This window comes from Hippoglossus stenolepis, chromosome 9 (assembly GCF_022539355.2).
Source record: "Hippoglossus stenolepis isolate QCI-W04-F060 chromosome 9, HSTE1.2, whole genome shotgun sequence".
Taxonomy (NCBI): Eukaryota; Metazoa; Chordata; class Actinopteri; order Pleuronectiformes; family Pleuronectidae; genus Hippoglossus; species Hippoglossus stenolepis.
The window spans coordinates 26,858,700-26,963,568 of record NC_061491.1 but is presented as its reverse complement, the minus strand read 5'-3'; the positions used below and the strand labels follow the sequence as shown (position 1 = coordinate 26,963,568).

Genomic DNA, 104,869 nt, shown 5'->3' with positions numbered 1-104,869 from the left:
AGAAAGTTAATAAAATAATGTTTAAAATGACAAAGTGACTGTTTCTGTTTGTTCTCTGCATTTGAAGTTACCCTCAAAGAATCACTTAAGAAGTTCTCTCAAACTTCTTCAGCGGAAAGTCGCGTCATCACAAAACCTAAGTGAAGTCGAGTTGAGACGATCGTCAAGAATTAAACTGTTAGAGGCTGAAAATCATATCAAGAAGTAAACAGCTTTCAAAATAAAAACTATAATTACTTGTATTTATAGTTGATTCAAGACAATTTATTTTCTTCTTAACGTGTTTATAAAATAAGCAGTTACCTGAACAAAATACAGGAGCTTTACCAATCTGGCTTTTAACCAACCACGGTAAAGAAACTGCAACAATGGCACTTTCCATTTGAGTATTATTGGATGTAAGCGTGACATTTTAACTTGAGGTGGGTTGGCTCATCCAATTGTTTCTTTTATCATCCTATAGGAAGTGATTATAGTTTTCATCTGGGGAATTTTACCTCCAAAAACCTTTTACCACATGTGGAGTTCCCCATGGGTCAATTTTAGAACCATTATGTTCGGCCAGGTTATTAAAAAACTAAAATGCACCATAACTATGCTGATGACACGCTGAGTCACGTTTTCAGCAAAGTGAAAAACATCTTTCATCCTGGAAACATTTTTATTCCAGGAGGACGATTAAAAACCTCAAGTTTAAGCTTTAAAAAATGTGCATCAATACAGTTAATGAATATTTTTTTGAATCATAATGTAAAACCCCTATGAAATTGTTTTGTACTAACCATTGTGATGTACATTTTTACACACACACACACACACACGCCGCAGACCTGTGAAGTCATGAAGTTGTGGACTCACCAGTTGTGAAGCTTCACAGATCAATTAAATTACAACGTCCAGGAAGTGTCTGCACAGAAATAATAAAACAGAAGATTAAAACTCTGGATCTAATGCGGAGCAATGACCCAGAAACTAAATGAAAATAAGCTTCAGTATAACTTGAAGAATATAAAAAAAAAGAACTTCTATAACAGCAGAAGTTAAGTTTCTCTTGAACTCTTTCTTTGTGGTTATGGATTGAGTTTTGTATAAAGTACAAAACCTTCTCAGTTAATATTTGAAGCAAAGAGGAGACAGAGGTCACGTGGAGAAACGTAATAAAAATACATATGTGGCTCCACCTAGTGGCCAAAGGGAGTTAAGACAACTGTAGAAGGCAGTAATGAATACTGTGGGTTAGGAATAGATGAATGAATGTACAAACATAAATTCACACATGTAAACTATGAAGGGTTAACTATGGCACAAGTAAAACAAATAAATAAAAGATGAATGTATGAAACAATTCTTACAGTTTGTGATTATAAAAAGGCATTTTCTGTATTTCTACAATTATTTATGTTTTTATAGATTTACATATTGCTCAATTTATTTATGTCTTTAATTATTTATCAAAGTCTATATTCATACATTAATTTATTCATTTATACATGTATCTGTCTATTTATGTATTTCCACATTTATTTATGCATTCATTTATTAAATTCTATATTCATTCATTGAGCCATTTATTTATGTATTTTACATTTGTTTATTTATTTATTGAAGAAATCCTACGTTCATTCATTTATTTATTTCTACATTTATTTCTTTATCTATTTCTTTGTTCCTACATTTATTTATAAATGTATTATGCATGTTTTTTCTGTATATCTGTGTCCATGTGTTAATTCAGGTCTACTCCCTCTGTCTTAAGTTGGCAGGTGAACAAGAATTCTGACTTTAGTTTGGTCCATGTCCCATCCACTAACAAGGAGGTTATGACAAACTGCAGCCAGCCACCAGGGGGCGATCAAGATGATTTGGCTTCACTTTTGGAGAGCTGTCATGTCGTCCATCTTTATTTACTGTCTGTGGTTTAAACCCACTGTTCAACCGAAAACATTACATTCTTCCAATCTGAACACGTTTCCTGCCACAGTTCCCTCGAGCAAGTGACCGAGGCTGTAGCTCCGCCCCCTGGTGAAGGTACGAGGTCGTCAGATCCGTCGCTGGCGCCTCTGATTCAGGTTCGAGCGCCAGTGGGTTTGTGCTGCAGTGGAATCAGCCCTGGACACCTGCCATCTTTGTTCGGAGTCGATGGAATCTGCTGCAGGCCTCAGACACACGCTGGGAAAACCAATTAATCGTTTTGTGGATGTGAAGGACGGACGCGTCTGATCCAGAATTCAACTCGTCGAAGTTGAAAAGCGAAGGCCCCACATGAACGTGTGAAATGTTTATCAACTGTTTTCCACCATTTTCCAGCTGTGAATGAAGCGTGTGGAGTCGAATGTGAAAGTCGGGACTTCTGGACTCTTGGATCACAGCACAGGAGCAGGATGTTGTTTTCTGTTGTTTTATACGTGTGAAGAATCGATCAGTTACTACACACACACACACACACACACACACACACACACACACACACACACACACACACACACCACCATCATAGTGGTGAGTAGATAATGAGTGAATTTTAGTTTTTGGGTGAACTATCTCTTTAAAAAGACTTTTGAGATGACATCACCTTTAAATAATGACACAAACACACACACAAACACACACACACACACACACACAAACACACACACAAACACACACACACACACACACACACACACACAGACAGACAGACACACGTGGCTCAGACCTGACCTGTCAATCATACCCGGGTCGCCGCGCGAGCGAGGGCGCGCGCACAGCCACAGGAGGAGGAGGAGGAGGAGAGGCGGCGCGAGCGCGGCGGAGTCAGAGGAGGAGAGGATGAGGAGGAGGAAGGAGGAAGGAGGAAGGAGCGTCTCTCTGCTGATGCTCTGATCTTCAAACTGATTCTTTCGGCTTCTTCTTCTTCTTCTTCGCTTTGAAGCTCCGGTGAAAAACTGCGACATCAGGTAAGAACCGAAATAAACCCGGATTCATTTCATCTCGGAAACACGAAGCAGGTGCGACGTCCTCCGAGGAGACGGTTCATGTTGTGACACTGGAGTTTTTAAATGTAGAAAAATACATGTTAGACATATTACTAGTCATACAATTATGTTTATGAATAAATCTGCGAATAGAAATGGGATTTTTTGAAAACAATATTTCAATCCAGGTTGTTTAAAGTCACAGAGTTAAATTAAAAACAAGAGGAGCAGCTCGGAGATGTTTCTGTTTGATGACGGTATAGTTTGGATTTTCAGAATAAAGTGCTGCAGCAGTGACCTGACATCCACTGACTGTGTCCCAGCAGGAATGTGATGGATGAAGTGGACTGTGTGTGTTTGTGAGGGGGGGCGACTGTCCCACACAACAAACACCGGATTGTTCTCTGACATTTTGTCCCCACGCACTCACTCCTACCACCAGAGAGTCGAGCTTTGGACGATCACGTCAGAACGCAGAAGTTTTTATTATCATTTTTATCATCTTCTGATATTGATCGACTGTAATTATTGTGATTTCCCCCCCGTGCGGCGTTTCCTCTGCCGTCGCCCGAGCAGACAGGGAGTGACTGTTGGTGTAACGTAATACTTCCTGCCTCCTGAATAATAAATGGAGGACACACACTCTCTAACCATTATATACTGATCTGCTCTCTCTTTCTGTCTCCGGCTCTCTCTCCTCCCGGCGTCAGCTCTTTTGTTTGAAACCTCACCCCCCCGGCTTCCTCAAACAAACCTCTCTCCCCCCGCTGATGACTCCATCCTCTCAGCAAACACTGACACTCACATCTCTCGTCTCCTCAGGTGATACCATGGGGAACGGCTCGATGAAATCCAAGCGTTACAAACAGGCAGACGCCTCCAACGGCCGAGCCCACAAGGATCACGGCGGCGGGTACACGATGTCGTCCCTGGATTCCCTGAGGGCCCGGGTGGAGGAGCTGGAGCGAGAGGGCAAGAGGAAGGATGAGGAGCTCTGTGCCAGAGAGCAGCAGATCAGGGGTCTACAGGAGCAGCTCGCCAGGCAGACCCGAGCTCTGGCCGAGCTGAGCGAGGAGCTGCAGACCAAGTGCGTCCAGCTCAACAAGCTCCAGGACGTGATGAAGGGTCCGAGCGGCCCCTCTGGAAGCCTGGCGTCGCGGCCTCCCTCCATCAAGACGTGCGCCAAGAACAGCCCCAACCTCGGCGTTCGCATCAAGGAGACCCTCAATAGGAGGAAAGGGGCCAAAGCCGGGGTGTCCGCCGAACCCACGTCCAGGACCTACGACTCCAGCTGCCTGCCCAAGTTCTCCTTCGAGAACGCCCGGGTACCCAAGGATGCAAGGTGAGACTTTTCTCTCTTTTAGGAAAGTTTTTAAGATAAGCAGAGGAAGGAAGGAGGCCAGACGGGAGGATGGTAAAGGTTCATGATTCCCTCAGGCTCATCGCAACCTCGTGGATGAGGTTTGAAAATGCAAGCGGCAGCAGGTGGGACAGAAGCAAATAGTTCATTAAACCAGGTGGAAGGTTCCTCAGTGAGTGAAATGACCCTGAAGTATCAGCCACGATAAGAGCTGTTTGAATTCTCTAAACATTAAGTGCTTCAATGTCTCCTACCTTGTCTCCTTTAGCAGAGGAAACACTGGACCATCCTTTAGGAAACACACACAGTTACATGCAGGTGCAACATTTTAAGCAACTCACTATCGCAGTTTCACCACAGCAGCCCCCTGGAAATGTACTAAGCTCACGAATAGCTGAGCTTCAAATCTATAAATATAGATGACTTTCAAATCAGAATTCATAGTCACAGGGAGGGAGTTAGCATGAGGCTATTATTGAATGCAAAGTTAGTAAAAGCCCCTGATCGCAGGATGAGGCATCAAACAGCGGAGATTTAGATGTAGCTAGAAGTACCGGCCGCTGGTTGTGTGGCTCCGCCAACCGGTACAGTTTCAGTCTACATACATTTCTTTAATTCAGTCTCATTTTACAGTTTTTATCTCCTGATTACCAGTGATGTTAATGAAATATTCCTTTATCAGTTCCACATCTTGGAAATCGGCAAATTATGTTTTTTGGACCATCAACCTCTAGGTTAGGGGCTGAGCACACTTCAGCTGCACCACTCTACTGAAAATCACACCAGATGGGACTTGAACCCACGATCCCTGGCTTAGGTGTCCAGTGCACATCTATTAGGACACTGGGGCTTTGTTTTATGGTTTTGAGTTCATCTGTGAGTTCACCTGAAACGTTTGTTCCAAATCCCTGAATGAGTTCTTGAGATATCGTGTTCACAAGGTTACAACAGAGAAGAATATATAATATATAGAGAATAATAAGAGCTAAATGATAAATGAGCACAGAGACACAACACTCTGCCCACGTCCCCTCTTCTGATTCGTCTGTTCTACATTCAGACACATTTGTTGATAAATGAGCAAACACAATGAGCACTGAGCCAATTCATCATCGTACCACAACCTTTTAAAGACAGACTCATGTTTTACATTCGTCCGGCTGATCTGAGAGCGTAGAAAGTTTCATTATGATCAAATCCAGCTCGAGGATCTTTATTGTGTGACACCCCCCCACCCCCTCTGTCACGTGACATAAGTTACTGAGCACACGCGAGGCTCGGACAGACAGAGGGTTATTTAATGAGAGTCTCGTTATATATTCCAGCCAAACTTTTGTCTCAGTGATTGTTCTTCACGACATGAACACGACGCTGCAGTGAATAATGCGAGCATGCACAACCCCCCGCCCTCTCTCAATTTAATCCTCATGTTTTAAACATATGTCGCTAATAAGCACAGAATGGATGACAAAACCAAAACGAATGTAGATGAAGCCGCCGACCGGCCCTTTGATCGTCTGTGGTGCAACACGTTGCAGACGCCGGCCGAGTTAATGACACGGCGAGTTGGGAGGAGAGAGCGCGAGATGAATAATAAAGAAGCGAACGTCGTCTGCTCTGGGTTTTTTACGAAGCCCAGTGTGACAGTTTATCACACACGATACGGTGGATAAACACAACGCCCACCGCCTGCACCGCTCCCAGCAGCCACCGCGACTCATGATCTACAGTTAGCGTTCAACCGGGGGCCTGAACCTTCTCTGTTTTACTGCTCCCCGAAGAAAGCGATGTCTTCTTCGTACGGCCCCTCGCTGCAGCTGTTAAAATGCACAACGGTGAACTCTGACAGCTCCTGATGATTTTATGTTTTGGCTGTTTTGGGCTGATTCATTGCTGGAAGGAGACCTGAGGGTGCAATGGCTTCACATGGGAGACCAAATATTTAACCCAGGGTGAAACGCTGGTGAGCAGCGTGGACGTGGGTGTCCTCGGGAACGCCCAAGGACATCTATCAGTAATCACAGTCCTCTGAAATTGAATCAAGCTGCACTAAATCACACACACTCGTAGATATCAGTGCCTTTTCCATAAAGATGCATTAATTATTCACTATCTCCAGTTTTCAGGATGAGATTGACGAAAGGAAAGGAAGAAATAATCTTTATTTACTTTATAGTTGAATTTAAGCATTGAAATAGTATGTTTTTATGATTTAGATCCATCTTGTTTACTTGGTTTCATTCACTCAGCCTTGTTTTGTTTCTTCAGGCGCCTCCTACCCAGGATGACACAGCACAAAGAGTAAAGCCAGAGGAAGATAATTCACATTCACCACGTATTCGTTTTAGAAAACAAATCATTTCCCTGTTGCAGAACAATTAGGACCCAAGGTTGAGTCATGGAGCCAAATACACAGCATTTTGAGGAAGGTACAGAATATCTCTGATGTTGCTGGAGACAGACGGAGACGACACAGCGATGGTTCAGTGAGACGAGCCAAGGTTTAAGTCGTTTGTCCACATTTAATCTAATGGTTCGCAGCCATCTGGACAGCTCAGATTACGTGATGGCAACACAACTGTTATACTTGTATACTTGGTATTGACAATAAATATTTCTGCTTAACACATAAAACTTCATTCCTTCACGCAAAGATGACAAGAATCTACAGCTATCAGATAAATGGAGTCTAACTGTTTCTGATCTGTGTGGACAGTGTGAAGAAGCTGCTGACCGACGCCCTGAACAAGAACCAGTACCTGAAGAGGCTGGAGCTGCAGCAGCTCAAAGACATGGTGGAGTGCATGTACGAGCGCACCTACCAGCAGGGGGAGTACGTCATCACGCAGGGAGAACACGGGAACCATCTGTTTGTGCTGGCAGGTTGGTTCACGCCTGTTTCTATTCAATTACCACGGGATCCCACTGATTCTGAAGAAACACACACACACACACACACACACACACACACACACACACACACACACAAATTGTGGTCAAACATCATATGACACCTAATGTCCAATTAGAGAGAATTAGAGAAGCCAGCGGACAGAGCAGGTGATTTAAATCCTGCTGGACGAATCAGTGGGCGGAGTCTTATGTTGAGTGACAGCAGGTATCAACCCAACGTGACGTCACCTTTTGGTTTGTGAGCTGCTGTCTGCCATCTTGGTTTTTTCAAACCAGAAGTATCCATATTTGAAAGAGTGGTGGGTGGAGCCTAACTGAGAGCCCACCTACCACCTGCCACCTGCACCCATTGGACGGTACTAGATGTCAATCACACAGTGTCCACGCCCCCAATACATACTGTGCTTTATGGTCTATTTGACTCTAAATGGATCATAATTTAAAAATGAACATCATGATGTATGAAGACGACTTGAAACCAGAGATTGAGACATGAACTGGAAATGTTGAGGAAAATGTTTACTGACTTTAACAATCAACAGAGAAGAAGAATTATTTTCTCATAGACTTCTATAGTCGCCCTCTGCTGGTCACTTCCGGCACTTCTGCATTGGCTTCATTTTGTGAACCTGGACACTGTACAGTATGAGTGAGAACCTGCAGAGCGACATGATGCACGCTGTGATTCCCTTCAAGCTTCAAGCAGTTTCACATTAAATCAGGACTTTGACATCATGTCTGGTTCCTGGTGTTTACTGACAACAGAAGCAGAGCGAGCAGGAAACGCTGCTGTGGTGTGAAGGTGTGTGCAAATGTAAAGTGGAAACAGATCTGTTCCTTGTTCAGGCACCTGTGTGAGATTTAGACGATTTGTGATTTCGAGTGGATTCTCAGAAACCAGGCCTTTGGCTGATATCGACAAAAACTGCTGATCAACCTGACGACTGTATTTTCAGTCTGCGCGTTCTTTCCAAACCGTGCAGCGTCCGTCTGGCTCCGCTGGGAGTGACCGGCGTTTGCTGACTGCGAGGTTAGAGAGTTAAAAATCTGAAACTGGCAGAAAACTCATCGGAACTCGCCACATCGGCCTGTGGTGTTTCAAACTGACTATTTCTGGATTCTCAGTCTTTGCCCTATTGTGCAGCCGGTCTGACCACGGGCCAATCACATCAGAGTAGAACCAGCGTTTGATTGGTTCTACTTCTCCACACACGTTATTGGATGCAAACCTTTGAAAGGTTAACTAGCTTCATGTTATTCTTTGTAGAAATGTAGATTTGAATGATTTTGGCCGGTTGAGCGTCTTGTTGGCGAAACAGTGTGAATTCCTCTGGTTTACCAGGACGGACGCGGTCGGAGAGCGAAGTTAATTTTGGACCCTGATGTGATTATACACTCAGACACAGTGTTGTGAAGTAAATGGAACTGAAGGAACCATAGCTCTCTTATTTAATTCTTTACTGTTTTATTAATGTATTTGCTTGTTTATCTAGGTGAATGAATTAATAGAATTTTCTTGAACTGCGAACAAACTAATCTGAAAGTATACGAAAGTACGTACATGATCTCTAGGTGCTGGACAGAAGTGACGAAAACCAGAAGAGACAAGAAATGTAAAGAAGCTCAAACAAGCGTTTTACCTCTGAGGATTATTCACACATGAAATAATGATGCAGACGCTCGTTTAATCAAGTCTTTAATTTATTTTACTTCAGGATCACTGACGGACCAGGACCCTAAAAATACATGTTGTGTTTATGTTGTAGGAGGATGCAGATGGAAGGAAGGAGGAGGATATTTTTTATTTAAAAGATTTGAGTGTTTTCCAGTTTTTTAAAAGCCACCACACATATATTGTAGCAGAGGAATTATTATTATTATTTACTGAAATAAAACCTGCAGCTCTGTTTCTGCTGAGTCTCCGTATCGAGCAGCAGCTCAGGAGGAATTTGGAGATGTTGAATAAATAACCGGTGACTCGTCCGGTCCTAAATGAACCTAATGAAGTTTAAACATCACTAGATTCTGTCTGCGACACACATCTGTTTGTCTCTTGTGTATTTTTTGTCTGTGTCCTAAATGTAGGTTAAAAAAAACAACAGCTATTGATTGTCCTTGGTTTGTTGTTTGCAGACGGGAAGCTGGACGTGTTCCAGCACAGCAAGCTGCTCACATCGATCACCGTGTGGACCACTTTCGGGGAATTAGCCATCCTGTACAACTGCACCCGGACGGCGTCAGTGCGAGGTAACGACGTTAACACCGTGAAGACGTAAACTTCTCTTGAGCTGTTTTCAGCAAATGTCCAAATCAGACGAATTAAAGCTGCAGTCGATCTCAAAAGTAGAGGAGAGAGAGAGAGACAGAAACAACACTTAGATATTAAACAGGTAGAACTATTCCTTGTTTTACTCGTGAGAAAAGATGATTTGAAGTGTCATAATTATTGATGTTGTATTGATGTGAAGTTACCTTTATTGAACTTCAGTTTAAAAGTCTATTAAAGCAGCACTATGTGTATTTTACTGAGCAGCAGCGTCCTGATGCTGACAGAGACTTAGAGATGTGAGAGATGTGGACGAGCTGTAAAACAAAAGCACTGAGCCACAGCAGAAAATGTGATTTCCTGCCTCCTGCTGCACACGTGAAAGGCAAACTCCGGAAAATGGCCAATTTCTCAGACATTCAAAAGTGAGAGCAGGTGTTGATAGGTGAGGAGTGAGAACGAAAGAGGCTCCGTTCTCCTTTTTCCAAGTCAGTGAGCTGTAAAATTCCCATCTACATGTACAAAGTGTTGCTTTAGCAGAAGGTGCCCGGAGAGTTCTGACTGCAGCTGATGGTAAAAAGACACTGAAGTGGTATTTTTCCTCTAAACCTTCGACGTTGGAGTGACTCCTCAAGGATTCACCCGATTGTCGGAGCAGGGGAATCCAATCAGTCACCAGACCGGAGTCAACAAGCATCTGCATGTGGTGTGTTTACAAAGGCTTTACGTCCACAGCTCTGCATCCTGATTGGTTTTCACCTCCTCGGCGTTTGGAGAGCGCACAGCCAACGCGATGTGAGCGCTCTTTGTCCGGGTTTGTATATTTAACCAAGTTACCGACTGGTGGCCCTTGGGGTGGGGTCACCGTGTCCTGACCTCGATATTCAGGGTGAACTGGAAACTCGGTGACAGTTTGTCTCTCCGGAGTTTTACATGATAACAGATGAAGTGGACACAGGGCGGCTCTGTCCCTGCTACCGGTTCCTGTCAGGCTCTCACCGCCACTTCCTGCTGCTGCTGCCGACAGAGGCCCGTCCCCGCGGTTCTGTAGATGTGACTCATCAGGAGACACAGGACGGATTACAGTGTTGCTTTTCTCACCTATTTCGTCCATTCGATAAAACAAAACAACACAGTCCTCCTCTGTGGTGATGGAGGGGTTTAATAAAACGAGAACGTGTGAGGAAAAAGATGAGGAGGGAGGAAAGAGAATGTGACTCATGGGTTTGAAGGGTCAGAATCTGATGTGACGTTGATTTTACAGCCGTGAACAAAGTGCGGACGTGGGCTTTGGACCGGGAGGTGTTTCAGAACATCATGAGGAGGACGGCGGAGACGCGACAGGAGCAGCACCGCAACTTCCTGCGAAGGTCAGAGCCCAAGTTGTCGCCACTTAGCTGAAGCATCACCTTACTGATATGACTCTTGTTGATTGATGATGTACAACAACTTCTCCTGATATAAGGAAGTAACACACAAGAGAATGACACGTGTACTTCTGTTGTTTGATGTACGATGACTTTTATAGACACTCGACAGCCAATTAGGAACAAATGTCTTTCAGAGGAAATGGTAGAAATATGTCTCATAGACATTTAGTCAGAATAAAACACGACCAACCCGCTAATGGCCAAATAGAAATAGGAACCTAGCGGCAAGTCCTAAAGCAAGAGCAGATGTCGACCAATCACAACAGAGTGGTTCAGCTGGCCAATCAGAGCAGACTCGGCTTGTGTTGCAGGCAGAGGCTGAAAAGAGGAGCTGCGTTTTTATATGAGTAATATAATAAAAAAATGTAAAGTCAGGATTATAACATTGTAATTAAATTAGTTTGGTCGTGTATATTTTCTAAAACTTACCGGACTTCTCGGACACAGGCTGCAGTTCTCTGTAAAACGTCCCTGGCATCATGTTTGTGGTCATTTGATCAGAATCCAAAATGAACGTTCATCTTCTGTGTCTTTCCCGTCAGTGTTTCACTCTTGGCCAATCTGCCGGAGGACAAGCTCAGCAAAATGGTGGACTGCCTGGAGGTGGTAAGTCATTCTGTCAGACTCGTCTCTTAATTCTCCTGCAGGGACAATTTGACTTCTCATTGTATTGCACAACGCTCTGGCAGCTGCCGCGCGCTGCAGATAGCTGCTGTCAAAATATCATTACCATTTGGCCATATACCATTACTGCATGTCAGCATATTCTGTCCACCTCCAGTCGGCAAGACCTCACAAATTACCTTGTTGATGAACAGAGCCGGTGTTATTCCTGTCATCGCCGGGCGCTGTATATTGTTACCATAATTATTTGACCAAGGCCCCAGAAAGTGTTTATTCAAATGGGGAGGGGGATTTCTAAAAGATGTGCGAGTGACAGGCTTTTGGTGTGAGAACATACAAGTGTGTGAAGGGGAATGTGTGCGCGGGTGCATGTGTTGAAACCTGCAGGAGAAGGACTCGCTTCATTTCTCCTGCGTGAGCGTGAGAGGGAAAACTGAGCGGAGGCAGAAAAACAGCTTTTCTCAGCGTCTTTTTCACAATGAAAACTTCAAGGTCGTTCCCTGCGATCGCTGCTCGTCCTGCTCATTTCCTCCTCTAGGGGAGAATTTCCTTATTCAGTCATTTCCAATGGAGCTGGGTGGGTTGGTTGGGGGGCTCGTAACCTAATAGTGGTGCAGATGTTCGTTGAGAACCGGCCAGATAATATTGAAGCTTCTTGTCAAACAGTGGGGAATGGAAAGTGTGTGTTTGTGTCAGTGTGTGTGTGGCGTTGGGGGGTGAATGCACCTTCTCCGTCAGGTCCGATCCGCAGATTGGAATTCGAACTGGAAAGATTCAATAGCCAATAACAACGAGCTCTGTTGGAAGCAAAAAAAAACGTCAGATAAAAATAACGTCTAATCTTTTCATTCGCTCGTGATCCTGGCGTGAAGCGTTTTGAAATGTCGAGCTGGGGGAATCTGGAGTTAATGATATTTTCATTGTGTTATCCCCTAGAAAAGAAACACGTATACTTAGACGTGCACAATGTGGCGCTCTGCAGCAAGTGCACAAGTCACTGACACTGGAAAGATGTGCGGTGGAGGTGAAGGGTCTCGTGTGAGGAATAGAAAACATGCTGCAAATACTCACAACACAATGAAATACTCACAAAATGCTGCCGTTCAGGGTATTTGATTGGGTTGTGAGTATTTCGGTGTGTACAGAGTATTTGGATGTATTGTGAGTTTTTGGTTGTGAGTGTTTGGATTTGTTGTGTTGTGAGTATAAGACGCTGCACAATAGAACAGACACACACAGGCTGTGAGAGCAGGCTGTGACACTGACAGACGACAAACCTGAATAATGACATTAAATGTCTTTTCAGACAATGAGTGGTTTGTGTTGTGCGACCGTTTGATGTTATTCATGAAGCCAAATGGAGCCGGTTGATTCTTAGAAAAGACAAAATGGTTCGACGCAATTAATGTGGCCCGATTTGTGTTTGTTCTCTGCTGGTAAAGAGTCGTATAATCCAAGAATCTAAACGTTCACGAGCAGTCGTCCTCTGTCTTCGTGCTGCCGCCTGAGAGAAACTTATTTTTAAGTCTGTCAGACAAGATCTTTTTCAAATGTGCCTCCACACGGAAGAGATGGGGGGGAGAAAAATCCACATTTTTCCTCGTTCCAAGCAAAAAATCTCCAGTGAACTTCCTCCGAGGAGTCCGAGTGAATCAAGTCAAAGAAGCAGCTTCCAGAGTCGGTTTGGATTCTGTCCGTCGTGACCGGACGTCAACACAGAGACGGAGCTTCATTGTAAAAGGCTGTAATTTTTAGAAGGCTCCCGCTGCCGCTCGACTGCTGAAGCCTCACACGAACCTCAGATTAACGTTGGAATGTAGTTTTTACACGGACGACTGTGGATTTCGTCTTGAACCAACACCGGAGGCACTTTAGAGAGGGATCTCTTAATGAGCAGGAGAACAGGAGGAAGGATAACAGCCGTGGACACGAGGGCACCTGACTCGCTGCTGGAGAAACAAACTGCAGACTCACACTTTTACCTTCTCTGACACTGGACACTTAAAATGAGACACTGACAAACAAGACAGATCCTGTGTCAGTTTGCCAAATAAGATCCAACGTGTTTTCAACGTGTCACCACTTTGTTTTAGACTAAAAGGTTCAAGTTGGGGAAGATTACTGTAATATTAGAAAACCCTGAGAACTATGTCTGGTCTCCACACTTAATACCAGCCTCTGTCCTGCGCTCTGATTGGCTGATTTGGCCTCAGATTTGGGGCTTTCCTCTGCGAGTTTCCAAAATCCTGTAGTGTGAATTAGGTATTAGCAGCATCTCTAAATATTATGACTTTTAAAAAGTGTAAAAACTTACAGAATGTACACATATAGAAACAAAGACATCTATTTGATTCTTTGCTCTTTCTTGGATCCATAAATATAAATTCTTCCGTAAAGTGAGAAAGTCTCAAATCACCAACTCTTACTTATACATTTTACACCTTTTTTAAAAAATCACTCACGCGTGCTCATGTCAGAAGTGGTTTTCCAACAGCTCCTTGAAGGCAGCACGATGCTTTCAAGGAGCAGCTGAAGACCGAGTTGGTCTTAAAAAACAGGTCCGGTCCGTCCTCTTGATTTAATGAAGCCGACAGAGAGAGAGAGAGAGACGTGCTGTTTGAATACGTGACGGGTCGATTGACCGCCGCCGAAAATAGGAACGACAACGCAGCTAAAGCCAACACACAGACGCATGCACACACACACACACACACACAAAGGCTGACACAAACCAATTCAGAGCAGGTTGATGGTTCAGATAAGAAGAAGGGGATGTGTGTGGTATTTTTAGAGGAGATTCGCTCTCAAAGCTTTTTTAGTGAAAAGCGTCATCTGTCTTTCCTGAAAAGAGAAACGTTTGACCCCCCAGTTCCGGAGATCGCAGCTCGGCAGCCGGCTTCAACAAACCCCAGACACGACTCAAACGCCGTCGCTCCCCTGCACAGCCTCTGCATCACCCGGACAGTCTTTATAAACAGAACCGTGGCGTGTTGCCTCCGCTGTCGTGGACGGGTGTTAAACTGGCCTCTCCTGAAGCGTAAACGGGACGTAAACAAGCTTGGGCGCTCAAGGAAAATGCCACTTGTGTCAAGAGTTTTGACAGTAAACACCGGGGAATGTTTACGCGTGGTTGCTCTGATTTGTTTGTTCGCCTTCCACCACAGTCCTCTGCAGCCCAACGGATCACAGCCGTGAGCGGTTGTCTCAGCTGCGGGAAACCCCGTTCCAGGGAATGCCTCGGCCCGGTCACCTTCATTCTCTGCACTCCTTCCCCCCCCCCGAACGCTTTAGCTCGACTCGCTGACTCAGCAGTCTGGCTGGCTGGCGTGTCGGGGTTTGGGTAAATGGACAGAGTGCAGGGTCGGTGTCTTTGAGCGAGAGCTGCGAACAGACGGAGGGAACAAACTGTACCTCCGTGTCTAATTCAGGAATATAGCAAAGTGTCGCTCAGTTTTATGAAGCTCGTAAACTTTGAGCTAAACACCGAAACGATCTCTCTCTCTCTCTCTCAGTGGAGTGAGATCTTTCTCCTGCACCAGCTGGACAGGGAGCGACTCGGCCTCCACACCGATTGTTTCTGATTCATGATCCATGCTCAAAACTAGGTGCTGTACATTTCACCTGCAGTCACAGTGACGCCTCGGGATGTGTAACCGATTCTTCCAGGTGAAACTGAAAGCAACGCCTCAACTCAGGGACCGAATCCCTCGGAGGCCACACCTTCGTAGACCGAGTCCGTAAAGGCCAAACCGAAATGAGACAGTCTAGACTACAGAGGATTCATCACTAGCTTCTTACAGCAGCTGCACTTACTGCAGCACCTGCATAGCTAGCTTGTTAGCTTCGTCACCGGTGTGCAATGAATCCTGGGATAGGCCTCAGAGGGAACATCCTGCTGGATCCTTCATTGCTCAGGATTTGTGTTTGTCTGTTGAAATTTGAAGGAGCCTGTGCGACAGTCTAGTAAAAGTGAATTAGAGGACGCTGCTGTAAGCGGTTTTGATACGAGCAGGAAGATAAACTCCTCTAATGTAGTTTCAGCTCCACTTTGCTCGTCACATCAGGATGTCGTGACTCTGGATGTGTCATTTGTCACCATGGTAACAGACATTTCATCGACATTAATTTCAAATAATGGACAGAATAACCGGATGTGTGTGATGAAAGTCAATAAAACTGACTTGACTCATAATAAATTGATGAGTTGATTAATCGATTAGTTGAACAATATTCATTATAATGAATTATTTTTCGATTTGCAGCCACTTCTGCAAAGTTTGTGATGCTGTTTTCTAGATTAAATGAAATGCATTGATAGAAAATGATAGAAAACGATGAAATGAGAAAGAAATTAATAATCTCAGTCCATTTTAATACGTATAATAATATTATAGTGCTGATCTGTATTTTTAATGTGTCATTAAACCCCACGAGCCCCAAAGTCCTCGTGACGAACGTCATCGACGGCTGAACCGCAGCTCCGATCCCGCGGGGCGGCGGCTACCAGGAATCAACCCAAGCCGCTCGATGGTTGAATCAATGTGACGCTTCAGTTCTGACCGCCATCTCTCCCCCCCCCCCTTCTCCCTCTGCACATTAGGAGTACTATGACAAGGGGGAGTACGTCATCCGGGAGGGCGAGGAGGGCAGCACCTTCTACATCATCGCACAGGGAAAGGTAATTTGGTAAAAAACACACACAAGCACCACAAAGTCCTCTGTGAACTTTAATTCTTCTCATGTTAGGAGCTCTCAAAAAGGGACGTGACCTTCAGCATCTGTTCAATAGAAGCATTTTTAAATCAGTTATTATGAATTATAAACGAGTATTGAACGATTAAATGAATAGAAGCAGCTGTAGGACTCAACAACTCAACAACAACAACACAACCAATCCTCCAGTGCCTCGGTCAGACAGCACTGCAACATGTCTTTAATGCACTGATGTGGACGCTGCTTCAGGCTGAAGTCTTTTCCCATCAGTCGAGTGTTGAACGGCTGCAGAGAAAGTAAATCTACATTATGATGAATTAACTTCGGATCATTTGTATCCGACACTAATTTCAGACCCCATGTGTGAGAATCTTGTCAAAAGCAAGTAAAAGTTTTCCTTCCGGTAACCAACCAGGTTTAAACAGTGGGTCAGGTCAAACTCCATGTGAGCGTGTGAGGTGTGGTACTCAAACCCCCCTCCCGCCTGCCTGATAAGTCAGCAACCTGACACCGCGGAGCTGAGGGACATGGAGAGAGGCCCGAGCCGTCCACCCGGGGACTTTCAAAAACGCCATTACGAGCCAACGTGAGACAGCAGCTCCTCAGCGCTGAGCCAACCACACCAGAGAGAGACATGTTGTTTGGGAGGAAGGGGGCTAATACAGGAAATGGCTCCGCAACCCCCCCCCCCGTGTACCTCCTGACCGGAGAGGGAATAAACTCTGAGAGCGCCTGCCACCAGAAAAAACAAGGGAAGTGAAGGTCACCGAGGTCAAACGGGACACTTAGTTAAAACACACCATCGCGGCTGTGATGTCATGGAGGCCTTTCCTCGGCAGGAGGACGCCACGCTGGTCTGACCTCGACTGGGGTGAGACCACTGGTTTTTTAAAGCCTCACAAATTACAGACGGGTTTCACAACATCAAGGTCGCGGCAGTGTTTGTGTTGAAAACTCCCATGTTCGAGATGCCACTTGATCACAACCCATCATGTTCCAATTACTATAATTCAATGTGTTGATTGTTTTTGAATCCCTTTCGCTCTCTTTCCGACGCACTGTGAAAACACGGGGGAGAAAATTGAGAGCACCTGTAAAAGCTCTGGGCCGTGAACTGGAAACAGCCGCGTGAAGCGAGTGTGTTGTTGTGCAGGTGAAGGTGACCCAGACCACCGAGGCCCACAAGGTGCCGCAGACCATCAACACGCTGCACAAGGGGGATTACTTCGGAGAGAAAGCACTCATCAGGTAAGATAACAGATCCTGACCCGGGAAAGAAATGTTTTAACAGCCATCGCACGTTAAGTTAATATCATTCACGTGCATTTCAAAAGAAACTAATCCTCGAACCATTATCTAAACAGTCGGGGAGTCGGAAATGTGTTTATTTTTGTGCACGTGTGTGTGTCACGTCTGTGTTTCAGTGATGACGTCCGGTCAGCGAATATCGTGGCTGAAGAGAACGGGGTGGAATGTCTCGTCATCGACAGAGAGTGAGAGCAGCTTTGTTCCCAGTGTGTTTACCTGCAACACAACATGTTGAAATCTGATAGATCCAGATGTTTTTTAGGGGAGGACACGTATAAACATCAGTTTACTAATTACGTTAGTTATTCTGGATCCGCCAATTGAATGATTCCTTTCTTGTCCCGTGTCTCATTCTTCCTCCGAGTTTTACAAACATCTGTTTTGTGTTATCGTGCTAACAGACAAGCTAACAGACAAGCTAACAGACAAGCTAACAGACAAGCTAACAGACAAATTGCAATGAAAACCCAAGAATGGCACAAACCTCCCCCAAGGCCCAACAGTCCCTTATATATTCAATCAAACTGCACAAAACGTGCACAAAATCATAAATATCAGTTTTCTAAATATGTGTGATTTTTCAAATGTTGAACAACACCTTAAATCACAAATTTAAAGAAAGAGAAAAAAGATCCGACCCCTGATCTGGATCTTTAACGGGTTCTTCCCACAGCCTTCCTCTAACTTTCATGGGAATCAGTCCAGTAGTTGCTTTGTGTATAATTCTGCTAAATAACAAAGATTAGTAGAAACAGTAACCACGTCTGTATAATGTGATCGTCCACAGGAAACAAGGCCAGTGGGTTTATGTCAGGGGGGGGGGGACAGCTCAGTCCCATCCACGTTGAGCTTGTGAAATCCATCCGTTCCAGTGGTTCTGCTGTTGACACGTTGTTTTTGTTTTTACAGGACATTTGATCAGACGGTGGGCACCTTCAATGAGCTGCAGAAGTACCTCCAAGGCTACGTGGCAACGCTGGATCGCGACGACAAGAAGAGACATGCCAGGTAGACGCGGTGCCAGGAACATGAAGAGAAAGCTGTGTTAACTGTCTGAGCCGCTCGCATAAAGCTGCTACTGTGAGACGTGCTGGCAGAATAAAGTGCACAGAAAACTTCTCCTTCAGTGAAGCACTTCGAGCATTTCTTTCTACGGAGTAATCGGGTCATTAAGGTTTTTTAAGAAGTGGGACAAAGGGACGTCATCGTAGAACTGACGGATTAACGGGTCAGAGGAGGAGAGTGTGAAAAGTGAAAACAGAAACAAAACCCACCTGGCGTCGTCATATTTGGAATTCCATGGATTAATCCTCTCTCCGTGTCTGTCTCCGTCCAGGAAGTCGCTGTCACGCCACCAGAGTCAGCCGCTGCCTCCTGATGTCCTCCAGCTGAGGGACATGGTGTCGGTGTTCCCTCCGTCCAGGCCCTTCGACCACCTGGACGCCATCGCCACACTCGGCGTCGGTGGCTTTGGACGAGTAGAACTGGTGAGTATGCATCATAGATTATATAACCCTCACCCATCCAACTAACTCACCAATAAACCAGTTAACTAACTAACCAACTCCTGTTGTTTCCATCTGCAGGTGAAGGTGAAGGGCAAAGACATCACCTTCGCCCTGAAGGTCATCAAGAAGAAGCACGTGGTGGACAACAGACAGGAAGAGCACATCCACTCCGAGAGGAAGATCCTCGCCGAGGCGCGCTCACCCTTCGTCGTCAAGTCAGTTTCCCTTCCTGGTCCCACACGACGAAGCTCTGCTCCATTAGTCGGAGCTTATTAGATTTTGATGAGATCACGGTCGAGGCCTCGAGCAGATCTCGTCTCCTCAGGACGGCTGCAAATATTGAGACGTCCGCTAAGAAGATGTGGTTATTTGTTTTGAAGTATTGCAGCAGAGGCTTTTCTTTGCTGATCCGGTTTCACCAGATGCAGCAGAACAGCCTCAGATATTAAAGTCGTTCTTCACTCTCTGACCTCCTCTTCACACCCGCCATGTATTTACTGTACATTTATCATATGGGACATTGTCGGGGGGGATACTGAATATGCTCCTGAATATTTATCCTATTGCTCTACATGGTAATGATGATATAGGAAACGGATTATTGATATTTAAATCAAACAGAGAGAGAGAACAGAGAAAACATCCTGGATATTTTTACGATCAGGAAAATAATTAGATTTTAAAATAGAAAGTACAAGTTTGGGTTTTGATTAAAGCCTGAATATTAAAAATCTTACAAATAAGAGCCTGAAAGTTATGGATCTTTTGGAGGCTGATGCAGATACTGATATTAGAGAGTGAAACATTTTCTGACACCAATATATCAGCGTATATAAGTTTAAAACATTTTTGCTAATGATCCCTAAAATATCGTTATCAAACAAATGTTTACGTTAAATAAATATTTTCTGTGAAAAGCTCAGATCTGCTGTTGTTTATGTTTATCGACCAAACTTTAAATCAGTCGAGCTCTGGTACAAATATAAAACCACAAATGCTGATCATGAACCATAGAGCAGCGTTGATGTTGTTCTATTGAATGAATCCAAACTTTTCCCGTTGACTTCACTCGCCTGTGCTTCTCTTCTCAGACTGTATCGTACGTTCAAGGATAATAAGTACGTGTACATGCTGCTGGAGGCGTGTCTGGGTGGAGAGATCTGGAGTCTGCTCAGAGACAGGTGGGAGGAAGTGATCATCTTATTGTTCCGTTATCTAATCAGAGAACTGAGTAGCAAGGACTCTCAGGTCCCGTTGCCATAAATCCAGAGCTCAGGGTTCAGGTGGATTCGTACGATGACTTCTCTTCTTTCACCAAGCAGCTGCATCTGACACTTTAACGTCTCGCCTGCAGGGGGAGCTTCGACGAGCCCATCGCCAAATTCTGTGTCGGTTGCGTCACAGAGGCCTTCGACTACCTCCACCGCAAAGGAGTCCTCTACCGAGACCTGAAGCCGGAGAATCTCATGCTGGACACGGAGGGATACATCAAACTGGTGAGTTTTTCCTGGATCCTCGGGTCTGATCACCTAGTTCTGGTTTCAAGCTAACTCTGAGGCCCTAAAGGTTCCACATTGGACCTCTTTAGAATGTGCTGATCAACTCTGTGTTTCCAGGTTGACTTTGGATTTGCCAAGAAGATCCGATGTGGCCAGAAGACCTGGACGTTCTGTGGGACCCCGGAGTACGTGGCCCCGGAGATCATCCTCAACAAAGGCCACAACTTCAGCGTGGACTTCTGGTCTCTGGGCATCCTGGTGTTCGAGCTCCTTACCGGCAGGTGAGCGTCCGGGCTTCACGTCTGCAGCCAGACTCCACGTTGTTCACTTTGCTGAGATGAATGAAAACACGTTTGTTATTCACCCTTCCACAGTCCTCCGTTCTCAGGGAGCGACCAGATGATGACGTACACGTTCATCCTGAAGGGCATCGAGAAAATGGACTTCCCCAAGAAGGTCAGCAAGAGACCTGAGGACCTCATACGCAAGTTGTGCAGGTACGACACCACACAGGAAGTCAAACAATCCCAGTAACAAGTCAATCCTGAAATCAACCACGTGTACGACACACGGTTGATTGATGAATCTTAGAACCGACAAACTTTGTGTTTTCCAGTCAACATTTTCCAGATGTGCAACTAAATCAACACGAGGCAAAGTCATCAAATGTCTTGAAGCACTTTTTAAAAACTCAAGGAACTCCAAGTGTCTCTGGGCCAAACCGGTAATTTCCTCATTTCCCACTCTGGTGAACTTTACAGGCGAAATCCCGCCGAGCGACTGGGCAACCTGAAGAATGGAATAACAGACATCAAGAAGCACAGGTAAGAAGTGACTCGTGTTGTCCCTCGTCTCCGTGGAGAGATTAGCTTCACTCATTAGCTCTAAGTGAACGTTACGAACGTGGGCCACTGGTTTATGACTTCGGCAATTAGATAATCACTGTGCACGCGGAACATGAGCAGTGGGCCGCGGAACATGTTTAAAAGACTTATTACATCAGAGCTTCAGTCTTAATGTTGGAGCAACTTAAAAACAGGACTTTGTGAAATATAATTAATTTAGTTTGTTGAAATCAAAGTTAATATTATATCGATGCAGTTGATAACCTTAATTTGCGTGTTTTTTTGTGTATTGTGATTATTTTCTTTGATGAAGACTCAGAGAGTGATACAGGAATAAAGAATAAAGAATATGTTTTTTTTTAAATGTGCTGACGAGCCATTGAACTTTGGCTTTTACTTCTTATAGTCGACTTCTGTTCAGTCAAAAACAGCCTCAGGAAAAGATGTTGCAGCTCCAGGAAAATGTTCCTTGTAACAGAATACGTCCCAGTATAGAATCTCAGGGGCTTGTTGGTCTGGGTAAGAGCAGAGAAAGAGATTAAGATTCACTCGTGGCTCTGTAATGTGTCTGAAGGTGGTTTAATGGTTTCAACTGGGAAGGACTGAAGGCGAGGACCCTGTCGTCTCCACTGAAAAGAGAGGTGAGTGGAGAGAATCGTCCAAAGACACAAGAACTGACCTTGAAGTCATTCCAGATTGAAGCGGTTTTCCACCCTAATTCCCTCCTTGTCTCCTCGTCCTCAAAAGGTCAGTGGGCCGACGGATCACAGCTACTTCGACACTTACCCTGCGGATGAGGACAGTCCTCCCGAGGAGCTGTCTGGCTGGGACATGGACTTCTAGAACCCGTCTTTGTCCTTCAGGTCTCACACTCGTCACAGTGTTTAACGGGAGAAGTGGAGTTAGGAATGACCCTCACGTCCACTTTGAACTGGATGAACACTCGTCTAACAGCCGTGTGTGTGTGTGTGTGTGTGTGTGTGTGTGTGTGTGTGTGTGTGTGTGTGTGTGTGTGTGTGTGTGTGTGTGTGTGGAAGCTGCTGAGGAATCAAATCCCTTCAATCATTAATGCCTGTGGATGGTTTGAAACGAGACTCTGCATCGTAACCGCTTCCTAAATTATATCAATGTAGAATTTGTCAAAAAAGAACTTTACATTTAAATGACAAAGGTTGGACTTAATATTTTTCAGTGTGTAGATCAGGTTATTGATGCGGTAGCGCTTCACAAAAGAATAGAACGAAAAAGAAAAATGCTTCACCTCAGGGCACATGCATCAATATTTGCTACACTTGAATTTTTATTTATTTATTTAGACTTTAAATCACAGGTTATTGACAAAATAATGACATTATTATAACTTGAAAATCATGAGAGGGACGCAGGCCAGATGAAGGATAATAATTTAATAATATTAATTTGTGGGCATATGTGTGGCTATAAATATAAAAGCTGTAGAAAGAACATATGTAATCATGCCTGCAAGCGGCAGCACGTGGGTTCGAACCCCTCTGGGCTCGGCAGCTCCATGGACATGAATTCAATCTGTGACCAACAATGAGCAGATTTCAGGCTTAAAATGAACAAAGTCCCTTCAGCTCGTTAAACTCTGTTTTAAAGTCTGTGTTTGATGAATCACACACTTATTTCCTCATGGAGCCTTTCATTCACGGTTCCATCATGTGTCTCCCGTTCATCAGATGTGAAGGAGACTTGCTGTGTGTGTTCAGGAGACGTCACAAGAGGTCGCCCGGGAGTTAAATCAGTGTTGCTCAAAGGCATCTTGAGTTATGAGAGGTTGCACAAAACAACATGTTGCAGAAATATGGGACTTTAGATTTTGGTTCATACTTGTCTTCCAGAGCAGGTCCGGATAATCACTTAGGTTAGATGTATGTGGTATTTGTGGCGCCCTCTATGGGTTGGGTTGAATATCCTTTGTTAGGCCTCAGGCTAACCACCAAGATTTATGATGATATCAATTTCGTAAAGAATTTAAACCAATAATCGCTGAGTCCCGTCCTTTGCAAAGATACTTTTGTTGATGTAATGTTGTTTTTCAACGATCTTGCACATACAAATCCCCAAATGTTCTATAAATGTTATTGTTAACAAGCAGAAACGTTGATCTTATTACACTGTGAGTTTCACCTTCATCAGTAGCGCAGGTTCGGATTCTTCCACCAACCAACTCGCCAAGTTTAACGTTAACGTTTGTGAACGACACATGAACAAACTCCATCGAGTACGAGACTATCGAACCGTCTCGTCGCAGAAACAGTAGTTTCCAAGTCGGAGGCGTCACAAGTCGCAGCTTCAGCTTTGTGAATCCACCTCCGGGCCAGAAGGTGTAAGTGTGCGTGAGCTTCATCTCGTCTCTGCCGCGGAGGGAGCGAGTCTCGAAGCAGATCAGTGTCTCATTTCACACTATTATGTTTTTACATTCCTTAATCAATCTGCACCCATTTAATAATCTCCCAGAGAAACCTCGAACTGTTTATTGTTCTCTGGGCCCTCACGACGGCTCCAGATGTGGCTGCCGGGGGAAACTTGGGATGCAGCTGCAGAGTCTTTTATTTCTCACAGCTGAGGAGCTGGGGGGGGGGGAGCTGGTGATTAGATGTCTGCAGGTTGTTTATGGCTGCAGAGGATTGGAGGTGTGTGGGCAGCAGATAAAATACGGGTGGAGAACAAAGGGCGGCTTCGAACCACAACATACTGCAACACAAGCAGGATTTTAATTTGTGCTCAGAAGCTTGGTCGGTGTTTTCCTCACAGCTCCTCCACACACACACACACACACACACACACACACACACACACACACACACACACAAGAGCTCAAACACCTTCTCCTCTTCAGTTAGAGTGTTAGCATCGTCAGTTCTCATGTGTTTAAAGCGAAGCAGGAAACCTTCAGCGTTTTCTACGAGGAGATTCTCAGGAGCCTGTGTGGACATTAATGTATTTTTTAATTTTCAAACACTGAAGGAAATGTCCCATGTGTCTATATGTAAATAAACTGTAAAGCACAATCTTCAAAAATACACAATTTATACAATCCAGGCTGCGTGTTCCTTAATGTAAACCTTCAAAACTGGGTGAGGGAATTTTGTAAATATCACACATAGCTTATATATATTCTGTGTGAGTGTGTGTGTGTGTGTGTGTGTGTGTGTGTGTGTGTGTGTGTGTGTGTGTGTGTGTGTGTGTGTGTGTGTGTGTGTGTGTGTGTGTGTGTACAGTGTGAAATCTGTGGACGCGCTGTGGCCTTATAAAAACAGCTGTGTTTCTGTTTTTTCATAAAAAAAACACAATCTGATTTCTGCATCCAGGTTGGTTTCTGCTGACTTAAATAAAACGTCCATCATCGACGTCATTTCACTTTCTTTAGTCAAAACGTTGGCGTCATATTCACACACACACATGCTTAACGTGTGTGAATCTGTGACTTTAAATAAAGTTTTACAAACACAGACATGTGACCAAGCTGTTTAAAGCCCCATCGTGTGTTTAGAATCATGTTTGCTGAATATTTTTATCCCTTGAAGATGTTCAGATGTTTCCAGGTCTGTTAGCTTTTAAAAGAGTAACATTGGTCAAATGCATTAGTTTCTATAAGTTACCACACAAATGCTGCGTTTGTCGAGTTACATGATGTAAATGTTGACTTTTTTGAGCGTAAGTGAAAGTTACAGACCAACAGTTATGTAAATAGACGAATGAGTCCAAGTTTTGCTATTAAATTTCAGAAATATTGATTTTGTAACATATGGAGAATGAAACCAAGGGAGAGATAAATAAACTTTGAATATTTTGCTTTGTTTCTGTGTTTTTTGTTTTGTGCCGTGTTCCTGCCAAACTTTCCCGTTTGAGGCGTTTTGCACACGAGACACGTTTTGTCCCGTTCTGATATCAAGTTTATTTATTCAATATGTTTGACGTTGCTCAGTTATTTTTTGTCTTTGAAAGGATGTTATGTCGAAATAGAAGAAACTATGCTCTTGTGTCCAGATGTAGCAGCAGCTCTTAAAACTGTCGTACATCCTGAACACGTCCTGGATCAGCTGCAGTGTCGTTTCAGCTCCTGTAGCCACGCTGGGATTTTTATTAATCTTTATAATTTATTTGCTAAATCATCACACATTCAATGACATTAGAATTATTTGCTATTCCCGTGAAACACACAAAATACAGTGTTTACTATTGCATACTTTTATTCATTTCTTTGAATGCTTTGTAAGGAGGGTCGGAGCTCGGGGGCTTTAAACAGTTCACCACACCTTCACATCAGCAGCGACTAACGTCCATCACAGATATAAAGAGCATCAACATGTCAGGGCTCCAGTCTCCGTTTCCCAGACCACACCTCCACATGATATGCAACATACAGAAAATAAATAGATGCATGTTAAAGGTCATTTCCATATACAAATATATTTTATGAAGCTTATTGTACAAGCATTTTTTTTAAACCTACAGTAAAACATTTACAAGTTAGGGTTGAACAGGGGAATAGAAAAACCTCTCGCGAACTGCTGGTGTACTTGAAGTGTGTACGTGCGCGTGTTTGAAACCTGCACTACGAACTTTAGACCTGGGTTCAGGCCCCCGACACAACTGGTCATGACTGTCGCGACCACAGGGGGGCGCCACTTTCAACAGCCATGCATTGCTAAAAACCTGCGTTGGCACAAAGGTGTAGGAAGCACAAAAAAAGTGTCAGTACAAAATATATATAAAGTTAAACAATCTGCCCTCAGCTATCGACACAAAATAAATGTCTCTGAAAATACCAAAATAGTGAATTATTTGAAATACATTTTAGAATAAATTCCACCGACGACCATCGAGAATAAGATCTAAGCCGTAGACGACGTGTTCTGTACCGTGAAAAAAACAACCTCAGCTGCCTCCTGTGACTTCTGCAAACTGAGCTCAGTTCCCCCTCTCTGCTGGGACGGTGGATCCCAGCAGAGATCCACTGGTTCTCAAGGCACTTCCACCTCAGAGGTACAATAGAGCGTCATCAGCGTAGAGAGCTATATACAAAGACAATGTACAAGTGTATAGAAAACATGATGCTGCTATATTTTTTTACTTTTAATTAGCTCTGAATAAATATTTGGTTCCTTGAACTCTGACGCCTGTTGTTCCAAGTTGATGCAACCCCCTGTAAAATGTATGTAAAATCCACATAATACAATAACAGTAAAGGCTCATGTGACCCAACTCTCACTGATCATTCATTATATCACATGTCATGTTTGTTGCATTTGGTTTTTTACTTATGAGACATTTTGGGAGAATGTGGTGGAGCTTTTTTAACCTTTTAAAAACAATCCAGGCACTTTTAAATGTAAATAGTTTAAAACCAAACTGATTCCAGACCAGCGCTGAATATTGCCGTGATGCTGAGGTTTCTAGAGACCAGATTAGACATGAACACGTTTCCAGAGGCATTCTGGGAGTTTACGATAGCTTTTTCTTAATAAACGCCATTCGATGCTGTAAAGACGACACATAGTTTTAAACATTATCTTAACGATGCCCCAAAAAAAGAAGAATAAAAGAAGTCGGGCTCGTTGGTTGAATCCTCGACGTTTGCTAAGTCTCGTGACTTATTTGATTTTCTTTCCGAACGAATCACCCCCGACACGTTTGACTCCACACACGTGTCATCGAGTCGGTTCTACACTTATTCAATCTACCAGTTCCTCCTTCTGATATGTTTCATCCCTTTATCTTTCAAAACTAACTCTAGTAAAGCTTGAACATTTTCTCGGGCAAAGCAATGGAATTATGGGTCTCCTCAAAAAGAAAAAGTGTTAATGAAGAACCACAGATGAAATGTAGCTTCGTCCTTCCAGTAGAAGAAACTCTGAAGATGAGGGAGCCGTGATCTGAACGCGTGTGAGGCTTCCTACCGGCCGCGTCACAACTCTGGCTTTGGAATCTAATATATCTCTCTATAGCAGCCAAGCCAATAATTACACGATAACGTCTCATATAGTGAATAACACAGTGATAGTACAGACATAAATACAGACACATAGTAACGAAAACCATGCAAGTGCGAGCAGAGGGGACCTTGTGGTAATGAGCAAAGTCGAGCTGTGAAGAAGAGGAAGACGAGGGTGACCCTCCCCTCCGCCCTCCACGAGTATCAGGTCCTTCCTCCTCTGTCCGTGGGTCTGTGCCTCGTTCTGTGTTTTCATGTCTTGAGAGTGAGTCTGTGGTTCAAGCGGCTCTCGATAGAGACGACAGGATGAACAGTGGCGAGGTGGGAGCGTGGAGACTTGACTTTTTTCCCGTTTCCAGTTTGTCTTCCTCGAGGATGAAGTCGCGCGGTCCGTCCCTTCCCCGTGAACGCAGCCGTCTCCTCTTCGCCTGGGACAACAGGCAGTGCTCTCCTCCAGTGCAAAAGGGAAGTCGTGTTCAGTGGGCGCCGGTGAGGGAGTGGGACTGAAGAGACGGGAGGAGAGAGTTTCGCTTGGCTGCATGTGTTGATGTTTGTTTCTTTTTCTGTGTGACATAAGTTTGACGTGAACAAGCTTCGAAGGAACGAGACATTGAAAAAAACAAATAAACTATCTACAGGCGCAGGAGTCCACAGTCATGTTGGGGTAGACCTTCAGCACCACGTTCTTGTCCTCGTCGAAGAACAGGATGCTGAGGGAGGACATCTTCTCCGGGACGCAGCACGGCTCAGGGATGCCCGGGACGACGCCCACCGCCCGCACTATGCTCTGGATGGTGGCGTGGTTCGACGGCTTCAGAGCCTGAAGACACAACAGGGATCAAACATCAATAATCAGGGATACCAGGGCTGATTGACCACATCTGGATCAGCAGCTACTTTGATCACAGAGGTTATGTTTCTATCTGTATTTGTTTGTTGGCAGGATGATGTAAAAACTACCAGATGGGATGTGGGTCAGGAAAGAAACCAGCACATTGTGCTGCAGGTCAAGTTCAGGGGGCGGATCTAGTTATTTATTTTCACTTTCTTTAATATTGCAAGATTTTTATGGACGTTTAGAAAAGTTGCAAAAAGTTGCAAAGTTACAGAAAGAGAAAAACAATCCTGGTTCCGTCCCCTTAATCGAATCAGCTCCGAAAGTGACTGAGTTCTTCCTTCGCTCATTTCCGACCCTTCCACCAATTTCCAACAAAATCTGCTCTGTATTTTTTGCATAATCCTGATAAATAGAAACAGAAAAAACAGGCAGCAATGAAAATATAATGTTAGCGGTAATAAGCAGCTACAATAATGTTGGTTTGTAAAATCCCCCTGATGGAGCCAATCACTTGTTTCCCTGTGATACTGATCAGTAGTTCACTCTAATTCCTGATCATTTTGCACAAGTGTGTAATTATTGTTCATTAAAGTGAAGGTTTAAAACGTCTTATTTCCAGAGTTCTGTCCATCGCTCCTCCCGCTATCACTCGAGTTCATCGGCCCGATCCCAGAGAGCAGCGTTATTTGGAAGAGAGAAAGAAACCGAGCAGTGTAATTATCATCTGTCATAGTTTATAGTTCCTGGTTCTGGTTTGAAGGACTTTGTTGTTGTGCACGCACACATTTAGTTCTCTTGTAAAACGAGGGAGATGCTTCTGGTCGGAGTGTCTGACCTTGTGTGACTTTGCTGCAGCGATGGGTAATTACTGCTGCGAGTACGTTTTTATTACAACCGATAAAAACGATGGTTGAATTTTCCATCTGCGTTTTTACAACATCTCACAGCTCTCACACTTCATTTGTGTATCAGATCCGGTGACGCACACACGTTTAGACTGGATATCGTCCGGTGAGTCCCACGTGCGGCTGCAGGCAGATCTGCCGCTCGCGGTTCCCACGCGTGTTCGTCACCTCGTCAGCGGCGTCGTGACGAGACTCCTCCCACGCGACACAATAACCTGTCGGCAGAGCGGCTTCTAACAGCAGCTGTTCGGCAGCATCTGAGGCTCGGAGCTGACAAAGGAGCAGGAACATCACAGGATCTCGGACTGACTGAGCGGCAAACCCTTCAGGAGGAGGGTGGGGTGGGGGGATTCGCCTCGGGCCCCGGGCTCCACTTCTGGGACTAATTACATCCAGCTACAAAGGGCCGGTGACTCCGAGGTAATGAATTAAGTGGATGGAAACCCAAGCATTCCGGCCATGTTTAAAATACCTGTGATGTTATCTTGTCAGCGGGGGGGCCGCGAGCCGCCAGAGGAGCTGAGGTTCCACGTCGGCCCGGTTCCTTCGTTTCTCTCACTTCTTCACACGAGTTCTGTGAAACGTGTCGGAGTGTGCGTTGCGTTGTCCGATCGGAGGAGAACGTTTTAATAAAAGCATGAACTGCTCGAGGTTTCTCCTTCAAGGTCGCTGCTGGTTTCCCCCTCGAGTGCGGTGATAAACTTTTATAGATTCTTGATGTTGAGGTCGGCCACCTGCTCCTCAGGAAGTTGTATATCTGAACACGACTGTTTTTCAGGTTTTTGGTACAAACCCACTCAGATTACATCACCTGGGGTTTCGACCAGTTTAAGTGCATGTTTAGCGCGGTATGTCTTGGACTAATATTATTTTTTTATTAAATTTAACTCGGGTGCATATCTCCGAAGATCTTAATTCCTCAGATGCGCTGCAGAAGAAGAAAGCACGAAGAAGAACGTGCAGTTCCACCACTGGGTCCAGTTTACCTTGGCAGCGGAGGCTGGGAGCAGATGGCAAACATTTCTGTCAGTTTCTTTGACATTATCATTTATAATCTGAAGCAGGCGTCCCCGACTTCTGATGTAAACGTTTTCCAAATCAACATAATACAGAACAGTAAGAGCAACAGTAAACAAGGGACCGATAGATGCACCGAGGGCTCAGCGTGGACGGTTCTGTTTTACATCATGAGCAGCCGACCGCACGAAACGAGAAACGACAAAATACAATCAGGAGTTTTAGTCGAAATGCTCTTGATCTACAATTTATAATCTTTTGGCTTTGAAGAGACGAAACCAAAGATCAACCAAAAAGTGATTTAGAGGCCAGACGAAGTAAAATGATCCAGAAATTACCAGAAAAACCTAAACTGGACTAACATCAGATGAAATAATCATAATGTTGTGTATCTAAGATTTGTCTCTAAACCTCTAGTGGCATCGATCGTCTCTGCAGTTGTGATTCTCACCTTGGGCATGGGGAACTGGCAGGACCCTGAGCAGTAGTAGGCGTCAAACGACTTTGGCGATATTATCCATTCGCTCCACCCGATGTCAGCGAAGTCCACCTTCAGGTACCTGCGTGCGCAGTTCCTGGGCTCGATCCACTGCTTCTTCCGCGCCTTCTTGATGGTCTGCTCGTCGAACTGCAGCAGGGGCATCTTGTGCCGCTGATTCTTGCGCGTCTTTTTGCGTGGCCGGCGGGCCTGCTTGTTCTCGAAAGGTTCGTACGGACTAGTCTCGTCCCAGCCGGTCGTCTCGTACGGATACTCGGGACCGGGGAGCTCGTTGTTTTGCAGCGGCAGCAGAACGTTCACCGAGCGCTTGTGTCGGAGCTGTTCGGCTTGCTCGGTGTGGTTTCGCTCACGTAGGCCCAGCTTATGGGGCCCCTGTGAGACGGGGCCCTCCCCCCCCACTGAGTGGTGTCTCTGCAGGGTGGCGACCACACTCTCGGGTTCTGAAATGGCCGAGTCGTTGGCGTAGACCAGGATGTAGGGCGAGCGGTCTGACAGCAGCTTCTTCCACGGCTGGGGCCCCTGTGAGGCCACGTCGATGCCGATGAGCAGCTCGTCGTGATGCTTGGCCTGGTTCACCACACGAGTGATGTCCTTCCACTGCCAGGATATGAAGTCCCTGTAGAGGGTGGACACGTTGATTCGAAACTGTCCGAGCGTCCTCATGTTGTTGTCCACGGAGGCGAAGCTCCAGACGACCATGTGGACGTGGCTGTGTCTGCGGGGCCCGTGGCGGCCGCAGCTCTTGGTCCTGGAGCAGCCGTGGGTGCCGTTCTGAAGGTCTCCGATGTAATAGTGAAGAGTGGCCGACAGAACGTCTTCGGACTTGGTGAGGGAGGTGAGGTTGAAAATCTGCAGCTGCTTCTTGTTTATGGTCCCTGTGCGTTTAGTGAAGACAAGAAACAAACCATTACTTCTCCTGTATTCATCATAATGTGTACATTTGAAAACTAAAAGTATCAGTTCACACAAAATATGTAGCATATATCTAAAAAACGTTTTTATTAACTCCAGTTATGAGATATGTGAGTCTGAGATTTTTGCCATGGAAGAGGAAAGTGTTTTTTGTTTTATTTGTGAAATTAAGAAATCAAAAATTTGGTTTAAAGGCAATCCACACATTTATCAGCTTAATCTTTTATAACATATATATTTAGACTTCAAAAGACTTCAAAAACAGTAAAAATGTGGAACATCCGAAGTAACTGGGACGATATTTAAATATAGAAAGAAAAATTGTTGAAGAAATTAGAAATTCATATTCATTGTAATATAAAGAAATCTCAAAACCTGACCAAATAAAACCAAAGCTATTATGGAGCTTATTTCCCGAGGGATAAAAGTAAAACACATCCATGAATGTTTGTAATTTGGCTGAACTGACTCTTTAAGTGCTGTGCTATACATCCACCAGTCGATAGGAGGCAGTATAATCCACTAATCTTTGACCCCACGAGTGGAATCCGGTCGTTTTGAACAGAGTCCGCGTCCAAGTGATAATGACACAGCGCAGCTTCTCGGTAATTCACAGTTTTTCTATGAGTTCCTGCAGAAACCTCGTGTGAACGCGCGTCGGACGCAGCAGCTCGGCGCAGTGAGACCGAGCAGCGGCCAGATGTGGCTCCAGGGACGAATCCGTCTAGACGACGTGACAGTGAAATCTCAAAGGCGTGAAAACAATTGTGTCCGCAAACGATGTTGTGTTACACGCAGAGATGTGATGAGGAATCTGTGTTTGTGTCGCAGGGAGGAGGCTGAACAGGTTGATCACATTTCCACGACTGGATCAACAGGTGGATTTCAGTTTCAGCTGCGCGTAATGGCACGTACATGGCACCACTTTCTGTTTTTCTTACATTTTAAACCTAAATCAGGATTTTAAACATGTTCTTAATCAAATGCATCGATCTTTTTAAAACTTTGGCTGAATTACGCACACGCTCCACGAAGAAACTAAACTCGGTGCACTTGAAATATGCGTAAAATCCACTCTGACCAAGGCAGAAAGAGACGTCAGCAGATCCACTTATAACTTCCAATACTAATTCATTACGAAATTAATGCATTCTAGATTTCCAGACTGGCAGAATTCCATTGTTGTAATCATGCGTAAAAGTTTGGATACGTACCCCAGTGCGCTTTGAAGCTGCGGACAGTGTTTCCGTCCTTGAAGGGAAATCCAGCCCGGTTGTACTTCGCGTAAAGCATCTGCATGTGTTCCGTCATTGTATCCTGTAAAAGCAGCTCCTGCTCCTCCTGTGCCTGATGCTTGTTATCCTCCGAATGCGTAAAATCCACCTTTCGCCTCTCTGGGACAGTGTCAGTCTTCAGCATCGCGCAGTATCCAACGCACAGATAACTCCATCCGTAAAGCAGCACGACCACAAACCGAGAGTACAGAGCCATGCTCGAGCCAAAGCGAAGACAACGACGGGGGGGAAACGACAGTTGTGGAAGAGCGAGAGCGTTTCCAGAAGTGGTGCCTATCTCCAAAAAGACCATCACCTGAGGAGCGGTCCTCCGTGAGAGCGTGGTACCATCACCTCTGACACCGGGCCCAGCGAGGAGGGGATGGAGCCGCGCGGGGGAGAGAGTGGCAGCGCTATCCAAGCTGCAGTAGATAAAGTTGCAGATGTGAACGCGCAGTGGAAGATAAAAAGTCCCGCAGAGCAGATGTGGGAGAAGTGAGCTGCAGGAACAGCGACGCTCTTGGTTTTGTAGACGAGCTCTGCTCTGAGTTCGGGACCAGCAGTCAACCGTGCCCCCGTCTCAGCTTTCATTGAAGGTAAAGCATGTTGTGCTTGGTATTATAGGGCTTGTGGGACCAGCTGGGTATTCCTCTCCCCCCCCCTCCTCCACCCCTCTCTGTCACACGCACACACACGCACGCACGCAGGGAGAGGGAGGGAGAGAGGGAGAGAGAGAGAGAGAGAGGAGAGTTTCCTGTTCGAGATACTTTTACGCACATTCAGCCTGAGGACAAATCATCTTATCACGACCTGGACGAGGCTGTTTTCCACTTAACTCTCGACCTGATTCTAACTTTTCATTAAAGGGACATTCCGCCGTTTCACTGAGGTGACTCCAGCCGCTGAGCTCCAGCCCCCCCCCGCGCGTAATGTCCGCTCCGCAGCGCTGTGCGTCTGGGCCGCGCGGCTGAATGAGGCGGCTTATTGTCGGCATTAAAGGCTCTCTCCTCTATTTAGTTCTGTTCAATGGAGTTAAGCACACGCATCCTGTACCATCGCGGTCCGATCCGGATGCTGTACTGTCTCCCCGCCGCCACCAGCAGCCCCCCCACCCCGAAAACAGCCCATACAGGCGGGGTTTAAACACCCCACCCGGCCGACGTCCCCCCCCGCCACCGGGCTTCTCTTTCAGGGGCGCTCGGGAGGAAATGATTAGGACGTTTCCTCGCCCTTGGACATCTGATGGCAATAATATTAGCAATCCATGTCCGTCGAAGCAGTCAACACGTGAACGGATTTAACCCCTTCAACTGGGGGTGGGGGGCAGGAGAACCATCAGAAGTGACGTCAGCTGGAAGCATAACAATCTGCTGAATAATCAATCAATCAATCAGTCAGTCAGTCAGTCAGTGAACTCTTCTTTCCACCTGTTGCCCATAAACCAGAAATATGAGATAAACTTGAGTTGTTCATGTTTTTCATGAATTAAAGAAAGTTCATCTTTTCAAATGTCTGTATGAGTTTGAACACGAGGCCTCGACATTTTGAAGATGTGAGAGAGCGTCACTCATTAAACACTACGATGAGACGGTCATATCAATAATCAGATTGCACATATCACCTACAGATTGTGAATATGCCGAATCTGTGAGCTAGATTTTGGGGCTGGAAGATTCTTATTAATACGGAGTAACGGTGAATTTGAAATGATTCTTACATATTAATTTACATCAGGTTTTACATCTCACACTCCGGCAAATAAACCAACAAACTGAGGTGATACTGTGTTTTAAAATTTGCTACAAAAACAAAATTACACCTTTTTCCACATCACGTTTGGTTTGATGCAGAACGAGACTTTTGTGTTAAAACCTGAATAAATACAGATTCTACTGTCGAGGGCCCAGTTGAGTCTGGATCCACCGCTCGACCTCACGTTGTGTGTATTAGCAGCGAGTCCGGCCTCAAACTAATAAAAGCCACGCTCCGGTTTGAACACTGACAGCTTGAGAGTGCAGTAAAAGAAATGAAGAGGGATGAAGACCATTCAAATGAGCTTTTATTGTGAAATCACGACAGTTTACAGACGCGTGATCTGTCCCCGGTGAGGTTTGCTCTTCCAGAGGTGAGGCACATAAACAAAGTGGCCTGTGAAGTTCATTTCGAACGGTCGGTGGTGTTTGGAAAGAGCAGAGATCGCTGTCACCAGGACACACGGGAAAGAGCTGAGGCCTCTCAACTTGAAACAGGCGTGGACGAGGTGGAGATGATCAATTGCCACCCGGCCAGTTTGGGTCCTTATTTCGGACACACACACAAAAAAAAAACAAAGCAGGGCAGATAGTGAGATAATCGGGCGGCCGGGTCGTTGGTCCTCGCCTTGAGGAAATGAGATTCCCAACATAATCCTTCCCCTCAGATTTGAATGTGCCTCTAATCCTGGTTGGTCCAGTTGGTTTCGTTGGAACAATGGTGAAGACGAACCAGTTTGTTTTTGATTCCATTTGATCACAAAGGCCGCAACATACATTTAAAACATATACATTTCAAGACGTACAAACATCGAGTCAATTTTGAAAGTCCTCAACTTTTCACCCCGACAGTCATGTTTATTTTGTTTACTTCAAAAAGGTTCTTCATCTTCTTCACCCTCATCATCATCATCATCATCATCCCCCCAAATACAGAGCTCATATCTTCTTTACAAAACAAAAAACAAAAAGCAGAAACCCACTAACTAAGAAAAGCCCAAACCAGACCCCCGGTCCCTCAAAGTCTCTCAGACCCAGAACCCGGATCCCCCACATATTGTTCCAATGAGGTTTCGGGTCCATGCAGTGAAAGCACACAAACAGATGCAGCCCGTGGACCGAGGCTCTGGTGTCTGTGTGGCTCAGAGACAAATCCACTCGTTTGTTTAAACCCTGTAACTCTCAGGATTAAAGTTCAGCAGAAAGAGGCACGAGGAGGAAGAGGGCAAATTCATATTGGCTGCCTCGACTTCAGTTTGAAGGAATAGCTCCTGTTGGAGGATTGAGTTTCCGGTGACATTTGGAGCACAAGCTTCTTCCTGAGACTTGTTCTCAGACTAAAGTTTAAAGGGAGAAGCTCATCAGTTTGCTCTTTTATTCAGGGTTTGGTGAAAAATAAATATCAACACCACTCTTTGTGCCTTTTGTTAATATTAAGATTCAAATAGGAGGCAGTTAGTTCAGTGGAAGAAGCGTTAAACAGCCAAGTAGATGAATTAAATGAAAAAGTGTTAATTTGTGAATCTCAGGTAGATCTGGTTACTTCTGGAAAGGTGAGATGATTCAGCTTGTTTTCAAGATGCAGATTTTTCACACTGCACATGTCAGGGAAAAGATGCATAACCACGCGTGTCAGGGTAACACGTAAATCGGGATATGACCCAAAAACCAGACTCCATCACGTTCAGGTCGGATCTTGGTTAGTTTCCTCTTGGGCAGGAACATGTGAATTCTCAGAAAGCAAACGAGCATATCTCCCTAAATAAAACTTTAATTTTAAAGATAGAAAGAGATTTTGTTTGATGCATCGAGAAATCCAACACTTTTCATTTAACCGTGTATCACTGATTAAAAAGCTGATGTGTGTCGCAGCCTGAGTGGAACCTGAGAGCAGGAGTAAAAGAATATTTCCACTTCTTCCCCATGAAGTGTAAACTGTATTTGAACTTTACATAAATGTCCCCACACATCAGGGACACGTGCAGGATGTCTCTTTGTGACTTAATGGAAAAGTTTATTTTTAAATTCTTTTATAAACAGATAACAAGAGTCCTGTAATTTGTTTGACGGATCATTTTATTCGTGGTGGAACAGATGTTTCAGAAGAATCAAATCAAATACAGAAATAAAAGTGAATCAGCGGCTCAAACTCTTCCTCAATCATTTCCGAAGAAGCCGTGGTCTTCCTCTGAAAACTGTCACAGTGAATGACTGATATGCAAATGACGGAGCGCTTTGATGTCCTGTAACGTGTGCCCTGCATCTGGGAACATGCGGAATGCTTTAAGCCCATTACCCATTCTTCCAGTCCAATTGGAGCTACCGCAGCCTGGGGGAGGACATAAAAGCAACCCCCCATCATCTTTCAAAGCTCTTACGCCTCTAATTTGTTTAGACAAACAGCCCAAAACATGCCAGGCCCAACCGTGGAAGGAGCCCGGGGTCCCTGAGCAGGTTCCTGGCCCCCGACTCAGACTCCGGCTCAGGGACGGCCGAACAAACTGAGCCGAACCTGGTCCGCACTAATATCGTCTGAGTGAAATACAAACAAAATTGATTTGATTGGTTTATTTTGGAGCCGAATTAGATCACACTGAGGTAAAATCTCCAGTTATTTGCCAGGGAAACATTGAAGTTGTCACACGAGTCCGCCCACTTCTTCCTCTGGGAATCCTCCGTTTCAAGTCACTTTTTTACTGCAGCACCTCCACCCAGATGGCACGCATGATATGAGAGGAACAGTTTGTAAATGATGGTGCAACTACAGCAACTCAGTCAAATTAGAGGCTTCCAGCGCTCTCCGATACGAGCCATATGTACGGACGTGTCGGCAGCGGCCTCTGAAGCTCAGACCGTTCTGATGTTGTGGTCGTAGATGACGACATGGCCGTGGAGGTCCGACTGGAGGAATGTCCTGCTGGAGTCCTCACCAGGTCCAGACTGGAAACCAGCACAGAGGCAGAGGCAGTTAGTGTCAGTTGTAAATCAGTTGTTTGGACGTGTTTATCCACCAGTGTGGCTGCATGCGTGCATTTTAATCACAGCTCTAACTTCAGGACTGATCCTGTCACAACTGAGCAGGACAGTAAAGTCCTTTCTCTTATTTAGCTTATGAAACCTTCGCATTTCCTGTAAAATCAGCTTCATTTTCAGTCGGAACACACATGTGAGGTTTGTTAAAGCAGCATTAAGTAGATTTAGACGATGACAGGGCAGGGGGGCGCTAAATGGATTTCACTCTAACCTACAGTTCGTTACGAAGGGTTTTTCATACGCTGCGACACTTGAACAAACGTCATCGGGATAAGAACTATTTAAAGTGACAGAAAACGTATTTAACGTGCACTTTGACCTTTCTGCGAACATGGAGGAGGCCTATACAGAAGCCAGCCACCAGGGGGCGATCAGGGCACTGGCTTCACTTTAAGGAGCCATCATATCACATCTATATTTACAGTCTGTGGTCGGAACTGTGACACTTCTTCCTTAACGCAGAACAATTTAACGTTAATATAAAACGATCTCTCGAAGCAGGCTGAGATAGAGAGAACCACAGATTTCTGACACGTCCATTTATAGCAGGGATATTAAAGGGGGGGAAGCCAGATGCAGCTCAACTTGACAGTGTTAATTTTTGCAAAGATGTTTAGTGTAACTTTGAATGTCCAAACTGACACTGCCCCACCGCCGAGATGAGAAGCCCCGAACCAGCTGGCAGCGCTTATTTAGGCCCTAAGTGTGTCAGAAGCTGGGAGTGGGCGTGGATCCATAGGCAGCCACTACACTCAATTTACACTTTTACCTCAAACGCACTTGTGGGTGTCCTAATAAGTGAGGCCGTCTTCCTCCGCGAGTTCAAACGAGCGTCAGTAAAAATAGACCAATAAAAAGAGTCAGAAGGAAATGGGAATGGCCGGGTGAACTAAATGATAAGAGGAAACCAAAACCAGCGTGATCTAAGTGGCCCTCTCTCTCTCTCTCTTCTTCAAACGGCCCTTTCTGCTTTTGCTTAGATTAAATCGAGCCATTGTCATAAATAAAATATGACAACCCCCCCCCCCCACCACTGTTGAAGCGGTCACGGTATGACAGAGGCAGCAAAACAAACAAAACCACCCAAAAGTGAGTTGATGGGAGCCTTGATTTTGGAAGCTTCCTCTGCGGAGCCGCGGCCACATGAGCAGCAGCGAGTGAGCTCACGGTGGGTTAAACGCCGGATGGTTCCGCGCTGCTCGACGCCGAGCCAACGTGGGCTGAGCCGAGCCGAGCTGGGTTCTGGGGCGGTTTGCTGTGTCTGGCTTCCGATGCCTCCTCTTGTGTTTTTAATAGACAGCCTGGTCAGGGGCGGTGCTCGACCGCAGCTAGAACACTGTGCTGCCATTTTGGCGATTGGCCTCAAAAACGCAGTCCCCACAGCTCCGTCGGCAATTTCAAAATAGTTTCGGCCCCAACAACTACCTCCCCTACCCCCAGCGAAGAGGGAAACTGGAGAGGAAAAAAAAACAGTCTGTCAGCCGTCATTCTTCCAGGGCCCCTGTCAGACGCAGAGCGCGGAGGAAGCACCTGTCTCGACCCCTTGATCCTCCGTTCTTTGTGCAGGTGGAAAGCAAATATCTTTCCCTCCCACTGGTTTTCTGTCTCTCTCGGCTTCTCCCTGCAACTGTTTCCCCTTGCAGAGTAAGACTCTGATATCTGGGGTCAATTAAGGCTCTAAAAAAGTAGGTAATTATTGAAGTTGGCAGAGAGAAAAATAACAATTTTAAGTGTTTCAGCGTTTATTCTAGTCGACGGCGAGGGAGAAGCTGGGGGCACGGAAAGCAACAGAAGGTCTCAGGCCTTATCAAACAAACAGGAAGTTGTGGGCACGCGGCAGGTTAGTCACCTGAGTTCAAAATAAAGTTCAAAGTTATTCCTGGAGGATTTGAAAAGAGGGTTTTTTCCTCTTTCTGCTTCCCCGGGACAGTTTTACTGCTGTGGAACAGGTGAACTGAGTAATTAGCAGGGACCATGTGTCGCCCCCACCCCCAGGGCCAAAAAAACAACAAGAAGAGCAACAACAACAACAAACCTACCGAGGGGTCCACGTTCAGGATCTTTTTGTCCCTCTTGTTCTTGAAGAGGAGGCCGTTGGGGTCTTCATACAGCGCCTCGAAGTTGGGGCTGGAGTTGGACACGGACACCTGTGTCTTCCAGTTGTAGAAGCTGTGGAAAAGACAGATAACGGTAAAAGACAGATAACGGTTATCATGAGGGGACTCAGGTGGAGACATTGTTGGAGCTTTCAAAGAGCGAAGGGGTCAGACACCTCCTTCAGGGACCAGAGTTGTTTGTGAGGGAAATACTTGGAAAGATTAAACTCAGCCATTTTGATTCAGACATGTGTGATGCATTGGCTGCGGTTCCCAGACCGTTTGGTTTATTTTTGCTGTCGTGGGCCCCCCCCCGCAGACATTGCTTCAGAGAGACACATGTGAAACCCTCGTGTTTCAATGAAAGGAAGCAACCCATAGAATTCAGCCGTGGTGGGGGAGTGCTGCGGGTGTGGTTGTACTGTTTTGTTGTCGAATAAAAAAAGTGTTGAAAATAAGTCGGCTTCACATGAGCTTCTATGTGAACCAGGAAAACCAACGTATATTGCACCTTACTGTCTGCTCCTCTGGCCCTTTGTGGTGCACGCATGGACTTTATATAAAGATGGACAACGTAACAGCTCTCCAATAAAGACGCCTCGAGATTGCACCCCCCGGTGGCTGGCCGCAGTGTAAACCTCACCTCCTACATGTTGGCAGACGGGACATCGACCGAAATAAAAAAGTCAGAATACATGCCAAATGAATTTAACAGACTTTATGTCAAGTTTGGTTTAATTTGTCATTTCACGATTGACGGCTGAGACTGACGTGCCATTGGTCAAGCGGGTGCATCGGCGGCACATCGATACCGCAGCTCATTTAGAGTCTATGGATCCATATCGTGTCTTCAGAGCTGTTTAGGATTCACTGGGTAAATATGGTCATAAATCCGCATGATGGACGCAGGGGGAATTGTTTTGTTTTCTCTTGGCCAGTCGCACAATCGCAATATAACAAAAAGAAAGATCGATACAACCATCCATCGTCTTCCAGTATCTGGAGCTTGGGTCACGAAGGTAACCGGCCTTGTAGGATATCCCATACGTCCCCCCCCCAGCCACGTTTTCCAGCTCGTCCTGGAGGATCCCGAGGAGTTCCCAGGTCAGATAGGATATGTAACCCCCCCCTCTCCTTCCTGTTGCGGGTGGCTGGTGAACCTCCACTGGAAGGCGCCCATGAGGCATCCCGGCTAAATGCTCTAACAACCACAACTGTCTCTTCTTGATGTGAAGGAGCCGCAATTCCACTCTGAACTCGGATGTGTGAATTCCTCTCTGAGGCTGAGCCCAGACACCTAAAGGCAAACACTAATTGTCACAGATTTTTAAAGACGAATGCAGATCCCCGGTCGTAAACAGAAAAGTGACTTCATAAGGTTATGTTTTAACCTTTGTTTGGGATTAAAAATAGGAGTTAATGACATTTGATCTGCACATAGAATGATACAAGCTACAACGAACATGATGTCCCTTATTTAAATAATAAGGATAAAGAATATACACTTTAAAAAACGTGGAAATACCTGGTGCTGCAGGACATGTGGTTTTCTGTTTTTTTTTTTTTTAGAACAACCCCACATAGCATGAGGCTTTAAATCAACACACGAGCTCCACACTGAGGTCATGACTTTTGCGTGTTTGCGCGGAGGAAGGAAAACTTCACGGACTGCAGAGCGTTACGCGGCCGTCGTTATCGCATCAATATTCAACAGCAGGTTACAGGAGACCTTTGCTTTGCAGAGGAGAGAGGAGAAGCAACCCGCAGAGCGACGTGTCTTCAGCCAGAGACGGAGAAGGTACAAGTCTGTTTCTAATTTGATCTGGAGGGCGCCGTGTGTTGGAGTTCACCAAGCCGAGCATTAAAGCAAAGCTGTGGCTAATAAGCGACTGAAACCGAAGAAAGGCTTGAATTCCAAAATAAATGGCCGATTAATTTACAGCATCCGATTGGATTCCTGCTCTCCTATTAGGTTTTCTGTTATTTTTGATAAAGCGGAGAAACAGTGTCCGAGGTTTTGACCGAGTCAAAGAGAATCAAGACAATATTAATGCATTTAAAGTGCATCAATTTGACGGCGTGATTCGTCGACGTTTCACTTCACGGTCGGGTTTTGTAAATTGCTGCCAAGTCGCTGATCAAATGCAGAGAGGAAGCTGCGTGTGGAAAAAAAGAAAAAGATCCATATCAGTTTGACATTCCCGAGCCATAAAATTGGCAGATCTTCCCTTTGTGTTGATGTGAAATACAATGAGGCTGTTTGGGAATTGAAAACATCTCACGGTGTTGAATGGTGCATTGTTCCTACGCTCAGGTTGGATTCAGCCGAGACGACGAGCCAGGCTTGAAAAGAAGAAAAACCAAAAAGACACGATTCTCAAAAACGGGTTTAACTTTGTGCAGAAAATACAAAAATCTACACCAACGAGGCCGGATTCAGCTTCACCGCTCCGTCTGGTGGGAATTCATCCGGTTAATGTGAAACATTCTTCTTTGGTTTAGACAACTTGTTCATTTATTGTTCTAAACCCTGATTTATTTCTTCGAAGGCCCAACAACAAATGATCAACAACACAACTGTGGTAACGGAGTTGAACGCTGCTGTAGCAAGTTAGAAGTAATAAATAACCCCGTGTGTTTTAAAAAGCTTCACTGCCAAGACAGTACTGTCCATTTCCAGAGGTTCTCATCATTAGCTGCACACATCACTAGTACAAACTCCACATGTCGCACACTGAGGCACTGAAAGTTGCTGTCACGGGACCCGGTGATTCCCCAGCAGCCGTTTGCGGTCCAAGAAACAAAGTTGGACCTCGGGGAGAAGGCTCAGTGTAACTTTTGGAAGAGTGTCGGGGGTTTGAATGGACTGAAGCTGCAGCAGCAGGTTGTAAATATATGAGAGCGTAACACAACGGAGTGGTTCCGACGTTCTGCAGATAACGTGCCACTTGCTGTGCTGTTCTACTGGAGCCGACACGTGATGAACTAACGAGCCGCTCTGTGGAACACATCTAGAAAGTCACATTTACACTTTGAGACGTGTGCAGCCTTTGAAACTTTTGTCTGTTTGGTAGCGTCGAGGTGTTTGCTGCTCTTCCACTGGCTCATGAAACCTGTGAAAATGTATTTTTAACAGCAACATATTAACGAAGCCTCCTAGAAATAAACAAGCAAACAAATAGTGAAAGACAAATGAAAACGTCCTCATGTGGCTTTTCCAAAACTCAGAGAAACCTGCTGCAAAAACGTTAGAAATGCAAATAGATATTTTTTTGCAGAATGGTCAGGTTTTTAAATAGCTGTGAAAAGAGCCAGCTGTTCCAGCCAATAACAAGAGCTACTGATTTTACTGCTCGCTGCTTGGTTTTTCCTGGATTGGTCACCTGTCATATTCTCAAAGACAGCTATTCAGAGTAATGAGAAGGGATCTAGATCCATGTCGGCCTCTGGAGACCTGCACCAGGACTGAATATGCTGACACAGACCCAGGTTCAACTCCTGGGAGAAGTATTTATGGACCATATTTCAAGATAACAAACACGGACTCAAGTGCTGAACAGAGACATTAAAGATACTAAATGAAAATGTGATGAATGAGATTCGTATAAAATAAGAAATGAAGTGGTGTGAACTACGTAAAACACAAACAGGAAAGTTTGAAATGATACAACACTTTGCATTCAGACCTGAAAGACTTGATGGGTTATTTTATTTTATAAACTTCCTCCCGGGGCTTAGATTGAGACTTTCAGTGACAGTTAAAGTTATTTAAGTCTTGTGTCCACGACGTTAACTTGACATCGAACATGGACATGTCTCTAATGACCTGACTTACACTTGTCTGGACTGACTTTGTCTCAAATGACTTGAGACCTGACTTGGAAGGACGACTCTGACTTGTCTGGAATTACTTGATAATTCACTCGAGACTTTGACTTGAAACTGGATTCTGACTTATCTCAAATAAGTCGTAACCTGGTTTGAACTTTAGCTTTCTCTTGGGTCAGTTGTTTCATCTGCACCAGAGTTTGTTAGACAAACGTCACAGCGGCCAAAAATAACCAAAGACCCCCGACAACCACACCACTGCATCCAGCCGCTGAGAGATAAAGTTGGTGGTTGAGCTGTGGAGGCTTGACGACGTCCTGGGGTTTCAAATACACCGTTTTAGGATGTGCACACTCAGCAGTTGAAACTCAATGAAGCTCAGGTCTGGAAGAACCAGAGCTGTGGATGTACGAGGAAAAGATGAAAAGTTGACAAGGACGCACCACTTTTGCATAAATACGCTGTTACACACATTTTCTACCTATGAACTTCAGTGAGTTTTTAAGAATCCAACAATAACCAACAAAACACTGAACTACCAGCGAGGGGAAACACTGCTCATGGGAACAATCAGCTCTGAAGATGAGCTAACCCGACTGGTTTCTTTGGGCTCGACAACTGGTTCCAGATTCCTCTCGTACATTCCTCATTTCTCTCTTCTTATACTAACTCAAGCTAGGAGAGTAGATAACAAACGCTCACCCCTTCACGTCCCTAATCCTTAACACATTATAGTAAGGTCATGTTTTTTAAAACTAGCATAAAATAGAAAGAATTTGGGAACATGTGACATGAGTAATCTTCCTCTCCAGGGAACACATGCACTGGATTCCTCTGAATGGTACAAGTCTGGAGAAATACACCGATGCATTAAATTATACGGTTTGATAGGACGAGGAGTCGGGCACTTTTTCCCCCGACAGAGCTGAGTGAGGCAGTTTGAGAATAGACTGCTGCAATGCCCCAATTATGAAATACAAATTGAGGTTTCTTCCCTTAAAACTCAGGAAAATTATATTGTCTGAGGCTTGCTCTCAGACGTACGCATACTTCCTCTCTTTGTGAATTAGATCCGACAGCGTTTCAGTGACTATTTATACCGAAAGGCCACACAACAATTAACATTTCTTTGGTCAACCACTTTTATTCCACGGTGAACCGCTTACTCTTGCTGGAGGAACGGGACAGATGTGAGATATATTTTAACACTGAACATGAAACAGACGGACGGAAAGTGTAAAACGTTTTTTTGGGGGTTTTGTTTTGTTGTTGAAGCGATGCAGAGAATGTCGTTCATACGCTTCTTGGATGTGTTTATTGGATCCACCCCCCTCGCTGTCCCATATGAACTGTCACCGGGGCGACTGACTGCACGGCCGGCGCACACTCGGTCACAAAGAAAAGCTCCTGCAGCTGGATGGCACCACACCCAGACACATGGACCAGTAAAAAGTGTGAGAACCTGGATTTGGTGGAAACAATGACCAGTGCTCCCAGTACCGGTTCCTCGCTCCCTATGCATTCACCGTGGCCGTTTGGCACGTGCACCGTGTCCTTTCACTTTTCCACAGTTGCCGTGCTCAGCTCTATTGTTATCTCCGGGCGGTCATTTTCCAGGGTAATGTCAACAGTCTCATTACAGGGCTCAGAGGAGCTGGACTCTCTGCTCTGGATGATATATATCATAAAAGAGCAAATACCGAGCATGTGTCTTCATTCAGCTGCTTCTTTCTGTCGTGGCGGAAGAATTCACGCCCAGTGACTGTTTCTGAAGTTAAAGTTTTCCAGTGTAAATCACAAAAAGGTTTCTTCAGTGTTGAGAGTAGTGGGCTGAGTTTACCGTTAAAGCCCTTGCGGGGGTGTCGCGCTCATTCAACGACAAATCACACAGATGTGTGTCCGGTCAACACAACTCCGTTAACAAACTCACAACTCACCGCACACACCTCTTCACATTATTATTGTGTTCATCTGAATTTATTTGAAACACAGGTGAAGTGTACCTGCCAAGATGGGGGGTGTCCAACTTCTGTGCTCTTGATGTTCTTATCTCTTTGTAACTGGTCATTTTGTTGATTGACAAAAACAAGACGTAGGCTACGTAAAAAAGGAAATCAGATTAAAAAGAATAAATTGTACAAAAATGGAAATGGAACCAATTCTGTGCATTAGGAGCTTTTATGCATTTCATGTCATTTCATTCGTTTAGTTGCTTTAGTTGACGCTCAACTCTTCTATTAGGGCAACACACACACACACACACAGACAGACACACACACAGGCCAGAGCGATTGCATAATGCAGTGACACAACTGGGTGTTATCCCATGTTCCATTCGACTGCAGCTCAGGAGGCTAATTGAGCTGCAACCGACAGAGATTATGGTTCAACCTCTGTTTGTTAAAAGAGTCAGGAAAGACCGGCCAGCCGCCAAAGACCTTCACTCGTAAAGAATGCTCACCAACTTATCTGTCTGGTATGATATCACATGGATGATGAAGACTCATACTCACAGATTATATACAAGAGGTTGCGTCATTTACTACTTTATACGTGGTCTGTTGCAGAGGTTGGATATTAATGACAGCGCCCGACACGGACAGAACAGCCTGTCAAACTTGGCAGGACGTGTGAGTTAATCCATCAAACCCAGTCCAAACAGTATCAGCACCAAGAGAACAAACAGTCCAACTGGATTCAGCCCGTTGGATCCAATCCGATTAAAGTGCGCGCACGCCACGTGTGAAGATCAGCGAACATGACGTGGAAAGTTCCGGCTCACCAGCAAATATTTATCGAGCTGCGGCAGAACATCCCGCCGCCCCGCCGTTAAAAGCTGGGACACAATGCGTGGAGGCAGAGCGGTGGAATCACCTCTGGAGCCGAAAACAGTTTCTCTTCTGTATTAAAAGTTAATAAAACAGGACGGCAGTGCAAATATTTTCACAGCGCAAAATGAAGCCAGACACACAGGTGCATTGCAGAGGCCAAGCGTGGAGGCAATATGGTTTTGGCGTCGGAGGGGGCATGCGCCGTGGTTCTGCCGAGCACATCCGTCAAGTTCAATGTTTCAGGCTGGAAGGGGGAGGTGGGGAAGCTTTTATATGATCCAGCTTTTCAGAAAAGATGTTTGAATCAGAGAGATTCATTGAGTAATAAAGGCGATGGCTTCCCTTGCTTCGGATATAAATCACTGCATTTGAACTGCGTAGTTAAGAGGAAACAGAAAAATAAATCTACCGCAAACTATAAAACTCTACTTGTAAACTTGTTTTTTTTTCCCTTTGGATACAGTAACGTGGTCGCAGCCTTTATGCAAAACACACCGAAACAATTTAAAAGAGGAAAAGAATCAATTAGGAGAACCATGTATGTGAGATGTTGCCCAGGCCTCTTAAAGCTCTTCACTGAGGGGAGGCAGAGATACAGGGAGGGAGGGAGGAGGGAGGGAGGAGGGGGAGGAGGGTTCGGGGGAGACAGCCAGAGCGCATAAACAGATGGTCACTTTGCTGGGGAACATTAAATAGACATCAGAGATGCTGTAGGCACATCTGGAGTGGCAGGAAGCTGGGTACACGGAGATGCAGATCTGTGGGATAATTAGATGAGGGTCAGGACTCTGTGTGTGCATGTGTGTGCGTGCATTCATGTGTGTGTGTGTGTGTGGTGTGTGTGTGTGTGTGTGTGTCGACATCAGAAGCTCCACAGTAAAACGTAACAGAGACAAACATGTAATGATTTAGAGCCTTTAAACACATGATACTGCCGAGTGTTTTCTCCTTCATGTGCCGTATCAGTGTCGGAGTTTGGTTAAATATCCTGAGAGGCTTCGCCCCGGTTTGCCCTGAAGTGACTGGGGCTGAATCAAAGCAGTTTCACATGTGGTGCCTGAACGTTATTGTCCCGCGGAAACAGTTACAGCAACTTCACATCACTTCATATCAGCTTGTATTAAGGTTTGAGAAGAAAAGTGTGTTTTTATCACTGTTATCACCAACGATGCTTGTTGTTTAATGTGGTTTTTCTTATTCGTAGATTTAAACTTTCTACAAATGCAAGAAGAAAAATTCTGTCGTTTAATTTTGATGCTTCTGATGCATTTTCTTTTTTTTTTTTTTACTTTAACCAAGTTTCCATGGAAGTCAGAGGCGTAGAACATACGCCTTTACAATTGATGTTTATACGACCCACCCACCCAGAGTGCCTGCTCAAATAAATCAAGCCCGGCAGTCGGCGGATTTTTTGCTCCTTACGCCTAAAGATCCCCGAGGTGAGCGAGAACGCAAGAGTAGAAAAAGAGAAAACGTAAAAATTGTCACAATCAAATATAGAAGTAACTGACTAACATTTTGATAAGTTTGAGTTTTTAAAACAACAAACAAAAGGCCCATTAATGAGAAAATTAAATCTTGAGAAAGCTCCTAGTTTTGCCTCCATCAGCATCAAGTCCGATGCCCAGTCCACACTGGAGACTTTGCAAAACTAACTTTTCCCTCTGTGCTTGAGACGGTAATGGTGTTTTAAATCACTTAAACTGAGATTTGTTAAAACGCCTTCCAGAGTGCAGATTTCCTGGTTTCTGTGTTTCCGTGTGAACATGTAAAATGGAGTGTTTGGGAAACGATGACATCCCAGTTTACTCCACTGTGGCTTTGTGCAATGAGCCTGAACAACAAAAAACAACAACAATGTTGGCGATCTACCAGCTGCAAGACGTTTGGTTAGCGCTGCTAGATCTAATTACAAGTTTGGAGCTAAATTTAGTATCACTGCACCACATCAACAACTTTCATAGGCGACGGCCTCGAACAGCATAACTGCCACAGCGTTCCTAATCTGTTATTTTACAAAATCGTGGATGTAGACGTTATCGCCACCTACTGGCCTGGCACGCTTGTTGGAGCGTTTGGAGTCGTTTTTCTTGTTTTCGTCTGGACGCAGATATTTTGTAAAAACAAAGGCCACGTGGACAGAGAATATTTTAAAAACAAATGGGGAAAATATCCGTCCAAAATCAAATCTGCAGTAAAGTAGACGAGGCCTAAGTGTTGTGTCATTATTTAGCAAAGTGCTATCACGCCCATTACACAAATTCCACGGGAGCAGGAAAAGATGTTTTACAAGTTACGTAATTATTCCACCTCCAATTCCTTCTTCTTGTCTTTTAAATTCACATGCTTTGCTCCAGGGAGATTCTCTGCTGCTGCTCTTCTCTTCTTCTTCTTCTTCTTCCTCCTCGAGACGTTGCAGACTGTGCATGTGAACCTATCCACCCTTCCTTGCTGGAGGTGGGAGGTAGAGAGCAGAGCTGGCGCTGGTGTCGCTGCTCTGTGTTCTTTGTGGCTGAGGAGGAGGAGGAGGGAGAGGATTCAGAGTCCTGCGGTGGGAGGTTTAGTGCACTGAGTGGGCAGCAGCTCCAGCATCTGCTCCCTCTTAGCGGCAACCACACTGGGTGTTATTGTTCCCGACAGAGATTTAAAAAAAAAAGAAGAAGTTGGGGGTGGGGGTGGTAGAGGATGACATGGGGGAGAAAAGGGGAGAGGTAGCAAAGCATGGATGAGGATGTTGGAAAAAGTTGAAGATAAAGACAGAGAGCGGGGTAGATCTGATGGAGTCCAGTTTGAGAGGAGCGGGGGGTTTAACGTCAGATGTCCGACGGAGGGAGGGCAGGGAGACCTGTCGTTTGGGGGTGGGGTGGGGGTGGGCTCGTAAAAGCATCGTTTCGGGAGTGGTCCATACCTCCAGGCGTGCTCGCCCAATGACTCACACCTACAGCTTGTCAGGGCTTCCACTCGCCAGAGGAGGAGGTCGGGTTCAAGGCCACGAGTGGGGTTGTGTGTCACACCACACGGGGGATGGATAAATAAAACAACAAAGCTTTGTATGTCTCACACGACGCAGAGTGTCGACCCCTCGTCGTCTTACACTGCTGTGCATCTCAGGGATTTGTTCAAACTTGTAGGCTGCACAGGGCCAAAAGTCGAAACGAGACCATCTTGTCTACAGAGGATCTCCTGCTCGTCCTGCCCTCACCGCCCACACAGCGAGCCAGCCCACACATGGCTTCGCCTCACGCGCACAATGAATCCCGGGACAGGTTTGCCTGAGACGGATCCAACCATTAGATCCCTAATTGCTCAGAAATGGAAGGAGGCACCTCTCTTCCTCGTCTGAAGACGCGTTGGAATGGACGTCGCACCGCGGTCTTCAGATGTAGCCTCCAAAGGACGTGACGGATCCATGGAATGCGACACAGCTTCAGAGTGTGTACATTAGTTGTTTGGGACCAACAGACATGGCCTGTGAAACTCCAACAGACAATTTTGTGCGAATAGTGACCTAAAACTTTGCTATATATATATTTTTTAGATATAATAACATTCATCCGACTGACTGATAGATGGAGTTTGGCCAGTTGTGCAGCCACTGATAAAGACCATGAGATGCAGTTTACACCTCTGGAAAACATGGACACTGACTTTTTCGTGGCAAATCTCAGGGAAAAGTCGGTTTTCCTGGTTTTATAACCTCAGTTTTACTTTTCTAATCTTTCTAACAGTCAGTGAGAGAGTCTGGACACAAATCGCCAAATAGCCTACGTTTAAATACCGAAACCACTTAATTTGGAAGTATTGTTGGGCAGAGATTAGAAATGATTCAAATACCCATTTGGTTTTTTAAAGGTTCCAAGACATTACTGTGCACGGTTCACTTTTGACCTGTACAGCATGCAGCTGCAGTGGACAGGAATATGTGACTAATTATTGATGTTATTTCAGGTATTTCATCTTATACGTCAATATTCTCCTCCGAATACTTCGAGGATACTGGGGATTTGTTTGTAATCTTCATTCCTTTCGGCCTCTGTTGTGAAACACGCCTTCTGATGAAGCCCTGTTGTCAGGTTCAATGCATCCAGGTTGTTAAATTATGTGACAGATGAAGTTAGGAAAGATTTAAATTGGAGAAATAAAGCTTTTTCCTTGAAGCTCTGACCCATTCGGACACTGTGCTCACCGTGTTCTTCCCAGTGTCAAGGAGGTTACACAGGCTGGATGCCATTTGGCTGAACTCTGAACAAAACCATGTAGTACACGTACCGGGTTCAGTGTTTGTCCTCATGGGATTTCTTGCACTTACCTGAAATGTTTGGTAATATGTTACTATGCACGAGTATGTGGAATGTGGGAATGGTTTTGGCTCCAGTAATTTGCTGACGGCTCCCTATGCACACAGTTCTGCTGATAGACAACAAATTACACAGATGCTACCTGCCCCGCTGAGGGATATAAACTGGATTCTAGCTGACACCCGTGAGGTCAGCAGTTCATCTGTGGCCGGTGAGGAACTGGTGCGATTGGCACTGGTGCCTGTGGTTGTGACTTCCAGCACACGGTGTTTCTTGACTGAATAAGACTTGATGCACCTGAAAAACTCAGGGTTTTTAAGGACTAATAGAATCTGTTATATCATTATGATGGTAAATATTAATTATCTTTTTGATATTTCCAAAAGTGAGCAGTCATAATTATCACATTTAAATCATATTCAAAAACTGCAAGACTTATTTTCAGAAGCAGGAACCAGCGTCTGTTTGGCCTTTTTGTTTTAAACATAACTTTGTTGATTTACAGTTCCAGCTGTTACACCTGTACTTCATGAAGGGAAGGACATATCACACCTCTAATTTTGGAATCTAATGGTTTTCTCAACATGACACATTTGTTTGGATAAATGCGTTTTCATAAGTTAATCAATCTTCTTATCTATCAGTGTATCTAATCTATTATCTTTTATCTGTGATGACAAATGACTGCGCATCAACAGAAGATCTAAATCTCACGGGTTAAACCTGCTCTAATCCCGACTCCATCACATCTGTCTCGTCCTGACAGGTTCAGCATCTTGGCAGCTTCGCTCAGCTTCACTCCAGCAGTGTATATTTATTCCACATCTGCGCCAAGGCCGCAGCGGCTGGTTCTGAACGTACCAGCTCCACTGGCCCTTCACACAGCTCCTTCCAAGCCTATATTGGTCTCTCACGTCAAGCTGAATCTTTAATCCTGGATAATAAGATTTCCTTACCCTTCAAATCTTGTCAAATCCCACTGCAGTCCCGGCCTCCCCAACCAACACGGACATGTTACAATGGAAGGAGACTTACCATAAATCCGAACGTCCTGGCACGAGCCTCTTCTTTCCGCTGAAATATGGTTCGAAATCTTGGGTCTTGAGTCTGTGGGCGTAGTCTATATAGCCAGACACTTCCTGTCCAAGAGTATTATGATTCCTTATGAAAATGACCGACTGTAAAAGAGAGAGAAAAGAAAGAAAACCCTCTGTGTAAATAATCATGGCCCATCAAATCTCTCCTGAGTAAAAGCCAGGAAGGACAATGTCACTTGTTAAAAAGTCGACAGATAGAGGGGATCTGTTTCAAATCCTCCCACTTTGAAATACAAAGGCTCGTGTTATACTCTGGCTCGGACCTCGCATCAGAATCCAGTCCAGCTCGTGGCGTCCTGCGATGGCCCGAGCTCACCGAGGTGTTCCGTCTACAGAGTATCCTGCTCAGATAAGTGCGTGGGTCTCCAGCCGAATCCTCGGGCTTACAGTAACTAGAGTCTCAGTTCCGTTCCAACACACCTACGGTCGGTCGGGGCGAGAGCGGAGCTTGAAACGACATGAGAGTCCTGAGTTTAACCGTAATGCTGCGAAGTTGTGAGGAGAGTTAAAACGTCCTGATGAAAATAAATCAAAAAATGTATTTAGATAAACACAAGAGGGGGTCGTTAGCATCTCAGTGACAATTCAACCTAAACGATCCTTTCATCCATTATCTTTACTATTATGCTCCAATATGCTTAAGAGAAGGGTTTAGTCCAACTGAGCCATTTTTGTGAAGCGCATAAAACCAAATGAATGTTTGTTATGAATGAATAAATGAATCACTCACACATATGAAGGACTCTGTGAGAGCTCTGGATTTATCAGTGAGTGAATCTGTGTCTCCGAGTAAACTGCAACAACCAACAAACACAGTCCATAATTAAACATCTTTCAAAAGAAGGTAAAAATCCTCATTTTCAGAAGGTGCAATGTTTAACCCCCACTCTCCTGCTGTGATTATGAAACTTCATGTGCTCTGCTTTGAATCCACTCAGGTCAGAGAATTACGGAAAATCACACCTAAGCTCCACTGCAATAGGAAAGTGCCCCCCCCCCCCTCGACTCCTTGACCCTTCTCGACTCGAGAGGAAGTGAGTGGACCTGTGAGATCCTCTCGCCTGATGCCAACAAAAATCTACATTGACTGTGAAACCAGGGCTGCTGCAACTGGGTGGGCAAGGGTGTCAATTGGCCGGGGGCCCCCCCGAGCAGAGAGGAGGGGGGGGCCCACAGCAACTACACTTTGGCGAGAAGCCCCTTAAATTATATGATCTACTGTGTAGAGATGACTGCAACGACACCATGGTCAGAAACCCCCTAATGAGGCCCCACGACACCGACCCTCTGCCAAGAGCTTTGTAATTTTAGAGGTTTGGTCGAAGACTAGAAGGTCTGTCGTGTATAACGTGTTTCTTGGGGGATTCAGTTTGGTTTGATGTGTAGGGCCCCTGGAAATGCTCCTGTGTAAAGCATTACGTCCATTGGAGGGCCGTGGATACCTGTTCAGTGTGAAATAGGCAATATCTCAAGATCAGGATCTAGATCTTGTCTGAGCTTTGCAGAAAAACAACCCTGGATACGAGCGCGTCACTTTATAGTTCAAACACAGATTTCTGATTAGATCACAACGAGTAAGAACAAAGAGAGGTTTGAATTCTCCAAAGCAAACACAACGAAAAACATCTCCACCCATCGGAGAGCGGGTCTTTGAAGTCAGCGCCGACCAGACACAACCTGGGAAAAGAAGAAGAAGAAGAATGACGAATGCTTTTGTCACCTGACTCAGACAAAAGCAAATGAAAGGCAAGTTGTCCAAATCCCCCCCGGGTGACAGCTCAACATGAAATGATCTTTTCATGTCTATTTGATGCTGGAGATAACGCAATGGTGACAATGGATGTGAGGAACTCCAAACAGAGCACACACTCAGGTGTGAAGAGGTTGTTTTGTCTGCGTTCACCAAAATAAAAAGCCTCTTTTCTTCATTCCGTCCCAGCTTCAACCTTCAGAAGCTCCTTTTCTGTCCGTCTCGAGTCTGGATGTGTCCCACTTGTCGGGGCTACAGTCGCACGGAGAGACGATCCAAGTGGAGGACCTCAGGTCGCGATATCACATTTGTATAACTGTCAGGACACGGGCCATCTGTGGATCACTTTACTACAAACGCATGAGATAACTAGCGCTCCAGAGCCCAGAAGAAAAGAGGACTCCTTTCTCTGTGTCCCTCAAACGTTTAAAACAGATGCTATCAGGTTCACAGCTGGCTGGAGGCCTGGGCCAGATATCCTATCTACTGGCTTCTGTCCTCCTGCAGCCAGCCTTGAAAAGACATTATCAGGTGGACGCTGCGAAAAGAGGCCGGTTGCATTTGGTGAGTGGTGATAAAAATATCTGTTAAATTGGTCGTTGGCAGATAAATCAGTAGGGTCGGTTTGCCCAAAGAGACGGCGCCGGGTTTCACAGAAGTCAAGATCGGTGGTCCTACGACTTTTTTCTGATTTTATACGTGTGTTGGACTTTTTCTACGTGTGCCAATTGAAGTGTGTCAAGATAAAATGATGGCTTCAGTTGCTTTATATAGAAATACAAGACGCAGTAAAGTTCTCGTCCAGCGTTACCCACATTTTCTAAATATTAGGATTAAACTTTCAGCAATGAATCACAAAATTTGTCAAAAATCTGCCTTTAAAACCAGGTTAATATTGAAATATAAATAAGCTGAGAGATGTCGTCCATCTGTATTTGACGTCTATGTTCATGATGATGATGAAGATCTGGGAGAATAACCACGCAGATTAACATTTGTGACAGTTTAACCAGATTACGTTAAATTACAGTGAAAGTTGCAATTGAGGCACAAAATATTTGAAGCACAGAGGAACTGTAAGTTAGATCATCGCCTTTACAGAAGGTTAAAGTTGAATCAAGTGGTGTGAGTGTTTGTGTAATCATTTTACTTTGTTTGTTTACTACCTGTCTGATTGTGTAACGGCCCAAGCTTCTGGCCTCGTATCACTGATTCAGTGTCGAAGTGGATGACTGAATTTTTATAGATTATAATACAAGTAACACAAATGTGTGTTTCTGGCTGATTCAGTATATTAAATACTTGAAGACTGACGTTGAGCAGAACTAGATTTCTCTTGATCAGTGACTCACATCATTGCAAAACACTTATTAAAGACATGCACCTAAAGATATTAAAAGCAGAGCTACATTAGAATAAAGGCTACGTGTCACGATTATCATCTTATATTACTCAGCCTGGTTCAAAGTTAAGAGAAATAAAAAGGATAGAGCGTTTTTTTGTTTTCAGCTTTTTGTCAGGAAATAACTTTCAGATGCCTTGAGCCCTTTTCTTCAAATGCATCTGCCCCTATAAATAAATCCATGTATGTTTCAGTGAAAAACACATGTTTACAATACGAACAAGCACAGTGATGACAACTGCTGGAAGGAAAACAAAGGCGCAACTTCAGTTTTACTAACTGGCCTTTGACAGGTAAGCCAAAGTTCATCCCTCTCTCAGGGAACTGGAGCAGCAGAACCGTCCCAGTCCGACTTGGTTATTTGCTGCAAACAAGCAACAGCCTCAGTGTTGGAGGGAGCGGGGGGGGGGGCGGACCTCCACCTCACACCGTGGAAAACAAAGTGGAAGCCTCTTACGTCACCTGCCAGCAATTACCCAGAACAGGTGCTGTGACCTCACAGGGCAGCGAGCGAGAGGCCCCGCTTTATGGCAAACATCAGGCTGGTTAGTGCCTGAGAAGCTGAGCGCCGCCCGGGTCCCAGGTAGAGACTCTGCGATACTTCACATTCACTTTCTCAAACTCGCTCTTTTTTAAAATTTATATATAACGTACACAGTTGAAATCTTCAGATGGCTGCGAGCAGAACACCGGTGACCTTAAGGTGAAGGTTACACAAACCCCCCCCCCCTGAAGAACAGTAGACCGGGGGTTTCTTTTAAATCCACGATCCGTGCAGTTGATAAACACAACAAAGCATCTCACATACCCCCCCACCCTCACAGGAATCCACTGGTAACGTGTTTATATGCTCAGAAACAAACACTGTTAACAATTGTAATTACTGAAGTCTGTGACAACTGCAGCCTCTTGACAATAAGTCAAACCGCACAGATGTGATTCACCTCACAAACCTTTGGCCCACGGCTGAAAGAGAGGGATTTACAGATTCAAGTCAAACAGGAGCTGACAGCAGGCTGACACGTACTGTGCCCCCCCCCCCCCTTTGTGCTTTGACAATGTCCTACAGGTGAGGACACAATGGCCTGGACCACCTGACATCCGGTGGCATGAGGAGTGTGTGTAGTGTGTGTGTGTGACTGGAGGTGTTGTTGTGTGTGTGTGACTGAGGTGTTTGTTTGTTTGTGTGTGTGTGTGTGTGGGACACAGAGAGATGAATGGTTGCAACCACATATTGTTCACATCATGTTGTTGTTGGAGGTTTTGAAAGTTTCCAGGTTGTTTCTGTGCACACGTTTAATTTGTAGTTCACTGAAACTGAGACTCCAGTTCCCTCGATGTCTGTAGTAACACAGGTGTCCTGCTCTGAGGTTAATCAGGTGCTGATTTTATCATGTATTGTTATAAAGTAAAAAGGATTTAGCAAGTTTGAGTAAAATACAGAAGTTAATTAATTACTTTTAATTTTACTGAATAGCCCTGTCATAGAAAATAGTTTTTTTCAGATGGGTTCTGCTTAAAACTTATTCACAGTTTTTTTAAAGCAAGAACTACATTTTTTGGGTGATTTTGTGCAATAATCATGGATCTGGCAGAACCAAAAAGTATTAATTCATCAGTTTACATCAATATTAAACCCTGTTCCCCTAAACATGTCTGATCTTTTCATCAAGGTCCATAAATCATTCTCGGAGAAATCAGTAACAAATAGCCGATCTCACAATGTTAAAGAAAGTGAAAACAAATTCCCGGATCCGGCCGCTGATCCGGATCCACACCAATATTCTGATGGGTTCTTTCTGGGCCCGCGTCCCGTCCTCCACTACAGACAGGGTGAAAACACAACCTCCTTAACCAGGGTGATAAATAAATCCAATAACCTCTCTCTCAGCCACTCACACACACAGTGACACAATCTATCTGCCAGCCCCCCATGACCCCCCATCTCCCAGCCCACCTCTGCCCACACCAAACAAGCCTCCACCCGGACCCTCCCCCCCCTCGGTCCCTGGGAACAATCCTGCAGTGTCAGGGAGCCGTGCAGGTGTCTTGCGGTGTCAGCTGCCGTACTGTTTATTATTGGTGGGCTGTGCTTCAGGAGGAATCCCGGGCCATCACTAACAACTGTGTAAAGTTGTCGGGGCAAGGAAAACACGGCCTGTACGACAGGAATGTTTTCAGGTGGGAGCCCCTCTTTTCTGGCAGGATTTACCCCTGTCCCCTTTCTGGATATCCCTCTAGAGGCGTGTGTGTGTGGTGGGGAGGGGTTCATGAGTAAGATGAGGAGGAGGAGGAGGAGGAGGAGGGGTCGCTGCTTATTTGACTTGAAAGTGACTTCACCCAGGCGTCTTGTGCAACAGATGCGACGGTAGGAACCATGTGTGCTGAGGTGTGCTGCGTCCTGAATCCAACATCCTGCAGGTTGTGTGATCGAGAGCCGGAGCTCAACTCGCTCACTGAGGAGTTCGAAGCCAACGAACCAGGAGATCGAAGCCGCTCACCGACGTTAGGCCTGAACCAACTGCTGCTCACACTCTGAATGTGACGGCCACACTGAGAACTCAGCCTGTTCTTAAGAAATACACGTTTCAAGAACAGGACGTGAACCTCATTTTCAAATAAACTACATCGAGATCATTTACCACAATGACAAAAGAGTATTTAAAAAGACGACTATAACATGAAACACAACGAGATAAAGGGGGAAAGAACAGAGAACTCAATATGTTTAAAATGTTACAACATATGTTAAAGCGGCGCTGAAAACCCCAATAGAACATGTTAGTTTTGATGTTACTCTTTTAATGAGGCTGTGCCATTTACAAGAGAAGAACTCACAAATATAAAACACATGCTGCTTTTCGAATATAACTCAGAGAAACCGTAGCTTCAAACGTCCTGGATACTTGGTTTAGCTCGTGTTTAAAACACATTCAGGATTTTAAAACTTTATTGTCATGTCAATAAATCTTAATTGGGATTTGTCTAGATTAGCTCATCCAAAGATAGACGATAAAACAAATGCACTCAAAGTAGTTTATCGAGTCTGAAACACAGAAATAATCACAAATCATAATTCGGGTGTTTTTCTGTGGTCATATAGGCTGGTTGCTTAAAAATACTTAAATTAACTTATATAGAGATTAAATGTGATTGAAACTATTTGATTTTTGATGGTTTAAATGTAAAATATCAAGTCTTAATTACATGTCTTGGTTGTGAGGGTTCGATAAAGACGTCTTAGGAATCATTGATATTTAATCGACCAATAAATCAGTAATTGGAAACTAGTTAAACCCAAATATCGGTATTTGCATCTGCCCCCAACGATCCACATCAGGGTCTCATCATAATGTTCACTGAGGCGTTGTGTGTTGTGCTTCGACTAATTTAGATTATTAAGAGTTTTTAATAAATGCTTGTGCTTGTATCTTTGAATTCAAGCAGCTGAAACGAGTTTCCTCCACAGGGCGGCTGCGTGAGCTCTGCCTCTGAGACAGGGTACGGGGAGCTCTGATATCTGGGAGAGACTCGGAATCGAGTTCGGTTGAGGCGGTTTGGGCAGCATCTGATCACGAAGCCTCCTGGGTGCCTTCCACTGGAGGTTTCACCGGTTCTTCCAACTGGCAGGAGAACCCGGGGTAGACCCAGAACGCACTGGAGGGATTATATATCTCCTCTGGCTGAGGAACCCGTCGGGGTCCCCCCCTGCACGAGGTGGAAAATGCTGCCGGGGAGGGGGGGACGTCTGGATTAGTTTGCTCCACGATCCCGGATAAGTGGAAAAAATCGGGATGGATGCAAATTGGTTATGACATATTGGCCAATATGGATTTCCTTGTATAAAAATACAGTCAGAAAGCGGCCAAGTCAATGCTTCCTACTGGACAAACACGCAGGGCTACTTCCCCCACTGGTCTCTGCACAAATAATGTTAACGTGTCCCACGCAAATAAAGACTTTTACGAAACAGCGGCTGCCTGGAGGTCCTGTCGGAGCTCCTTTGGAGAGACGTGGAGCAACGAGCCACACAGACAGCACACGCTGACATGCCTATTGTACAGGCCGGCTCTTTGTGGAGTGTGTTGGAGTGTGCCTTCCCGATACGAGCGCAGGGCTGCGAGCTGTTTGTTCAGGGCTGTGAGTCACCGTAATGTGTTTGAGCACCCTCGAACATACCCTCTCATCAGATCCCTGCACATGGGCTGCTGATAGACTGCACTCGCTCGTCCCAGACCTCCCTGCACTCTCTCTCTCTCCCTGCTGGCAAACGCTGCAGCTTTTCCATCCACAAGAAGAAAATAAAAGAAATCAAGACAAGTTTAATTTTAAATCTGGTCTATATCTACGAAAATAAATAAAGACCGGAGCTTTGATTGTATCCGTCCTGGAAAGACATGAACCTCTTTCAGCGCTGCACCGCCACGACTTCAAATCCTCTGAGTTGTTTACAATGCAAACACTTTTAAACCTTGTCATTTATGTCACCGTCTGGGATTCCACTGCTGCCGTCGTTTCACCGAGATACCTCAAAGCCTCAAATGTTTTAAATTTCTACAGCTCCTTGTAGTGATTGTCGTCACAGGCCAGATTGTGTTTGAATGCAATGCGGATGGAAATAATCAAAAGACATTTCTTTTCCTTTCGTTTATAATTACAGGGTGTGTCACTAGACAGATGTCTTGGCACCGGCTGCAAAAATGCACAAGTGAACTGTTCAAAAGGACTTCGTGCTCCACGCTGTGGTTTTACGTTATATCTGTATTCTCTTAAAGCCCGAAGCACAAAGGCCGGCCAGGCCACACAACAAGGTGCAGAGGAAACCGTGTTTATTCTATTCAACGAGGCGGATTTGCTTTTCGTCAAATGATGTTTTGTCAGTTTATTCCTTTCTTAAATATTTGGACTTGTTCTATTGAAGTTTTGATAATGATCTACAACATTAAATTACCTTGCTGTCAAATTTCCATTTGCTTTATTTTCTCTTTCTCGCTCGAACCCCTGGGTTGTAACAGTGTGTGTGAGTGTGTGTGATGTCGCAGATCAAATAAAGGGCGTGTTTGTGTAACAGCTTTGTTTGTCGTTTTATATCCTTGAATTATTTCCACAAATTCTGCAAATTCTGGGAAATTCTAATGCATGCCAAGTCGAGCCTGGGTGAGGATGAGGTAATAACGCAACGTATACAGCGCGTTTCCAAGTTGATTCATGACAAATACAGATGCTAGAAAACGCAGATGTTTTGAGGGTGTTGTTTAGACGTCCGTTAAGCAAAAAGGCAGATTTGTGCATTTGTTTACCGCGCGCGCTCCATCTGCATCCATAAACAGACGCCATGGGTGTTTGCGCAAGAGACGAAATAAATAAATCCAGAGGCAGGTGTCCTCCTATTGGGCTTTCAAAACACCCAATGGTGCACAGCTACGCCCAGTGAGGTTAGCCATGAGGGCAGAACAACCGTGGCCAGACTCCAAAGGGGAAGCGGCTCGGTCAATCAGCGAGGGAAGGCAAGGAAGCTAGCTCAACCCTCGGCTGCGTCGGCCTCAGTCTTTTTTGGAGAACCCGCCAGTAAAGCCATCCCCACAAAATAAGTGGCTTGAACCCACACACTTCAAATTACAGGGCACTTGGAATCAGAAAATGCTATCCTGCTTTTCGCAATTGGTGTTTTAGAAAATCTATTAAAACCTCCTTAGTTTGGCCCACGGTGCAGCGTTGCTGTTTTCCTGCGACTGCATCCGTTCACGTCGGCTGCACGGATTGTGCTTACTTATGAAAAATCACATTGTCCTCAGAAACAATGCATTTCACCAACTTACTGCAGACATGGCTGCATGAAAACATTGTAGTAAGACAGAACAAGCAGCAGCACGGTCATGCTTGTCTCTGGAGGACGTATTGGATGTGCCAATAAAACTGTAGAGCTCAGTGGGAGAGAGTAAGATACTCGCTCGTACTGTAGTGTCGTGTTGAAGCAACTTCCTGCTGCAGCGTCAAAAACATAAAAACACGACCTGAGCCAGTTTCATAAAAAACAAAACTTCATGTAGCGTTCTCCTACTTTGTATAAGTAGGAGCACTGAGGTGCTTTTACAGGATTTGCTTCAGTAAATCTTCTGCTGCACGGTCCGACACAACAAGAAGGCATTTTTTCTCGGCCTGCTCGATACCACTGCATCTCACACTGACCTCAGGTCACTTCTCCTTTGACAGATAAAAAGACAAAGCGATCAGAGAACAAACGGGATCACTAGTGTGCAGCCTGTTAGGAGAGTTAAAGATTTAAAATGTGCGGCAGGTGGCAGAAGTTTTCCCTGGTCTGCACAACTGCAGCTGATAAAGACCTTCAGCATGTGGAGAGTGAGCTGTCAGTGTGACAGGTGGCATCACTTACATCGCTCGGTGCAGAGCCCTGTAACAGAAACGGGGTAAAGTTTCTGCTCCCTGCAAGAGAGGAAAAAAAAAAATCCTGCCCCTACAGTAAATTAGTCGCATGCCTGAATTCAGGGAGGAATTACGAGTTGAGAATAGCAGGCGGGTCTGGCACATGTGGTCAAAACACAAATCAGTCAAACGCCATCTCAGCTACGGATTTCAGACACCAAAGTGACCAAGCAAGGCATATCTGTTCCCTCCCCACCACTCCTACAATCATTTTCCACATTCCACTGGCTTTTAAATTACCAGTTGGAGGAAGAATACAAGTTTAGCCTAAAATATATGTGAAAGCAGAGCAACGCAGTCGCTTGTCCACTGGTGAGTTTGCGAAAGCTTCCCCGAAGACATGAAAAACCAGGATTATGGTGTCATTAACTCTGCATCCTTTCTGTTGCATTTCCTGTCCTGTTGAGGGACCGAGTCTCTAAGTCTGGGGACTAAACCTGGTCGGGCTGCAACTGTTGTCTTTCACATATGAAGCAGGCAGCAGGAGATTGTCACGTTCACAACAACAGGACAATGTCTGGAACATCCAGGCGAGGGGTGGAGCCTGGATAGAGGCAGGACATGGTGTTTAAATTCTGCTGCGGAGTGCATGTGTTTTTTGTTTAGATCACATCAACACCTGTATTGGTCCTGATCGCCAAAAGCTACTGAATCTCGTTATTTGACGTGTTCATCTGTGTCTTCTACATGCAAGGCTCCTCTTTTTCACTCTTAAAGTTTTTGCATCTGTCGAGTCAACATGCCACCGCGCTTTTCCTGCATTATTTCACGGATATTTTACCAGGATGCTTGCAGGAAAAGTTCGGGAAATGTCTGGAGCAACTGACTGCATTCTTATATCCAGCCCCTCTGGAAATTTAGAGGAAAATGTCTTGGACTTCATTGTAAGTGTGAAAGCATCTTATGTCACACCAGTTCATACAAGTTCTGGAGCAGAGCCTGCATCAAAACTCGTAGCTTCCTCCAAACCTACTCTGCTACCCTCAGGGTAATTCTGGAAGTGTAAATACTGAGTAAACTTCTGTTTACCTAAATAATTACAGCAGTAGCCACACAATCATGAAGCTAGAGGGAGGACGGCAATTTGCTTTTTGCTACGACCCCGTGCTAAACTGGATCTGAGGTCTTAAGAGGCCAGATGGTTGAACCAAACCTACAATACGACGTCAACAAACACATTAGTGTAGGTTGGCTTTTTATTTATCATCCTGAACTGCAGCACCATGTTAAACAGGCATGTGTCTGACTAGGCAGAGTTTTAGAGAAATACTCCGTACTATTCACCTGTCAAAGTACAAAGGTCGAACAGACCTCAACTCCCAAAGCCTACAACCAGATTTCTGCTTGTGCAGGTGCGTGAAACCCGTTACAGCTCGTGAGATTTGTAAAACAAGCATTCGTCCACATCTGAGTCCGTGGAAATTTCTTCGCGAACGCCTGACATAAAAGTCTTGAGGTTTTTCTCGTCTTTGCTTTTCGGCGGGGAGCTGCTCAGAGTCTAAGCTGCCGTGTTTTCTCTCGGAGGGAACAAAGGCCAGAGCCTCAGGTAACCGTAGCTGTGTTCAGGGTTTTATTTCTCATACAGCTGTGGGAAAACGGGGGGGGGGGGCGCGCGCAAACAATGTTAGCGTCTGAGGTGGACGCCATATCATCTGTGACAACTGATTAAACACTGTGGAGGAGCCGGGTTGTTTTGACTGAAAGTGATACGCTACAAAGTTAATACAATACAGTTAAGTCTGTCAATCATCTCTTTACTGGGCTGTCGGGAATCATAACGCTCAGCACAGGTCCGGGTCTTTTCCTGCAACTGGAAAAAAATCAAAAAGAGCAGTTGAAGGTTTTAGAATAATTCATGGACCTTGATGAAAGAAATCAGGGACATTTGGAGGATTGATATTTATGAATGTGTGTAATTTGGTGCAGCTTGATTGAATTTAAGGGACCTCGGTGGAGGTTTGCACTCTACTGGGTGTCTTTCTGATTTAGGACTTCCACTATCATTCAAACATAAAAGGAAAAATGTTCCATAAACCAAATTCTTATATACAGTATATACACATAGTGACTGTGTCTATAAATATGTCTGGAGCTGTGTCACCATCCTTCTCAATGTATTTAAAATCTTTGCAGCTGGGATTAGCTTAGCACCTTCACTTCACAACGCACCGAGGGACAGTGGAGTCTCTCTACAGTGTATCTGAGCACGAACACACGAACACAACTCAGAACGAAGTGTGGAGTCAGTGCATCTGCTCCACAGACTCAACGCAGCACAGGGATGACGAGGAGCAACTGATGCCGAACGGCACGTTGCAAACATCCTGCGAGTCATTCGGCTGGAAAGAGAAACACATTCGACCTGGTGGGTCCAAATTCTTGTCATTGTCACCTTGGAGACAAATCATCATAATGTGGTTCAAATTGTCATCCAGAGTTACCCAAAGTGCAGCTATGCAGAAATTACCCAGTGCCCTCAGTTCTAAAGTGGGCACGAACAAGCGCTGCCACAAACAACTTTATTTTTGAGTGCACTCCCTTCCTGTTATGAGAGACGGATGTTTTAACAGATTTTCGAGTGGAGGCAAGTACATGTTTCACTGGTCAGCTGCAGCTCAGCTCAGCCGACGCAGCAGCGGCCCGCGCTCACAAAGTTACTACTTTGAGCAGCGATGTTGGCTTCGGTGACCACATGACGAGGATCCAGCCGTAGTAAACACATACCAACCGCTCACGCCGACACTTGTTAGAATTTAAAGAGTCACCGGCACCTTCCAGAGGGATGACGGGTCTCTGAGGACTTTTAACAGGATCCTGTTATTTGGAGAAAGTCTAATTTGAGTCGAACAGAATGAAAAAGCTCACAAGGTTTAATCTGACCGGAAAACTTTTGGTTGAAGGAATTGTTAGTGACTGATGGTACGAATCAGTGGTCCTCTAATTAATCTTATAACCACAGCAGAACCTTTAATTTCATTATCAAATGCTACTAGTTTGTCAGTCTTTATCCAGGAGCCAGGAATTCAGTTTCAATTTCTTTGACATTGTGAGATAGGATGTTTCATGACATTCAATAAATCATGGATCATGACGAACAAATTGGTGCAGAACCAAATGAAAATCTGGATCTAGTCTGGGAATTGTTGGACATTGATGGAGGTTTGCGCTTAACTTAGAAAAGTTACTTTTTTGTTTTGTTTCTTGGTAACTTTCTCTGCAGGATTAAGCAGAAACTACAGAACCTATTCCAAACAAACATGGTTTAGTGATGTGGCCTTGGTCTGATCAGAGCCCTTTAAATGTGGGTGCAGATGCAGATGCAGATTTTTAGGTATTTGTGTCTTTAACTATATTTTATGACAATTAAATCATTTAAGTTATCAGACCACTTCTTTTTCTCCTTTGTATTTTCTCTATGAGAACTACAGTAAATCATTAGTAAGTGTGTCCGGCCCTGGAGGAGCTTAAAAAGTCAAGAAAGTGAAAACTGACTTTGCTGAATCGAACAGCACGTGCAGTGTGCAACGGGTCAAGAGTTTAATTGCACTTGTGCTCTAAGTGTTACACCTGTTCAACATCCCTTTGCTGCTCTCGCACTCTGTAACTCAAGTCCAGCCCAGCTTCAAAGATTAGAAGCACTAATGTAAAACCAACACGCACGTGTCTCTGATCTGTTGCACTGAAACCTCGCCAGGTTTGTCAGTTTGTCTGATCCCGTCAGTGCAGGAGGTAAAAGTCCACTTAGAGTTAAAAACCCTGGATGGGGTACGAAACGAAAAAAAAGGGCCTGTTTACATGAGAAGCATTCAGCATCTGCACTCGCGTATGAAAACCACAGCAGCTCTGATGTGCTCCGAAGCCGACACAGGTGTAGATCTTCACTCGAGCTCAGGTGGAAACCACAAAGCAGCAGAGAACAAAACAACAAAGACGTTGAGAGGGAACTTGTCCTCTGAGTTACCTCTGTGAAAACACCACTCGCCAGAAAACCCCTGAGACGTAATTATTTTCCTTCCTTCTTTGTCTTGGACAACGTTTGCCTGTGCTTTTGTCAGATGAAGTGAGACTAAGGGGTTCGGTGTCTTTATTTCCCACGTTTTTTAACTGACTACATGTCTGTGGTGGAATACGACTGCGGTGTAGATGTGCACTTGTAAAAGGACCGTGTCTACGGCCGGGTCGTAGACGCAGCAGTTTGTAGAAACATCGGGAAAACTAATAAGACACTTATCTGGCTATTCATTAAACTTTGTAGCTACCAGACCCAAAACTATGTTAATTTTGCTGTAAAAAACAAGGTATCCAAGTTTAAACGTTCCTAAATATCACAGCATCATAGCAAACGACAAAGTAGTAATAGCTTTTTGAAAATTTTAAGTAATATAAACATGATTTGAAGAAAAAAAAACTGTGGGAAACAAGTCAAAAGAAACGACTACGTGTACATAGCTTCACGATCGACATAATTCACTGTTTATTTCTGCAGGACTTTGTGCCCTTTTGTCCGAATGCTGCTGATTCAGGATGTCGAAAGGCCACATAACTCAAAACCAAGACAACCGCATAAAGCTGTGAAAATCACCGAATCCCAAAGTCATTTCCTCAACATCTTGCATCCTCTGATACAGGAAGCCGCACGGTAAACGGCTTGGAAGAGGTTTGTCCTGATGCTTTTCACCACACAATCCAAACACCGCTCAGACACGAGTGGCGGTCCGTGTCCGTGCTTTGATGTAATTTTGTGTAACGACAGAGGTTCGACTTTCACACCTTTTTCACTCCGTAAACTGGCCTGTTGTGTGTGTGTGTGTGTGTGGGGGACACTTCAGAGTGACTTCCAGGAAAGACTTCAGAAAGATTCAGTCTTTGTATACAAGTTACTCCAAGTGTTTATTTTAAATACACGTTCTGTGGGTATTTTGCTCTTGAATTAATGCCCGACATCTCTGCACTGAGGTTGAATCACCTGACGTGAACATATACACGTCTTGAAATCATATAAAGATAGAAACTCTACACATAAAATATCACTGAACAAAGATGGAGAATATTAAAGTTCCCTGAAAGTGAAGTCAAAGCACCACAAGCGTCCCCTGGTGGCTGGCGGCAGTATCCCGTCATGGAACCCACCTCATCCATGTTAGTGGATTGGACGTGGACCAACATAGAAAGTCAAACTATAAATCATTTGAGGTAATTCTTGTCACATTGATTTTTCTGGTTAAGTTTCGATTTAATTAGTTATTTGATGAGGGTGAAATCAGTCTCTGTTTACAGTCGATGCTAAAGACACAAAAGATTTTCTTCCTGGTGGACGATGAAAAAAGAGAAGAAACAAAGTTTGCAAAATAAAACTTGACTTGAGGATTTAGATTTAAACAGGAAACAAGCTCCAGAATGAAATAATCTAATCATCTACACACATAGTGAATGAACTGTGCTACAGTCACTTTATGCTTCATAACGTTTATATCAATAAACCCCAAAAAACTAAATTGCAAAGTCGAAAAAATAAATCTTCTAAATATTTACAGAACCTTCAAGCCACTGACACCAAAATTAGAAGCAATCAGCAGCAGTGCGTGCAAAGGTTACAGCCACAGGCACTGATAAGATGGATCTGCCGAACGATTATGAATCCAGTTCAGATGAAGTAAACGACTCCAGCGCACTCAACCTCCTTCCGTGAACTCCACCTACTCGTTGTTCCCACTCTTCATGTTTCGGCCTAAACTGTCAATCCTCTGACAGAAAACAGACTTCAAAGCCTCTGGGTGGGGCACAATTTCCTCCTAAAACGCTCGGTCTGATCTCAGCAACTCGGCCGAAACGCAATTTGCAGACATGAAACAATTACCTTCCTGTTTGAGGGCAAGAATGCCATGCGTTATTACAAATCGTCATCTGAGACATTTCAGCTTTCCTATGTGTCCAGGATCTCCACGATGTTAACATTTGTGGTGAGTGTGTCACAGCAGGCTTCTCTTTGAGGGCTCGAGGTGAACAAGCACTTTTCTAATTGTCAGCTCTCGCTCTACCCGTGCACATTAATCTGGCCGGTGCAGCCGTGGATTAGCTCCAAACAGAGGGGAAGTCCCTGCCTGTTGATCTTATACGAACCACACACACACGCACACACACAGACGCACACGACTGCCTGTGCCTGTGCATGTGCGTGCGAGCACACATGCAAACGGGGGAACGTATACAGTATGCATGTGCGAGTACAGACCCACACACACGCTCGCGAACACACACTCATAATATTGATTCCAGTCCACGGGCCTAACGAGAACCAGCTTCTCTAACCGCTCGCTGCATGTGACACGATGGAGCGCCGCTGGATCGAGTCTGTTAACATTTAGGAATATAACTGAGTCAAGCCAGGAATCACCAGTGTGCTAAAGGCGGCAGGGTGGCCTCGCGGTTACAGCAACCACCTCGTAACTAAAAGGTCACAGGCGCGATCCCTGCAATGGCCCATGTGTCCATCAAATTTAAATTGAAGCCAAACCCTTTCATTCACTGCAACGGGCTCTAGACGTCAGCCCAACGCCAAACGTGCAAACGATTCGCTTTCAGGACTGCGTGCGCCGTGGCATCTAGAATTCAGATGAAGATTTAAAATTCACTGGTCAGCGTTTCTGTTCTTCACTTCATATGAAAGTGATTGTGCGAGTGAAGCTGCTCCCTCACAACCAGATCTCTTTCACAGGTCTGCAGCACATTACTGGATGGATTCTGCATCTGTTGGGTTTTATATATATATTTAATGATTAAAGTTAAAGCAAAAACTTTGTCTTTCAGCTCTTTGTTTTGATAATCTGATCCATTCTATAGGCATTAAATTAACTCTTCCTTCAACTGCACAATCTGCAATAATTATATAAATGAATACTTTGGGGACATTTCTTTCTCCTGCCTCCCTGATGGAGGGAGACGTGTTGTTTATTTTCCTCACAAAGTTGAATTTATCGCTTTTACAAATGTCCAACGTTGAGGTGAATTCAGGAAAACAGGCAGAATCTGCTGCGCCTGAGTCGTTTGGACCGTCGGAGCCCGGAGCTCTGAGTTAGGATGATTACACAGGTGCATTTTAACATCAGAATGCACCGAGGAAGGTTGATTGAGACCGAATCGTACGAGCGCTGCCCCCTGCCCCCTCTTTACTGCAGATCGCTGTAATTTCTGTCTGTTTTGAAAGCCATAAGAGGCCTTTTCACCACTACGCTCATTAATATAAAAACTGGCCTCGTCCAACTTCAAATAGAAACTCTGTCTTCTGAGCTTTTGCAGCTGTATAAAGAACCACGGGCCCACGAGCTGAAGCTAACACACACACATAATCGCTCTAATAGCTGCGCTCATGGCGTATGGATGAGTTGTTCCCGTGATTATTGTTTACCCTGCTTAACATAACTTATAAAGCAGGTGCAGCGTTATCAGAGCCGTATATTTGTGGACACATTCCCGGGCAGACAAAAGGCGCAGGTGTAAGGCTTTGAAAGGGAAAGTGTACACAGCACAATCAGTTCTTAAAACAGACAAATGACGGCCGAGGCTCGGTCCGGGCACAGCTTAAGGGAAAAATGTTTGCACTAAATTCAATTACTTTTGTTCCCGGAGTCGGTATTGAAAGTGTTTGTTAAAGGCAGATTCCTGCAGAGCATTAATAGCTGTGCACAGATTCCAGCTCGTGACACCGGGTCGCGTCTCTTACGGCTCACTCGTTTGCAAACTTCAGATTTTTAGAAATCCCCTATAATTAGCTCATATGTTTTTTAAACAAACTATTCGAAGAAGCAAATGAGGTGAAAACGTGGGCAAACCTGCTTCAGCCATGAATATGCTCCTTTATTGCCGGTTCCTGCCAGAGGGGCTGTGCAGAGAGTTCAGTCTCCCAATTAAATCTACATCCATGTTCCCCTTTTAAAGAAATGTGGTGAGATTTCATTGGTGGCCAAATGTGGATAATAATTTAGGTGGTCAAACACTAACAAATGAAAGACCTGCACAAGATTGATTCTCCGTTCGGTAATTAAAGGTTAAACAGACAGAAATAAACACAGAAACGGAAGGTTATGATTAGGCCTTTGAAGACATACAAATCTGCATGCGGTAATATAAGAGATATGCCTGTAGAGCAGCGGGGCACTTCAAAGTTCAGACCTCCATACAATATGACTGAGCTGCATACATGTGCTGTAATTGTTTAAGGATGTCGGGATCATACATCAGAATGGCTCCGCAGATGCACAGGATTCAAAATGAAGAGCAAATGATTCGCCTGTGGCCAGAAAAGCCTCCAGACTAAGTGGTAAAACATGTTGCTTTTGACTGACTTCCAGACAATTACCCACATTAGCCTTTTCTGACCAAATGGATATTTTAAATATTATTTATGTGATGTTGGTTTCCTGATGTGTCATCTCTCTGGTCGGGATACGGTTAGATTTAGACACAAGAAGTGCTTGATCTAGGATCAGGGAAGTTAATGGTTCGCGTTACCAAAGATTCTTGGTAAAGGCTTCTGGTCTTGGTTATGGTTAAAAGAAGAATGTGTTGGTTAAGGCTGAGGGGAGAAACCCGTCATGGTTAAAAGAAACACTGGAAGGAGATGGTTCTGAATGCGAACTGTGGTTTTCAATGACAAAGTCACATTTTGTTGACTCGTCGGTGCAACGAAGCTCCGCCCTGAGGTTTCGTGGTTCCACAGCGATGGACGAAGCACATACTGCACACGGCCACTGGAGGTCGTGGCTTGATGAGGGTAAACAGAAGTTCCTCTTGGCATTTGAACAAGCAGCTAATGCTATCATTGGGTATTTCTCATACAGGAAATCATGCATTTTACAATTTGCTATGTCGTACATCCACCGAGGCCCAACAAATCCCTTTTACTCAATTACGCCTCATAGCTAAGCCGACAAAACAATATATGCCTGATCTTTTTCCATCAAGATCCATAAATTATCCCCTTAGAAACTTGTAAATAACTTCATACTGAATTAAAAGAAAGTAGTACAAAGGTAGAGTCGGTAAGTTAGTTTGAAAACCAAGTGAAGTTATAAAGACGTCCAGTTTTCATTGTTTCTTAACTGCAAACATCTGCGTGAAGGCTTCAGCAGAAAGTTGTCCTGGATGGTTACAGGAGAACAAAGTGTGTGACTGTTCCCACTGTCCCCTGTCAACAGTGGTTTCTTTAAACCACGGCCACGGTGTTTTTCTAACCTTAACAAAGCGGTTGTAGTCGCCTAAACTTCATCACACCTTCACCACAGAGGTGGCAGATCAGGAATGAGTCATTTTTGGAAGAGACATGTGGTTTTTGGAAGTCACAGATAAACAAAACATGTTGCTGAGTGAGAGGAACTTTGATTTCTCACTTTCTAACCTTTTTTTTTTAATAGGTAAAAAGCTCTGAGGCACTTTTTCAGGACGAATTCATGCAAATCATTAAATCAGCAAATCAAAACTCAGCATATAAATAAATACAAAGCGACCAGTGCTAAATAAAGAATGAACCACTGCTTGTGAAACATCCCACAGGCAGCTTGTCCCTTTAAAATAGTGATGTTAAGCCCACTGAGTAAAATCAATAAGCCAACAAGGCAAACATGTGTCCTGGTAGTGAAGCCACAATACCCCAAAGCCCTGGTTTCAGCTAATCTGAAGGTATGCTGAGTGTCCTTATGTGGGGAACAATAAGGGTGTGTGGTGGGAAGAGGAGGAAATCTTACACATACCAAGCAGGCCGCGCAAAATTAACTGAGGTGTGCTTTTAGGAGTGGGAGGGATCCAAAATAAATCTTGAAAGACCTGACTATCATGCTGCCTGTCGGCCTCTTATCCAAGTTTAGCCACACACACAACTGGAGGTTAATTCTTTTGACCTGAGACAAACTCTTTCCACATTATTAGGCATTTCTGCCGCTGACAGAAGCTTTCAAGGCCTTTTCGTTACAGACCAAACATGTCGGAGAAAGCACCAAGAATGCCAACCATCTCAACGAGGCCGCAGCCTCCTGTTCGGTGGTGGAGATGAGTGAACCGCTCACGGGGCTGCGAGTCGCAATTAAAAAGCAACTGCTCCGTTTCTTTTAGCCAGTGCGATATAACAAGTATCCAACAACAGGATCTGTGTACAATCACAACGGAAAAACATTTAGATCTGTTTGTTTTTTTTACTCTTTTTACAGTATTCTTCAACAATGGATATCGGACATTGGACGGACGACCAGATAAACCCAAATGTTTTTATGGTTTCATTTGTTCCTCACCTTGCTAACTGGCACCTGATCTGAAGTTTACAGCCCACATGAGGTCAACTAAGACAAAAATGAATTCTCCGTCCGTGGGAAATACCGATATAACAAACCAGGATTACAGATGTGACGGTTGATGCTTTTTGAAGATCTTAACACAGATTATTTGCCAAGATTTAAGACCAAACAGGACCTCACTTGATCACATTACGCGTCACTGTGACCCCCTCGTCCGTGGACATGGTTTAAATCCTCTTCCACCGCGGACTCCAGTGTGACTGAGGCAGTTCCCTTCAGTCACACTGGAGTCTCCAGTGGGGCGGCTGAGGTTAAGCACCTTGCTCAAGGCCACCTTGGTACTAATTAAAAGGTGCCCTTGAGCAGTGGCTGTTGACTTCGCCCCCAAAGATCTTTTCCAGCCCTCTGCAGGGTTTCAATCTGTTGATGTTTCAGTCACAAGCCCACAGCTCACCTACAGGCCGCTGCTGCAGTTATTCCTCAGCACCTTCTTTCTGTTTTAAATGCAAAGGTCTCTTTATTTATTTTCGAGAAGTCCTTATTAGTCGTGTTTACCCTGAGCGAAGGTTAAAACGTTACATGGCTGGATGAACTCACTCTTAACACGGGCTTAAGTTCCAGCTCAAACATTTCCTGCAACGTTGTCAGGATCTGGGAGCTTGAACCAATCAGTGTGTAGAAACTCCGATGCCGTGTTTATCCCATGAACAGCAAACACTGAGGTGAAAGCTGTAAATCACAGCAGGGTCGGAAACGTCTCAATTCAAATGGATCCATAATTCCACATATTTTGATCACGGAGTTTCTAAAAAGTTATTCATACTTTTAGCCAATTTATTTCACAGTTCACAAAAAAAAAATGTTTTCACCCAAATCCACATATTTTCTTAAGGTTGGAGCTCACCCAGTTTCTACAGCTTGTGTGTATTACACAGTGTGTGATAGACAGTGGGTACGTGGCCTGAGTGAAGAGCAGGAGAGGACAGACGTACACCAGTCAAGTGACCACATCAAGCCTGACCTAGCTTATCACAGATTCATCATATTGACGTGCCTATATAGAGCTAATCGCTGTATTGACATGATGACAACAATTTTAATTTCATCTTTACATAATTCAGTTTTTTTTGGTCGTAAATCTTCAAAAGTAGCATGATTTTTTTTTGTATTCTGGTTAACTGCGGGCAGCAGAACTTGCTGTAAACATAATACTGACTCATAAAGATGTTAAGGCAAGTCATAAACTTTATATAAGGATGAAAGGTGCATCTCCAACGTCTCTGATGGACCATAAATGACAAGGTGACGTCTCAGCCTGTTTTTACAGCATGAAATAGTTATTTAAAACAATTCCAAAAAAATTAACTACCTATAAACCTAAATATACGTAAAATTGGAAGTAAGCTGTCATGTCATCCATCTTTATAAACAGTCTATATCTTGAAATACATATTCTATCAACAGTGTGTGATAAATACGTTACAAAAACACAAAGAAACAATTACAAATGGAATTTCCCGATCTGAGGGACAACAGTGATAAATAAATAAATAAATAAATAAAGTGTGGCTGATCCGTGATAATAGGATCAAGTGCCACAGAGCTCTCCACCAACCAGGTCTCACCTGTGGACCCGACAAGACGGCTGACACCGTGACACAAAGCAGAGCACCTCCACCCCTTGTAGTAATTTAAAAAGTTACCTTACAAACCATTATCGTAAATTTCTCTCTTTTTTGCGAGCTCTTTCTTTAGTATCAGTTTATGATGCGTCAGTTGGCCCTGAGGGGGACGGAAAAACGAGGTGGGCCCAACTGGCTGCATGTGGCCTAAGTGGCAGCTCGATGTGTCACGGGAAAGAAAACATGCCCCCCATGGCCGGCTTGTATCTTTCAAAGGGTTACCGTCTTTCTTCAATGCCGACATCACAGGCCGGCCTGGCCCCCGAGCATGTCGCAAACAGGAAGTCTCTGCTAATCCTGGTCTTCCCTAATGACGCAGAGGAATTCTCAATATTCCCCATTGTCTTCCTGGCTGCACTTCCTCCGGGTGGTCAACCGCACTGTTTGGCTCTAAATCTGCTCGAGAGCCACGAACCGGGACGATAAGAGGCTCTTAAAGAAATGTTGTTGAGGGCGATGACTCAGTTTGTGAAGCTGCCACTGTGATAAAGTCATCAAACCTTGAGTTATTTTGTGTCAGTGACTAAAACTGGTAACGACACTTCACTACAGAGGAGTTTAAAATCAAACGCATGGCAGCATCGTGTGGCATTTTTCCACAGCAATAAAGTTTATATATATATATATATAAACTCAGTTGGCAGTTTATTGCAAGCCCTGCAACGTATTCTCCCTTCCTGAAGGAGTCAGTGTTTAGTTTGAGTCACAGATGTGTTGACTCAACTGTATGATCAGATTTGGAGAATGTAGTCTGTGGCACTGTTTAAAAACCATGGTGGTACGTTGACAGGTGTTGTCAACCCCATTCAAACCATTAAGGTTCGGCTCAGCGGCATAAAAATCCCTCTGTGATGCAAAACACTAAAAACAGCATTCTCCAAATATGATCATACCCCCTTTTTAACACGCGTTCAACAAAAAAACTGAACATTATAACTTTCACGAAGACAAAATTAGTTGAAAGGACCAAAAGTAAGTGGAACACGATGCTGTGTAAATCGAGTAACGCCACAACGACAGCGAGCAGGAGATTCAAATCCTGCTGCTGCTGATCAGGAAAGAAACCAGCACGAAAATGATGGACTCAAAGTGAGAACAATGATTTTACAAGGTATTACAGAGATTGACCAGCTGGAATAAAGCCCCGGGGTGAACCAATCAGGCATCTTCAGCGCTGCAAGCCCCCCACCCCCCCACCAAAGGTTCTTATACTTTCTTTAAGTACTAGTCAACAAGCAAGTCCCTGCAGTCCTAGTTCCTGCAAAGGTTCCTAGATCCTGGGGAAAGCTCTAGAAAGTTTTAGACTGTATTAGTTTTAGCTAGGCTTGATAATAACATGACAAATGTCAGTTCTTGAGTTTAAATATTAAGTCCAGAACACGGGAGGTATTGTTTTTATGACACTGGATGCTCAGAACATAACTCCCAGCTTTCGGGCAGCTGGTGTGGGCTGTTTTGAATCAATCTGTCAGATTATTGACGTAAATCTAACCGCGTGGTAACTCGAGTCCCGTCTCCGTACGCTGATGCACGGATTAAACCCGAGCCCGTCGTGGGTGTAGAGTCCAGTCCAGTCCGGCTCCTATCAGCATTATTCCAAAGCGCTCAGGCGTGACATCTGCCAAGAGGCCGGCTGCAGGGGTTTGGCCTCATCACCAGGAACACGTCCAAGTCAAATATTGTTGCCCTCGCACATTGTGGGGCAGCACCCTGTCACAGCTCCTCTTTAACCAGGAAGTGATGTTTATGACAGTGCTCGGAAAATTAATGGCACCGTTTCCATACGGAGAGGGGTGGGGGTGGGGGGCGTGGGAGGTACTACATACCACACACACTCATGCACTTTGGATATGAAGGGGGGTAAGCTGGGGTCAGGGTTCTTGGTTGTTTTTCTTTTTCTACATCACAACTTGACCGGTGTGTTATCGGCAGCAGAGACGTGTCCGACGCCGCGCTCCAGAAAAGAAGTGGGATCAAAGTGGGTGACACAAGCCAGCGCAGCCTTCAGAGGAACGAGATAAATGTCCAGAGCCGAGTCTCTATCAAAGGCTCGCCTGTTGTAAGATCCTGATTAAAGCTCGCACAACCCCCCCCCTCCCCCTCCCCCATCCCAGTGGAAATAGGTGTTCAAACATGACTCTGTTTTGGTTGGCCCGCAGCTCTGCTGAGAAGCTCCCCCCTTCGGGCCTGCCATGAGACTCCTGCAATCGCCGGCTGTCACACCGCAGCACCAGGAATTCACTGTGTTTTTACTGTGTTTTTCAAACCATGAAATGTACTTCAGCTCAGCCCCGCGAGAGGAAAAGAATAATAGAGACGGCCATGTTGTTTGATCTCTGCTTTCTGTGGATATGAAATAAGTTTTTAAAAAAAGAGAAGGAGGGCTTGCGGTGTAAGACAACACTAACATTGTCCAAAGCAATAAGAGCAGCGCTACATGTCTGGTAGTGGAAACATGTTTGTCCTCTTTCACCTTGTCCCTGGCCTCCGCCGGCTGATAGGAGATTCTCTCCCTGCGAAGGGAAGATGAGCAGATTTTGTTTTCTTACGTTGTCACAGGGGATGAGATAAACGAGGGGGGGATATCCATATTACAACCAGGTCACCGCTGTGATATCAGCTGGGCCAGATGGCGGCTGGAAATACACGGCTGATAAATAAAAGTCGAGCTGGGGCACATGGTGAAAGTGACCAAGAGGACCGGACGGAAAGTAAACACCAGCGCTCGGCTGAATGCTGCGGTTACAAGGTTTATCTTCTGTACCAGCCACTTTGTAGGTGACCAAAGTAAATAGTTAGAGCAGCAGGTGATTCTTGGCCAGCCGCTGTGGTGACTGTGGCCAAATGTTACTTGGGTGTGTGTGTGTGTGTGTGTGTTTGTGATTTGTAGTGCAAAGACAAATATGTTGTAAGCTCCTGTAATAAACATTTATTTATTAAAAACTAGCGGTTTCTCTGCCAGACTCAAAACTGATTTTAAAACCAGGTGACATGTTCCTTTTTTCATTTCTTCAGTCTAAATAATCTAATGAACAACTTCTTCCTCTATTTATTTCAACCAAACCAAAGTTACTGCAACCGGAAAAATAAAGCACTTCCTGTTTGAGGAGATCTTTGTGACGGACTGTTTAGATCAACATGTAAACGAATCTGGACGTGGGGGTCGTGTGAGGATTTCCTGACATCGAATACAATTTCAAAAACAATTAGAAATAGCGTATTTTAGCCATAATTGTAACAAAAGATTAGAACAAATTGTCAAATAGAAAACACAGACATCATGATCCCTCTGATTTTCTGTGTCCTCACATGAGCCCACATGATTATGACAGATTAGCAACAGCATCACTTGCAGGAGGTCAATTTACAGCACTGCGGGAAAGATTAGGACACGTGCACATACGTGTTTGTGCTTGAATAAATATCCTCTGCACGTTTCAACCACCTCCGTGAGGATCACAAGTCTCCGGCACTGTTATCTTAAGGGTTGGGGGCTAAAAAGTTAGGCAACCTTTGTGTTATAGGCACAGTTTACCAAAAATAACGGTGGTGCAAAGTGGAGAGAAATTATAAGGCAGTGTTCCCTGAGTTCTGTGAGTTCTGCACAGGCCTAAGACCCAGAGTTCGACCTCTGGGTCTCATGTTGTCAGCAGCTTGTCTCTTCACCTCTTCCCACTGAGCATTTCATACACCTGCTCTCAACAAATGACACCAGGACGTAAACAACTCTCAAAGAGGATTCCAACTGAAAATAACCAAACCAGGCTCCTTCTGGCAGCGTGTTCAATAGAGGCTGAAACGACACAAGGAATGAACCAAGTGACGGATGGATTCACAGAGTCGACAAAATGAAAAAGGACACGTTGTACAATTTTGGTAGCTTGTTGTTACTCAGTGACTAACGCCAGAGGACATATTGTACTTGACCTGGACACATCACATGTCAAAAAATAAATAACTCCTTCGACTGCGTGAAATCTAATAATGATTCAACAAAAGCTGAGACAACACGAAGTGATATTTCAGCCTGAAGCAAATACATCACAAACAAGTCCTTAGCGCTCACTATCTCTCGTGAGATTAATAGGTGACCTATTGCTTCTCGGACAAACACGGGCGTGCACGGTTCACGCTTGTTTGCCTTCCAACAAGGCTCATTAAAGCAGATACCTGTATCAGTTTCAACACCTATATGTGACACATGGCAGCCTTAAGTGTCAGATAGCATGATTTATAGGGTCCGATTGGTTTTACATCAGCGCTACTAATTACTGTGAATTCTTGTTTTATCTCTTTGGGTAAGGCCCTGTGTAATGAATGTGAGTTGCCTTTAGTTCATTTTCATCTTCTTTACATAAATAGTATAAAACTATGTGAGTTGAGCTGATTTGGAGAACCCTGATACACAGTTCTCTGGGTTTCACCTTCTTATGAAATGTTTTTTGTGCGGTGCTTAGATAACATGCATGAATAACCCAATTTAATTAAAACAGACCACAAATGATGCTTTGTTAAATAGCAGGTAGCTCAGATATATGAAATATTTAAAATCCCTGGTATTTGTGAAGAGACTCAAACCATCTGCATGTCTCTCTGGCAGGAACCTCATACATGTGTTAATATGCATTACAATGACGTGAAAATATGCAGGGAATTTGGCCTGCTCCGATTTAAGAAGCTTGAAAGTTAAACCATGAGCTCAATTCTTTGGCATTTCTGTGGGACTTTGTGTAGGAAACAGACAGAGACACTCTGACATTGACCTGATGAGAAACTGTCCATCAGCAGCAGCTGGTCTCTCAGGATACGAATCAAAAACACAAACTCCTGGACTTGCTCTCAGATAGCGGGGAGGGGGACTGGACTGTTATTGGACTGGAGTGGAGGGGAGAAGGTGCATGGGCTGAAGCCTGAGCCGGACGCCTCTGGAAGACATGTAGAAGAGATGCCGCCCCGTATTTACTCAGGTGGAATAATACACAGCCAAAGCAGTCCGGTGTCGTGATAAAACAAAGAGGATTCTGAAGAATGTGCTCCATATGTTGCGGGGAGGCGGATAAGCTGAATTCCCAGATTGGGTATCAGTGTTTTGACCATAAATGGATTCGTTTCACCGCTCCTGGGGCTAGCTAGCCTGTTAGCCTAAGTGATCACCTCGTGAACCTCGGTAGTGCTTAAGGAATAAACCATATCTTCCGCGTCGCTAAGTGTTAAGTAGTTTTCGCACAGAGGCTGAATGTTTCACCCTTGAGGAAAAGGGAAACTGCAGGACGGGATTTCACTTTATAATTATAACTGAGAAAAAGTTGTGACAGTTTGGGAATTGGCATAGAAGCCGATAACTTTAGGGAAGAGGCCTTCAGGTGCTGCTCAGCCAGGTTCTCAGGTCTTTGTGTTAATGCCACAAACTACAGCTTGTTTTAATTAAGAGTGTGTGTCTGTCCACAGTGGTTCACAGTGTTGCATAAATTGTTGTTGTACCGTCTGTGATGATGGAGATTTCTTTGATTTGAAGCAATTTAGAGTTTTAATGCAGTTGTTCTTACAGTACAGTGCAACACCAAGTTGTTTTTCTGTCTTGGTCAAACAGAGCTTTCTACATTACTCTAATAGCTGGATACAAATCAATAAAAGATTGATGTCCTCTCCTCCCTCAGGTCACTTGAGTGTACGTGTTGTCTCCTTAAAAGCAGATGCAGGAGGTTGAGTAGTTGTTTAAAGAGATAAATGTCCCAGACACTGCACCTGCAGCCTCGCAGACCAGATACCGAGTCTCACAAGTTCAGTTCAGTAACACTTGGCTTCCCTCCCCAACAGGAGGCCAGGAAAAAGAGGGGTCCAGACACAAAGTGGAGCGATCTAATCACTGTTTTGGAGGGAAATCCAGAGGCATGATGTAAGAAAGATGCGATGCAGAAGAAATATAAACAAAGGGAGAAATGCATGGCTGCAAAGGGAGCATCATTGAAACCACATCTTTTTGTTTTTCTTTATCGGGCTTTTATCAGAATTCCTTTATACTTTTTTCTAATCCATTATTTTCGATGCAAATCTATTTCAGTAACTGCATCTCGGAGTGAAGCAGCTTTCGCTATAAGACCTGTTACATAAAGTGTTGATTTTGAGCCGGAGGAGTCTAAAAAACACCACCTGCACGTGGCAGGTGCACATTCCTCCAGGGACCGGCCAGAAACCCTTTAGGTAGTATTTAACACAGATGTCCCGTCCTCCCTAACATGTAGCTGTGTCTTCCTAATACACGGACGGGAGTGTGAGTAAAAACATACCACAGTTCATGAGTCGATGAAAAATACAAATGAAAGGAATGTAAAAGATAATGTGGCCGTAAAGTAGTGATTGATTACAGCCATGAACGGTTTCAGCTTCACAGCACAAGATTGTATTTGAACGGCTCAGGAGAGAGAAGCCTGTGACCTTGATTTATCAAAAGGGGGATATTCAGGCCACGATTTAAAAATAAAATTCCTCCCCAACCCAAAACGCATCCTTCCACCAAGTTTCGTGGAAATAGGTTCAGTTTTTTTTGGGGATTTAAATCGTTCTTAGAAACTAAACAAAACAAAAATAAACCAACCGACAAACAGACGGACGGGAACAGAACCTCCTTGGCCGAGGTAAAAATACACCGGATTATCACTAATGAAGTATTTCCTTCTCTTCAGCTGTGGTAGAAAAAAGACAACACGGAAGTGAGCCCCTGCAGATCTGCAGCCTTGGTTCAGGAGATATTAATACGAGACAGAATACAAGACACTGCCCTAATACCAAAAGCAAATAGAGTAATCCCTTCAATAATCTGCTTCCCAGTAAATCTTCCACTGTGTCCGACGTGGGGCCTGTTTAAGACCGGGGACACGAGCGAATGTAGTTCACCCAGACTCCCAGATGGCTCCCGCTTAATGCGAGACTTCCTTCGAGACACTTTAATACGATTGCCCATCTTCCCAGTGGCAAAGCAAGCTGACGGATGTTTTGACGGTGACGGGCCGCAGACCAAATGTGCTCCCAACGTATTTGGAAAAAAAGGAAAAATCCCGAGAGATTAGATTAAGTGTATCCGTTTTCATTTGCTGTGAAAATGGTCCAGGGGCCACATTTTTGGGGGCGATGTCTCTGGACAATAGCAGCTGTTCAAGTGGAGGGGAGGGGGCAGTAGAAATCATTACAGTGGGGGCTCATCCAGGCTTTCAGTGGCAAAACAGTGAGCTGGGCAGTGCCACTTGCGTTCTGGGATCGGCCTGACGTATTGTCTGATGTGTGATTTCACGGGTAAACAAACCATCCGCCCTGAAATGGTTTCCAAATGGCCACGGGCATGTTCTCACTGGATCTGGCTTTTGTAACTTACCCACACTAATTACACTCTCATTCAAGAAAGCTGCGTCTCCCAAGAAGAAACCCTTTTCTCCGTGATTCAAATAAGTATGATTTGGATTAAACGCGGTCTATTATTGTCGCTCAATCGCCTTGTATTAAGAGATAAAAGACGATTGTATATAACATGAGGGCGGTTTAACCTTTCTTTTCCTCATTCCTCTCTAAATCCCTCGGTGGCAGATATGCTGCATTGAGAGACAGGGCACAGCTGCCATTTTGGCTGCGTGGACTAACATAACACATAATGCTTTGGCTATCCATTTTCTTTTTATAGACTATAAGACACTAGCCATGAAATCCACGCGCTGCAATCAGCCAAGAGTAATATTTCACAGTTTCAGTGTTATGGTTTTCCCCGAGACCCGCACTTGTGAGAAAGTGCAGCCCGAGTCTTACGGTTCAAAACTCAGGGAAACAATAATTCAAGGTTGTTAAGTTGTTCTGTTTGGGTCTTTCAGGATATATCACGTCGGGGGTTGACATCAAGTCTTAAAAAAATAAAATAGATGCTTATTCTATATGTCACAATAAGTATAGACCCCCCCCCTCTAGACAAAAGGTTATTTTTGTTTTCCACCTCTCCACGAGTCTGTGACACCATTCAAGTCAAGGTCATACGATAGCTCTGCAGGACTCGTTCCTTTTCTAAAGACTGTCCACCTTGGTCCTGCTGCTTTGAAATCAAACTTGCCATTGTTGTTTTTACTGCCCATGACAGGGACAAAAGGACCTGGGCAGCGGGGGACACACACACGGGCCTGTAACGCAATAGGGCTGGGAATTCCTCTTTAATTTCAATGCTATACTTGATCTCTGGGCTGCATGACTGACCACCTTATTATCTATAGCGACAGGAGCTTATCAATACAGAACTCGCTGGGTCCACAGACCAAAGACAAACACTTCCTTTATGCAGGATGTCCCCTCTGGGCATGAGACACACAGCGCAGGCCAACCAGCTAAATTCCACAACTCAAAAGGGCAGGAGACCGAAAATCATTTCTGAACAGTCAAATTAGTCCGAAGAAATTCTTCTCGAGTGAGTGCGACATATTTCTGAAGCTCTTCAACGCTCTTACTAAATCTAGAACAAGTATTTTTCCACTTTGATGACATTTTATTGTATTTGTAGCTGAAAAAACACACGTCAAAAGGCCACATGTCTCCATTATTACAAAAAAACTCATTCACAAATGTATAAATTTCAGCATAGAGTTGTACGGCACTCGTGAATAAAACAAACTACTCCTACCTTTTACATTTTCTGCAGCAAACAAACAAGCAAAACCTTCACAAACTGCAGAGAGATATCTTTGTATTGTAGCCTGAACTATTTTAACCCTTTAACCACTGCTCCTGCAACAGGGGCCTCACAACAGGGTCTGAGATGAGGGGGGTGGGGGGCTGGAGAGAGGCAGATTACTTAACAACAGTTTTAAGAGAACCCCCCCCAATGATCCGCCATGTTCAGGAGACTGCACTGACACCATGGATGGAAGAAAAAACCCATGCTGCCAACTTTCTGCAATAAACTTTGGTTGAGAATAAGAATATTTAAATGTGTGTGTGTGTGTGTGTGTGTGTGTGATGTGGTGGTTTGAACTATTTATTTATATATGCGTATTATAGACTGTATAGAAAGATGGGGGGGTCATTCTTTTTGCCCCGGGCCCCCAAAGGCCCTTTAACCGCTCCTGCTTGCATGACGTTAGCACTCTGCAGCACTTTCATGGACTTTTCATTCATTTCTGAAAAAGAACAAATGCTCAGCAGAGCGTATCCGAACATTGAATACATTTTAAAGCCAGATACAACATTTGTCGAGGAATTTCAAATCGGTGTGAATTACCGTGTGTTTCATGTGGCTGTGGGAAAATGTCTCCGCCCGCTCGCACTGCGGCTCAACGTTACCAGAAGAGAAATGTACTGTTCCTGAGAACTGAGCTGCCTCCATGGAGCGTGCACAATGCAACAGCCATTACTGCCCCCTCCAGTAGAAAACCTAACCTACACCCGAACATACATTCTCATTGTTTTACAGCGATGTCAAATGTCTCTCGTTATGTGTGACACGTTAATGACTCCTTCCTGTGTAACTGCGCACCAAATATTGCGAGTGATAAAAATCTTTGCGGGTGATTTTTCTGCATAATTTCTTCCCGTTTGCCGGGTTTGACAGGTTGAATGCGACTCCCTGCGGTTCCTCTTTACCGCCGACACAACAGACTGACTCCTGGACAGTCCTGCTGCTTCTGAGGCTGAGAGCAAACACGAGGCACTTTGCCAGGTGCATTGTTTTAATGAAGTTTCCTCTTGTTACCCAGTGAGTGATGGCTTCGGTCATGAAGTAAGGAACACGTGTATTCACCTCTTCAGGGGAGTGAGATTTTCTGTCAGAGTACGATTTGCTCTGCAGTCATTAGAGAAGTCGTCTGTAAAAGAATAAAAGTGATTCAACAACGCTTGATGAAACATATTTTCATCATCAGTCATCATGTCTGTCCGTGCACCGTGAAAAACGTGTTGTTCACTCTTAATGAAATATGTCACATGCTATCAGTCTAATATAATTGATTACGTTCCTTAAATGAATGTAGTGGGTTTGAACAAATATTTTCAATATTCAATATGACAAAGGACATTATTTATTGAACTTGTCTGCCAACAGGTTTGTGGTTTCAATCCCATTACGCTGTGGATTTGCCACGTGTCTAGATAACAGCCTCACAGGTGTAAATGAAATTTGGAGGAAGGTTGACGAATGAAAAATAACAATAATAATACTGATAATCAACAACAACAATAATAAAAGCAAATTTGGTGAAAGGATGGGACATGGGCCAAGGAAGAAGCCGTTAAGTTTTGGGGTGGATCATTGTGAGAAAAGGCACTTTTACAAAAATGTTTAGGGAGTTGTGTTGAGCTGTGTTAGTAAGTGTGGTCAATTTGGTGCAGATAAATAAAATCCAAATCAAGCGGAGGAGGAATGTGCCATTCTAGTTAATTTTTTATATTTCATTCTAATTATTTCAGTCCCTATTGGTCTAGAAGTGTCTCTAAGCACAATCTCTAAGAGTAAGAACCCCACAAGTGGCTCAGTGCCTTTCATTGTGCTCACTCACATCAGTTTAGCATTAGCTTGATGTGTTGTAACTTCACACTGACACCGTCAGAGCCTCTTAACAAACACCTGAAAACAAACAGGGAGCCGAGTGGGTGGTGGCAGCACACCTTCAGTTTCAGACGTGAGCCTCCCAACAATTGACACCCTCAGGCATCCTGTGCAGGTGTGACCTGGATTTGATAAAAAACTTAACTTCTAACCCAGTGCAAATAAAGCCAAAGCTGCCCAGGTGCAGCTTTTGTTTGTGTGTGACTTTTGGCAGCGGAGCAGCTTTCGCAACAGGGCCGAGGGAGTAGAAGCACAATGAAGGCAGGGCACTGAAAGGCCTGGAAGTTCAGCCGAGAGAGCGGACGGCTGCGTCTGCTCACTGAAAACTGAGAGCTCATGAGAAAACTGGAAGGAGAAATGTATCAAAGTCAATATTTTCAATGCAAAATAGGCTCCAGTGCCTGATATTCCTTTGCCTCTATCCTGAAGGGCAGGAAACAGGGGGACCGCACACAAAGGGAAGATGAGCCCTGTTCATCAGGAGTCATGTCTGCTATCAATCTTTTGTATTTGGGGCAGGGTGGAGAAGACAGAATAACCTGACGAGTGTATTAACTGACAGGTGTAATTTCAACCGGACTTGAAAGGCTGAGAAAGACATGAAAGGAGGACAAAGGAGCGACTCCCCCCCCCCCCAATGAATGGGGGCGGAAGATGACAATGAATATGTCATCCATTTAAAGGAATGCCAATTACTCAGCTCTAAGTATTTTCTTTTTCCTCGTCCATTGTGCGACTCAAACGGATGATTTTCTGCGTCTTCGCGATCCTTCACAACAACGACGAACCCTTTATGATAAATTAAGTAGGTGGAACTCGAGACTCCGGCCGCGTTTACAACAAAGACAGTAAAAGTTTACTGCCTCATTTGGATTTTGAAATTACTTACCGTGGGGATTTAACAAAGGAATTTGCTGGTGGGTGCGTTAAAGCACGCAACGCAGAATGACCTAAATGCCTAAAATAACAATAATGTGTAAACATAAAATATAATGGGGGAAGAGGGGGATGGAAAACACTTGTTGGACGAGGGCTGCTTTGCATTATGGGGCGCAGTGAAAATGTGCAGGGACGAGGAGCTGGAATGTGTTGGAGCGAGTAGATCCTCGGGTTGGAGGAGCGTGGCCGATAGGAGCTGGAGTCACGGAGTCAGAGAGCCCCACGCTGAACAGTGTGAGAGATACCGTGTGACGCTGGGTGGTCTTATTATTGGACCGTATTGGCGGATTAGCGGGAGTAATGCGACACTGTCATGAAGAGGATTTCAGGTGCAAGACAGATAAGAGGGAAGAGGGAGGGGGATCCGAACTGCATACACACATACCAATGCAAACCTGCAAATTCCAATTCAGGCGTTAAACAAGATACAGAAATGAACATCGAGCACGGAGGGATCGAGATCCAACACATGTTTTACTGTACGTCGGCACATGTGCAAATGTTGTCTGGAGTACATCTGTGCAATGTAAATACACCGATGAGGTCAAGCCTCGTCAAACTGTATTAAGTTTAGCTGTTACTTAAACAGTTTCAAAGGGACGAGGTATTAAGTGCACAAATGTGGGTTCAATTTTAAACAGAGCGCGGGCTCAAAGGAAAATAAACATCGTCCCCAATCCAATTTTTCAGCTCAGGGAAGCTCTGAAGAGATGAAAAATAAGAAGAGGTGGGAAAACACCATGTCAGCAAAACAATGTTGGGAATACACAACATGATATTTTGCTTGTTTTTGTTCTGGCTCTCGTTTCTGTATACAGGAAGTGATACTTTAAAAATCACTTAATCTTTCGCAGGAGGTTTCTTTCAGAGAAAAGGAGAAAGAGAGTTAAAAGACGGGACCGGCAGAGAGACAGTGGGCTTTTGCATGGTGCTGTTTACACAGTGGACATCCAGTGGGAAAACTTCTGGTGTTACTGCCTCTGCTCCCCTCACTGCACTCCATGTGATCTCATAATTGCAAATCCCACGGGGGGCAGGTAAACGGAGGTCAAACAAAACTCCTTCTTCCTACGCCGGCATCTTGGAAGTGAATTATATCAAGTGTGTCAACAGCAACACTCCCTGCAGACCGGTGACTACACAATCCCTCCAAACGTACATACTCCATTCATCATATACTCCAAGTAGACGCAGAGGACGGTGTTAAACGTTGTGTTTGGAGTCAAAATATTCAGCTTCACGGTCAGAGGTTACAATCTCTCCCCTGTGCATCCGAGTTTTATCAAGCAGACGACGCCAATGATTTATAAAATACACCTTCCGGGGCTCGTTAAACTGCAAAGCTCGACGACAGACGTGTCGATGTGAACAGTTAACAGCAAAAACACCAACGTTTTCTACTTTCTTGCCCTTTATTGAAACATTTCGCTTATTTTCCTATTTGGGGTCATGGACTGTATTAAAAGATGTGCGACACATCTCCCCTTCCTCCCACTATTCAGAAATTAAACCAAAAACATCTCAGATACCAATTTTCCCGTGAGTTAGCTTTTCTTCTGACGGGAAGCCGGTATAACGATAAAGCTGTGGAGGGCGATACCGAATGAACCAGGCTAAAGTAACCAACCCGTACATGTCTCTTAAAGAATCATAAACATCCGGCTGTTTGGTAAAATGTTTACTGAGGTTATAACAGTTTTCTACAGAAACCGACAGTGGAGTCGCCCTCTGCTGGTCATTCAGGAGAATAAAGGCTGCCTGACACTTTAATTTCCCCGTCACAGAAACTAAAAGCTAGCTCCTCCGATCGTTAACACCTCTACAGGCTTGTACCCTGGCTCCTCAGGTGAGCATCCTTTCTTTTAAAGATTATTACGGCTGTTGAATCTGAAAAGCACACGTTGGACAAGGTAGTTGGACTTTGGTAAACAGAGTTTTATGGACGGGAGAAGGGCGAGCGGCCGCCTCTCATGGTCTCTGGAGCGGGAAAGGGAGGGAGGAGGGAGGGAGGGCATTTCCACTCCACTTGACACAGTATGGATTTTGTTCCCAAACTAATGGAATTGCAGAAATATTTGAGGGGAATCCCATTACGTAGCAATTGGAGTGCTGTAATAATGTACTCACAGTCATTTTCCCACTGCGGTTGGCCTCCTCTCGCTCTGCCAGGGCTTTCAGGAAGTTATCTTTGAGCTCCTTCCCTGCACTTGCCAGTGTCCTGGAAAAGACAACATGCAAACGGTTTGAAATGTTTCTCTTAACTGGAGAAAAAACGTCACATGAAGACTTAAAGGTTCTTTATGGAAGCTTTTTTCAACCTGCGACGTGCTGTCGACAGACGATGTTTCCGAACCTTTGACTTTTCTCGATATTTGTAGCGACACCACTAAAGTTTCCAGGGCTGGAGAAAAATGTGTGATTCATGAAATATTCAAATACCTTTCTACAATTAATATGCAGAGGGCAGAAAGACGGTGAGCGTGGCATGGAGTCAGAGTCATGAGGCAGACCCGAGCCAGCTTCTGATATGTCAGCGCACAGCACTTCACCGAACATGCCAAGCACCCAGGACACTCCCGAATACTCCAAATACCATTTCACAACACAAAACATCGTAAATAAGAGCAAAAGAATTGGATAAACTTTCAAAATTCAAAAAAAAGAGAAAGATGACACACGTCAGGATGTCACAGCTGAATGCAGAGGCACCGATCACATCACAGTTTAATGACTTAATACGAAACCGTGGCGGCTTTTTCTTACACTCTCGGCTGGCCCGTTTCCACGGGAACAGGTTTTTTTTGGCACACACGAGCGTATTCCGCACCTGAAAAAACATTGGCACTAATATTTGAACAGTTAACACGGCAGTACGAGCAACAGCACTCTGGCACGCGCTCAGAACGGACTGAGCACGACTCTCATCAGATCCACGGCGAGTTAACGTCTTGTAAGGCTGTAAACAGCTCATTGGTGACCTCTCAGCTGTGGTTGAGAATCCAGAGGAAGGGAGAGTGTGAAGAGAAAAATGCAGAAAGGGCCACAGTCACAGTACGGCAGAAAAATAAATCACTTCTGAAATGAGACTCTGGACTGAGAATATTAGATTTTATATTGTGTATGTATATTTACCACAAACTGAACTATTTTCACCTCATTTAAAATCAACAACACGTAACTTTATAGTAACTTTGACAAATTCACTGGTTCATTTACAGCTGCAATATAAACTTTACTACTGCTGCACTTTTAAACATTACAGTGTTAAATCAAAAGTGTTTTATGTGGTTGAAACCGGATTAAAACAATTCAGGACTAAGACGAATAAGATAAGGGAATAAAATAAAACTTTGAAATACAGCATTAAAATAATGAACAGTTTCAGGAACAAAATGAAACGCATGCAGGGAATAAAACTGGTGAACCATGACAAGGTGTTTGTTTAAAGATGTTGTGCAGGAGGCTCCTTCAGCTCAGAGAGCAGCTCCAGGTGAACCGGGGGACTGGCACAGCTAGAGACTAGTTGACCAATCAACTCCCCTGGATTCAAAGGACTTGGATCCGCCCCAAACTTCATGCACTCACACATAAACCCACCTTATATCGCAATGTTAAAGACAGTGATTCAGAATTCATGGATCCATTCCTAAGTTTACTGGTTTCTGTCTTGGGCCCTTGACTCTTCCTTCCTCTATATTTCATAAAAGTTAAGATTTGACTCAGGAATAATCTGATCAAGAGAAGATGTAGTTGTAGCTACGGACAGATTTGTTCTTTATGAAGAAGAGTTTAGGTTCAGCTCACAGAAGTCGAGTGAGAGAAAAATAATCATCCTCAAAACTTCCCCCTTACAACACCTGCAGGTTTGAAACCGGCACTGCTCCAGTTATAAATCTGTTTCTTTCATTTTAATATTACTGCTGAATATTCACTCTTACTGGATCCAGCTCCGTCTGCAGCTCCGGCCAACAAGAAGACAGGTTCGGTTATATTTTACACTAATGGCTCCTCCGATCCACTTTCCATTCCAACAGCACCTTCAGAAGCCTCCGCAGCCACAACAGGCTCGGACAAACAGCCAATTCCTGCTCTTAGCGCAGCCTAACATCACAGTGAGAGAGCTCAGAGAATCTGGATGTTTGCATTTACTAGAACCTCGGGAAAGGGTTGTAATTTATACGAGTCGTTTGGCCTGCGCCTCCATCGTGAACGTCTTAGAGGAATCACACGGTGGTAAAAGTGCAGGGACAGCACATATTTGGAGGTTGGAACCTCGCTCCATCTCCTGAGTGAGTGAAGGATTGCTGCTGGGTCAAGGGGGCCGAGGCCCCAAAGTAAACACAGGTGCTGAGGAGGCAAGTGACTGGGGTTACCCCATCCAGTAGCTAAAGCAACACACACAGTCACGGAGAGTGAATAATACTCGGGCAAAACAGATGGGCCGCTGCAAGTTTGAGTTTCCTGTCAATTAACAAATTTCTTATCAAGCCTCATTTAGGAGGGATAACAAGAATTTCACTATTAAATGGTGGTTATTAGTGGCTAATGACTGGGTATTAAACGAACTGTGATCAAGCCCCGCGTCTTGTTTTTGGATTGTGGTCAAGGCAGGTGGGCCCTGGAAGGGATGTGAACAGTCCAAAAAAAAAAAGAACATCTGTCTTAAAGCATCTGTCTCCCATACATGAAATAGTTTTATATTAAATACATATAGGTGCTGGTGTTGCTCTGTGTGAATGAAGATCGAGTTTCCAACATCTGCTGAGATCGTCCTCGCCAGTGGAAGACGATTGGTCAGTTGAACAAATCTTTTTTTTAACGTTGTCCTGAAAAGTGACCTCTGTCCAAGATTTGAACAGAAAACCTGGACTGTTTATTTTTTTAAGCAGAGGCAGCGGTCTTGGCAGAGAACAGTTATGAATTCAAACTGTTCGGACAATGAAACATAATCCACGACGTCCAACAGGAGTAAAACTGAGCAGAACAAACGTTGCTGTTGAAAATGTAATTGTTAGGAACCTAAAATTATCTGCAGCACAGATTTTTTTTAAATAAAGTGTTGAAATGCCAAGCAAACGGAAACCAAAATGCAAGATATTAAATTCAAACCAAAACACACCAAATTTCATAGATATCAGTCGCCTACATTTGCTTAAATTGAATCCTCCTGAAAAGTTAGTGGCTTCTCTCCTGGTCTGCACCGTTCCACCGAGTTCCAAGAAAATCGGTTCAGTAGTTTGTGCGTAATATTGCTAACAACAGACAAACAAATGGAAATGAACACACAATATCCTCGGTGAAGGTAACTAAAGGCAATGAGGCTCTCGATTGTCCCGATGCTCAGTTGGTTATAAGAGTAGAGTTTATGTAACGCCTTGTCCGCCTCCGTTGGGGGTGAACAGCTGTTACTGCACAGCTACTTTCCTCCAAGTGTGTTTACGCACGTGTAAACAAAGCATTACAGTGAAACGAGCTCGGCCAAACCAGAACCCAACGCCGGGGGCCTTCCTCCCGGAGCAGGAGCGCCCTGAACCGATGGTGTACACTCAGCACTAACCACCCGGTCTAAGCCTGTCACACAAGTCCTCTAATGTTGGTCAGTGATTCTATTGTATGGATTTAGGTGGATAAAAATAAAGTCCCGACAGTTCCAGGAGTCCAATAAACGCTCGTTCCACCACTGCTTCACTTGATATCGTAAAATGAGACCTCACAGATTCAAGGCCTGTCAATCAAACAAGCCACCTGCTTAAAAAAGATTAATTTCCACTCCTTCATTGGACATTTTCTATTTTTACTATGGTTTAGAACCAGTTTTAATATAAATTCCCTTTTTCCCCATATTTTGTACTGTAATGTATGCATTGTCACAAGCTTTGTGAGGAAATAATCCAATGTGCTTTGCTTCTAAATCTAACTTTGTGTATTTTAGTGCTATTTTGACCAAAGATGACACAACTGTGCAAAACCTGGCAGGCCTGCACTTTCACCTTTTTCACTAAGTGCCTGCTGTTCCTGTGTTTACCACTAAATATATTCACATCCGTCACCTTCAGCAGTGTGTTCACCCGAGTGTCAGTGACCTGCAGCCTAAACAATGATTCGTCTCTCTGCTGAACTCAAAGACAGCTTCGTTATCTGTTTGCACAGCTGAAAGGGGGGGAACCGCACCGATGGGTCACAGCACGACTCGCTGGAAGATATAATGAATAATGTGGATTATCCTGTAAAGACGCTGCCTGTCGAGGTTTATATATTGGACATGAAGTAATGACCAATCACAAGCCGGACTCAGCTGACATGTCACCTTGTTTTTAGAGCATCAAGTCACTAATTAAAACCAAACTTAGTAAAAGAATGATCACAAGAACTACCTAAAATCACAGCCACCACTTATTTGTGTAGTTTGGCCCATATTCCATCTGCTAACATGGAGGAGGCGGGTTTTATGACTGCAGCTAACCACCAGGGGGCGATCCAGATGATTTACTGCAGCATGTCGCTTTGAAATCTAACTTTTGTACAACTTTATCTCCAGTGCCAACGCCAAAAATTGCAACGGCCAATAATTCCCAGCATAATTAACGGAGTGTAATGCCGTTAAATATATTTTGAGGATTCAGAGCCAAACATTTCCTTCTCAAATAGTTTCACAAATAAATATCCAGCGACTGAACAAAAGGTGTTTTCTGAGATATTTCCATTTCATGGAGGATTTGAGGAGCTTGTGCTTCTTTTCTTCTCGGGACAGACGGACTGAAGCTTTCATTAGCCCACAGCTTCTGACGCTGGGACAGATGGGAACACTCAATAATACAGTGATTTCTTAAGAAACAACACGCACCGTACCAGCATATTTTTCCCCGAGTGCTTGGGAAAATTAATCTTATGGAAAATATTATTTTGGGCCCGGTGGACGTCGAGGGAAATTCCACACAGCATGACAATTTACTTTATTTTGGGCTTTTTCTAAAATCCTCTGTCACCTCTGATTACAATGAGCCGCACGTATCAGTTACACATGTGCTACGCATGATATTCTACCTGAGTTTTCTTTGTGTATTGTGGCCACGTCGGCTTTTGGGGGTTGGGGAAGGTTGCGCTGCCTGAGAGGTGCGTGTTTTCGAGTGTGGATCAAAAGAGGCATTGTCATCTTTTTCATGCCGACTTCTTTTTGACGCTGAATTAGACATTTGGGCAGTGGACAGAGCGATCTCTCAGTATTCAAAGGTTGATATTGTTGTCCAGATGATTCAGATCACATGTTTTTAAAGGGAAATCTGATGTGTAGATAGATTTTAGATACAGGAGATGTCAAAGGTTTAGAGAAGACGATCTTTTCCGATGCAGGTCCTGGAAGTAGAGAACAAGCTCTCACCCCTGAATGGCTGTGGTTTACTCTCTCATCGGTTTATTCAAAACCATTTAAACCAACCACAAACAACTTGGGCTGCTAGGAGTCTCAGTCTGATAAAGTCGGGATTTTGGCCAAACCGACTTTTCTCACCCTCAAAAATCAATTAGAAGATGATGGCAGTAATTCAAGGACACATCAGGGACCTTTCCGTGCAGACCAAGCCTCAGGGAGAACCTCGGAGGTCATTTGATCTGTGACACTCATCCTCCTCCTGCAGCACTTAGAAGTACAAAGGACAGGACGACTGTGTGGCCTGGTGGGAAAAGCTGAATGATGTGGAAACCACTTCCTCAGCTTTATCAGGGGAACTTAGCTACGGCGTTTGAGATACTTTTGATGAAATACTCCCGTTATCGTCAAAGTCAAAAACTGTGAGTGCTACAATATTATATGTGCAATTGTATAAACTGTAAAATAAGTTTCCTGTTATTTAGCTCATTTAAATTTTGTATATGTTCTTACAAATGGTTTGAATTTTATCACCATTTCTTGATGTCCAGTCTAGAAAATGTGTTGAATACATGACATGGTGTTTAGGCTTCAGATGGAAAGTTTTAGGATTGAAGTTTGACTTAGACCTGGTATTAACAAGAAATATGTACGTGTATAGCTTATCTATATATTTGTGCTTTTAGACAAGCACCACAGCCGTGAACTTTTCTAGACTTTCATCAGTTGGACCAGACATGATGCGAAGAGAGTCAGTCATTGTCCGTAGAATCTACAGCAAGCGAGTGAGTCGGCATCTTGAAGACGTTTCTCACCTTCCTCCTGCTCGCTAACCTCGCAAAAACCTAACTGTTGACCCTCAGAGGGTGAAAACACGTCTCGAACGACGGACGATATCCAGAGAATCGGGTCAGACATTGTTTGGTGTCTTCTATGTGGCATTAACATGAAATATCAATGACGTCATTCAGGTCAAACAACAGCTTGTTAAGTCTTATCTGCTGTTTCAGCTGGTCGGCGTGCGTGTGGAGCTACCGCGCAGTGGGACACGGTGGCGAGCTTGGGCCTGGCAGGACGTTGGTCTCCGGACAAAGCTTGCGGGGGGGAGAACTCCAAATTTACACACACCATCCAAAATCACAAAGTGCAAAGACGGCAATTGGCTTGACAGCAGATGTAATAGAAACTGCAGAGCCCCGTCGCCCGAGGGCCCCGGCCGGAGCAGCGGAGTGGCAGGGGTTTGGCTCGCTGAAAACAAGCCTGGGATCAGCGTTGTGAGCCACTCATGTCAGTCACATCCACAATCTTATTTTCGCTGAGCATCTGGAGGCTGAATCCGCAGTGAAATGTATTCACTGTGCGTGTTCGTGGCACCGGTTTTACTTGGCACGGCGAGTGATAGCTGACTTTTAATATAGAGTAGAGAGCCGGAGAGAGCGGAGAATTCTTGAGGCGGACTGTAAAAACGTAGCAGCACAATGGACAATGAGCGTGGCTGTGGTTTGGACTGTGGGGAGATCGCGGGGAGCCTGATGGAAACCTCGCCGCGCTGCCGTGAGCACGCGAGGTCAGGACATATGCTGACATGGACTTCTGGGCAGGAGCCAGAGCCGGAGCAGACAGGAAGCAGAGGCCTCACATCTCCTCGGCAGAGCTCCGCTTCTCCTCGGGTTTGTCTCTGACTCCAGATCAAATGTTTTTTCTTTATCATGACAAAGTGCACGGCTTCTCATTCGGATGGGTTTTTGATTGAATTAGCAGAAGAACGATTTGCAACATCTGGCACGTTTGGGAAGTGTGAGATTATTGTGTTCTGCTAAAAAAATCAAAGTCTTACCCGGAGGCAGCTGTGAGACGAGCCCACATTCCTATATTTTTCACTTCTTACACACGTGTTACTTTTCTTTGGTTGGCTCAGTGTTTAACAACATTTCATCAAATTAGAACAGATAAAATTAATGATGTCACGCCCTCGAACGAACATAATTAGTTTTGTGACCAGGGAGCGTTTTCCACCATCTGACTTTGCTCAGGCAATTAAGAGAATTATAACTGTTTCAATGTGGCGAATATCTCTATATGCAAACTCAATGTTCACAAGTGTGAGCTCAAACACACCAGTTATTAATTATCACTTTATACTCATTCAGTGCTAAAGCAGAACTCCACAGAGGGATGTGCTGTCGGTTAAAGATCTACGACACGGCTGCTCCTCAGAAGTGAAGCCAAAGTGTCTCCACGCCTCCTGGTGGCCGGCTGTAGTAAAGGTCGTAAAACCCACCTCCTCCATGTTAGCAGATAGGACACGGGCCAAAATTAATTTCTTTGAAAACAGGGAAACTGTAAAAACTAGTACAACTTAAGAAAAATCTGCTTTAAATTTGAGCCACAAGTGAAAACAGGAAATCAGAACCTCACCCTGTTTGTTTTTTGTAACCATCTGTTGACTCTCCGTTGCGTTTACTCCACAACCAAACAGGCTCACCACTGACTAATCACCCTGTTCATTCATTCAAGTGTCCTTTTCTCCGATCACGTATTGAATTTCACTGATGTCTGATGAGAGCACCAGGTCCTTTGTCTGCTCTTTGTGTGATGTGCTGGCAAAGCCGCTCCCCCGCTTTCACAGCCGAGCTGTCAGGGGGAGCACGTTGTCCTTAAGAATGAGACAGGGCAACAACAGGGCAACATCTGATTAGCATTCACAGCACCGTCCCCACTCCCTCTGTATTTTATTACCACAGGTGCAGGGGCATTCATTGATCAGATGCACGCTACAGGCGAGGTTTGTCCTAATTGAAAACAGCTCTATTTATACACCTGCAGGCACTAAAGGTCTCCAAGAGCGCGCGGGGAGGTTAAAGCAGAAGAGAAAGGAAGGCAAAGAACACAAAGCAGTGACAGAGCGGTGAAGAAAGACATGCCTCGGGAGACATGGGTTAGGGCCCACAGAGAAGGAGAAAGGCATTTCCAAAACAGCATGGCCGCCCGGCGCCGTGAGAGGATAAAACGCTCGTGTAAAAGTCTTTAGGGAAGGATTTTTGAAACTGAGATGAACATCTGTTGAAAAGGGGCTCAAAATAAATGCCAAATGTCTGGTTATTCCCAATATCGCTCATATTCACTCGGTTAAATAATGGCTTGTAGTTTGTTTACCGCGCAGCTGCCAGCTTTCTTTTATTTCCTGAACACTGTACCGATTGTGTTCGGCCCCTTTGCAGGTGGTATATTGCATCCTGGGGCCCGTGTTTTCACAGTGTGACCATAACAGGAGGTCAGGGGGTCAGTTTGGTGGAAGTCCAATCAGAAAAACCACAGAGGAATGAACAATCTGCATTTAGACAGAGAGAGGGGGGGGTCACAGCTCACACTAAACTCTTCTGATGGAAGAAGTCTGCAAAAGCTCTGCAGTTTTTTTTTTTTCTGTCAAATTTTCAAGCTGGGGAAATAATTTAAGCTGATAATTAGGTTTAAATCCATATGTGTGTGTGTGTGTGTGTGTGTGTGTGTGTGTGTGTGTGTGTGTGTGTGTGTGTGTGTGTGTGTGTGTGTAGTCACCTACAGGTTGTTAGTGTTGCAGCAATAATCCAAACTGCAGGTGAAATGTATTAACTTTCTTTTTTGTCAATTTGTCCTTTTAGAGTCGGACCACATTTCAGTTTGTCTTTCGGTGCAGAGGTCGTAACGAGGAGCGATCACATGCTCCCGACCGGACGCAGGACCAAGATGGCGCTGAAATAAATTTGTCAAACTCGTGACTTCAAAAAACAGCAGCTCACAATCCAATGGGTGATGTCACGGTGGGTTAACGTGGTTTAAAATGGAGGCCAGGCCGGTTGAGCTATGGCAACACGTCTGTCTGTTGGATGTCTCCTCCTCCTCCTCCTCCTATCACAACCAACATGACAAAGGGAAATGCTGGTGCCCTAGTTTGACAAACACATTTTGACTTCTTCTTCTTTGACAGTAGTCAGCCCGGGTCTGGACGGGCAGACAGGTTCCCACACTGATAATCAGACCGTCGATCGTGAGCTGTGGCTTTACATCGCACACAATTCACAGTGGGAGTTGGAGCGACCTTTCTCAAGTTGAACAGTGAAGGCCCAGCTTAACCGCGAAACGAGCAGATGTATCAGATGATTATTTAATGGTTAGATACAAAACAAAAAAAAAAAACTTACATTAATTTGCTACGAGCTATCATTTACCCAGAACAGGATCACATCCAATGTAAAGTGTTTTCCTTTTGAAACAGCATAACAGTGGCCGGTTAATTATCTTGGAGACGATTCAAAAACCACTTGCTCTGCGGTTATGAGTGATGTCTTTCCCAGCAAATGTCCCGTTGTTAACAGAGCATTTTGAATCTGTCTGATGAAAGACGAGCCGCGCGATAATTGATCGTGGCAAAAATCACATTCACGTGAGCCAGGGGAGGATTTTTTTAAACAGTTCAGATATTCTCCCAAACAGGTGCCTTCAGTATTCAAAAACAAAAAATTACTAGCAATGAACTGGACGGGAACCAACCGGCGCCGCTTTAATGCTGGCACAGGAACATCTCCGCTATTATTTCAAAGTCATGTTTTATGTGAACGCGGCTCCTGTCGAGTTCAATAAGAGGCAAAGGAGAAACAACTGCACCGCCGTGTTGCTCCTGAGGCGTTGAAGCTCATTAAACACATGATCGGTTAAAGGTTAAGTTAACAATGCGAATCCAACACTGACTTTCTTGTCAATATCTCCTCACGATCCGCTGATTGTCCCGTTTTGTGTTTGTGCTGAAAGAAAATAAAGTCTGGTGTTCCTCAACTGCTCTGGTTCTGTCAATGAGAAGCCACATAGCGTTATTCCAACCTATCAGCAACAGGGGGCATGGGGGGGGGGCAGCTGGAATGAGAGATGCTCAAACTGGCACATGGCCCACGCGTTAAATTTCAAAGAACTTGAATCATGTCAAAAGTTTTCCAGACAATGATTCAGAGGTTGACTCACTTTTTGGAACAGCACCGCACAGAGGTGCCCGAACTTGAAATATAAGAATTAATGGATATTTGGCATAAGTTTCTCATCTGAGGAATTGATGACAAATGTATTGAATATATTGGTATTGGAGATTTTTCCCTTGGTATCGCATCAGCCATCGAAAAATCCACCAAACTATATTTTTATTCCCACTGTATGATGCAGAGATTTGTTACTAAGACCAAGAAAATACTGAACAACTAACTTAACTAAACTAAAAGTTGTTCTTTTCCATTAACAATAGATGTTTGAAAATGCTATAATTCACATTTAGACAGTTGCGTTGTCCATAGCAACTGTGGCGAATCCACAGCTGCACGAGCAAACTACCTTTCCTAAACCCAAAGGAGACAGATTTCCCACGACTTTAAAATCCGTCCGACTGGATGTTGTCGATGTGTTGTGTGTCACCCTGTGTTCCAAACAAAGTCAGGACACATACAAACACGCTTGGCGGATCGCAGCCTTTGAAAAGGGCCTCGACGTGGATGTAGATCTTGGAAGCGGAACAGACTCCTGTGTATATAACATCCCAGTGTTCCCGTGCAACATTTCCCTGGATCCTGCTGGGACAAGATGAAAGTCTTTGTGGCCTAATATCAGTGTAACTGCAGGTGTGGAGGCTCCCATTTCACCAGTGTCACTGATGTTCACAGACAGGCAGAGGAGGGGGGGGGGAGACGGCACATTTGGATAAGCATCTGAGGGTTCAATCAAATGCAACACCTAACACAGGTAAATGTTTGGATACTGCACAGCCGAGTGTGTGTCTGTGTGTGTGTGTGTGTGTGTGTACGGCCTTTTTTGGAGTCTGTTCTGGCTTGTCATCAAAGGAGATACCACCACCACACGGCTTCATCAAGAATCTGTGTGATCACTTTCCTCAGGGGGGGGGCAGTTTACAGAGGACGGCAGATTGTAGTTTTGTCATTCAGCTTGTTTTAATTTAACATTTTGATCAGATTTTTGAACTTGAACTAGTCTTTTTGATCACGTTAATGTGCACCTCACTATTGATGTTGAAGTCGATCACAGCTTCTGTCTGTGTCCGAGCCGCTGACTGTAAATCAAGATGGACGACACGTCTATGTCCAGAAATGAAATGAAGAAATGAAGCCAGAATATCCCCGGACACAAAAGCCGCCATGTTGTGCCGATGATGTCATTTGGAGCCAGAGTCTGTGAAGACGTGATTGTGGTGTGGAGCCTGTCCAGCTGTCAATCACGATATCAAAGCCCCTTTTCAATAACATCAAATAACTGATTTAAACCAAACGTATCAGAAAACTACCCTAAAATTATATAAATGTATTTGATGTATATTTTGACTTTTTAGTTTGGTCCAGTATCACTGGGGCCTAGTATGTTGAGACAGTAACAGCTATCACCCACTTCCTGGTCAGACTTCATTGGACACAGAGGTCAGAGGTCACGATCAGCTTCAGCAGCATTGTTAAAGCTGCTAGCAAAGTGTATTGCTCAACAGTCTGATGGTGGATCTACAGCTTTCCCTTCTCTTTATATGCTGCCCTGTGTCTACAAGACAAAACTAAACAGAGAGTGTCATAAATTATAATATATGAACATTTTAAAATGATCGTATCGTTGACAATAACATGAGCAGAGACAAAGAGAAGACAGAAACTGCGTGAGGCATCACAGCCTTCGAAACAGAAGCCTCCATCACCGCTCATCTCAAATATTATTCTTTCACACTGAAAGAGAAGTGGACACAATGAACCACAGAGCGCTAACACAGAGCGGCCGAGGCCACAACAGCAACTCCTCTCCTCTCCGCCACAGCGGCTGATTGATTCCAAAAATCCACTGAGCACATGTGGAAAGAGCCGAACTTCATTTTCAGGAGACAACACACTGGTATTCTCTCATCCCGCCGGTGGCTGGTGGGGGTTTCTCGGCCCTGTTCACGCCGACCACACCTCAGCGAGTGTAGTGGCTTGTCGGGAGGTTAACTTACACTGGACGGCTCCTGTTGTACAGAGCGTTGATCTTCGCGGCCTCTGCAGCGAGCGCAGCTGCTTTCTTCTCCTGGAATTCCTCTCTGCTCAGCACCGTGCCCTTGTGGCCGTGCTCGACCACCTTCCGAGCCAACTCCCTGCTCTGCCAGGAGAGAAGAGAAGGAGTCAGGCGAGGAGAGCGCACACGGGCGGCCGGCAGTCACATTCACATGTCGGTGTTAGATTCAGGTGTCAATGTGGGGATTTTTTGTAATTGGTGAACATTTAAATACTGCCCTGTGGTTTTGAGCCTCCAAAAAACCAGTTCAAATTTCAGTCCCTCATGGTGTTCTTGACCTTTTGTAATACAACCCAGTACAACTTCATTAAACCCAAAGGCAGTTTGGTGAAAGGCAATTAAAAGAAGACCAAACACAAGATACAGACACACACTGACAAAACATGAACTAAAACAATAACACAAAAGAACATCATAGAAGAGCTGTTCGGTTGTGTTACGGTAAAAGTGTAAATACTTAAGGTTATAATAAATAAATGAATAAATAAACTAAATAGTTGACATGGCAGATAGGCATTTAAGAGAAGGTGTGTACGTAGGTTTCTTTAGGTTGAGTCCAACATAAGGTTTGCACCACATTTGAAGAATTACAAACTTAAAACTTAATGCCTTTGGCGGACATTAAAAAAACCCTCTAAAATCTAAAGATAATACAGATTTAATGATATAAAACAGAGAACTTTCTTAACAAATAACCCAATTGATTAATTTGATGAATGAGTTTCTATCTGCAGCTGCAGCCTTTAGTTTAAAGCTGTCATTGTTTGTACTGTGCGTTCAAGCGTGTGTGTGTCACAGCCTCTGCAGCGACTGTTAGCTCCAACATTTCAATCACCATTCGCAGACCCGCCGTCACTGGACGCCAAGCCATAAAGTCATCAGCTAAAAACCAAAATCTTGCTGTCAGATCCTGTGGCGTGTCAGATCAAAGCCCGTGCCACATGTCCTCCGACCCAAAAGTCCTCGCAGCCCCGGGGCCTGCGTCCGCACCCGAGAGGAAAAGTTATATTTTCCCTCCACTTTGATGTGGCTCGCCAGAAAATGAGTCTCAGACATTTGCCAGTCCTAAAATTGGCCCCAAGAATCATTGTCTTCATTTTCAAGGCTCATTGAACAAGTCTGTTTGAATGAAGTGCGTTGTACGGCCGACGCACCGGGACGTGGACTAATCCCCCAGAACACCCCTGGCCGAGGACACGGGGACTTACAGCAGGACCTGTTAAATCCCTCAGGTTCCTGAGTCCTTGAAGAGAAACTGGGAAGAATGGGTTTGTAATTAGCTGATGTATCAGGACTGGAGTCTTGTCAGTGTGAGCGCACAGGTTAGATGACCCGGGCTGATGATGATGAGTGACTGCAGCTGATTATCAGGGCAGATAGGACTGGTCCCCCTCCATGTGGACACAGGTGTTCAAACAAAGTGGCCCCAGCAGCAGCAGCAGCAGCTCTGGAAATATCATTAACAAGTGTGCCACCTGCTGGCAGAGAGCAGGACTCTGACCCATCTCTGACCAGCACTCATTAACCAGGAGAGGAGAACTAACGAGTATCTAACATTCCTTAGAGCGAGTGAGATGTTAAAGTCTAACCTGGAGCTTCCTCTCTAAAACAATCATGGATATAAATATAAAGATGGTTTCGAGGGGTGAATGGAATCTTTCTTTTTCAATAAAATCACTGACTCTAGCTTGTTTTAGTAAAAAACAAAAAAAGTGTGGATACATTTCAGGTAATAACACAATGTGCAAAAGTGAGACTTTTAAACTGAAACTAGACAATATAATTATTATTTTTTATTATTTTTTATGTAATTTGAACTTGTTGGGGCCTTTTAGTCTTAATGTCTCCCCACAAATTTGTGATTTTCATGACAAATGTCTCTGATAAGGTCTCTGTGGGTAGGAGCATGTTGTCAAAGAGGGCCTGACTGGGATGAGAGGTGAACTCTGCTGTTTGACAGATTTACTAAAACCAACTTAGGATCCATGAAAGTATCTAAAATTAAATGAATATAGGCAAACAAATAAAATAAAACTGAGAATATGCACATAATGTACTTGAGTTAAGTGCAGTGACGATTGCATAAGGAATGTGTAATTATTACAAACCTGTGTGTGACTGCCACCTAGTGTTCACCCACAGACACCACACCAACACAACTGCGTGTGTGTACAACTCCAGATCATTTAATGGAGCAAAAGTTGATTAAAGTTAATGGAAACAACGACAATAATAATAATAAAACTCTCATTTGTTGTAGACACTGAATACGTCTTTTTGAGCAAAGTGGACAAAACCCCAGACTCCATTCAAAATCTTGGCAAACTTGCTCTCAAAACGTTTTTATAAAAGTGCATTAAATGCGTAAAACACTGGTAAAAACACAGCTTCAAAAACAACCAACACTTAGCTTATCAAACAGCAGATGATTAAATTAAAATGAATATTCTAATAGTGGTTTTCTCGCGCTACAATCTCGTGACACCGCACTGACGTTAGCTAGCTGCTGCTGCCATTTTGACAGCGACTGACCTGAACTAAGTGATGATTTGTCCTTGATTAAAAACATTTAGGAGGATTTGGTTCGTGCCGAATGGAAGAATGGGTCCTAGTGCTTTAGGAAAGGTCGACAGGATTGTTTTAACAGTGACCATTTCTGCAGAAGAGTGAAGACAAACTTAAAATGGGAGTTTGGCTAACGCGGTTCTGACGCGGTGTTGACAACAGGAGAGAAGCCGGGTTCCAGGCCCACGAGGACGGCAGCTAAAGTCGCTAAAGTCGCCAGTGAGAACCAGTGAGACTCACCTTTAAGTAATATTTGTCCGTGGTCGTGACTTTGGAGTCCAGATAATCCTCGTACTCTTTAAACTGGGCCGTGGAGTCCTGGAACCGAGCGGTGGCGCTGCTGAGCTCCATCTTCTCCTCGGTCCGTGTGGCGGAGACACGCTGCCATGGCAACAGGAAGTCAACAAAGACATTTAACTGCGACACTGGTCACTAAGCAATGATGTTGTTAATGGAAATATAATATACATCAATGACAGATCATCAAAATCACCCACAAATTCACAGGATTAGTGTAAAGAATGTTTTAAGACGGTAGGAATATTTAATCATTTCTCTAAAAAGGAATTATGAGGATTAAAGGGTTCAAGGGTAAAAGCCCCAGAGTTAAAATATACAAAGTATAAAAGCCCCAGAGTCAAGATATACTTGTTATGAAAGCTACAGAGTAAAGATATATGTAGTAAAAAAGCTATAGAGTTAAACTATATATAGTATAAAAACCTCAGAGTTAAAATACACCTGGTATAAAAGCTTAAAATAAACTTTATACAGTAGAAATCCGACCATTTCTTCTGTAAAATCTGTCTCACACTGAAACAGGTAACTTCTTAAAAGGGTCTGTCCCTTTAAGAACGTAAATATAGTTTGATTAAGAACACACCCCTTTCAACAGGAAGTGAGACAGATCAACGTTACATGTATTTCCTTGATCTGATTGGTCCTTTGAGAGAGTCCCACTATTTCTATCAATCTGATTGGTTGAGTGCGGCAACTAGTGAATGTAGCGTGTTAGTGACGTAGCTACGGAAGTAAACCAGATAGTAAGATATACGTCACTAAAGTAGCTTGACTCACTTTGTTTAGTGTTTGTTTCTCTTTGAGCTGTTATTAGCTTCCCTGACAGTCGAGTGCTAACGTAGCTATCGGAAGTAAGCCAGATATGAAGATTTGTGTGTAACGTACACTGACTCATTTGTAAATAGTCTGTTAAGTGTTTTTTTGCAGCTTATTTCGAGTGTTTAACGATCTGTTTGTTAGCATCACTGCTAGTGTGGTGCTAATTGTGTGTGTACAGACTCTGAGGTCGTACAGAGTGTCACCACACAACGAACCGACAGCATCTCATGACCATCAGGACCGATTCTTCATCGTCTGAGGACAGGATGACAATGGGGACAACCACGTTTGGGCAAAGTAAGGAGACGGCATCGAACCATGTTTCTTGGGTGAGTATTAAAGCTGTGCAACAAGGGTCTAATTGGGTGTCTTTTTTGTCTTACTAAGATAAGTTAAGGTAAGATAATCCTTTATTCGTCCCACTACAGGGTAATTTGCTGTCACAGCAACAAAGAGGACAGTCAACAAACTGACATCATTTTAAAATAATGAGCAAACATGCAATAAAAGCTCGAGGAAATATAAATTGATTCGAAATAGTATAAACAGTGTAAACAGTAAAGAGTCAAAATAGAAAAAGTTGGTCACACACTGTATAATATATATATAACAGTATTTTGCGATGTGCAACAGCTTCTTAAATCATTTTGTGACCCCATCTGGTTTCTCTTGGTGTGTTGCATTGATCCAAACATGTTTGTGCTGCGTCGTTTAAAGAAATGAATGTGGCTCCTTTTCATAAAGTCAATCATAGAACTGAGCTCATTTGAATTAAGAGGAACTAAACCCTGTATGGAGACAGTGTGCCATGTCCTCTGTATTAGGCTGCTATACATTTAGGATGTATAGTCTGAAAACTATTTATTTTGGGCTTTAACGTGGATTTATGTATGAGACGACACAGTAATCCTGTCCCATGGAAAATCAACCTTATTTAGAACCTTTACTGTCTGTAAAATACAAAATAAAACGTTCAGGGGGGAACGTTCTCGTCTCTATTTACAGAAATGCTGTTACTCTTGGCTGTCATCGCCATCTTTTATTATCATTTTGTTTAATTTACTCGTTCAGCGTGACCTGTAATGGCTCTGCCCGTGACGTCCACGGAAAGTGAGCTCACGAAGTATAAAGATATTGTTGTGCAGGCGCTCGGCTCCTGTGAGGCGGCCACGTAACGTATAGCCACCGTGAGCGAGAACAGGAGGAAGTGGAGGCCGACGTCGGGGAGGTAATGTAGGTTGGTTGGCGAGGGAACTCTGCTCCTTTGTGTAGAACTTTAAATAAACTGTCACGCAAAGCTTAGACACATTTTTTCTTACCTAGAAATAAAGACCCACTTTATTATTTATCAGCAATATGAATAATAAACACAAAACTTCTCCTCTTCTCTTTCTCTCCTCTGATTCATTTAAATTATACAATGTAGAACTGTAGTTCTTCCTGTTCTGTCTTTCATAGTTACACGTTCTTTGTGTCAATCCTTGAGAAAGTTATTATTATTAAATCACTAATCATGACTTCATAATTTTCTCATCAATCTATTATTTGTGGATCTCAACAGATCAGCTCCAAAAGCGTCTAGATCTGCATCAGTAAAAACCATTTGCTGATATATTTATTTGTGATATTCATATGACTTGAAACCTCTTCTTCATACACAAGTTTTTATTTTCTTAGAAATTCTAGTACAAAATATATTTTTACCCTTCGGGATGAGTATGAAGACATAAAATGATGACAATACAGATCATTTAAAAATAAAGGCATCATCATAATGTCTGTCAACTGATAAGCTGTAAAAAATAAATACAGTCCGAGTGATTTTGTTTTTGTTCATATGCTACGTGCTCCTGTTCAATATTGTTGTATTAACCTGTGTTTTAACCTTGTCGGGCATTTTACTCATTTTAGATGCTTTCCCCTGTA

The 104,869-nt window shown here is 44.3% G+C and overlaps 3 protein-coding genes across 3 annotated transcripts; 1 reads left to right on the top strand and 2 right to left on the bottom strand.

Annotated features, from left to right (window-relative positions):
• Positions 1 to 2,794: 2,794 nt before the first annotated feature.
• On the top strand, positions 2,795 to 22,472 carry prkg2 (protein kinase cGMP-dependent 2). Its single transcript, XM_035166722.2, has 19 exons — positions 2,795 to 2,936; positions 3,777 to 4,296; positions 7,031 to 7,197; positions 9,361 to 9,474; positions 10,758 to 10,863; positions 11,466 to 11,529; positions 16,148 to 16,225; positions 17,414 to 17,508; positions 17,685 to 17,753; positions 18,478 to 18,576; positions 18,905 to 19,055; positions 19,155 to 19,291; positions 20,168 to 20,257; positions 20,431 to 20,572; positions 20,693 to 20,856; positions 20,950 to 21,072; positions 21,337 to 21,399; positions 21,995 to 22,061; positions 22,168 to 22,472. The coding sequence occupies exons 2-19, from the start codon at positions 3,785 to 3,787 to the stop codon at positions 22,261 to 22,263; spliced, it is 2,337 nt and encodes a 778-aa protein (XP_035022613.2). The 5' UTR covers positions 2,795 to 2,936; positions 3,777 to 3,784; the 3' UTR covers positions 22,264 to 22,472.
• A 3,149-nt stretch (positions 22,473 to 25,621) lies between these two features.
• bmp3 (bone morphogenetic protein 3) lies at positions 25,622 to 33,466 on the bottom strand. Its single transcript, XM_035166729.2, has 3 exons — positions 32,768 to 33,466; positions 30,594 to 31,516; positions 25,622 to 28,202 (listed from the first exon to the last, which is right to left on the bottom strand). Exons 1-3 carry the CDS (start codon positions 33,138 to 33,140, stop codon positions 28,011 to 28,013), a joined length of 1,488 nt encoding a protein of 495 aa, XP_035022620.2. The 5' UTR covers positions 33,141 to 33,466; the 3' UTR covers positions 25,622 to 28,010.
• Positions 33,467 to 36,636: 3,170 nt separating this feature from the next.
• On the bottom strand, positions 36,637 to 102,215 carry cfap299 (cilia and flagella associated protein 299). Its single transcript, XM_035166239.2, has 6 exons — positions 102,065 to 102,215; positions 99,201 to 99,343; positions 86,959 to 87,049; positions 51,700 to 51,842; positions 39,651 to 39,780; positions 36,637 to 37,518 (listed from the first exon to the last, which is right to left on the bottom strand). Exons 1-6 carry the CDS (start codon positions 102,173 to 102,175, stop codon positions 37,426 to 37,428), a joined length of 711 nt encoding a protein of 236 aa, XP_035022130.2. The 5' UTR covers positions 102,176 to 102,215; the 3' UTR covers positions 36,637 to 37,425.
• Between the last annotated feature and the right edge of the window lie 2,654 nt (positions 102,216 to 104,869).

Excerpts from the sequence above, each read along its gene's own strand:
- cfap299 (XM_035166239.2), bottom strand. The coding sequence starts at position 102,175 with ATGGAGCTCAGCAGCGCCACCGCTCGGTTCCAGGACTCCACGGCCCAG. Across the intron at positions 87,050-99,200 it reads TACAACAGGAGCCGTCCAGT|GACACTGGCAAGTGCAGGGA; the intron begins GTAAGTTAACCT and ends TGTCTTTTCCAG. Across the intron at positions 39,781-51,699 it reads CCAGGACGTTCGGATTTATG|CTTCTACAACTGGAAGACAC; the intron begins GTAAGTCTCCTT and ends TCTTTTCCACAG.
- prkg2 (XM_035166722.2), top strand. The coding sequence starts at position 3,785 with ATGGGGAACGGCTCGATGAAATCCAAGCGTTACAAACAGGCAGACGCC. Across the intron at positions 4,297-7,030 it reads CGGGTACCCAAGGATGCAAG|TGTGAAGAAGCTGCTGACCG; the intron begins GTGAGACTTTTC and ends CTGTGTGGACAG. Across the intron at positions 22,062-22,167 it reads CGTCTCCACTGAAAAGAGAG|GTCAGTGGGCCGACGGATCA; the intron begins GTGAGTGGAGAG and ends CGTCCTCAAAAG.
- bmp3 (XM_035166729.2), bottom strand. The coding sequence starts at position 33,140 with ATGGTCTTTTTGGAGATAGGCACCACTTCTGGAAACGCTCTCGCTCTT. Across the intron at positions 31,517-32,767 it reads CAGCTTCAAAGCGCACTGGG|GGACCATAAACAAGAAGCAG; the intron begins GTACGTATCCAA and ends CTAAACGCACAG. Across the intron at positions 28,203-30,593 it reads GCCAGTTCCCCATGCCCAAG|GCTCTGAAGCCGTCGAACCA; the intron begins GTGAGAATCACA and ends TTGTGTCTTCAG.